The sequence below is a fragment of the Ciconia boyciana genome, chromosome 4, assembly GCF_034638445.1.
Source record: "Ciconia boyciana chromosome 4, ASM3463844v1, whole genome shotgun sequence".
Classification (NCBI taxonomy): Eukaryota; Metazoa; Chordata; class Aves; order Ciconiiformes; family Ciconiidae; genus Ciconia; species Ciconia boyciana.
The window spans coordinates 56,747,762-56,891,940 of record NC_132937.1 but is presented as its reverse complement, the minus strand read 5'-3'; the positions used below and the strand labels follow the sequence as shown (position 1 = coordinate 56,891,940).

Here is a 144,179-nt window from a genome sequence, read left to right as displayed (position 1 = left end):
CATTCTCCAAAAAGCCACAATGCCTAAGAAAGCTTGTGTTTCCTTTTTGCTAGTTGGTGGAGACATGGCTGTTATTTTGTTAATCACATCCATTGGGATCTGACGACGTCCATCTTGCCATTTTATTCCTAAAAACTGGATCTCCTGTGCAGGTCCCTTAACCTTACTTTGTTTTATGGCAAAACTGGCTTTCAGGAGGATCTGGACTATTTTCTTCCCTTTCTCAAAAACTTCCTCTGCTGTATTGCCCCACACGATAATGTCATCAAAGTATTGCAGATGTTCTGGAGCTTCACCCTGTTCCAGTGCTGTCTGGATCAGTCCATGGCAAATGGTAGGGCTGTGGTTCCAGCCCTGGGACAGTCCATTCCAGGTGTACTGGACGCCCCTCCAAGTGAAAGCAAACTGTGGCCTGCACTCTGCTGCCAAAGGGATTGAGAAAAATGCATTAGCAATATCAATTGTAGCATACCATTTGGCTGCTTTTGACTCCAGTTCGTATTGCAGTTCCAGCATGTCCGGCACAGCAGCACTCAGCGGTGGCGTGACTTCATTCAGGCCACCATAGTCTACTGTCAGTCTCCACTCTCCATTAGACTTTCTCACTGGCCATATAGGACTGTTAAAAGGTGAGCGAGTCTTACTGATCACTCCTTGGCTCTCCAGTCGACGAATCAGCTCATGGATGGGAATCAGGGAGTCTCAGTTGGTGTGATATTGCCTCCGGTGCACTGTTGTGGTAGCAATTGGCACCTGTTGTTCTTCAACCCTCAGCAACCCCACAACAGAAGGGTCCTCCGAGAGACCAGGCAAGGTGGACAGCTGTTTAATGTCCTCCGTCTCCAAGGCAGCTATACCAAAAGCCCACCGGTACCCTTTTGGGTCCTTGAAATACCCTCTCCTGAGGTAGTCTATGCCAAGGATGCACGGAGCCTCTGGGCCAGTCACAATGGGGTGCTTCTGCCACTTATTCCCAGTTAGACTCCCTTCAGCCTCCAATACAGTTAGCTGTTGCGATCCCCCTGTCACTCCACAAATACAGATGGGTTCTGCCCCTATATAGCTTGATGGCGTTAGGGTACACTGTGCACCGGTGTCTACTAGAGCCTTATACTCCTGTGGGTCTGATGTGCCAGGCCATCGAATCCACACAGTCCAGTAAACCCGGTTGTCCCTTTCCTCCACCTGGCTGGAGGCAGGGCACCCTTAATCCTGGTCATAATATTCATTACCCATTTCTTGTATATACGAGTCAGGAGTTTTTTCATTAAAATCAGAAGTAAGGTCAGCCCTTTCACTCTGTCTGGGGAACTGTCCACAGGAAACCGGAGCAGCAATTTTCCTGGAAGAACCCCCTTTGGTGATTTTTTTTCCTTGCAACTCACATACCCGTGCCTCTAGGGTTGAGGTAGGTTTTCCATCCCACTTCCTCATGTCCTCTCCGTGGTCACGCAAGTAAAACCATAGGGTGCCCCGTGGTGTGTACCCTCTATATCCTCTCTCTTGAGCAGAAGAACGCTGACTCCTAATAGCTGAGACACTGGTCCGTACAGGTGGGGAGTAGGACATATCTTCTTTGAACCGTTGGAACTCCCGGGACAGTTTCTCCACAGCTGAGACAAGGGAGGAAGAGATACTTTCTTCATATTCCCGGAGGTTACTAGCTGCTTCATTCACTGTTGGACCGTCTCCATCTTTCCGGGTCAGTATTGCCAATGAGTTGGCACATGACGGTGGTGTGTTTCGTACCAACTTCTGCCACATAGGTCTTGTGCACTGGACCTCGTCTGGATCTGTGGGTGACCGCACGTCGTCCAGGTCACCATAAATCACTTCCAGCACAGCTAATTCCCTCAGGTACTGGATCCCTTTCTCCATGGTGGTCCATTTCCCAGGGCGATATACAACATCTTCCTTGAAGGGACATCTTTCTTTTATAGCTGACAGGAGTCGCCTCCAGAGGCTGCGGGCTGGTTCCCCTTTTCCAATCACTTCGTCAATGCCCCCTTCCCTAGAAAGAGATCCCAGCTGCTTGGCTTCCTTACCCTCCAATTCCAGGCTACTGGCCCCGCTATCCCAGCATCGGAGCAGCCAGGTGACAATGTGCTCCCCTGGACGATGGCTGAAATCTTTTCGCATATCTCTCAGCTCACTGAGGGATAGGGATCGGGTGGTTTCTGTCTCATTTATGAGTTCTTCCTCTTCCTCTTCCTCTTCCTCTTCCTCTCCCTGTGATGGCCCTGTTCTTTCATCTTCCCTTTCTAAACGAGCTGACTTTCGCTTCCAGGATTTCTTTTTATGTATAGGGGCAACTGATACTGACAGGGGTTCGTTCCCTGTTTGAACCGCAATGCTTGTAATGGAGTTGTCTGGAGCAGCTGCAGCTGCAGTGCCTGTTGCAGGCGGGGCTGGAGCAGCCACAATGCCTGTCGCAGGGGTAATCGGAACAGCCGCAGTGCCTGTCGCAGGGGTAATCGGAACAGCCGCAGTGCCTGTTGTAGGGGTATTCGGAACAGCTGCAGTGCCTGTCGCAGGGGTAATCGGAACAGCCGCAGTGCCTGTCATTTTGTCACCAGATCCTTGAGGGTTGTGAATAGTGTTGAACAGGGCTCGGTAGGCATGGGCCAGGCCCCAGAACATTGCAGTGATTTGTGTCTCCCTAGAATTGCCAGGGTGACAGCATACTTTTTCCAAATATTCTACTAGTTTTTCAGGATTCTGCACTTGTTCAGGGGTGAAGTTCCAAAACACTGGAGGTGCCCACCATCCTAGGCATTTGCCCATGCTATTCCACACACCCTGCCACTCATAACTATCCAGCCTTGGGCCAGATCTCTGAATGATATTCTTAAATTGCTTACTAACAAGTTCAAAGACAAGATCAAAACAATATTCCCAAGCAATACCAATAGAAGTATCTTAACTACCCAAGGTTGTTCAAAATACTGAAAAGTTATTGTAACGAAGGAGGAAGCATTGTAGAAGAAAGTAGTGAAGGTACAATTCTGCATTTCCTCCATAAAAAACCTCTCAGAGGAAGAGGTATAATTGCGAATTGTCTCCATAAGATGATACCCGACATACAATAACGGTTTCAGTACAGCACTTAGATACCAAAATAAACCCAAGGTCACTGTTTTAATAACAAATCTCACAGGCAAAACATCACCAATTAAAGCAGAGCACAGCAAACTGCAAAAACCAACACCGATCTTTAACATGTACAGCAAAAAAATGAGCATGGTGCAGATCAGGTAAACCAATGCTAGGAACAGATGGATCAATATCATGTCCCACAACTACTAACAGATCCGAATTCCTTAATACGCTCTGGTTAATCTGTTATTATCTCAAACCCTTTGTGCCCCATGTTGGGCGCCAAAAAGGACTGTCGTGGTTTAGCCCCAGCCGGCAGCTAAGCACCACGCAGCCGCTCGCTCACTTCCCCCCCGGTGGGATGGGGGAGAGAATCGGAAGAGCAAGAATAAGAAAACTCGGGGGTTGAGATAAGAACAGTTTAATAATTGGAACAAAATAATAATAATAATAATAATAATGAATGATAATGAGAAGGAAAACAACAAGAGAGAGAGAGAGAGAGAGAGAGGAACAAAACCCAAGGGAGGGAAAAAAGGGGGGGGGGGCGGGGGAATTATACAACCGCTTACCACCTGCCGACCGACGCCCAGCCAGTCCCCGAGCAGCGATCGCTACCCCCTGGCCAACTCCCCCAGTTTATATACTGGGCATGACATCATATGGTATGGAATAGCCCTTTGGTCAGTTTGGATCAACTATCCTGGCTGTGCCCCCTCCCACTTCTTGGGCACCTGGCAGAGCATGGGGAGCTGAAGAAAAAAAAAGTCCTTGACCAATGTAAACACCGCTTAGCGACAGCCAAAACATCAGCGTGTTATCAATATTATTCTCATACTAAAATCCAAAGCACAGCACTATACCAGCTACTAGGAAGAAAATTAACTCTATCCCAGCTGAAACCAGGACAAGCTGTAACATACTTTGGCTTCTTTGAATGTTCATTCTAGCTTTACACTTTTAGTGTTCACAGTATTATTATTTTTTTCTTGTTCAGGAACAACAAAGGCTAAGCTCTTTTAGAAATAGCAAAGATGCCCATAATAAATGCATACACTGGGAACTAAATATCCATCATAAAATCGGACATGATTCTGGGTGTACAATTCATGTACCTACATGCACAAAAATGGTACTTGAGGCCAAACTAGGCCCTGGTGTAGACTTTTACATGATTTGGAAATGCAGAATAAGAACTGTGGTTTTTGAGCACAGACTGCTGGCAACCAGTTCAGTCCTTGCATTTTAACCTGTGCTGACGGCAAGGAACAGCGTTATTCTGGATCACCAAAGCTGATCTGGGGATGGGGAAGAAAGAATTAAGTCACAGGATAGGATGAGAGTCTGTGTGGGTGTGCAGAGTTAGTTGGCATTTGTACATCTGGCACCTACACTTCAAAGAAGAGAAGCCATTGTCACCCCACACTAATCTGCATGATACCCCAGCAGGACTGGGAGTCTAATCACAGCTCCCTAATGACCTGTTAGAAAGACTCCTCAGGGTCAGCTAGGGATACGGTCCTGTTGTAATAGGCACTGTGCGACACGGCTTGGGTCATGTCTGCCTGGGTGGCTAAATCCTAGACCCAGCATCAACGGCTTGCTTCTCGGACTATTAATATGAGATGCGAGACAGACAGGTAGTGTTGCATCTTTTGAGACAAAAGAAGACATAGATAAGTGCGTTATAATAATTTATTTTCTCCTGTGAGATGCCTCTCACTCATGTCCAGAAATTCTGGTCTGTTAATATTCAGGAAATGAGCAGTGTTTACTTTCTTGGCAGGTCCAAAGTTCCTCTGCTGCAAAATAATCTTGCAATGACAGGGTGTTTAAATGGACAAATAGCAGGCAAGGAAGTAAGCAAAGACATCTGGGTCACTAAGGTGGAGATGACTCCTGTCCTACCCTTCATCAAGCTGCCAGCTTTTCAGGTTTGAAATAAATTTGTTTACCGACTCTTCTGTAAGCCCAAATGTCCATGGATTATCTCTTCTATTCATCTCGGAGCAGATGCATATGTCAAAATTTTCCAGTTTCCTATGTATACAGATTCCAGGCTGAACTGGTCTGGATGTTAGGTATACCTTCCAGCCATATAAAATGATAATGTTGTCATTAAATTCATCTGAAGAAGATAATAAGAAATAATCGCATGAGGAAACTTTACTGCACAGGGAACAAAACATCTCAGTAAATCACTAGCTAAGATCTGCTTTAATGTTACTTCCTTTTTTGCAAGGAAGTGGATTTTTTTCCTCCCCTTTCTATCCTTCTTCTGTAGAAAGCTGTCCTGTGTGTTACAGTCCTGGATATACTTTATCCATAGGCAGAGTGGAAGGCTGAATCTTTAAACCCAGCTCTCCTTGTGGAACATAGAAGGCATATTGAGGCTGATTGTTCATTAATAATTTATTTCTCCCTTGATAGCTATTTTTAACACAAACTCTGCAAACACTTGAGAATATAGATCAACCTAGAAAATGAGTTGTATTGTTGAAGTTAATGGGATAACTTGCACGAATAAAGTAGGCTCATGATACTCTCTACAGACTGTGGTCTATAGCACGGGTTTTACCGATGTGCAATCTTTATTGCTGTGAACAGATTCTGGTTAGAATGAAGCAAAAGCCAATTTAATTCCAGTAAAACTACAGCTGTATCTCTTTCAAGTCTGAAAATTGGACAGAGGTTTTTTCGTTTCTTTTTTTTTTTTAATTTTTCCTGACCTTTACTGGGCCCTGACACAACAGGGTGTGGAAAAGCAAGACATTAGATCAGCAACCATTTTTGCAGCATTTTGCCTACATTGAAAAGGTTTATAAAATTTGCAAGAAAACCTCTTCAGTCATCTCTTTCTGCTTTTAAATTTGGAGCACTTCTTTTGGAATACATCCACAACAAAATCTTGGGTTTTCAGAGGTCATTTTCAACCAGTGTAAGTAGTCCTCAAGGTTCTAAATATTTTGGAAGTCTGCTCAAATCCAAAGCTTTTCTATTGAAAGTAAAAGCAAGGTTGTACCCCGTTAAAACAACCTTATGAACCATCAACAGAGTTCACTGCTTGGTAGGAACTATTTGCCGTCTTCAGCTAGTTACACTAGCAGTTTTCCTATTTAAATAGATGTAGGAAAAGTGGTGATCTAGACTGTAGGCTGATCATGTGTGCAGGTGGTCCGAGGGCTGGGGACCCCAAGGCACTGGATAGCTGTTTCCTGGGATGCGGCTCTGGCGTTGGGAAACCTCAGCTTCTTGCCATGGCTTGCCTCAGCCAAGTGCAAGGCATCAGCAGGAGGAAGGAAAATGCTTTTCTGATTCTGGCAACTCTCAGGACTTAGAAACTCTCTGTGGAACAAGTGGAAGCCCTGGGAATGGTGTCTTTGGCTGAGCCCTCAGACTCTTGGTTAGCAGGTATAAATTTGAGCTTCTCAAAACTGACTGCTAATTCGTCCATAGCTACCAGTATTTTTAAAAATCCGTCTCTTTTTCACTCCTACAAGGCTGTCAGGAAGAGGAAAGGCAACAGACTCTGGCACCCACAGCTGTGAGGATCCTTGGTGTTGCTGCCTTCATTTTGTGCAGAATTCCTCTAAACAAAATGTTCCAGTTGTTTTGAAACAATATTATGGAAGTATGGATGTTTTCCCTGCCACAGGAAATATAAAAACATCCTACTAACTACTAACCTGCTGCTGCCTCACACTGTTAGTAGAAGTTGAGTGGAAAGCATTTTTAAAATTGTGAGTGCAATGGTCTGTATCCAGTTGTAGCTCCTGACTGATAGTGGTGCTAGGCAAGGAATTAGGTCTGGCCTATCACCAGGATATGAATGGGGGGAGCGGGGTGGTGCTGCATGTGGGGCTTAGGTTTAGCTTAGTAACTGCAGAAGAGGATGACACAGCTACACAATGAGCAAGGGCGAGCGCAGACACATGAAGTCACTTGACCTTTGTGGGATGAACACCAGAAAGTATGAATGGAGCAGCTATTGCAGGCTCAGAGAGCTGTCAAAGCCATTTAATCTATGAACTTTGCACAAAAAGTGGTGAGGAGAAACTCAGGACTCCTGTGGTGGAATGCTGAGCTAATACTAGCTAAATTGTGGACATGGTTTTCCAGTTCATGCTGTAGTTTCTTAAGATGGTGAAGTTACTGTAACACAAGGGAACAGAAGATGATTAAACAAACCCAAACAGATTTCATTCACTGAGCTGCAATATTTGAATCACCAGTGCCCTGTATTACAGTATTCCCCACTTAATCCATTAGGGTGCACTGACTAAATCGGTACATGCACTTAACAGCAAGTACTTTCAGTCTGTCTGTAAGCAGAGATGAGTAATCAGTATTGCAGATATGACACATTCATAATACTTTGTAAGAGTAATATCTCCATCCAACGCACACACACACACACTATGTTATGTTAACCTAGTTAATAATTAGTCAAAACTTGTTTATGTCTTATCACATTCCTCCTGGAGCAGCCCATTGAATTAGCCTGCATTATAGATATTAACCTGTTATTTCTCTAATACTCATATCATCCCTTGAGATAACAATAACAAAGTTCCAGTTTTGTAATGAATGTTAATTTGCAATTAATGTTGTTGAAGAACCGGTTCAGTGTCCAAAACAGCTTCTTTTTTTCATAGTTGGCTTTATTGCTTTTGCTGTACTGAAACTCCTGCGAATTGCTATTTGGATATACTCAAATGACAAAATAGCAGTTCAAACAGAGTATTGTCATTTTGGCATTTCTTCTGGAAAAATCAGGTATTAATATTTTTATTTGGAGAAAATGCCATTTTCATTGAATTTACATCCTTAATCTGTGAAGTTTTCAGCAGAAAATTTGGACCAGCTGTAAAAATTACATAATTATTATTTTTCTCCTTCTCTTCCAGTAAGGAATGGACATCAGGGAGCATTTATTTCCTTCCAGTGATATACATAACTATGAGAGTAAAGGAAAGAAGGCACTACCATAGCAATAGGAGCGGTTGTGTGAAAAGGTGGTTTTGCGTTAACCTTGCTGTGCACTGAATTCAAAAACTATTCTCACTTCAGCTGGCAATTAGGTTCAGCCTTCATCCTCCTCCCGTTAAAATTTGGGTCATGATTTTGCCTGCATGAATAAACATTTCCACTCTAACAGTGGAACAGGGGTGTCTTGAGATGTTCTGATCCCAGGAAGAAGAGATCTGTCTCAGGTAGCCGGAACCAAATTCATTCAGCTTTTAACTGGAATTAGCTTCTGAGTTCAGTCATGAAGTGGGGCAGACATCAGCAGACTGATTCTAAGTGACCTATGCTGCAGCAGGAGCAGACCACGAGGTAGGCTTAGAGCATTACAGGAGTTTTAAATAATTTGGCATGTTCATTACAGCTCACCTTTAGTACTGAGATGTGAGAGGTTTATTAATGCTGTGAAATACTTTTCTGCCTGTGCCCACTTCTAGTGTTTCCCTCCTTAAAATTCTTAATGGAGACATGTTAAAAGAGAGATAATATCTGCAGAGGAATGAATCTCATTGATGAGATGTTTGAATGCCCACTACCCAGAAGTCGACTGGCAAAAAACTGGTAAAATAATTAGATCCTACAGTTTTAGAAACTGTTTAAAGCATTCCTTCTAAGAAGGTTTAGGGGGATTTTTTTACATTTATGCAGGGCAGTTTCACTGGGCACAGTGGTAGTTCTTCTGCAGTTTTCGCAAAGTACTCATTTCCAGCAGCAAAGACGTCGGTGACAAGGCAATAAAGCGCCGTGGGCAAAGGAATACAAGGGAGGGAGGAGACACGCTGAGAGAGATAAGCACCTTTCCAATTCCCCTTCTTTGCTTCCCCTTCAGTAGCTGCGAATTTGCAGGAAATAAGTAAATAAATGAGAAACCCCAAAACAGCCTGTCCCACCCCCTCTCCTTGTCTTACTCCTGGACCGTACCAAATGTCTGGTGCGTAAACATGACCCGAGGGGGATGTGCAGGCTGTTCCCCAGGACTGTTCACACCTGCCACCCCTGTGTTTCCCGGGGGTTAAGGGACAAGTCTCTTTGCTTGGCCATCCCTGTGCCAGCCCCGGGTGGAAGGGTGCAGGAAAGAATGTTGTTTTTTGATGGCAGTAACTAGGGAGTAACCTTCGCCACTTGTATCTGCCTCTAGCTTCAAAACATTTGACCAGTAGAAACCTGTATGGGGTTCGCAGGGTTCAAATAAACAAGTTTCAGCTCACGCACTGTATGTTAGTCAGCTGTCTTAAGGGAAGTTATTTACAGCTAGTTCTGCCTACCTCTTGGCCTCTCCAGCTTTCTGCCCCCCCTTCCCCAAATTCTTGATTGATTTCCAAGGTATGACTAATGCATTTCTATAAATGCTTCGGGCTTCACACCCCAATTCTTTTACTTTGATGATTCGTTTCATCATATTCCTGTTTACTAATGTTTCAGTCAACAAGAGTGGTTTGCTGCCTGGGGGGAGCGCAGGAGCAACAATAGCTTAAATTATTACTAATGAGGTTCCAGCTCCTACCTGATGGGAAAGATGAGAGATTTATTATTGTTAATTTAATCCGTGTGAGACATCAGATGGTTTGGTGATAGGCATCATGATAAGAGCTCAGCTACATAAACAGTGAATGAGATTAAAGAATGGTGGTATTAAGGATTAAAATGAAAGACTGTACCCTTCTGCCAGTGAATGTAAATTGGTCATCAGAACAGTCGCAAACGCTTTCTGTTGTTTCATTTAGACTTGTCTAGGCCAGCATTTATCAAGAGATCTACCACTGTTACAGTTTCATTACAGTGAGACTCAGGCTTTATGGTGTAGGAGAAATGATGTTATTTAATCAGCCCTAGCCCTGGTTTAAATACCATTGAATCCTGTCTGGTAAACTGGGTGGCAGGCAGTGCAGGAAAGCTACCCTAAAGAGACACAGGAGAGAAACTGCAAATGCTGGAAAATGGCCAGCTGTGTGTCTCCCATTTGCGTCCAACAGAAAGAGCAGGATGGGATCTGGCAGGGCTTAGAAGCTGGTAGGAGACATCTGGGGAAATGCAAAGGAGCCTTTGAGCTCTCTCTAATCCTTGGAGAGGTTCCTGTGAGTATGTGGTGATGGGTATGACCATGAGTGTGGTCTAAGCTGGCGTTCAGGATTAGGGACTGGAAAGGTCACTGGGACACTTTATATTCTTCTTCCTCTACTCTCTTGTACTTGGCTGAAGTGAGAATCTTTCTCCATCCAGCACATGCATGAATATTTGTATTCTTTCTGCGCTCTGTCACACCAAAAGACATTGAGACCTTGCTGAGTTGTTCACAGAGATGCAATCATTAACATGCTTGCGTGCAGGTCCACAATGTCATGATCAAGATATTGTGCTGACAATGTGGGCAAACCAAAAACTTGTGGAAAAATTAATTAATTTCAACACAAATGAATAATGTGTTGGAAGTCATCTATCCAGCTGAAAAAGCAGGTGGGAATAGTCTACTAACAGAACTTTTGTGTTTCTTCTCTTTAATCTCACAGTATAGGAAGATGCAATACTCCAGGGACGATCTGATGAATATGGGAGAGAAAGCAACTGAGTCTGGAACCTCAGCTGGGAGGAAAGGGTGCCATTTCCCACAGAGGAAGATGGAGTAAGACTTTCACAGCCTAGTGCATGAAGGCTGTTGAGGACAACATCGGCAGTTATCTAGGAAGGTCTTAAGCCTTTGCTGGATTTTGAAGATGCAGGCACATAAATTGGTTTTGTGCAAGCGCTGTTCTCACACAGCTTTCTAAGTTCTAACCAGTTTTAAAGACTATACTAATCCATGTAATTCACAAAAAGCACACTTCTACTCCTGCTGAGATCCAAAAAGATCAGAAAGCAATTACACCAAGAGTGTTTACCATTCCACCTCCTTTATTGCAGCTGCTGTTTTATTAGTTGTCATTCCCAGATATGAGCAGGTAAATTCCTTCCAATTTTTACATTGCAACTGACAAGCCCTAATCGGCTAAACTTCTCAGTTGTTGCTTTTCAGACATCATAGAGCTGACAAGTAAAGAACACTGGTAATAGCAAGTGAAGATTCAGTACATTTCTCCAAAAAACATATTGAAAGCCAAACAAGTGTTTGCAGAAAAAGAACTATATTGAAGTCTCTGTCACATCTAACCTTGCTTGTATCTCAGGTGCTGATAGCAGTGTTATATAACTTTTTAAAAAAAGTAAACCAAATACTTTGCCTGATATTAATTAGGTGATATTGTAGTTTAACGGTGTAGTCTAACAGGAGCTGGTGGAAGGCCAGGGCTTACGTAAAGCTGATAAGGGGGATTCAGGCTGGAAAGCGGAATGTCTAAACAAGAATTACTGTCCTTGGGAGAAAAGCACGTCCTGGAGAAATATGTAAGCTAAGTAAGATGTTTTGGGAACCATCTGAAACAACTAGTAGAAATGTGATAAGAAGCACCCTCACGCGAACTATCCTCATTATAATACCAAAAGTCACATCCCTTGAGCTGGAGACCCCGGCCCAAGCAGAGACCCCTCACCTTTGGGCATGCACAGAATATTACAGTAGCACTGTAGCTTTAAGTTGAAATAAGAGAAATGTAGACCAATAGAAAACTGCTTTGTGTAATTACTTATGCATATGCATAACTAGACTGTATAAATACTGTACCTGTATGACCGAACTGTGCGCTAGCTTTGTGGAGCTACCACCTAGCACCCATCTCTGCGCAGACATGAAATAAAATCTCTGCCCTGTGTGTATATTGGCGTCTCACACACCGGGTAAACGACCTGACACTTGTGGGATAACAGTATTTTATATTTGAAAGCTACCCCACAGATATTTTCAAGCCTGTCTACTGCTTTGAATACTCCTCTATTTTAGATTAATTTGGAGGTAGTTGTTTTTTTAACATTTCCCTTGTCAGGGGAAAGAATTTTGTTGCTTCTTTGTGTGTTTCAACTGGCATTCATCTTTTTTTCAGACCTCCTCCATTAAATTGCACTTGTTTAACAGGAAAGGAAGTACATATTCTACCATGTCATGTGCTAAAGTAAAAGTAGTACATGCTGCTGCTGAAGGTCTGTATGGTATTTGGTTAAAGAACTAATTGTTCAGTGAGTTTTTGCGTTTTCTATTCTCAAGCATTATTTAAAAAAAAAAAAAAGAAAAAATAATTAAAAAAAATACTTAATCGGTCACTTTGGCTTTTAGGTTTGTGGCAAGGGTAAGATGTACCCGTACTGGACTCAGTGTGCTCATCAGTTAAAGTCTGTACCCTTATCCAGCACATTATTCCTCTGATTAGCATACATTTGCACATGGAAAGATGAAGTTTTCTTCCTGCAAGCAGTTCCCAAACCCCATCAAATACAAGTATGGACAAGTTGGAGTCATTTATGAGTAACCTTTTGCAGAACTCTTGAGTGAATCTTCAGCAGTACGTGTATGAGGAGCGAGTGACCCCCAGGTAGACAGGGACTTCCCCATGGTACTCTCACACAATCCTCTCAGTATTTTCCAACTAAAGTTAAACTGTGTGAGCTGCTCAGAAAAGAATGGGTTATAAATGATGGGATAGGAGGCACTGGGTGGGCACTGTAGTCTGCTCCAGAGCTGCTGGCTGCTAGGAGTCCAGCTTGACCTCCTGCTGAACACATGGGGCCATTTCAGTCCAGCAGGCAATAGCTGGGGAACTGGCAGGAGCAGAGGACATGAGCAGTAAAAGGACTCCTATTCTTGTCAGGAGTAGGTTTCTAGGAAGTTGCTCAGCTAGTGAGAAGCACTTACTGGGTTTCTTAAGAAGCTTGATCTGGTTTTAGAGAGTGGTGGTGTGGTGGGAGAGGGCACCTGGATTTCAGTCAAATGTTTTTCAAACTGCAGTCTGGTGACCTTTCCCTGAGCTCTACCCTGTGTTCCTGCAAGGTCAGTGCCAGTAGGAGTTTAAGTGAAAACAGATGAGTACAGATTTTTTATTGTTTGAGGATTCCCTTTCTCAAAACATCTTGTCTCTCCTGGTTAAACCACTTAAGGTAGAGAAGCCAGAGGGAATTCACAGCTGGTTGCAAATCCCCAAAGGCAAAAGCAAATTGCACAGATATGCCAGCTAAGCAGACATGATAATTAACCAAACAGACAAATTCAAAGACTAGGAGAGTCAGAAACTTTCGCATTTCCTGATGTAGGGTCAAGAAGGTCAGACACCTGACAAGGTTTACTCAGACACATAAAAAGGCTGACAGAAGAACAGGTGACTCTTCAATGAATTTCTTTTGAAGCGCATTCCTGTAGGAGAATACCATGCAGTGAGGGAACGGGGAGTTGGGATGTTAGTCTCTGTTATTACCAGGGGCTGTTCATCCTAGGGATGATCCAAATTGTTGCATATGGGAAAGCTCTTTTTGTCCCAAGACAACTGGGGGCCCACAATATCCTCCTAACCCCAAGCCAAAATTCTTCAATAAACTCACCTCTGGCTCTGACAGGCATCTACCCTGTTTCGATTAAATAAACAGTTAGTCACTGTTTCTTGGATGTTATTTGTGAATAGATCTGTATAAAATTAAAAATGAAAGATTAGGGCATATCCGTGTAGAACTGTTGATGTTTCTTAGTACTCTTTCTGTTTGGATACTCTGAACTTAAAAGTGAAGTTTTAAAGGGTAGAGTATTGATTTCAAGTGCAGATGGTTATGATACTAAGATTTTTATTTGACTGTGACTGAACCTGTTACAAATGTAATTTGTCCTTTATGTGTGTCCCCTGAAATCTTTTAGAGGGTTGACTGGTAAGACTCAGGTGACCACGACTGTACAAATTTCAGGAAATAACATGGCATGATATTGCATGGGGAATAGATTAAGAATATTTTTTCCTTGCAGCAGTGACAATGACGTGCTAGGTACTTTCCAGATACACCAGAAGAGTCTCTAGTGCAAGGTGTCATCATCTAAGAGGAAGACAAAGTGACAGAGAAGAGGGAAGTAGAACGGAAAAAGCTATTTGCTATTGAAACAAACAAGATTCTCCACAAGAAAAAACAAAACAAACAAAAAAACCCAAAGACCTCAGTAGTGTGTTTGGTGGGGTTGGTGTTGAAGATAGAATTAAAAGTGGAAGTAACAATGGCCTGTGGAGAAATTAATGCATGGGCTGAGGGAGGGCTATCAAAGAAGGCATAGAAATGACTATGTGAGAAACTGGCAGTCACAGAGACATGGGCGATTGCTTAGCGGGCTGGTGTGACATGAAAGACAATGAATGTGGAGAGACACATTTACAGAATCTGGAAAATGAAAAAAAAACCCAGACAACCCCATAATTTCAGGAAGGAGCGAGAAACTGGGCAAAGAAGAGGAAGGCACATTGGAAAGATAAATAGCAAATAAAATCTAGCATGCAGAGCCCACATGTTCATTTCTTCTGTGCCATGACACATTTTCATTCTGCAGCCCTGTCCCACCAGTAACAGCAATAGTGAGAACACTAGCACAAATAGTGCACCACCAAAATTGCCCCCAAATTCTTGCTTACTCTTAGAGACAAATCACCTTCAGATAGGTTACCCAGACATGAGAAGAGGTGGATAGTATGGTGGGAGGATCCAGAGAGGCCCTGGCATAAAAAAGGAGCAGGAAGTTATAAAGAGAAATAAGCAAGTCACTGGCCACATTTCTGTTCCTGTTCTAGCTGAGTCATCTTTATCTTCCTCATCTTTACAGGTGATTCTGTGAAGACCTTGCCTGTGGAGGAAAGATGTTCCAGTTAAACAACTAGGGACAAGGTTCTTAATTTGTTCCAAAGGCTGAGGCTGTTAAATGTACTCTTAGGATGTCTCCAGTCTACTTTTTCCTCCTTCCATTTTGCATCCTTGCTTATTTCTCTCTGAAGTAAGTCATAGTTGATCTAGAGTGAGGTGCAGCCTGCATGGGGTATGAACCACTTCGATGTTCCACTGCTTTGGTCCCATTCCCTGTGGGCTACACAGCTGCAGGAACAGAGTTTATTTCTGTCCTGTTAGTCCTGGCACTTTATTCCACATGTATTGTCATGACTTCCGTGGGAAGTGGGTACTCTTCAGTGTGAGCAGCAGCAGCAGCAGCAGCAGCGCCATTTGGCCCATAGCCATGTGTCTGTGTAATAGTGAAGTAAGTGCATTACTTGAAGTTCCTTTGTCTTTGTGACCTTGGCAGCCCATTTTTCCTATGGCTTCATTCCTTCCCCTTTATACTAAATGGTGCCTAAACTTGGATTGCTAAAGCAGTGGAAGTGCAGAAAAAAAACAATTAACCCAAACCCCCAAAGGAAGCGAAGTGCTGTAGTTCAGTATCACTTGGCTTTTTGCGTAACTGTGTAAGGAGATCTCAGAAGATTGCACAGACAAAATGGACAGAGTTAGCCATTCACTTCTCATTGATCAATGAACACATCTAGTAGAGTTACCTGAGGAAAAAAAAGTGCTTCCAGTTTCTGTAACTGCATGTTACCATACCCATTGCCATAGCAGCTCTAGAAGATAAGGCCAATCTTGTGGCCTGTAGGCTTCTATCTGCTTATGTTATCATGACTGCGTATGACACTTTGACAAAGAACATAGACAGGAAAGTAATTCCTCTGGGGTCTAAAACTTATCAATTGTGTTTTTTCTTTTTTTTTTTAATAAGACCACAGTCATGGATGTGAGTTGTGAAGAGAAATGCAAAGGCATAGAAGGTAAACATGTGAATCAATTCAATAAGTTGTTCAACAGATGACCAGCGTGGATGAAGGAGTAAAGAATTTCTGTGAGATAAAGTGTTTTGTGCAGCCAGAAGGGGGAAGAAGGGCTATCATAGTAGCAATCTCTTTCTACAGGAGAGGACATTAAGAAATGGGGCAAAAGCAAATTTGAAAAGGGAACAGAAGGTGATGGCTGCAAGTACTTGAACATCACACAGCAAAGCTGGAAAGTTTCAAACACATGTAACACCAATATAAAAGACCAAGGAAACAATTTTGCAGTGATGAAGGACAACATGGCTGTAGGAGAGGCTTGAAACAGGCTCATTGTTCAGACATGACTAGAATAAAGTCAACAGTATAGTGGTCTGCCTTCCTCCCATAGCTCAAGGCAATAGCTCAAGACATAGAAAATGGAGTCTGAGTAGGACTAAAAGTCATGAGAGATCAGCAGAGAGATGGAATTGGAAATCATGTCAGCAGGTGAGAAGCACTGACTAAAAAAGAAAACTGAAAACCCTTTGGTGCCTAAGTGAGGGTGGGAGAGGGAGGGGGAGCAAAGCCTACTGAAGAATCACAGTAGTGACTTCACTGCGTCTTGCCATGGTGGACTTAGTTCCACTTATTTCAAAAGTACTGCAGAAAAGGATGCCTGGATTAACTGCATCTATGACTAGCCTCATGTTTTTAATTTTTTTATCATAGATCCTGCTAGAAGTATTAAGATATTATTACAAATATCTGCTGAATGGAATGGTTCTTTTGGAAAAAATAATTGTGAATTTGTTAGAGGAGGGGAGAGAGAGAGAATGGAGGGTGAAAAATAAAAAGACTAGTTCTAACTAATTGAACCCTATATAAGAACCTCCTAATAAGAGTCTTATACTTGTGTGAAAATACTTAGTAGTGTTTTTGTGCACCCCATTATATCACTAAGTTATATGACCTAATGGTCAATTCTGTTGCTTTCTGGACAAGAAAGGATTGCCAAACCAACCATTTATTGACTATGGTTAGTAGGATACACATATTTTAAGCCGTGTCAGGAACAGTAGTGTACCACAATTGTTTTCAAGAACAAATGAGCTTAGACTGCGTTCTCCTCAGGGCATGGATTTTGTGGCTTATGCTGTGCTTGCCTAAAGAAGCCTTTGTAGAGTGGCATGTTCACCTGTGGTGCTACTGAAATGCTTATAAATAATCATCTATCTGTAGCTTAGTGAACTTTTTTCATCAAAGACTTCTGGCTATTAAATGGCTGAGTTACCTTATAAATATATCCTACTCTGGGAAGGACTTTTTCTTTTCTTTAGTGAATTCAGTGTTCAGGATTCACAGCCTTGAATGCAACTATTTTTTCTCCCACAGAATAATGGTAATGGAAAACAATAACTGCTAACCCTACCTTTCTTGTATTTTTACATTGTTTTATTTTATGGTAGTGCTCTGACCGGCTTTACTTGATAGTGAGTGACTCTCTGGAGGTGCCTGTGGTATAATGTCCTCTTAATTTCAAGATGCTTCTTCAAGGCTTGGCTAATCTATAAAGATCTGAAAGAAATGGCTTTATATTATCAGGGACGATCTTTTTTCTGTCAGTGCTTTCTCTTGATATTTGTGGTAGGCAGAATGCTTTGGTCAGCACCTCCTGGGATCCATCATCCAGAGAAGCCCTGGGTCATCTAAAACTGGGACTGACCACTTCTGAACATTTCTCTGCCAGATGAGGAGATTATTGTTGCCAGCTCTTTGCTACCATCTGCCAAGCAAAGGTTACCATCCAAAGGCTTGTGCCAGTAGAAGGGACCCCATAAGCTGTGAGTTATCCACATCAGGAAAAGTCAGATAGGTCAACTCAAACCACCTGGCTGGATAAACCAATTTTGAAATGGACATGGGAGTGCTCCTGTAATCCCTTTTCCAACACCGGTTATGGCTGGCAGAGGATGGTAACAACAAGTGGTCACCCAGAACACCCATTTGCCAGCTAAGCATCTGTCTAACCTCCCAGAATGTTACGTTTATTTGGGTTTTTTGCTTTCCCTGAGGGATCTGTGAGTCAGGTATACCAAACAAGAGCCTTCTGTATATGAACTGTCCCCATATGATGTGCATTTTCTGCAGTCTTCATGACAGCTTATTCATATTTAATTGCATTTGCCATATTCAGCCAAGCTGAGAATGAAACCTGAGGTAAAACACTCAAGTAGCTCATGATGGATTTGGTTGCCAAAACAATGCTTGCATAAATTAAATGCAGGCTAATAATTTGTGCCCTAGAAGTCTTAGAAGGATGATGGAAAGAGTGATGTAAGAGCTGAAGTCCACATGGAGCCAGACATATTTTTATCAAGCAGCCACTTACCAAAAGACCATCAGACTCAAGGCTGGATTTGCTAAGTCTGGACAGGGCGACAAATAACAGAAGCAATAGTTTCAGTATACACCCAAACCAGCCATTCTGAGTTTGACCTTGGGTCCCCTCCTATTACCATTGCTTTTCTTGTCAATGTTGATAAGCAGATGCATTTCCCAACGGTCCTGATAAACAGGCTATCATCAGAAGGAGCCGGTATCGAAAGTATGAGTAAAGATGAGGAAGATAAAGACGATTCATGTAGAACAGGAAGGGCAATGTGGCTGGTGACTGCTATCACTGCACTTCCACTGTACAGGATATTGCCCTGGGCAAAGCATGACCTTTTGTTACCAATATTAGCCTGTTTCATTCTGCTTAGGTCTGTTGGGTTTTTTTGCTTTGCTGCACATTTTTGTTATGACTTTAAAATACTTCTTAAAACATTGGGGAAAAAAAAATGCCATGATTGTAACTGTCACAATCCAGTACCATTAGGGAGGTTTTTCTTGGAAGAACTTCTTTATTTGATGGTATATTGAGAAAAAATAGGTGTAAGGCACAAGGACATTTTTAACTGCTGTAGATGATGTCACTGGATGCCAGACAACAGAAAAACAACTAATTTACATTGTTACATTTTCTGGGTTACTAACTATAAGAAGTGCCCATTTACTCTGCAGTATGACATTAGGTTCAGTTTCTGAACAGTAGATAGACAGTAATTGAGGTCAAACCCTCAATTTGCAGTGCCAGTTTGTGTGGCTTTTTTCCTCGTTAAGGTGCTACTCATTGCTTTATTGCTTTCCTACTGTGATCTTCACCCTTTTTCTTTAACAGTTCTCTTTTCTCCAGAGTAAATAAATAATAGATCATCTGGAGATTATGTTTTCCTTCTGTGTCCTATGTGTAATATTTAGAAGAAGCTTAAACATCTCAATAACTTTACACTTTTTTTCAACTTAAAAAACAATCTGGGTTTTCAGAGAGTCATTTCCTTGAAATCCTTGAGGATGTTCAGTTTTGCCACTTGGAAAAATATACACATATTTTCAGCAGAAGACATGCAGAACAATTCTCAGGGTTGTTGATTGGAACTGATTATAACTGCAGTTGTTTTGTTGTATGTAATCAGATTACATTTCAAGTTTTGTACTGAATTTTTATTTCACCTGTTAAAGACCCCAAGTAAACAATAGAAAAAATAATGTGGTTCTTTATCCAGTTGATCATGACCACATTTGAATAGCAAAAACTTTTCACAAATAGTCCTTGGAAATGAAGGAAAAAATATCATTTAATGAAAGGTAGTTTTCATAGGAAATTCAAACTGTGACTTGATGAGCATTTCTTTTAGCAGTAATGCTGTTGTTAGAGGCTCTTACCCCTTGTATTTATTCTTATTCCAGTATACTTGAATAACTTTAACTCTGCCCTTTGTTGTCACAAGTGAAATGAGTTCCCAACCCAAATATGCCTTTATGAATGGGTTTAGTTCAATATAGTTACATACATTCTCAGTTGTAATGATACAAACTGTTTGTGAGACCATACAGTGGGTTGGGTTAGAGAGCTCATCTGGGGCAAAAACTTGAAGAAGGAAAAAAAACCTTCACAGGCAAATCAGCTCCATAAGTTGTAACAACTGAAGAGCTGAAGCAAGGATGCTTCAAAATAAATTGTTATTTTTTTTAGGGTCCTTCAGCAGGTTAATTTCCCCGTGGCTGAATTTTGCCTTAATACTTTAGTAAGGGGGTATAAGTGCATTACCAACCCATTTCATACAGTGATTGGGATAATTTCTGCTTCCCTGGTGAAGTACGGTAAGAGTACCCAATGGGTATCAGATACTTCCTGGAGGCTCAACATGCTTCTGTTGAAATAGTAATTGCCAATGTTTTGATGTACATGGTCATGTAATTTCCTTGTCCACTTTTTGCTTGTCTGCCCAGTGAAGGTAGTAGACAACACACACTTCACAAGATTTCAGCAGACCATTCTGGTGTGAGCAGGAGTGAATGGGACCTTGTTCAAACCCTGTCCCAATGTGTCCCACTGCCTCCATACTGTCTTTGGAAGGCAGGTGTCCTTCACAGGGCCTGGGTACTTCCGTGCCCATAAGAACAGGACAGAGAGAGCACAGTGTCCTACCTGCATGGAAAGCCCCTATTCTTCCCCCTCTTGCAGGTTTGCTTGTGATTTGTGTCATCCTGAATATAGGATATAGATGCCATCCTGATATAGGCCAAGAAAAATGGTGTTACTCCTCAGTACCACAAGCATAGGCAAATAGTGTGCCAGACTAGCATGATGGAGACAAAGGATATTATACCGATGCACTTCAATCATTGTAATTATATATATATCAATGTACTCATTATTTGTTTTGTGATCCTTGGATGGAAGGTACTAAAGAAATATGGAGAAAATGTAGCTATTCTCCATCTATTAATGAAGACTATTGATGCCAGGTAAACCTTAACATTCTGTAATGTGTCTCCATAACTTGCTTTTCCCTTTCCAAGGAAAAATAAAGCCTAAAAAAGTTGCACTCACTGTAATATATGCTCAGCAAGCTACAAAATGGGACCTGCTCTACCAGAAGTCCTGTAGCTCACTCATTTTACCTCATCCTCTTTGCCGTTTTGGTCTGCCATGTAACGTACTAAAAGAATGGTTAACATAGCTGAGTAGTGCTGTTGTCTCTGACTTTTTCCCCCTTCCATGACTTAATGCCTCATTCTAATAAACTTCTGAAGTAGCTTTGAAACCCTGCCAAGAATTCTTCTGTTCCGTGATTAATAAGTCTATTTTGACAAGCATACAATGTCATGCAGCATTGCATTTAGACTGGATTTATTCAGATTTGATTGTGAGATCATTGCACATCACAGACACAGTGTACAACTCCTTGAGAAAATTTTTTGCTCATTTTGCTGCATGCTGAGAGAGACACACAAATCTGTATCCGCATTTTTGATAACTGTGATTGCTAAGTGATTCCAGCCATTATAATCAGAAATCATTCTGAGGTCCAGAGAAAGTCCTGAGGAAGTCTACCAAGGGAAGTTGCCTCAAACTGCCATCTGAGACTCATACCGCATTGGCGGATGGTGAAACCTCCAAACACAACAGGAACTAAGGATTTGCTGAGTCAGACCTCCTAGGTTCAAAAGAAAAGCTTCTTACTCTGCTTCCTGTCTGCCCATGCTCCACCCACCATGGCAACATGGCTTTGGACATCAGTTAGCATCTCTGCAGCTGTTCAGCGCAGGTTTTGAAGGAATTAATGGAGCTCAGTGTCATATTAATTTTCACCTTGATGACTGTATAGAAATTACAGGGAGGAGGATGTGGGGATGAGATGCTGAAGCAGTTTGTAGCTCTGCCTCGGCTCTTACTGGCATTAACAGGGCCCAGAAAGTTGTATTCCTACAAGTGGACAGCAACCCCTCCTTTCTGAGCAGGCACTTCAGTGCGTGGTGCCCACCTCTTCCCCCAGGTTGCAACTCAGAGTATAGAGTTTCTGTTAGCTAAAACAGAGACACGTGGTACATTACTGTTTGCAACTCAGAATGTAAAGTTATTTGAGACAGATTTCAGCCTGGATTGCAAAGGTCTCTCTTCCGTCCCTGGCTTGGGATTTTGGGCAGGATTCACGAAGTGTAGGAACTGGCTATACTAAAACCCCCAACCTGATGTCTGGGGCTGGGAAAGGAGTTGTGCGAACCACCAGTGGTTTTGTGGACAAACCGGAAGGAACAGGCTTTTGAGAGGGTTTTGGGGGTTTTTTTGTAACTAATACCCATTCAATATTTAATATTCAGAAGTTGCAACTTTATCTTGTAACAGTTCACTTCCTCCTGTGGTTTTCTTTCTATGACCTGCTTGGGCAGTATTTATCAAATATTTCTGTTTCTACTTTAAATGACTTTTACTTCACCTCTCAGCAGTTGTGTCTGGTTGACAAAAAGAAAACCAACCAGAAATGTGACGTCTGGTGTTTCCAAACATGTAAGTGAGAGAGCCTTTTGTAAGATGAAAGTCTGTAAACATCCAGCAATACAAGGGGTACAAGTAGTCTGAATCACCGCCTGTCTACTCATTCAGAAAACTGTGAACAGATTCTTACCCTCACAACCATGTAGGAATTCTAAAGCCTGTAGAGGAGCTGAAAACCAGTTTACTGACAGTTGATCCTGTTCTTGAAACAAAAGCTTTCTAAAGGTGTTCTTTCCAGAAGCTATATTCACAAAAAGGCATCTCAGATGGCTCTTGACAATGGGAGATGGGAAATTTGCTGTGCTTTCTAATTCACAAGAATACTTTTTGTTTCTAGCTATTCTTCTCTGCTGGCTTAACAGAATAGCTAAGTGTATGGATCTTCATCCAGCACTGCTCTTCACTAAACAATGGTTATGATCTGTTCCTTTTTCATTCTGTGCAAGTTTCAGTTTTTAAATACAGTTAGGTGAAATGCATAGTTTTGGGTCCCATTTGATGTGACTGCTTTGGCAATGGGACTATGACAGCGAAGGGGTGAGGTGCTTTAATACAAAATAAGCATACTGTGAGGGTGTGAAAGGCTTCCTTGCTTGTGTTGTGCGTTTGTGGCACAGCGAGTCAGAATTGTCATGCAGTATTCCTCAGGTGCGTCGCACAGTCAGATATGCACAACTTCCCTAGTCTGCTAGTGTCCTCACGAAGTGCATCTTATGTGGATGGCATTACAAAATAGATAAAGCTTTAATGATTACTGTGATTTCAGTAAAATCCACTTTAGGGAAATTTGACAAGTTGTTTGTATGAATATTTTCACACACTGGAGGTTTCCGTGAGCTGTAGCTATAACCAGTTTTAAAACAGGCTTACAATTTGGGGATAAGTTCTCCTGCATTAACTTAGACTTGATAAAACCAAGAAAACAAAGATACAGCTTTGGTCTGTGATATTTGAGTCAGTGGGTGGAGTAGTTTTGTGTATAGGTAGAATATTTTATTTAAAGATATAACAAAAAAGACAAAGTTTTTTTGACTAATAGGAGGACTACTTTCCTCAGGAGGCTGATGTGAGTGACTGAAAGGAAAGCAGAACCCTAACCCTATTTACCAGTGGAAGATGCTTATTGATTTGAAGCTGCAAAGCAGTATAGCATGATAATTTCCATATTTTCTTGCTTTTATTGAATGGGAAGGAGGAGGACAGTGTGAGGTGAAACTCCTAATATCCTTTTTTCCAGGCCTAGGAATGCCAGTCACTGTTCTCACTGTTAGCTCTTCCCACACAGCTGACGAGGGACAACTGGAAACTGTGTGAAGCATAAGGTGGATTCAGAGCTATACAGATCTCTAGGACATATCTGTGTGCCCCTCATGCTTGTGCCTGAGCACCGCATGCCATTTTGCTATACTTTTCAATTTATAACCTTCCCACCACAACAATATCTCAACAACATGGTAAAGGTCTCAGCTTCCCTCTCCCCCCGCTTTTTGTTTTTTCTCCTTGTAACTAGAGTGTAGGTGAGGATTTCTCACATGTAACACTAAAGTGTAAAATCTGAGCACTCAGTCTTCTGCCTAAGAATTAAGGGCTTTATCTCAGCGAAAGCAGAAATTACTTTAAGAACATTATGAGAAGGCTTGCTTCAGGCAGATTTTTAACTGAAGTTTTCTGTGCCTAACATTGTGAACGTTACAAACTACTATCCCTCCCTTATCTTAGCAGAGAGAGTGCCTAAATTAAGTAGCTGAAGATCTGCTGAATAAAACCAAAAGCATGTGGGTTCTTCAGACATTATAAAAATCATGTATTAAATGACATCAGGCCTCCAAATCAAAATTGTTAGTCTACAAAGGTCACACTGAACAGGACACAAGAACCAAAAGATGCATCAGATGACCACAGACATATTAGCCGTATTCAGCATGAATACCGAAAAAGGAGGGAACTGAAAACAGGCTTTTCACAGCGTAGACTTTTCAGCCGCAGCTGTATTGAGACTGACAGCTAGTGCCTGAGCCCTGGTTGCCTGTGGTGTCCTGTCTTGCGGGATGAGGCTTAGTGGAATGAGTGACATATAACTGTATGCACAGCATCTTCAGCTCCTACAAAATGACATAGTTTTGCTGAATTCAGCTGGACTCATTTTTCAGCTCATCTAAATCACCCCAAGATTATTGACTTCAGCAGAGCCCTCTTCATGTCCATGTCATGTAGTACGGTGTCTTAGCCTTTCCCTTTATTTCAGCCACTCATCAATAACATGTTCTGCAGGGAGCTCTGCATTCATCATTCAGCTTTCCTTCCTGCTCATCCCCTGATACAAAGCGGGGAGACCCAGCTGGTGTCTTTTGCCTTACCCTGTCCGGCAGCGCTGCCTCCTTTCAATGCTCCTGGAGTGCTTGCAGCCAGCATGAGGTGGTGTAGAGGGGAAAGGAGGGATGACAGCAGTTACTGTGCTTTTCCTCAGGTTAACACTGAGCTCAGCTTTTGTAATTTAGAACATGAGAAGATGTATTTTGCTAGCAAAGACTTCATAGGTAACAAAAGACTGCAAATGGCTCGTGATTTTAACGCTGTTCACCCAAACTGCAGAGCTGGTTTTCTTGTTGAAATGAAGAATCCTCGCATTGCCTTGAAATCAGCAGAACTACACAGACGTAAAGCTGGTGCAATGGAAAGGGGAATCAGGCCCACTCTTTAAAGAAGTATATAGCTGCTTTGGTGAGGAGCACTGGCATACTGCTTTTGCAGTCATTTGTAAATAGGAATGCTTTGGCTGGTGGGCAATACATTTAAAGCCAGACCAGCATCATGGAAAGCAGACACTTTGAGTGGCCCCTCCCCCTGCCATGTTTACTTAATATGCAGACTAATTGGGAGCATCATCTGATGTCAGCTCCGGGGAAAGATATTTCCCTTGTTTGAAAATAGGTCAGGAGGAAACCTTACATTTCCTTGACTACCTGATTGCTGTGCTTGCCAGTCCGGGCAGCCTTACTCAGAACATCTTCTGGGAATGAGAAATAAAAAAAGCGGCAAATGGGCTGGGAGTCCTTACTCTGCTAAATTAATTTACTGGTTTCAGCTTTCTGCTCTTTTTTTTTCCAAGAACAAATGACTCTCAGGCTTTGCAGCCGCAGTGTTGTAATCATCTGATTGATTTCTTGGGTAATCCAGAGCAGAGAGGGGAAGTGGCTGGCTGGAGAGGGCTGTTTCTTACTGGCTGGGGAGACACTGCGAGGTGTGGCTTCGAGAATAGCGTGGGGGGTGACTCAGCAGACGCTCCTGTTGTCACTGGGTTGAAAAAGTCGTTCAAAAGCAGCTGGTGCTTTTCTTTCTATTTTCGTTCACTTCATCCAACTGCACCCGTGAAAAACCCTGTAATAACGTGAATGAGTCATTTCTGACATTGCTTAATATTTGTTTTGAAATTCTGATGCAGATTTGAGCACCAGGCTACTCCTTCTTCCATGATGGCTTGGTTTTAAAAACAAATGCAGAACAGTTGAAGCCTTGGTTTAAGAGTTATGGCAGGCAACAGCCCTGATCAAACAGGAACACGCTTCTGTGTATTTGAGAGAAGGGTTAGTATCTGGAATGGCTCAAGTTTTATTTGTGTGTGATGCAGCATATACTGGAGTGATGCTCTGGCTGGAGTCTCAAAAAGAAGAGTTTTGTGGCCTCCAGGCACACAGAGCTACAGCATCCATGCATACAAACAGGCAGGGAACTTGTTTTTGTACACATACACGTACCTACTTGTACAGTTGCAACAAGTGCTTTCTTAAAATAGTTAGGCATCAGCAAGTGATTTTGGAAGGCTTGCAAAGTTTCAAACCCCAAGTGCTCAGGGCTACCACCTACCTTCTACATAGCAGGAAAAAGAAGAGAGTTCAACCTACTGTGGGCAAAGGCCATAACAAAAATGGAGCTGCACCTACCAAAAGATGGTTTGAAAGACTAGAGATGAGGACCAGCCTTTTTCTTCCCGTCTTCTGAGCTTTCTCTGAGCTGACTACTCCATCTCAGATTACTTCCCCTCTCTCTCCCTGCTGCCTGCACTACAAGCAGATGATATGAGATGATGGATGTGAAAGTCACAGGATGCTAGCAGCTGACTTGTGCAGCTCAGGACAACCCTCACAGCTCTTTGGCATCTGCAATGTGCTGCTCTGTGAGGAGTGGGGAGCGGGGACAGCTGCCACCACCCTCTTCTCAGGGCTCTGCAGCAAGTCCTGGCAGCCTGAGGGAAGGGGATTAGAGGAAAGGCAGGTGTCTGTGACCATTAATAACACAACAGGGTTTGTTGTGTAGTTAAACTCGCTGGGCCTACTTCTTCCTGCTGAAGGGTGGCTGTTCAGGACAGCTGAGGCAAGCCCTGTGGTTTCCTAAGGCTGCACCTAAAGGGGATGAAGGCTCATGCAGTAACACAGTTTCTGCCCCGTCAGCAAAATCTGGCTGACCCCACAAGGAAAAAGTAGTCACTGGTGTGGCTTTGCCTGTATTTGTCTTGCAGCGAATTTGTGCTTTCTAATTACCCCAATCAGTAGCTATAGCTTCCTTTAGGAAGGAGAACCTATCTGGTGCATGCTGCAGCATCACGAATCATGGGCTTTGCTGCTCCAAGACACATTTATCATGGATAGGTGAATGTGCTTGAACAGTATAGAGACCCCGTTTAAAACTGCACCGTTCTGCTTTCTGCTTGTAGGACTGTGTCTTGAAAGATTTCATGATCTGCAAACGAAGAGTGAGTAAATTTTCTGGAATATGGCCCTGGGCTGAAGAATTCAGCTGTCCCAGAAAGGCTGCCTAAAGCAAGCAATCCCAGACGTTCCCCGAGTACACTGAGCGATTCCAAACTGAGCAATTCCACACTGAGCAAACACTGAAGCAGTGTTTCCTGCCTCTTTCTCTGAGTGGACCTGTGACTTACACAAAAAACACTGGCCAGGTGAACACAAAAGAGTGACAAAGGCTTGCTGGACTTGGAGAGACATGTGCAGATCAGAGCTCTGTGACGGAGGAATTGCTTATCACAAGGTAACGAAAGGAGAGAGGAACTGAATGGGGGGAAAAGAAGGGGAAAGGGTAGGTAAAGATTTAGCCATGTGGTACAGGGTAGTTGAAAAAGGGAGACAGCCAAGACCAGAGGAGATATGGGGTGAGGCCATGTTTCAGTAACAACACTTGTGTAAGGACATTAATTTCCATCCCCATGCTGCAGCATGCATAGCATGAGCACCATTATACCATACTCGGGAGTGTTGGGATACGGCCCTTCAGGGGTGGAAGGTTCTCAGCCCCATCCCCATCCAGTGAGTCTCAGGTGAGGACACCTATCCAACTCCTTGGAGTCAACGAGACTTCACAAAATGCTTAACTAACCCTGTACCTGTGCCACTGAGTCTCATCCAGGGAGACTACCCAAGGCTGAGAGAGAGGGACGGGAGCAGGAAGGGGAGAAACCGTGTGGGACTGCAGACAGAGGTCCTAGCAGCAGGAGCTCTTCCAGCGTGCATGCTCTGGCGGTTAGAAATGAGCTTTGAAAAATCACATTGCCAGCACACATGAACGTCGCAGTGTGAAGCAGATTGCTTTAGTCATATTTTTGGCATGTAAAAAGCCAAACTCCCCCTCGCCCCTTGTAGAATAAAAGAACGTTGTTCATTAAGCTCAGTAGATACTGGGTTTTTTTCTTCTCTTTTTAGCAATCAGTGAAAGAAAAAAGGCAGCAAAAATGAATAAACAAACAAACATACAAAAGCCAGCCTCTTAATTCCCATTGGCAATATGTGGCTTTTGCTCTGGGAGTCATGCTTGCCTCTGTACAGAGATCCCAAGGGTCCAAATCGCCCCTATTCCACTTTTCAGTAGGCATCTCTGACTGTAACTCGTGGTGACTTACCCTAGTGTGTCCCCACAGGATCTCGCTGTTACTACCTCAGGAAAAACTAGGAGTAGCTCCTTTCTCCTCATCCCATGCCACTATGTCAGTGGTATCCGTCCCATCAGAGATCTGCATTCAGAATATTTCTTCTACTGATATGAAAGCATTTTGTTGATTCACTGCCCAGCACACAAAATTAGCTCAAATTGAATCTTCCAAAAATAAAAGCATTTGAAATTCTTTCACATCTATGCTGACGGCTATTATCTAGCTTTTGCCAGTTCTACATGCAGCTTAGAAAATAAAAGACTTTCAGAAAGCTAATGTTTGTGAAGAGGGCAGAAAACCACCCTGCCATGCCTGTGTTGCCACTGAGCTCCGTGGCAGCTCGATGGCAAACCTTCTGCTGGCCCATATATGGCACGGCATGTGGCAGGACTTGGCAGAGGCTGGCCACATCTGAGATACCAGGCTGGTGGCTTTTTCTCAGGGCTCTATCAAATCGTGAGTACAATGCATCAGGCAGGGTCATTTGTTTGTGGTCTCTTCCAATATGAGTGTTGGGGGCAACCAAATCAGGGCTGGATTTGGCATGAACAGAGGCTCTGGTTCATCAGGCTGATAGGGGTCAGGGTGTGAAAGGGTGCCAAAATAGTGCACGGGCAGGACTATTAGTGAGGGACATAGTGAGTGACAAATTAATGGAAGAGAAGTCCCCTGCGGACTGGTTATTGCAGAGGAACCACGTCAGGCTCAGGAGTCCTGTGAACGGAAGAGGATTAGAGGTTGCAAGGAGGGCACTAGAGGGAAGAGTCACAGATGCCTGTCTTCCATAGCTTGTGCTTACGGCCACTGTTACAGGCAGGACAGACCTTTGGTCTGGTCCAGAAAAGCTCTTCTTATTTATATGTATGCAAAAGTACACAACCTAATTTGAAATAACAAGCCATTAAAAGAATGGAGTGTTACTTTGACAAACGCCCTAGGAATATTTTTGAAGATGACAAAAATGACAGAGGATCTTGATTTTCCTGATGATTTTTTTAAATATTGTTCTCTTGCTCACCCTTCTAAAAAGTTTCTAAAATGTTCATATGTAGACGAGGAATAATGACATTGCTGGGGGCGTCTGTCATGAATAGGGAACGGCCTTTGTCATGGGGGAACATTTTAACTCAGAATTTTTGTGTAGACTTTTAGCATGAGTTGTAAGTGCATAGTCATACATCTTTTAGGAATTCCATGAGTTAGAAGGAAATTACAATACAAAATGTAGGTGAAATGGTTTCCAGAAGCAGTCTCTGCCTTTGCAATAAGTGTTCCCACACACATTTTAGTACCTGTGACTCACCATGGAGGCTGATATTAATTGCTAGTGCCAGTGCTTTCAGAGAGCCCACTGATTCAGTGTGGCTCAGTGTTTGGGTGCTCAAATGAAGATGTCATCGGGAACTGCCTCTAAGTGACTAATTTCCACTAGCTTCAGAGGGTGTTAAGTGCCGAACTACATAAACATCCTTTGTGAATCTCACTCGCTATTCTTCTGCATTTTAGTGAATACCTTTCTTTGTGCTCTGTGTTCTGTCTCGGGGACAAACAGAGGTGTCTAGAGGACTTTATTTGCCCTCACACATGCCTCTGCTATGGAAACTGTCCTTAGAAGACCCAGATAACCTTTGCTCACCAAAAATTGATTTAGCTGAGGTCTTTGGGAGCACATTGATAGTCCAGCACAATGTTTTCTTAGCTCATGAGGCAATGAGTAATCTAGCTAGACTTGGCATCATCTACAAGAATGGCACAACTGTCACATGACAGATTGGTGTGGTTAAAACCAGGAAGGACAACTTCCATTTTTAAATCATGGGGCACTGTATAAACAGCAGCACATGTGAGTTTTTTATAGCTAGCACTGATCAGTGCAGTTAATTAATGTAACTGGCATAATGTCACAAGCTGGTAATTAGCTTGAAGCATGCTTTATCATGGTTGTGCTCTTTATATTGACTCACAATAAATCAGCACAAATACTGAGAGCCATGATATAAAATTCATGTTTTTTGTTGCGACAAAATAAAACTTCTGTGCTGGATTGTTTGCTCCAGTTTGTAAGAAACTGGAGGCAGAACACAAATAATAACTCCTGGTTACAATTTTGTTCTGGGGCTTTCTGCCAATTAGGAAGGCATTGCTTTTTCTTGAGTATGCCTTCTATAAAAGCAACTGAGAGTTGGTATAATGTCATCACTGGCAATATTACACTATCTGTGTGCCCTGCACTGGTTTGACTGACTTACTGACCATAGTGATTTAATTAATCTGAGAGGCACAGAAGCTAGGTGCATACCCTTGCAAGCAGTGTGTGTATATGAATAAGTTGGTTTTTAATAGTGTGGTGGTTGACCCTGGCTAGATGCCAGGTGCCCACCAAGCTGCTCTATCACTGACCTCCTCAGCTGGACAGGGGAGAGAAAATATAACGAAAGTCTTGTGGGTCAAGATAAGGACAGGGAGAGATCATTCACCAGTTACCATCACAGGCAAAACAGACTCAACTTGGGGAAATTGGTTTAAATTATTACCAATCAAAATCAGAATAGGATAATGAGAAAATAAAAACTTAATCTTAAAACACCTTTCCCCCACCCCTCCCTTCTTCGTGGGCTTAACTTTACTCCTGAATTCTCTACCTCCTCCCCCCACCACTGGCACAGGGGGACGGGGAATGGGGGCTGCAGTCAGCTCATCACACGTCTCTGCCGCTCCTTCCTCCTCAGGGGGAGGACTCCTCACACTCTTCCCTTGCTCCAGCATGGGGTCCCTTCCATGGGAGACAGTCCTCCATGAGCTTCTCCAATGTGAGTCCTTCCCACTGGCTACAATTCTTCATTAACTGCTCCAGTGTGGGTCCGTTCCACGGGGTGCAGTCCTTCAGGAACGGACTGCTCCAGTGTGGGTCCCCCACGGGGTCACAAGTCCTGCCAGCAAACCTGCTCCAGCATGGGCTTCTCTTCCCTTGGGGTCACAGGTCCTGCCAGGAGCCTGCTCCAACACGGGCTTCCCATGGGGTCACAGCCTCCTTTGGGCATCCACCTGCTCTGGTGTGGGGTCCTCCACGGGCTGCAGGTGGATATCTGCTCCACTGTGGACCTCCATGGGCTGCAGGGGGGACAGCCTGCTTCACCATGGTCTTCTCAAGGGGCTGCAGGGTAAGCTCTGCTCCAGCGCCTGGAGCACCTCCTCCCCTCCTTCTTCACTGACCTTGGTGTCTGCAGGGCTGTTTCTCTCACAGATTCCCACTCCCCTCTCTGTCTGCAGTTCCTGTTGCACAGCAATTTTTTCCCCTTCTTAAATATGTTATCACAGAGGCGCTACCACCATCACTGATGAGCTCAGCCTTGGCCAGCAGTGGGTCCGTCTTGGAGGCGGCTGGCATTGGCTCTGTCGGACATGGGGGAAGCTTCTAACAGCTTCTCACAGAAGCCACCCCTGTAGCCTGCCGGCTACCAATACCTTGCCATGCAAATCCAATACAAATGGTTAGTGTAAATCTAAATCTGACCAATTCAGAGCACATCAATTAGGCTTCTGCTTATGAGGACCATCTCTGTTCTGTCTCCTTCAGAAAGAACCTAGGGAGATAAACTGATCATGTTAGTTCATTAATATAGATACTGACATTTGAATGAAATATATACCCACAGTATATAAACAGTGTCATCCACAAAAATGGGATTTTGTATGATTTTTTTCTCTTCTGCATTATATAATTATGTCAATAAAATTTTGACTTTAAAAATGAAATCCAATGAAAAAGTAGCATATTAGTACAAAAGGAGCTTTTATGTTAGTCTGTCTCAGTTTAAAATTCTAGCTGTGAAACTCAAGTGATATACTGATATTCTTTTTTGGTTATTTGTCTATCCATATCCATTGTCCTGCCTGAGCAAATGCAGTAGGCCTTATACATAAAATGCAGCACTTCAAATCTGCAAGATTCCCCTGGTGCATTTTATGATTGAACAGGCTCTACTGTGTAACTTCTTCAGGTCTTTCAATAATGAAATAATCTATTCATATTTCATCTTATCAAAAATCAATCTTTTTCACTGAAAATATGTGATCCATGTAGTATTTTTTTAAATTAAATTTTGAGGGCAAGAAAAAGGAGTGAAAACAAAAGGACCAAAGGAGAGACCACTCTCTTATAACAGAATAAGCAGAACAGAAGGTAAGAGAGAAATTTATATTAGGTTCATCATTAATTCTAACCAAGTAAAAAGTTAAGGAAAAAATAATTCCCACAAAAGATTTGAGATTTGCTCACTGCTGAATTACATAGTCTTTATAGGTTCGAAACTGGTTTTCAATGGAGTTACATGTCCAAAACCAGAATAATGAAATGGTGAATTGCAACAGTGCCCTGCCATCTGTGGGAAGACTCCCACAAACCTCCACAGTGTGATTTGGGCACTCTTTGAAGCGTGTGGTTGGGCTGATCCCTAGTCACTGACCTTGGCGTGGTGTGTTCTTCACGAGGGGTTTGCCATTGGCTTTGCTGAGAATCAAACGCCTCATGCTTATCCCATTTGTACGTAGGAACAAGATTAGTCACTTAAACTTCTAATGGCTAATTGTTTTCCTGGATGGGACTGCTCACATGCTTCAGGGTAAGCATGTGCTTTGATGTTCACCTGAACCACGGTTTCCACTCATCATCTGGGCAACCTCTACTGCAGTCTGCTGGCTCTGGTCAACAGTGGCTCTTTGTAGCCCATGAGAAGGTGGCTACACTTTCTGAAGGTTTCACTTCATACGCACAGAGTCTTAGAAAAAAAGTTACATTACTGTATGCTTCAGTTAATTCCTAAAAAACCGCTGTGAAATATAACTAGAAGATGCAGAAGTAGAAATAAAAGAAGAAGCAAAAGGATTGCAGTATTCTCTTACTCACCCTGCACCAGCGTAGCCAGGCTGCAAATTCGCTGGACGAGGAATGCTGACTATGGCTTGTGTACTTACAATCTAGTTTGTACAGATGCAGTTTTCTATTGCCAGGTCTCAAGCTGGTGATATCCCCTTGTAGCAGATGAGGAAGCAAGAGCACAGAGAGGTGAGATGTTCTGCCTAAAGTCACCCAGCATTTTGATATTAGATCCAACTCTCCCAAACAGTAGCAGTCCTTTCTCCATGCAGCAGGCCAGAGTCACTCCCAAATACATTCAGGTGTCTATATAGACAAATAGCTAATCTAGCAGGATTTCTGTCTGGATGAGAAAAAGAATAAGAAGCAACGAACAGTAGCAAGTTGAAAATAAAGCAGAAGTGATAACTTAGACACATCTAGAATACTTGGAAGATCAGAGTCTGATCCACTCTCAATTAAAAACAAGCATCATCATCTCATGAATGCATACCAGCCACAATTGTTCTGAAATCATGTCTAAATAGCAACATATAGAATGTTTACATATACCTTCTAGCACTTGCAGTTTTAAGAACATATTTGTAAGCTTCTTATGAGGGCTATCCTTTTGAAAGAGAGGCTATGTTCAGATGACTGAAGATCAATGATTTTAAGAAGAAGTACTGAATATTGTGAAACTTCAAAATAAGTTGCCAGTGTAGCAATGTTATTGTTGGCTACTAGTTAAAAAACAGGGATGGAAGAAAAAAGAGGAATAAAATACAAAATAATTTGTGTCTATGCCAAAATTGAATCAAACATATATATCTTCTGAGTTCCAACATATATAATTGCTGTTCATTTTTATTTGCCTTCCCGACTTTGCCTGATCAGGATAAAGAAATGCTTTAGTAAAAGTAAGACCACAATTTTTCTGGCCTGGCTTGAAGATTTGGAGATTTTATAAATGTATCTGTTCTTATAACATTTAAGATCTCTTTGCTGATGCAAGGGGCTTGTTTAGTTAAAAAAAAGGCAGCAGTTCAGGACTTTTGTCCTTCATCATTACTGTTGAGTTTGAATAGTGAACCAAAGTGACTTAAAAGTTTACAGATATTATGTCAACTTATAATATGGAGGATGTAAAATTTGAAATGCAACTGCTCCCCAGCGCTATACGTAAGAAAGTGACCCCTTTTTCTACATCAGCTGTACAAATGAGTTCCACCATACGCAGGGATAGGTGCGACACATTAATTTTGTGGAAAAAAATGCGTATTTTCTGGTAATTGCAGTTTTTCATAGTGTTATGGGTTTTTAGGTTTGTGTGTAATGGGGAATATGTAGCCCCATTTACTGTGGCAATTAAAATATGACAAGGGAAAGACTCTGGGACATCATAAAACATGGTTGAACTTTGGGGTAGACATGAATGTTTTCATTTAAAGCCATCACTCTGTGCACTCCAGTGACAGGCCAGCCTCTGTCTGCTGGGGAGCAAACCCTTTCCACAGATGGGCTCGTGAAAGAGGTTGCCGCTGTGGTTTAATGTCAGCAAGGCAGAGCCTCTTGGTTATCTCCCTTCAGTCTGCGGTTCTGTTCTGCAGAAGAGGCAAGCGAAACCTGTGTCTTTTTAAGTTTTCAAAACAACTTTTAAAGAACTTGGCCATGATCTGTTAGGAACAGAAATGTGCTGAAATCCCACAATGAAAAGGTCCTTTGTGATTTATGAGGAGAATATCCTTAAATAGTAATCGCTAAGTGCATTGGAAGCACCAACAACCATGGCTGTTGCTAGCATGGCTGTGAAAAAGGCTGTGTTTGGCAGACTGACCTGAATCAGCTGCGTTTTGTGGTTACTGGTTGGTGTTAGTGTCCATATTAAAGGATCTGTGAGAGCGTCATCTGGGTTAAATGTGCTTTCGTTTACCGTACTGAAATTGAAGACTGCTTTGTATATGGGTGATACTGCGAGAGCAGAACATGACCCATAAATATACATGCATACCCCAAGGCAGACTTAAATTAAAATCCTGAATTTGAACATCATAAAAATTCTAGTGAGACTCTGATGCAGTAATGAACTTCATGTCTTTCCTTCTTATGACAAAGGTCTGATCTCTTTTGCACAGTTTACTAGGTATGTTCTTTAAGGTACCTAGGATTTACACCAGTGAAAATGAAATTAACTTCCGTAGATCTAATACCTTGAATCTCAGAAAGATTTCGACCCTGTTTCAAACACAGACTCCTTTAAATGACTTATATTCTGCTCTGTGTTAGAAGAGAGGACAATTTAAGTCTGCTTTACTTGCAGAACCTTTCCAGAAAGCTCCAGAAAAAAGCTTTGTTTCCCCACCCCTGCTCAGCTTCACCATCTTAAATTCATATATTGTGTTGACATGAAGACAATGAAGAATATTCTTCATAATTAGAACAAGATGAAAATTTAAAGGAAATTTAAGCCTTCAGCAAGACCTTATTATTTAAAAAATATAAAAAGGACAAGACATGAAAAGTTTTATAAAGGAGCTTGTGGAAGAAACATGATACTTGACAGAAAAACTGATTGTCTCCCCATTTTTTTTATTTAGCTGCTACATGAAGCACAAAATTAAAGAAACACTTGGATTTTATGAGCATTTTAGTTTCAATTTCTTCATTGAAGGTATCAGAGCTCATTGGAAGGATTCAGTGAAGCCTGGGACTGCTCCAGTGCTATCTCTCCACCTCCAGGTAGGTATGTGGCCAGGCACTGCAGGCTGCATCCTCAGTGCATCGCTTCTGCCCATTGAGCTATTTTGATACAGCCTGACCACTGCTGCCCCAAGGGAGAAAAAAACATGGTCAGCTGTAATTTTGAACTCATTGCTGTTGGTAAAAGAACACCCTTTAAAGAAGCGCTACAAAAAGTTGGATCCTGTCAGAAGACAAGAAGGGTCTGTGCATTCAAAGCGCAGCTATCCTCTGCTGGTTATTTTTCTAAAACACTTCCCTCTGTTAAGTTAACACCTACTCTGATTTGCATGTTGACTTTGACTAACTGGGTTTTGCACATTGCCCAGTTGAGTGGTGAAACTTTGGTGATTCAGGATAGAGGCCACAAGGTCCTTCCAGCACCTTGGGACCACGGCGGCCTCCAGGAATTGACTGGTATGAACTGCTATGGAGATACCTCTTTCCTGCACCTGTATTTGCAACATCCCTAAGAGATTCAGATTTCCCCCTGTGTGTAAAAAGCAGTGCACAGCAATGTGTAGGCATGTACAACAGCAAGTTTCATCTGTCCTTGACAATCCCAGGAAGAGTGCTACATATTCTTGAATGCCAGCTACTGGCATTTTCCCTACATCATATATACTTGTAAGTATATAGTAAAAGTCATACTTTTCTTACAAGCACTTTCATATTAGCTCCTTCATAATAGCTTTCACTGTCAGGTTTGGTGGTGGGGGTTACTTTATCCAGGACTGTAGGGTGAGTTCTTCACCACACATCCCAAGGAGGACCCTCACATCTCCCACTGCATCCAGGACCCAGACCCCCAGAGACCTGCACCCAGCTCCTAGACCTACAAAGTCTTCATACTGGTCCTCAGACAAACACCATACCTATCTCAGCATCCTAGTTCTTCACTTGTTATAGTTCTTCCCTCTACTTACCCTTTCTGCTGCCTTTGAAGGTATCTTGGGACAGAAGCTCAAGTGCCTCCATTGAGGCATTTAAACAAAGTACACATAGTCAGCTAATGGCAAAACAGCTAATCATATAATCATAGAATATCTCAAGTTGGAAGGGACCCATAAGGATCATCGAGTCCAACTCCCTGCTCCTTGCAGGACTACCTAAAACTAAACCATATGACTAAGAGCATTGTCCAGACCCTCCTTGAACTGCGACAGGCTTGGTGCCGTGACCACTTCCCTGGGGAGCCTGTTCCAGAGACCGACCACCCTCTCAGTGAAGAACCTTTTCCTAACATCCAATCTGAACTTCCCCTTACACAGCTTCGTTCCGTTTCCTTGTGTCCTATTGCTGGTCACCAGAGCGAGGAGATCAGCACCTCCCCCTCTGCTGCCCCCCTTGAGGAAGGTGTAGACTGCAATGGGGTCACCCCTCAGCCTTCTCTTCTCCAAGCTGAACAAGCCAAGGGACCTCAGCTGCTCCTCATAAGTTTTGCCCTTGAGACCTTTCACTGTATTGGTTGCTCTCCTCTGGACACACTCTAGTAGTTTGATGTCCTTCTTATATTGAAGGACCCAAAACTGCACACAGTACTCAAGGTGGGGCCGCACCAGTGCAGTGTAGAGTGGGACAATCACCTCCCTCAACCCCGACCGCAGGACACAGTTGGCCCTTTTGGCTGCCAGGGCACACTGTTGACTCATATTCAACTTGCCATCAAACCAAACCCCCAGATCTCTTTCTGTGGGACTGCTCTCCAGCCTCTTGTCCCCCAGTTTCTATGTACAACTAGGATTGCCCCATCCCAGGTGGAGAATCTGGCACTCACTCTTGTTAAATTTCATATGGTTGGTGATTGCCCAGCTCTCTAGATTTTTCTGTAAGGCCTCTCTACCCTTGAAGGAGTTCACATTTCCCCTAATTTGATATCATCAGCAAGCATACTTAATTTATGTTTAATCAGTAAAACATCCTACATTTGATTCCTGTGTCCAGATCACTTATAAGAACATTAAAGAGCCCTGGCCCTAAAATCAAGCCATGGGGAGCTCCACTGGTGACTGGCCGCCATCCTCATGTTAACCCCATTTGATACAACTCTTTAAGCCCAACCTGTCGGCCAGTTGCTCACACAACGTATTAGGGACTTGTCTAGCTGTGTGCCGGACATTTTGTCCAGAAGGATGCTGTGAGAGGCAGTATCGAGAGCTTTGCTAAAGTCCAAAAAACCCCACATCTACTGGCTTCCCTTGGTCAACTAGATGGGTGACCTTATCATAAAAGGAAATTAAGTTGGTTAAGCAGGACTTTCTCCTCGTGAACCTGTGCTGGCTATGACCAATGACTGTGTTGTCTCTCAAGTGTTTTTCAATAACTCCCAGAATGACCTTCTCCATAATTTTTCCAGGCACTGAAGTGAGACTGACAGGCCTGTAGTTACCAGGGTCTTCCTTCTTTCCTTTCCTGAAAATTGGGACAACATTTGTCAGCTTCCAGTTGACTGGGACCTCTCCAGACTCCCAAGACTGTTGAAAAATAATGGAGAGAGGTCCCATGATTACATCGGCCAACTCTTTCTGTACCCTGGGATGAATCCCATTGAGCCCCATAGATTTATGTGCATCCATCTGGAGCAGCAAATCTTGAACAAGTTCAGGGTTGGCTGGAAGTTTATCATCCCCCCAGTCACGGTCTTCCAACACAGGGCGCCAGGGGTCCCAGGGCCCATCATCAATGTTGAAAACAGCACTGGAGAAGGCATTAAATGTCTGCTTTGTCTATGTCCCTCTTTGTGAGGTGACCGACCTTGTCAAGCAACGGACCAATGTTATCTCTGATTCTTCTTTTGCTATTAACATATTTAAAAAGCCCTTTTTGTTGTCCTTCACAGTGCTGGCCAGCTTGAACTCTAATTGAGCTTTGGCCGCATGCATTTTCTCCCTACAGTGGCAAACAGCATCTCTGTAGTCCTCCCATGTTGCCTGTCCTTGCTTCCAATGTCTGCCTTTCTTTTCTGCCTAAGTTCTAGAAGAAGATCCCTGCTCAGCCAGGCTGGCCTTCTGCCCCACTTGCTTGACTTTTGACCCTTTGGAATTGCCTGCTCCTGCGCTTTTAAGAGCTATCTCTTAAAAAATGACCAGAATTCATGGACCCCAGTACCTTCAAAAGTAGATTCCCAGGGGACCTTTCTAACTAGCTCCTTCAGCAGCCTGAAGTCTGCTCTCCCCCTGTCCAGGGTCGAAGTTTTGCTGGCAGTTTTTCTGCTATTGCCCATGATTTGAAACTCAACCGCTTCGTGGTCACTGTGACCAAGAGAGCCACCAATCACCACTTTGCCCATGAGTCCCTCTCTGTCTACAAACAACAAATCTAGGAGGGCACTTTCCTAGTTTGTTCCCTTAGTACCTGCACCAAGAAGTTATCTTCAACATGCTTCAGAAATTTCCTGGGCCTGTTTGTGTCTGCTGTGTGATATTCCCACTTGATATCTGGGAAGTTAAAATCACCCGCAAGGACAGCTGATCTAGAGTTATCCCTTAATTCCTTGTAGAATAATTCATCAGTGTCGTCGTCCTGGCTGGGTGGTTGATAGTAGACTCCCACAACAACATTAACTTTATTTGCTTTCCCCTTCATCCTTATCCAGAGGCTCTCAACCATGTTGTAGCCAGCTGCAAGCACCATACTATCCAGCCCTTCCCTTACATACAGTGCCACCCCCCCACCTTGCCTGCCCTGCCTATCCCTCTTGAAGAGCCTATAACCATCCATCATGGCATCCCAGTCACAGGACTCATCCCACCAGGTTTTGCTTATGCCAATGATGTTGTAGCTCTGGCACTGGGCCAAAGCTTCTAGCTCCTCTTGCTAATGCCTTATATATCTTTATATACTTGAAGAGAAATCTTCAAATGTGATGGTGAGGATGGAAGTAATAATCATAGATTTGGAGGGATGATACAGGTAAATAAATTTATATGACTGATTATTAGAGGAAAACTGGACTTTATTTAAGAAGAGGGGACAGGTAAATGGCAAGGTCCAGTATATTTGAAAATACTTATTTACTCCTGTCCACCTGCCTGTCTCTGTATTTATGTTTGTCTTCTCTCTATCAGATTGTTGGTACATATTGTTCCTGTAAGGATAGGTTCACAAAATTATTTGTAGATGTTTAAGGCTTACAGACACATTTAGGTTTTTGATTAACGTGCCTTCTGAGTACGTGGAGATAAAATTATGTTTCTAAACTTGCTTTTTCTCCCAAATGGAGGAAGAGATGGTATAAAGCATGCATATTTTCTTGCCTTTCTTTCTAGTTCACATTGTTGAGTCGTGCATTTTGTGCATGTCAGCATCCATTTACTGTTAGAAACAACAGCCAAAGAAATGAGGTTTCTGTGTAATACCAAAAGTGGACTGTCTTCAGAGCCTTTATCTCCTGTAGTTAGCTGCAGCCCGGGTGTCGTTCTGAACTTGTTTCGCTTAAGCCATACAAACACACTGAACAGAAGAGAACATTGTTTATGTCACTGCCAAGAATCGTATTTTATCTCTGCCATACAAATGGTTGATCAATTTAAATCTAATAGGTCATGGAAAGGAGGGACAAAACTGACATGATGCAAGATTAATGTGGTTTAATTTCGTGCTTTCTCTTTTGCTGCTTCTAAGCAAAACCTCTGTTGGGCGATCTGCTTTCCTAAGTAATGGCACCGGGATTTTTCTTTGACTGCACGTTCTGTTGTGAATGAAGGCCTTGCTTTAAAGTGCGACTGACTCACATGCATTGCCATCTGCTGATAGCAGCTGAAACTGCAGCTTCTTCATGGCCTGGAGTGTCTCACAGCAAATTGTAACCCGTATAGTTTAACAAAACCTCTATCTATCCATCTATCTATCTAGAAGCTGGAGATATGACATATCATTCATCAACACTGCCTATGTTTCCAGCTTTGCATATTTTTACAAACTGAGTGATATGTTTCGGAGGTGTATGAAGGCTCTTTCCTGACACTTTTCATTATTGTGATAGTCAAAGAATGACAGAAATAATAAACTAATAATCTTTCTCTACTTCTGCAGAAGTTAAGAGTATTAATTAAGTCAATTAATATAATTTTACAGATATATGCGTGTGTATGTGGAGTGCTGAAATTAATGGGTGAGTGTTGCATCACATAATAAATACAATTATGTGCTAATAAAACTGTCGTATTCTTTCCCAGAATTTGGCCAGGTGGCCTTGGCCAGGACTGTGTGACATGGCATGTTAGGCACAGAAAGTGGATACTGAAACCTGCAAGGCATTAAGAAACATTAAGAGGAAAAGAAAAGAAAGCTCCTTCCATGCCTCGTGCTCAGCTGCCTCACCTCCTCTTGGGGATGGCTGGAAGGCTGACTCGGAGTATCAGGACGGTCACTGATATTAAACCTTCGATTTGGGCATCTTATCAAGGTGGTGCTAGAGTTGTCTCTGCTCAGTAATGTGAGGCTGTGTTTTTCCCAAGGATCTTCCCTCTATAAATGATGATACAATGCTGCTGTGTTCAGGAACAAGGACAAGGGTATTCTGAAAAATCTCTTGCAAAATTGCCTTTGTCTTTCAGCAGCTACCAAAGCTTATGCAAAGAAAAGCTCACTTGCAGGTCATAATGGTGTAGTTTTCTATAATTTGTTCAGTAGCTGACAATCTGCATTTTGCCCAAATCACAGTAATTTTAAGACAAGCTTTAGTCTCTGCTACATTTACTGATATTTTTTCAAAGGATCTTTGATGTTGCAAATCATTCTTTCAAGGGGGCTTAACTTTATAGCTTTGGTTTTAATGAGAATGTGATCTTATTTTCAAGCATATATTTGAAGCCTCAGTTTGTTTGTCCAAGGTTGGAGCATAGTAGTATTTTTCCACTCATTGTTGCTTGTACATATGTATACATTTTTGCAGGCCTTCATGCTTTGTTTTCAAAACATTTAATCTTATTTTATTCTTGGTTTGTTCCATGTTCACTTGATACAAGCATATTTATTTCCCTCATCAGCTGAATTGCTGGATTCATGTCTCAAGAGATCATTAATAGTCTAGGAAACCCTTAGCCTGCAGTTAACTTGTTAAAACTTTAACCTATTGTATAAGTTTGTCCAGGGTTGCCAAATAATAAAAGTTATCACTGTTCAGCAGCTGTTCAAGACGTCAGTAATGAATGAGTTAATAGTTTCAAAATCTTTCCTAATAAAGGGATGTCCACATATTAAAGACTGATATTATCATGACACTGACTGGCATCCTTTCTGGCACATCAACTCACAAAAATAAGGCTGAATGTATATGGAAGTTAAAAAATAACTTTTCACTCATATGTTCATATTCTCATAACAACCCTGAGGCAAATCGTTTTTACGGGAAGTCTGCTGTATGAGTAGTTGAAAAGACTGTAAGTAGTATGTTTTTGGGGTTTTTTTCCCCTTCATGAAAACAATTTTCTTTCTGTTCTTCTAGTACTAGGCTTTTCCCAGTACTACAACAGAGACTGCTGTTATGCTTAGCTTGTTTGACCTTGTTCTTTCAGGATACTTATTAGCTCCTAGGAGCAGGCACTGATTGAGTGCATTGGAGGACTATAGGCAGTTATTAATAATCTTTCATTCAGTGGCTGAAGAATTTGTCATTGAATCAACTACTTGTTGCACTGTTCTCCCCTGGACTCCTGCTTTTCACTTGATTTTACAGGAAGTGTGAAACAGAGGTATGAACAGACTGGTTCCTCTTGCTAAAGGTATCATGCCCTCGGTCATTCTGCAAAATTTGCTTTTTTACCTCAGGGTTTTGTTATTTTGCTGAATCTTCACATTCAAGATTTTATTTTCTAACTCCTGACCATGATGGAACATGGTTTAGGTGCTCTTTGTTCTATGTTTTCCCTGAAAAAGAAAAAAAAAAGATGGGTGATTGTTGGTTTTATAGCATTTGCCACGTGCCATGACAGCAGAGGAACCGGAGTGAGGTACAGATGCTAGCTAGGGAATACGTGGAGCTCATTATGATCCTGGTGCCTTCATGAGATATAGAGAGCTCTGCTCCAAGAACATGCAATGGTCAAAGTCCAAAGAGCAGTCCCTGACGATTATTACAACCTTTCTACTTCCTCTGGCATGCACAGTGGTAAGGAGAGTTTTGAGCTGTGCTGCCTGTCTTCTAAGTCCTTTGCAAACAGATTGCCTGAAAAATGCAATGGAACCTTGGAGTGAAAAGTAGTCACTGTTGAATGTTATGTTCTCTGAGTGATAATGGCTTGTGCAAGTGTTATCTGGTGTAGTAGAGTACATTAAAGTGGACATGGTATTTAGGAGGACCTGATCTGTGATTTACGTGGGGCACTGATGGCTGTGGAGTCATAAAATCTCAGGATTTTAGTGCTCCCAAGTACATCCTGCCTCAACCAGTCTGTGCAGGCTAAGGCTTCTGTTCACCCCTTTTTGGCTGCTTCAAGATATGTAACAATTAGTGGTTTTTTAGATCTCATTTTAGAACAAATAAGCAGTAAGTAAGTACTGAGAAGTAAATCTGGAGTCTCTCCATTGAGTGCAGCCACAGCTAAGCAGCAAATGCAATTATCTGAACAGTGTGCCCGTTCGTCAGCATAGCAGGTGCTGCGAGCAGTCAGACATAGCCAGCAGTGTGTGATATCGGATGTTATTAAAGAAAGCAGCTGTATTAACAACCATTCAGTCAGCTATTCATTTTGGCTAGGATAAAGACAAGAATATGATTCTAAGTAGAATTATCTAGCTCTAAGTAGCATTATCGTTAGAGGAAATATATATACACCTATCTTCAGATGAACTTCCCAAATGCTTGCGGCTACAAATTTTCAGAAGTGGTCTAAAGAACAGGGCATATGGATATGTAGAAACTCTGCTGAATACTTCCCTTTCTAATAAAAAATTAATTTGGCAGAATTTGAATTAATGTTTAGGAATTTAAAGCTAGTTTTGAGCTTTTAATGAAACATTCAGATTAATGATGGAGCAGGATAGATTCAGTGATCAAAAGCAATTTGGGTAAATTCCTCTAAATCATATATATCACCCTAATTTCTTGTGATCCACATTAATTGACTAGAAAGTTTTTTAAAAAGGCTTCTTCATGAGACGTCTGATGTTTTTCCTCTGAACCTGGTGATCTTGTCTACCAGGAGAGTGTAAAGCACCTAAGTATAATGAAAAATACATCCCGCTGTACTTTTGGCTTAAATTCCAGTTTTTCAGGTAAACTTGAAATATAGTATTTCAGAAATGTCATAAAAGCTACAAATGGCTTCAGAAACAATAATTGTAGAAGTCTGTTGGAGTTTCATGTAGTTTTTTGACTTAGCTGTTAGATTTCCTTCTCATGAGCTGCTCAGAGACCTCTACCCAAATGAGGTTTTGTCTGCAAGTAGATTTAAGCTGTAGCTGTTTTCTCTGTGAATACCAGTGCGGCAGCAGAGCAAGGTTACTTGTGTTCCTGTTACACAGCATTCCCTAATCAGTGTTCAAGAGCTCAACATGTTGATTTGGGGTTTAATATTCGAAAAGGATGCGAGTTGGCTTTTGAAAGTTTCTTGCATGAAATTAATCAATCTGATTTGTCATCTGACTGTGCCCACCCACCCGCCCAGAGCCACTGTCACCACCCTGCTCTGCTAGCACTGCTGCAGGATGGTGCCCCTCAGAATTTTGCCCCCCATCCCGCCTTGCCTCCTCCTGGTGCAGCCTCCCACTGCTCCCAGAGAAGACTGGTGTAATCATCCACTCAGCTGTGAAAAGATGTGGGATAATGAGGATGGTAGGCACAGGCTTACAAGCTAATGCTGTTCAGGCTCATCTGACTCATTTGGATGCAGCAAGTTAGGGAAAGATAGACGTAAGTATTATGTTACATAGAAAAAGGTGTTTTCACTGGCACAGCTATAGTGCCATGAGTTCAGCTTGTTTTTGTATCCACTTCCAGAATTGTCTGATTTTACCATGTGCTTCAACAGGGCAGAATATACATTTTGTGTGCCTCAAAACAAAATGGCATTTTAAAATCCCATCCTGAAAGGAGTCACCTTTAGCAACAAAGTCTGACAGAAAATTATTTATTGCCCTAAGTTTTACAGTATGTTTAGAAACTGATGGAAAATGCACGTTGAAACATGGAAAAATCAACATTTGGGGCATTTCATTGTGGTAGAAAGGATTCACGGCTAATGTGCAGAAGTGGCAGAAAAGAAATTACAGTGGTTATTTCTTTGTGAATAGGTTGTGGCACTGTAACTTAAATGTTGATTACAAGCAAAATTGATGCTTGCAGATTTACTGAGGGACTAATGTTAGTACCAAACATAGTTATGTCATTGTTCTTTGGTGTCATCTTTATCTCCCTTGGATGGGTTTATCTGGTTGGCAGATGGCTATCAAAGAGGTTATCAGTTTAGCAGGATGAGGAAAGGTATGTGGACCAATAGTTTCCACTTCCTCTTCATTACAGGTTTTTCCATGAGTTTCAGCTGTGGTAAAGGGATAAATGTGTATTTCCATCCTCATCTTTGTGTACCATGCATGTTTCAACACTTTGAATATACAGTAAGGGTCTCTGACAAGGAGATAACAGAGTTGAACAAAGAAACAAAAATGTGGCATGTTTGCTAACAACAGAAATATTTGCAGTGTTCAGCGAGCTCATTTATGAATGAGACCGGTTTTCTGAACCTGTCTGCACTGGGGCCATTTTCATCATTTTTTACATATTAAAACCACTCTGTGTTGTTCTGATTTTATTGCTATTAAATAGATCTAAATTAAATTAAAGGCCTTTTTTTTGCAAGACTGGTGTGCTGTAAAGAGAACCTTGTGTAAATGAAAACTGTCCATGCTCTCTATGCAGTCATTTATATTTGTGCTAGAGAAGCAGTAGGAAGCTATGAAGTTAAATTGGTACAGTTTGTCCTCAATCTCTGCTTAGTATTTGGTCTCCAAGGATAAACAGAAATATAGGATGTAGCTTCGTGCTATGTTATCTCCAGTCTGTCTTTAAAGGTTTGCACCCTCTTTCTGCCTCCTGACCCTGGCTGCCCTTTTCCACATCGTGTCACAATTTGACTCCCCCTTCTGTGCTAATACAATTGTTTGTGGGACCGTGCTGTGGATGGGATCACTGCACTAAGCTGACTTAAGAAAATGATTATTTGCTTTGATTAGTGAGCCAGTTTACCGGGCAGCCCCATGGACAATTTTAGTGGTACATTAGTGAGGGCAGCAAGTGGTGGAACTCATAGAGACGTTTGACTCCTTCAGCCACAAAAGTAAACCACAAACCAGACTGGATCTGGCTTGTCTACACTAAAAAAGTTGTACTGTGGTAAAAGTATCCAACTAAATCTGATCACTGTCTGAGTCAGGAGACCTTGAGAAACAAATAAAATGGAGTGTGCAATACACCTATATCATAGCAAATGTTCACCCAGAGACCACATTCAGACTGCATATATGACCTTAATTCTTTTATTTATCTATCTTTTTTAATACTGCCTTTACATCTTTGATATTCATGTAATGTTATTTTTGTTGGTAAGGCTAATAAATCAGCCCTCAATCTATGTCCCTATCCTTTTCATATATCTAGTCAAATGTTTTCCAATGTGGCTAAAAAATGAAAGTGAGGTATTATTAACTTAAATTTCTGATGAAGACTTATACAGTTCCATCAAGACTATGGTCCTGATTTGACTGCAACTGCAAAACATCTCATTACAATGCTTTCACTGCTTCTTTTTGCAAGTACTTGCAGAATCATTAACTTCAATACCATGCTCATAATTCCTCCCAAAATGTTCTTCTTTCTGTTATTGAAAAAGTACAGAAGTCTACCAACTGAATTTTTAGAACATGATTATTCTTTTTGTGAGTTCTTAAAACCATGGCTTATTAGACATGGTCTAACTGTGGATTTTCAGAGATGATTTGAATATTTTCTTGCATTTCTTTTTTGCATTAGAAGTCTTTCCCAAGTATATAAAAGCACAGGACCTAGGATGTCGTATAATGACTAATATGAGAAAGCAGTAAAGGAAATAATAATAGTTCAGAAAACATGTTTTACTGACAAAGGCATAGGGCCTCTTATAATTGTATATGTAGACTTAATCTCTTTGGGAATATTTGAAACATAGGTTGTTAATGTTCTAACAGAAATAGGACTAAATACCTGGATGTGTTTTGTCTGTAAACTGAATTTGAAGTCAGTCCAAACAACACCCACAAACATTTTCAGCATTTCCAAAAGACCCTCGATGCGAAAATTTGAAAATGAAAATGTAAGTAAGCCAGCATCACTGGATAAACTTCCGGGTAAACTTCCTTCAGACATCTGAATGACAGCTCCAAAGAAAAACAAATGGCTTTCATAGTCCTGTTGATAAGAAGATCCAGAAATACTCAGGAGCATCTGAGAATGTGGGGTATTCTGCAGATCCTTACCCCTTTTTTCAAGCTGAGTCACACTGAAAGAATTCCAGATGAGGAATACTGGGGAAGCTATGAAGGAATTATCTAGTTAAATACAGATTGAGAGTTGCATTTTATGTTGTTTTATTTGTAGCAAGTTGTTTCAAATCTTTTACTTCCAAGCCTAACATGTTATGTTAGCTAAATTTTTGCTTTGTTTCACCATTAAGCTTGTCTGGTGTTGTAGATATAAGGTGAATCAGGGTAAAACTGGTAAACTTGGGATGTAATACCTGCATAAAGGCAGAAGCAAGGAGTCTTAACGGAACTGCAAGGAGATGCAAATATAAACCAGCAGATATATCAACATCCAGCCTTTTGCTATCAGTGTCAGGCTGTTAAAGCTATGCAATTTAAATATGTCTAAGGTAAAAGCTGTTTTTCATGAGAAAAAAAAAATCCACATAATGTCCTCCACATGCTGAAGTGTAGACCTGTATACAGCATCAGAGTGTGCCTGAGTGGACAATGTGCAACATCTTTGCTCAGTAAGGCACTTGAGCATTTAAACATTAGTGTTAGTCATAAGTAAGTACATTGCAGGAGAGGGTTTTTTTTTTTTCAGTAATAATAATAAAGAAGGTGAACAACTTCTTCCATTCTTTTGACCCTAGCATGCCAACCCTAAATAGTAAACTAAACATTCATGAAAGATTAATCACTTAGGAAATTAGTATCTTCTTATATTTCAGTCAGTGAAACTTCACCAGCACCATCCATTCAGTAACAGACAAGATGATGTTGATGTGGTACACTTCATCTTGAACCACTCACCCTTCAGATGATCTCTTATACAGGTAGCAGCTGGAGCAGCCCTGTAAAATACAGTCACGATGCCTAAACATGAAAAGCCAACCACCATTGAAGGAAATGGTAATTACAACTCTAATTATGCATCTTAAGCACATACTCATTTTCTGCATGTAGCTCAACAGTGTGCAAGTTTTCTTTTCTTCTTGTTCTTTCTAATACAAAATCTCCTTTGTCATAATTCATTACCTTTTGTTCAGAAATGTATTTTACTTGGCTTTTGAAAGCAACTTTGCTGTGTAAGTTCGCTAGTAGTAGCATGGCAGTGTGGCTTTCTACTGGTTAGTAAATCAAAAGGGTGCAACCACAGCCTTGTTAATTGTCTTACATTTATGTGTAGTTTATACAGAAGATTAAGAAAACAAGGGTATTTTGTGGGTTCTGTAAGCTGCACAAAGGCAATGCCTCTTTTTGTTATTGCTTTCAGTATTTGGTATGAAATGCCAAACATTCTTCATAGTAAGATTAACTATATTTCTATACTGATACTGCACTGTTCTGGGTGTAAGAAATGTTTTTGTAGGATGGTAACACCTAATGGCTTGTTCTGGCAAAGCACAGGGCAATTATTTGGTATGGGAAGTGCTTTCAGTTCTCATGGGCAATATTCCTCTTTGCAAAATATGGATCTTTTTTGTATAGAACAAGCATGACATTTCTGATCTTCAGCATGGAAGAAAATTGCCAGGGACCTTATTCTAGACTGGTTTCTGAAGGAGTTAATTAGATCTTGTTAAGTACCAGGGCTGGTACTACTAAACAGTGCTTTCTATATTTTTAATCCACACTTGTAACCTGCGATAGTAATAAAATGGGTTCTGCTTCCATAGAAAATATCAGAAAGGACTGCTTAGTATTTTGCAGAATAGAACATATAGTTCATTTTAAGAGTCCATCCTATTTTCTTTCCTTTTGTTTTCTGAGCACCTTCATTGTTTTTGGCCACCAGTTTTTTCTACAAGTCCCTTTACTGACCAATTTAATTTTCAAGCAGTACATGCTAATGGAGCTTATTTTAACATGAGAGAAGCACAGAATTTCATATAGCATAGGCAAAATACTTACCAGCTTCAGCAGAATTTTCATCTGAATAAGAAACAAAATGAGCACGAACATTTATTCTAATGAACAAATTCTTAGAATGTCAAGGTTCTAAGTTCACTGTAAACATCTGCCTTCTACTTGCAGATATCTGACTGAATTGACTTATCTTCTGATTCAGTGACTTTATTACTCATTCAAAGTACAGAGGTTAGCATTCCCATGTTGAATAAAAACCACACATCTTCGTCTTTAGGTTGCAGAATCATGATCACTCTTTGACACATTTTGCATGAAAATTTATCCTGTACATAATTTATAATAAAATCTAACTACCTTAATGACAGCTATGAGTATATTTGGAGATGAGATCATGTGAGTAAATTCAAGACTCAGTCTTGATTTAAGAAGACTTAAAGAGCTGGAGCGCCACTATAAGTAACTATAAGACCCCTTCAGAATGCGGTTCTGAGTCCACTTTTGACTTAAAATGTTCCAAGGGCTGGAGTTAGTCAGCACAGAACTCAGGCACTAATCTAGTTGCAATTTCTTTACAGGAGGTTTTGCTTCATCATTGCTGACTGTCCTGAGGAATATTCTTGCAAAGAATGGACCACACCAGCAGTTGCAAAAATGCAGTCTAGGGCCATACATTTTTGCTTTTTGATATCTTTAGCTCTAGTGAAGACCTGGTTTGGCCGTTCTTCTTGTTTCATAACATGTCTTCTGCAAAATCTATGATAGTAGGACATATATGGTTCATTACACTGAGTTCATGAATATGAATTCATTGTTCTAGGCTTCTCATACAGGAAAAGAAGACTTAGGGCACAAATCTTCAGATTGGATGTTTAAAAGAGATCAGATGGAAAGTACCTATTATCCTCTAAAAATAATAAACAGAATCTGTGGTGAGCTGGTCAGCTGTAGGTATCAGCCTTAAAAGAGCTGTCTTCTCAGGATGTAGTCAAAGATACAATTGACTTCAGATCCACTAAGAATGCGACATTTGTAACTTGAACATAAACTGTTTTCTCCATATTAACACGTGCTTTTCCCATGCTAACAGTACTGTGAATGAATTACAATAAACTAAGTAAATCACCTTTCAGAACTTGAAAAGGTCAGATTGGTATTATTTACTGCAGTCTCACACTTTCCAGAATGCATTGGACAATTAATATTCTGATCCTAATTCTTGCAGTAAAGGCTGCAATGAAAATGAAAAATTGCCGACCATCAAGCCAACTGTGTGATGAAGACACAGTGCAAACGTGGTTTCTCCTTGTTGTTTTATTACAGTAACCAATGGGTCCTGCAAGCTTGTCAGATCTCTGGTCTTGGGTAGGACAAAGCACTACATGGTTAGGTCTTTGTCTGGCATAGGTAGGGAAAGGTGGGAAAGCTTATTGTCCCTCAGGCAACTTCTGGAAACTCTTTGGGTGTAAGAATTGTGCAGGCCACAGCACATACATTAAGACTAATAAGTCTTCTAAGACACTAGTGGCTTTATCATATTGTATTATAAATATTCTGCCTACCTTAGTATTTACAACCTTGCCGATTCAGGTGCAGAAAAATAAGCACTGTATTTGCTAGTGTGAATGTAACGGAATAGGAATTATTACTTTGCTTCATAAATTCATAGCTATTGCTGGACAGGATATTTTTTTAGGTTGTGATTTTTATTTTAGTCTGTTGGAAGAAAAAATTGCAACACTAACTGGGAAAAACATAGAAGAAAAATCAAGCCTGGTCTCAAATACTAGGTGTTCTGATTGTTCTATAAATGTAACTTTTATTTGTAATTTCTGTGTTTCAAGTCCCCTTCTCCTGTGCCCAAGGTCAGCCAAGCTGTTTTTCTCAATGTTTGGAAATACACTAAGAGGATGGGGTCTATAGTATTAAGGTCTCAAATCTTGGCTGTTGAAGTCTGCACCAATTCACTCTTGCCATAGACTTTCTGTGAGATCTTGGTATAGTGTTTCTGGTGTGTTTCACAGCTGTTACTTCTAGTGATATTTATCATCACAGAAATGTTGTGGGACACTGTCATATTTACATGATCAGAAAGAATAGTATGGAAACATATGTAAATACCTAGAATTGAATATTATACAACTCTTCCTATTCTTTTTGACTAATACTTCAGGTGCATTTGTTGGCTAATATGATCTTGCCTTGCTGACATTTCTACATGTTGGACACCAAGTTTGTTAGCTATCTAGGCTGATGTCTTTCTGGCACTGAAAAAAGTCCAGTACGATCCAGTCCAGAGGAAGACACAATAATTGCTTGCAAGGCTCTATCTGCATATGATCCATTTCATTGGCTTGACAATTAATTAATAAAGTAGAAATTTATTTTATAACATACAGAAGAAGTCTGATAGCATTTTTTGAATTACGGATTACTTTGCATACCACTGAATTTTTTTTATGGCACCAGCATGGACAATTGCTTAGCAGCAGTCAGTTTTACATAGTAGTAATGTGAACAGTAATACTGCAACAGTGGGCCATATTTTACGGGGTAGTTCCGAGAATCATTATCCCTCTCACAGTGGAAAATGAAGGAAACTTTGTCAGTATAAGACGAGTTTAAAAAAACCCCAAAACATAAAATCTAAGTAGTACCCTCTGATAAGTGGTGTACCAAAAACTTGGGAAAATAAGGGAAGGTTACAACAGCCCCCACAATCTGCTAAATGCCCACCTCATATAGCAAAGACTCCCATGGTTTTATACATTGTTTTTCTGTCCTTGATTTCCTCACCAGCCAACACATCAACATTTTGAGCTCTCTCCTGAGCTGTCTGATGTTCTGTCTTCACTGCAGTCTCTGACTTGCAGGTTAGTCTGAGCCCATATTCAGGATGCCCTCCTTTAGTCTTGTTGGCTCATTTGTGGCTATAGTCTAAAACAGAAATAAGACTTCAAGTAAAATGATAGCTTACTCAGATTACACTTTCCCTGCCCTTAGTCTAGAAAGATGAGAAAGTTTTCCTTAAACTACTGTAGAAAAAAAAAAAAAACACAGAAAGTGATTGGGTTTCCTGGAGCATAAGGAGTTATGGACTATAGCTCCAAATATACCTAATGATATATATATCATTAGGGCAGGATGATGTATCCTGGAAGATGTAACAGCTGAGCAATAGTTTGCTCTGGGTCACATAAACTCAAGTTAGCTGACTAAAAGCCTAATAACATTATATTAGCCCTATGAATATTAATACCGTGAAGAAATGAGGTCCTATCAACCCTTTTCTGGAACTATGAGTAATTTTAGACAGTGCTTTAGTGAGGCTTAGTTGACTTTAGTGGACGATTCACTGACCTTTTGATAAGTGGGATCACACAAAGATCTGTTTAAAAAAGCAGAAGGCAAGTATATAAACCTAAAAGGATCGCACATAGTGATGATTTTGTTTCTGCATCAAAGACTATACATTTCTATTTTAACAAACCAGAACATCAAAAATGTTCTTCAGTTTTCCTATAGGATGATAATACAGTGCCTGAGGAATGCACTCTGTTGTTTCTCTATGTTGTGAAACATAGAGAATTACATAGGAAAACATTTAAATTTAGTGCTAAACTGCATCTAGATTTAGTGTCACCATGAAATGTAATTTGTGTAACATTGAAATGCTTCTCCAATAATTCAGTAAGACAGGGTTTGCCACAAGCAGCTAAAGTGCTGAGTTATGAGCTGCCTAGCCTCTTGCTTTCCTCTTTGAAAAGTATTACAGAGTTAATGACCTGAAATAGCTTTCTAATAATAATAAACACTGTAATGATTATTTATCTCTTATTGCTCAAATACCCAACCAACTAACAACATTGGTCTTTTAATGACATGTGCAAAACCCCCAAACACAAAAAGACAATTATTAATACAGCTTATCTGAATTACAAGTCTCTGGGGATAGCTGTAATGTGGGTGCAGTGTGGGGTGGCTATGTAGCTTACATGAACTCATGCATATATGCTGTTCAGGACAGACCTCAGGGGTGGTAAAGCTCCTTCATCCCCCCTCCTCAGCAACTTTGTTCCTCCTAAGCAGCACCAACTGCTATCACAGCTGACACAAGTGAATATCTTTTAGTTCTACCCTGAGCTTCAGCTTTTATGCTAGTGAGACAGCTCACGACATGCAAGTAGAGTGCGAGGAAATTGGAGGATTGGAGAGTCCTCCTTGGCTTCCAGATTCTTTTAAAAATAAATTCTAGCACAATGCTTTCTGCATCATACCCCAAGACCTGGGAGAGATCTCTTGTTTTGTGGATACACCAGAATGAGAAGGACAAACCTCTAACAGTCTTCATATCAACACATTTCATCCCTCTATGAGCATGGGGCTGTGGAGACAGGAGTGTTCTGAAGTTGAGTTTGCAGCTATAGTTTTAAATTTTTGCAGAAATAACTTGAAGCTGCACTTGTGCTTGTTCGGTATGTCTGTAGTACCCACTACTCTTCTAGTTGCATGATTCCATGTAATCACTGGTCATTTTTTCTAGGCTTGTTTTGTGGCAATATATACTTCTGTTTGATTTTATGCTTTTTCTTAAGTACTTTAAAAACTTTTTCTTTATCACTCATGTGCCTGAGCATTTAGATTAAAAAAAGACATAACCATGCAGGAGTCACTATTTAGATACACTCCCCTCTAGCAATGTTCCCACTACTTTCTTCAAGCAGCCTGAAATCTATTAATTAGTTTAACACTTTATTTTACCTGAAGTGTTGGGTTCAGACTAGTGCATTTGTTACCCGTATGCTATTAGAATTAATTAAACCCCAACAGCTACCTTCTGCCCTGCTTAAGCCTCTGTGTTGCACAGTCCATTGTCACTTTCACTATTATGTCAATATGATGTCAACTTGAGCACGATACACTTTCACTGCTAATGTGTGTTTCAGTATATACGATAAACCTCCATCTGTTTGCTTGTTGTATGTGCTCAACAGAATCTGCAGTGAGGCCAATCTTGTACCATTAAAGTGCTTCCCTGGGAATTTCTGTTTGGCTGGAGGAGATAAGCAAAAGCATTAGCTGCAATAAAACACCATGCCCTATTGTTGCATGCAAAGTATCTCTTTAGAAGTGTCTGTCTTCATCTCTGCAAGCTTTCAATAGCAACGTAATGATCTTTGTCAAATGGAGATCCTGTTACTGTCAGCAGCAGAAGGCATATGTCCAAACAGAACAAAGGAGCACTTATTTTCACATTCCACTGATGATAGTGAATGATGACATTTTTGCATAGTCTTAAAAAATTGTTGTGCAGATGCTGTGGAAATGATAGAAAATATAATTACAATGAAATGTTTTGTGGAGGGAAATTAGACTCCCTACATATATCCCAGTTTTAAAATGCCTATCAAATTCTGGATAATAACCCTTTGCACATTATTGCACACAGTGAAACAAGACCCTAGATTCCTTCTTGTTTGCAGCCTTACATATTTTACTGCTTTTCTTTGATACTGGGTAAAGCTAAGAAGTTGTGCCTGATAGTTAGCTACAGCAGTCCCTACATAAATCAATTTGTGTATAAATTTTCAATGAATCACTAATGGCTTAATAAAACTTATAAAAGGAACTAGGGAACTAGGGAATGGGTGGAGAAAGACAGGAGATAAAGAAAAATTCAGAAGTATTACAGATGAGGGAAGAAGGAGATAACTTCTAGCCTGAAAAATGCAAATATGACATGATCATGACATGTCACCTGTCCTGTCTGTACAGAGGGCAAATTAGACAACATACATCTGGAACATACATGGTATATAGGAGTGGAATGACAGCTGCCTATTTCTATTTATGGTAATATTTCTTAGTCTTCTCATTAATCTCCTACTACCACATATTGCTATATATTTCACTGATGTGTCTCAAGTGCTGTCCCACAGGTACAAGCTTAAGTTCCTATTAGCCTATTAGCCTCTTAGTTCCTGGTTTTTCAGGTAGTAGTTGGATTGCTTCTGAAGAGCCATTGCTGGTGAATACCACAGGCAGTTTCAGGAGTGACCTGTTAAATAATGTGCTACCAATATTTGCAGAGAGCATATTAATTAAATATTATGATGGATATAATGTGTATGAAAGAGAGGAGTATTTTTCTTTCTTCTCTATATATGCATGATCCCAGTTTCAAAGTGTACCAGGCAAATGAATTGGATACTTTCCTGGTTATTGATGGGTAGCAGAGACAGTATCTCTTATTGAACTTACTGAGACTGAAAAACTTAAGCAAGAGATCCACCCAAAGCAAAGACGTTTCTGAACGGAAATACTACTTGCTTCTGTAAATAGGCTCTCTCTAGAGTCTCCGATGTTTTTACCATCTCCTGAGTGGTAGAAGAGGACTGTGGTACAGCATACAAGTGAGCTGGGTCAACTTTTGTCACTATGCTTAGAGATTTGGTTGCTGGAACTGAGAGTACGTCTCCTCTTTCTTCTGGGACTGCGCTTTTCAGCCATGCTGCAGCTATGAAGCTTCATGCTCTCCAGTCAGTCAAACTGGAAGACAATTCTTTTAATCTTCTTTAATCTCAGCCAGTGCTTATCTTTCACAAGTTTAAGAAAATATCTGAGAATTACCTGAGAAGCATTTTCATCTTCCTTGTTCTTTTCCTCAAATTGTAGGAACAACCTCAAATTGTTCCTCAAATCGTGTTTCTTTTTGAGGGTCCTCCTGTCCTACATCTTCCATGAGAGGGAGTTCTTCATTGCATCACTTTGGGGCTCACTTATTTGAGTGCTGAAGGAAAGTGTAACTATTTTTTCTGTCTTCATTTTATTTCTTGAAAACTATTTGCCATGTTCCAAAAAGCTGGGTTTGTGAAATGCTGTAAGGGAGTACAATGCAGTAATTGCCAAGAATTTCTTAAAACCCCTGCATTCCTAATGACTGATACACACTTCACATGCACTGGCCTTTGTTTTCACTCCACAGATGGCAGTGATGTTGGCAATGAAGAAGGCAGTGCAGCTCAGAATGAAGAAAATGTTAAAGGAACAGGTCAGTAGTGTGGATTACTTTGAGGCTACACTCAGATGTTTTCTGATTATCTATATGAATGAAGGAGGAGGAAAGGTCTCCTTCTAACATACTGCCTTCTCTCATGTATTTTTTTTTCCTCCATCACAGATAAAGAGGGGAAGAGAGCAACACCAAGAACCAGAAGGGGACATGGCAGAGGGAGAGCCAGGCGTGGTGGTGAGGAGGATGAGGATGACGAAGATGGGATAAGGAGAGCTGAGCATCGCAGACACAGAAACCGTAGAGGACGGGGACGAGCAGCTGGAAATGAAGGCAGTGATTCTGATGGGGATCCTGCAAAAGCCAGGAAGAACCAGGCAAATCAGAAATCCAAGGAAGATGGTGAAGATGAAGAAGATGAGAAAGGGGGTAAAAGTGGGAAAGGCAAAAATGAGAAGAAACAGGACAAAAAGCCTGATAAGAAAGGGAAAAAAGAGAAGACTAACAAGAAGAAAAAAGACAAAAAGAAATCAGGATCTGGGTAATTCAGTAAATTATTTTTTTTTAATATAAAATCATGGTTATCTTACATAAAACCTGCTTTCATTTATAGCTGTGAAATACCAAGAGTCAGTATGACTCCCTTACTCATTACAGCCCAATTAGAGCTGGACAGATATTTTTTTTTTCCTGCAGTGAGGAAATGCTGGCTGAGTGAAATGGAAACTTTCCACAAAGCCATATCCACTTTGGTGGAAAGAAGTCAGGTGTTTGTCACGGGTCCACGGTGGAACCTTGGGAAATGACCAGCCAGACCTTTCTGGGACTACTGATACTCTGAGGATTAGGTAAAATCTGGTCAGGCGGAACTGGAACTCAAGCCAAGGTGACCCTTATTGTAGGTAAATATCTTAAGTTTATGAGCCGTTCTCTGGAGAAAGGGAGTGAAAATGACAGAGAAGGGGAGCTAATAACAGAGAGAGGTGATAACAGGTGAGATGTCTCTTGCTTTTTCCTTTCCCCAAAACTAAAATCCACCAAACCACAAGCTGATAACCCTCCAAAGACCCAAGGTCTAGTTTTACTTCCAGTGCAGAACTAAAATCTTGCCACTTTTCACAAGAATGAGTTCTTGTTTCCCAGCCAGGTTTGAGCCAGCTTTTTATAAAAGATCAGTGCCAAAATTTCAAGAACCCAGAACCAAGGACTGAGATGGGATTTTCCAGTCTGTCTCCCGCTCACTCTGTCTGAAATATTACCGTTCACTTTTCCAAAGCATTCAATGCAACCTGGGTCTTTGGGAGACCCCACTGACACAGAGCACTTCAGAAAATTATTTTATGTTTTTCTGCCATCCTGACATTCTCTTGCTGCCTGTCCCTTCTCATGCTAATGAAAGGAAAAAACCCCTGGGAATGGTGTATAATGGAGCAAATGGAGCTAGGCATGCTTATCTCAGTGGAGAGAGAGAGAGATTCCCCTTCCTCCATTCAGCACTTGCTACAGCTGTTTGTGTTCCCAAAGGCATCACTGGAGAGCACATCAAGGAGTCAAAGGAAAGAAAAAATACAGTGAGACATGCTATTGCATTAATTTGTCTATGATCCCATTTCAATATACTTCTACTTCATTTCCCTTCCCTACAAGAATGCCTAAAATCTTTCTTTGTGCTGGCACTTCACTATGGTGCCAATTATACCCCCCTGTGCAATTTCCTGTACTCAAATAACAACAGTCCTGAATGTGTCAATCCATGTTCCTTTGCTTACTATTGTCTTCCATTGTAAACATTTATTGAGCATTAATTAAAAAAAGACCACTGAAAATATAAAATTGAATGAGGGCACAATGTTTTTCATTGTCTTCTGAAGTTCTTAACATTGAAATACATATGTTTGGACTAAATAATTAGTAATTGCTACCTGGATCAAGACTTTGTTCTTGAAGTAATAAGCATAACATTTGAGGAAAAACTGGGGATGCTCTGGAAGATACCTCAAGAACATTATATTTTTAAACTTTTAGGAGACCAATTGACAAGATTGCAGAGTAATAAACATATGAATATTGTAGAAGATTTTTAGAAGAAAAATGAAAATAATGTAAGAACAAAGGAAAATAGGCTGGTCATCAGTTCAGCTGTGATTCAGATAAAGGATTTGCAGACCTTCAGGACAGAAGAGAACGGTGACAGCATAGAAATATAGCCTGTCTAGCAAGTCCATGGGGACATATCACAACAAATGCTATGTACTGTTTAAAAGTACATCTTGCTGATGCAATTTTTAATTGCCAAGATATTTCAGCATGAAAAAGCATGATAAGAGTAAAATAAGAAGTTGAGAAAGAAAAAAAATGAAAAAACCCAAACCAAAAAGAAAAGTAGAATTGAAAGTGATATCATTCCACAGGGAGATAATATTGTATTTGCTGCTGTCATTGTGGATTTTGCTAACCTTTACAAACATTGCCCTTTTTTGCTAGGTCACAGTACAAATCAGTAGAATCTGGTGCTGTTACCCTCTTCCTCCCCCTTACTTTTCACCTAAATCAGGAAAACCTCTTTATGCCCTAATTATTTTATGTAAAGGACATAAAAGAACCCTAGATGAACTCTGTGTTGATTTTTTTTTTTTTTAACCTGATTATTTTGATCTCTGCTAATTTCTGGTAGTGAATTTCACAGGGTAATTAATTCCATGGCAAAAATAGTTATTTCTGGGTGAGTTTTAAATCTTCTGCTCTTAGATGCTATTGGTTGTTGATGTGGTTGATTCCTACCTGTTAATGAGGGTGTGACAAGGCCCCGCTCTACACTGTTCATAATCATCATCCCAAAAATATTAATGGTAAATTGCTCCTTATAGTCTCACTGTGAAGATCTATGATATTCCTATGTTGAAAAGCTATTTTGTTCTTTACTGGTTTGTCTAATTGTGACTGATTGGTCTTAGATAGAAACTGTAGGCAGTCACCTGAGCTACAAATCCTCAGAGAAGCAATCTTATATTCTGCCTAGCCTGTGCAATTTCTGTTTTTACTGTATAGGTCTATAGGTGAGCAAATCAACTGATTTTTAGTAGTATTACTCAAGAGTATAAAGCTTATGCAAAAGTGCAGAGGTACATGGAAGATTAAGTCAGTAGAGGCACTGCATCTTTTTGCTATCAGAAATATTGCTGAAGAGCACTAAATATCAGGGGATGTTATGGGAATTATCAATAAACAATAGAATTTTCCCAAAAAACAGGGAAGAAATGTAGTCAAACTTATTCACTCGTCACTCTAGACTCTTAAAGTCCTACCAGTCTTCTCCCTGAAAACATCCAAGCTCCAAGAAAACATTTTCATCTTAATTTTTACCTCTATAAAATGGCTTTTACAAAAATAATGAGAAAAGTAGATTACATCCATAAAGAGGAGATGAAACTAAAACCAAAACACAGATGTATAATATGGGCACGAAACCAAAACACAGATTAATAGTATCAGCAAGTTCATTATGTGTGTGATTTAAATAAGTGCCAGTGATTTCAAGAGCTCTACTGACTTAGGAAAAGATGCATTGTGTGCATTGAATTGGAGCCAAGGAAGATGGTGACTTGATGTGAAATTACTTAGTGATGATTTATGCTCTGTGTTAGCCTCAAGGTCACAGGGAAACCTTCTGGCCTTCAAATGTATGAATCACAACCTTTCATGAAAGGCTAAGATTTTCGGTTGCAGAAGACAGAATTATGATTTCCTGGCTTGAATCTCACAGTGTTCAACCACTTGAGCTAAGGGAAAAATCTGCTGTAATTGCATAAAGTTTGCCTGTGTAGTGTTCTATGGCTAATGGCTTCAACACTCTTGAAAATACTCATTTCTTAAAGATGCTTAGAAATTTGAAATTTTTATTGTTTTCCAAAGGAAAGTGAAAATGAAAGATGAGATGTGTTTGCAAAGACAAATAAAGCAGTAGTGGGCAATGGGCACAAGAGCCAATATTGTCCCTACTTTACCTGTTGTGTTCTGCTCAGCTTCCTTTCCTCAGTAAACTCACTGCATTAGCTCCTACCATTCATATTTCCCACCACTCTCACTGCAGTCTCGTAAAACTGCATATTTCAATTTTGCATAACCCAGCAATCTTTTGTCAAAGGAAATCCTTAATATTGGGCACGTTGCTCTCTGCTTTATAAAATGCAAAACAGCTGATTGTAACAACTAAGGATTTAAAGTTCTCTCAAAACCAGACTCCTTTAATCCTTCTGTTCTTCTTAAAGACATGACTCTTTCTGCATTATAATGCCTCAAAATTGTATGCATAAATCTTTTTATTAACCTTCATCCATTTGACTTAAGTTTTCCTATAGTTCTCCACTTGCCCATCACAATACCGGAATAACCACAAATATGTCTGGGGTTCAGTAGCACTCTTTTTTTCTGTAGATTTATATTTTATGTGGCACTGGTTTTTATCACATGAAGTCTGAAATTCTATGGCTGATGGCTTCAACCTTCTGAAATGACAGTCTTTTCAATAAATAGCACTTGAGTCTTTAACAGCAGGGCATCTGATAACTATGACAGCTCCTTTCCCTTTCCCTTTCCCTTTCCTTTCCCTTTCCCTTTCCCTTTCCCTTTCCCTTTCCCTTTCCCTTTCCCTCTCCGTCTCCCTCTCCTTCTCCTTCTCCTTCTCTTCCCCTCTCCTCTCCTCTCCTCTCCTCTCCTCTCCTCTCCTCTCCTCTCCTCTCCTCTCCTCTCCTCTCCTCTCCTCTCCTCTCCTCTCCTCTCCTCTCCTCTCCTCTCCTCTCCTCTCCTCTCCTCTCCTCTCCTCTCCTTTCCTCCCCATCTGAAATTTTTAAACTGATCTCCAGTAGCTTTTACTATAATGATGTGTATTTAATGAAAACTAAAGGTAGATGACCAATGAGAAATTTGTATTTTGCTGTATTGCAAAAAGAATTTTGCTTTTATTATATTTGTTTGTTTTGAATTTGTTTCATAAATATTCTTGCTGATAAACCCTTTGACCTGTATGTCCCACAAATCTTTAACTACAGCTGTGTTATCGGTTTTGGTAGAAGAAAAAGTTTACAATTCTTTAGTTATCCAGAGGATAGAAACTATACAATTAGGTGACTTAGGTAATGAATCATTCAGCTTTGACATCAGATTTTGAATATCAAACTCTCAAAAAGGTGAATTATAAGCAAAACTGCCTGAAAACTGCTTGCTTGATAAAGTCTGAATGAACTTCCAAAAACAAACTAGAAAACTATTTAAAAAAACCCTTAAGTACATTTTCAAAAATTCAAAACAGAAAAAAGGCAAAAGAAAACACAACAAGAAACAAATAAAAATGCATCAAACTGCTTTTACTAAGAGCTCACTCAGTGGTAGTCATCACTGTCAGGTTTTTAGGGCAGAAAGTCAGAGTGAATGATTTCCTTTTTATCACTTTCCTGTTTGCTGCCATAAGAAGAGGAAACATCTGTTGTTAATGATTTGCTATATGCCACTATATGAGATGTAAGATTGCTCACAGAAAAGGATATCTTTGCAGGTTTTAGGAAAGTGGACATTGCATTAATCAGCAATGCTTTGCAAAAATACTACAAACCAGTGCATGGATAAGAAGTTCAGATTACAAAGACAACACATCTGGAGATGCCATTGCTATTGCACCTGCTTACTCTGAGTGCTAGGGCACATCACAGCCTTGCTGCAATGTGGCTTTGAATCTTTCGCATCTCTGAAATGTTACTGCCTTGATCAGTGGACAGGCTGTCATCTGGTGTTTAAGCTTCTCTGCTGTGGCTGTGGTGTCTCTTCTCTCTCCTGCGGCACACTGAAGTGGGGTAAACAAGTTCATTTTTATGACTGCAGTTATAGTGTCCTCACTTGCCCATTGTGAGTTTGGGTTGGATTCTTAGGAGGCTGGCTACTTCTGCAGGAAAAATCAGTGGCTGTCAGACACTTCCCCAGGAGCACTGCCCACTCTCCATGGGATGCTCTGTGTTTAGTGCTAGCTCAGCTGCAGCTCTGCACTTTGTGTGCAGGCTTTGCCTTTCATACTAAAATTAATAACAAGTCTAAGTGAACTGTGTCCTCCCTCCTGTGCAACAGTGAAGGCATTTACCTAGGTCTCAAAGTTAACAAGAATTAACACCAAGTATGTGCTTCAGTGAAAACTTCTGTCCTTTCTTAGTTTTGGTGATGGTTTTTGTTCCTGCTTTTGTTTGAAGCTCTGATTCTGACTCTGAGGAGGAGCCGATTACAGAGGAAGAACTGGCCAAGCTGAAAGAAGAGGTCGAAGAAAAAAAGAAACTAATTGCCACACTACGAAACAAGCCATGGAAGATGAAAAAGAAGTTGTCTGTCCTGAAGTATGGTTTGATTTCCATAGTGAATATCTGCTATCCTGCTTTGCATTTTGCACTGTTTTTCTGAACTTTATTTCTAGACCTACCAACAGAATTAACTTCAAACCATCTCTAATCTATCTTTCACTGGATGTGCTTTCACAGAAAGTGGAGGTAAAGGGCATTCAGATCAGTGCTTTCTTGTCTCTGTAGACCTGAAATCAAATATTAAAAACTCAGATCTTTTTATTTTTTAAGTTTCTGTTACACGCCCCTGCAAAATCTTTCATTTTCTTCAGCTAGTTTAATGTTGGTAAATTCTTCCATTGATGAGTTTAATATCTCATTCAAGAAAAATGATGCATTTTCAGGAATACCTCAAGATTACTGGGGTGGGAAGAGAGGATTTATCTTTCTACTCTAACTTTTTGGAAAGAAAAACAGTTGTTTTTTTTAACTTATGAAAAAGCAAACTGGTTGGAAACTGAGGTCCCATTTTCATGCATTTTTAGGTATGCCACATATAAAACTGTATTTTGCCCTAGCAAACCTATCACTACATTTTCATTAAGGCTAACAATTAAGTTTTCATTTACTGTTAAATTTCCATCAAGCACAAGAAACTGGGTAAACACAGAGAACTTTATTCTTTTGCCAAAACTGTTACGATCCTCTGTTTTGAATAACTCATTCACTGCAGTACTGCCTAAACACCAACAAAACGTATGGTCATGTTTCGTTAGACACATCTAACAGAGAAAAGATGGTCTCTCCTGCAGACAGTTTTTGATATGGATAGAAAACACAGATATAATGGTAAGAGAGAGCATATGAAATATGGTGTGGAAGATCTACGAATTTTTCCTCCTAGAAGGTAGGGTCATTTTGGGAAGGATACAGTTACAAAGAGGAAACTGAAGGTATGTTGTGAAAGAAGGCGACATGGAAGGGGGTAAAAAAGTACCTAGGAGATGTAAAGTGGAAGCATTGTGGAGGTGAGAGAAATTTCAGAAAAAAATAGATGAGCAGATTAGATAATCAGATAGCAATTACTTTATTTTGCATAGTCTATAATTGAAGAATGCTCATGTACATAAAGTTAAAATTTGTTGTATTCTTACCATGAACAGAGCTTCTATTTTTAGAGCATTCTTCTGTCCCAGCATTCCTAGCAATTCCTAGTCCCTAGGAAACTTCCTAGCCTGGTACAGCCGTCGGACTATTAGCCATTATTGCTCTTCCGTATGGGTGGGGATGAAGCTGCAACATGTAGTCCAAGGGCAATCAAAAGAGACTTCCAGGCCTTGGGACAGTTGGTAAGAGAAGCCAGAGCAGAGGTAATTTTTTCCTCTATCCTTCCAGTTGCGGGCAGCAATATTGGAAGAAACAGATGGATCCAGTCTATTAATACATTGCTCTGTGGCTGGTGTCACTGACAGAATTTTGGATTTTTTGATAACAGGATGGTCTACATGACACCAGGCCTGCTGGAGTCAGATGGGATTCTTCTCTCTTAAAGGGGGAAGAGGGTCTTTGCTCATGAGCTAGCAGGGCTGATTGACAGAGCTTTAAACTAGACTTGAAGGGGGAAGGAGATAACATCAGGCTCACCCATGACAAGCCATGGGACAATGCACCAAGGTTTGAGGGACGGAGTGCTAGCAAGGGCCCTCAGCCTGTTGCTCTGTGACATGCTGGGTGCTGAGTACACTGAAGCATGAAGTCTTCAAAAACATCAAGCAAAACTTGAAGTTTTACAGAGAGGAGCCAGGGGCTCCTGAGGGAATAGGAGCCAACCGGGAAACACCTCAAAGGAATTAAGGGGTGTTCCTCTAAAAAGATTACATGGCCAATAGCCCGGCTGAAGTGCCTCTACACCAATGCACACAGCATGGGCAACAAACAGGAGGAGTTGGAAGCCAGTGTGTTGCTAGAAAGCTACGACCTAGTTGCCATTACAGAAACTTGGTGGGACGAATCCCATGACTGGAGCGCTGCTATTGATGGCTACAGCCTGTTCAGAAGGGACAGGGGAGGAAGGAGGGGCAGCGGGGTTGCCCTTTACATCAAGAAATGAATTGTGAAGAGCTGTCTCTGCAGAATAGCCACAAGCAGATTGAAAGCTTATTGGGTAGGAAATAGGGACTGAGGCAACAAAGGGAACCTTGTGGTCGGTGTTTACTACAGGTTGCTCCATCAGGGGGAGCCTATTGACAAAGCCTTCTTACTTCAGCTGCAGCTCGCAGGCTCTCATTCTGCTGGGGGACTTCAACCATGCCGACATCTGCTGGAAAAGTAGCACGGCGAGTTATAGGCAATCCAGGAGACTCCTGGAGTGCATCGAGGATAACTTCTTAGGCCAGGTAATAGACAGCCCTACCAGAGGGGATGTGTTACTGGACCTGTTGGTCACCAACACAAGTGAGCTAATCAGAGACATCAAGATTGGAGGCAGCCTGGGCTGCAGCGATCATGCACTAGCGGAGTTCATAGTCCTGAGGGATATGAGATCGGCAAAGAGTAAAGTCAGGAGCCTGAATTTTAGGAAAGCAAATTTCCAGCTGTTCAAGGAATTAGTCAGTGGGACCCCCTGGGAAACTGCGCTCAGGGACAAGGAAGCAGAACAGAGTTGGCAGATCTTTAAGGATGCTTTCCATAGAGTGCAAGAGCTCTCGATCCCCATGTGTAAGAAATCCGTGAAAGGAAGGCAAGAGACTGGCATGGACAAGTCAAGACCTGCTGGTCAAACTAAAGAGCAAGAAAGAGAGGCACAGGCAGTGGAAGCAGGGACAGGTACCCTGGCAAGAGTACAGGGATGTTACATGGTTGTGTAGGGATGGGGTCAGGAAGGCCAAGGCGCAGCTGGAGCTGAACTTGGCAAAGGATGCAAAGAACAATAAGAAGGGCTTCTGCAGGTATGTCAGCCAGAAAAGGAAGGTCAAAGAAAGTGTACCCCCTGATGAATATGACTGGCAAATTGGTAACAACAGATGAGGAGAAGGCTGAGGTACTCAACAACTTTTTTACCTCAGTCTTCGTTGGCAACCTCTCTTTCCACACCTCTCGAGTGGATGAACCTCGAGGCAGGGACTGGGGGAGCAAAGTCCCTTCCACTCTAGGAGAAAATCAGGTTCATGACCACCTGGGGAACCCGAACATACATAAGTCTGTGGGACCTGACGAGATACATCCCAGAGTCTGAGGTGACTGGCTGATGTAGTTGCCAAGCCACTCTCCATGATACTTGAAAAGTCATGGCAGTCAGGTGAAGTCCCTGGTGACTAGAAAAAGGGAAACATTGCACCAATTTTTAAAAAGGATAGAAAGGAGGAGGACCCTGGGAACTACCGACCTGTCAGCCTCACCTCTGTGCCTGGGAAGATCATGGAACAGATCCTCCTAGAAGCCATGCTAAGGCACATGGGGGACAGGGAGGTGATTCGAGACAGCCAGCATGGCTTCACCAAAGGCAAGTCCTGCCTCACCAACCTAGTGGCCTTCTATGATGGAGTGACTACATCAGTGGACAAGGGAAGAGCTACGGATGTCATCTATCTGGACTTGTGTAAGGCCTTTGACACGGTCCCCCACAACATCCTTTGCTAAATTGGAGAGATGTGGATTTGATGGATGGACTGTTCGGTGGATGAGGAATTGGTTGGATGGTCGCATCCAGAGGGTAGTGGTCAATGGCTCAATGTCCAGATGGAGATCAGTGATGAGTGGTATCCCTCAGGGGTCCATACTGGGACCAGTACTGTTTAATACCTTCATCAGTGACACAGACAGTGGGATCAAGTGCACCCTCAGCAAATTTGCAGATGACACCAAGCTGAGTGGTGTGGTTGATACACCTGAGGAACGGAATGCCATTCAGAGGGACCTGGACAAGCTCAAGAAGTGGGCCCATGTGAACCTCATGAGGTTCAACAAGGCCAAGTGCAAGGTCCTGCACCTGGGTCGGGGCACAGTATCCCAGTATCAATACAGGCTGGGGGATGAAGGGATTGAGAATAGCCCTGCAGAGAAGGACTTGGGGGTACTGGTGGATGAAAAACTGGATATGAGTCACAATGTGTGCTTGCAGCCCAGAAAGCTAATTGCACCCTGGGCTGCATCAAAAGAAGTATGGCAGGTCAAGGGAGGTGATTCTGCCCCTCTACTCCACTCTGGTGAGACCCCACCTGGAGTACTGCATCCAGCTCTGGGGACCTCAGTACAAGAAAGACATGGACCTGTTGGAGCGGGTCCAGAGGAGGGCCACGAAAATGATCCGAGGGCTGGAACACCTCTCCTACGAGGACAGGCTGAGAGAGTTGGGGTTGTTCAGCATGGAGAAGAGAAGGCTCTGGGGAGACGTTGTTGCAGCCTTTCAATACTTAAAGGGGGCTTATAAGAAAGATGGGACAGACTTTTTAGTAAGGTGTGTAGCGATAGGACAAGGGGTGATGGTTTTAAACTAAAGGAAGAGAAATTCAGACTAGATATAGGGAAGACATTTTTTACCATGAGAGTGGTGAAACACTGGAACAGGTGGCCCAGGGAAGTGGTAGATGCCCCATCCCTGGAAACATTCAAGGTCAGGTTGGACGGGGCTTTGAGCAACCAGATCTAGTTGAAGATGTCCCTGCTCATTGCAGGGGGGTTGGACTAGATGGCCTTCAAAGGTCCCTTTCAACCCAAACCATTCTATGACACTATGATTGACATCAACTGGTCCTTTCAGTCTGCTTATGTGACATTGTAAAAAAGATGTGTTTGAGGACAACTGGCAAACGTATTTGCAGTGAGTGTAAATGGTGATTAACTGCAGATAGAGGACTCTAAATCAGATATGTAATTTTTTACATTATATGTTTTAGCTCAGCTACTAGTTGTGGGTTTGAATCAGGAGCCCCTCAATGAACATCTGCAGCCTGTGTCATCCTTTCCCAGTCAGAGGGAGTGGGAATATTAATCCTTTCTGGCCTTAAAAATCTATGTTACTATGAAATGTTTGTAATTGGATGAGTGCTTCTAGTCATCCTCAGTGAATTCTAAATTACTGCACTTTTTTTATTCCCTGAGGTGGGCTTTCTCAATTAAGCCAATAGTGATTTTTCAAAACCCCACCCTTGTTATCTATCTTTTTATCTTAACAATTTCTTTATTAATATTCAGGGTGAAGTGGTCCTTGTACATTCAGCATGGGCAGCAATTCTACCTAAAAGTCCATTAGTTTATCAACTGTGAAATTCTTACGTTTATGAAACCTAGACTGGGAGACTAGACATGCATTCCATTTTATTTGCTGACATCAGAAGGTTTATTTTAGTAGAAAATACTCATCAATGTGCTCTTATGGCAGTTTGCAACAATGGTTTTTTTTTCTATGCTTTGCTACAGCCCTCTCTGAAGTAGGCTTGGAAGCATATTATCAGTTTATTGGCCCTAGAAAAATGTGTATTCCCAGAACAAATGACAGTTCTTCAGATTAGCTTATTCATTTTGAATCGACTTTCATTAACTGAAGAATTATGTTTAATACTGTGTTTCTCTGTTAAATAAGATTCCAAAACCAGTCACCGTATATTCCAGGAAATCCCATTCGGATTGTCACAGTTCTGTATGGAGTTGTGCATATCTCAGCAGACAAAACACATAAATCCAGCAAACAGCTGGAATAAAAAATAAAAGCTGAAAAGTAATATTTGGTCACATTTTTAAATGTGTGAGCTGAGAATTAGGCATTTAAATCTGTGTTTAGCATCTTAGATGAAAATGATGGAGTTTGGAAGCACTCAGTACCTTTCAAAAAATCAACCCAAATCATTTACATACCAAAATACAGTCATAGACTAAGTTTTCTAGAGTGCTGTTTTTGTAATTGGCTCTTTGTAGCCTAAGTTCAACTGAGTTGCAATGGAAGACTTGGTGTTACTATGCTGCTTAAAATAAGAAGTAATCACTTATCAGTGGGCGCTCTATTATGATTGTAGTTATAACAATACAGAAGTGTCTATATCAACACATTTTAGGGTATCTATGTATTTGTTTTGTATTTTAGCAAGTTATTTAAGATTTATACCAGAATCATTAATCTGATAGATTGGCATTATTCTTGTACACATGGAAAATGGACACACACTGGCTTTAAGTGCCTTAAACTTTTAAATCAATAAGTCACTTTTAAATACTCTTATATTAGCATCTCTTGCTGTTGAAACTTTTGGTCAACAATTATGATTAGCAAGTATTTCCCTATGCCATCTGCTTCTTCCCCTGTGCAGGTTTTAGAGTATTATGGGTTGTGTGGGAAAAAAAAGAAGCAGCCTGTCTTCTTAGAGGTAGAAGAAGAAATTTCCCTATTCTTTGTCTTCCAGATTCCACAATAGAGAGATACTTCATTGGAGATTTCTTCTCAACATTATAAGAAATGTTCTTTACTGTGAGCCAAACCCCACTTCCATGTTTGTTCTGTATTAGCACCTATTTTTTTCTGAGAATGGGAAAAAAGTGCTCCCCAGGAATGCTCAAGGATTTGTTACATATTCACAGAAAAATAAGACAAAAAAATAGACTTTTTTCATATTATTTTGAAAAGTAAATATTAGGGTTGATTTAGGACTTTTCATTCTAAATATTATTTTTTCACTTGTCAGAACAAACTATTTTTGGGGAAAGATTTAATTTCCATTAAATTTTATGTTTTAAAAAAACAATAAGAAATTTTAATTGTTGAAACATTTTGTTCAAGCATTTTCAAGACTGAACAACCCCCTCTCTTTCATGATTCAAAACCAGTTTCTCCCAAGGGAGAGTTTTTTCATAGCTTAAAAAGTATAGGGTGGAAAAGATGATTTCTACATAGCTCTAGTTACTACTTTGTAAAATAGTTAATCTTTTCCTTCATTCTTTTTTTCTGAAAATGCATGAATGAACAATAATTTTAGAACACAGATGCAGAATTAGTTGCCCTGTAGAAAACGCCTTCTGTCAAAACCTGGCTGAGATACTCATTGCTGAAATGGCATTCTTAATAGAGCTGCACTGGTAAATTAGATCAGCTCTAATTTCTAATTTACATCCCTGTGTCTAGAAAGACGCATTTCAAGCAGCCCTTGACTATCCTTTGAAGAACCGTAACTGAGGATACTGCTCTGCTGCAGAGTGTACCTCTGCAGTTTGAAGTTAAGCTGTACCAGCACTGTCAGACTCTAACCTCACCTTGAGACATCATGGTCAAATATTTACAGGTCTGGAGATGTGAAAAAAGTGAGGAAGAAGCCAAGGAGAGGAATGAAAAGATGTTATACAGGAAACAGCCTCACCACTCTCCCCGGCCCTAAGCAATAGACATGTTAGGCTGCAGGCTGGGGACATAGTAGCTGTGTTGTTGAGAGCATGAGTGTGGCTGGAGTCCAGAATTTTTCTCACTTCCAAGACAAATATTCTTCAGAAGAGTTTTCTTGTTCTTTTCGTTTTCCTTCCATTGGTTTACATGGTTTGTGAGTACTGTCGTTGTGTCTTTCCTATGGGAGATTATAGTTTGTGTGCATTTCCTCTTGACACTGCCTACTCAGGCCAGCACAAAATTACCTGAAGAGCCATCAGATGATAGTGAACATCAATTATTATTTACAAGACTGAGATTTAGAGAGTGGGATAAACTATTGAAAAGATTTTTGGATTAGAAAAAGGTACAGAAACCCAAAACTCATGGGCCACAGCTTTAGCTGTTGCAAATTGGAAAACCTCCAGGGAAAGCTATCCCAATTTACCTCTGAGGGTCTGATTTTGGGGACTGCATCCCTTTCTGTGCATTTTCCTGGTTGGGTTTTGCACAGATACGAAGGAAAGGGGAAGGTTTAAAAGCTGTGCTACCGTGTTTGGCTCTGGTATACTAATCTCATTCCCCTTGTTAGTGCACATAACACTTTAGATAGCCAAAGTTCTGTGTTATAAAATAGCAAAGACTATTAACAGCTATCCACCAGCAAAGCCTATTATGGTACCATATAATCAGAGAATTGAGCACAAGAATCCAGAAACGTGCCAACAGTGGTCTCACTTTAAAGCTGTACCACAAGCCAGTTAGCAAACTATCAAAACAAGTGAAATAACAATGTAAAAAAAAAAGGCAGTCAAATGTCAAGCTTAGGCTTTTTAAAAGAATTCCAGTTAAATACAGAACATAAAGAGATCCATGACAACTTTTTGTTTTTTCTAAGAAAAACAGAGCAGAGCAGAGCAGTCTCCTCTTCATCTGCCAGGGACAGAATATAATGTGGCAATTTTTCAGTATCTTTTTAGCATCATTTATTTTATTACAGGACTTAGATTACTCATCAAGACAATGAATTGGAAACAGAATATTTTATAAGTATACAAAACCCAAAGCTACTTAAGTTGCATGTGTGGGATGGTGGAAATTTCCCATCTTTGGATGTACTCTTTGTACTCCAATGAATCAGTATTTCATCTCTCTTGCTGTGGACATACTGGCAGTCCTGGAGGCCAGCCTGGATGTCCTGGAGGCCAGCTGAGTATTAAATAACACTATAATTTGCCCATTATTACTGCTGAACTGCTTTTCAAGTGAGCTGTGCCTGACAACGATTGTTTTGCAGTCAGTTTTTAGCCAATCTTTTTAAGACTTGGAGAAGTCCTGGGTGATCAATATTAATACGACATTTCTTTTTAATGAGTTTTTAGATCTTGGAGGCTGAAACCTTCCTGAACTGTTACTGAAACATGCGAGCAATCCACTTGAATCCTATTCATTATCAACAACCTCTGAGAGCTATAATTCATCCTCTCTCTGCAACACTGAAGTGCCCGAAGTACTGTACACCTACACTTCGGAAGCTGTAACTCCACACCTAGTATTAATAATTAACTCAGGCTTCTCCGGGGCAATAATGCCTGGCCCCATGCAACATTTATTAGTTCCTTGTGTTTGTAATTCAATTAATAAGGTTTCGCTGAAGCTTCTTTAAATTCACAGTTAGCTAACAGGGCACACTTTGGCCTATCTTGTGATATAGATAATTTACCTATAACACATGATACCAGCGATTACAAAGCTCAGTTTTGTCACTCTGTGTTGTTTTTGACACGTCCTCATGTTAGTGAAGTTGCATTACTTCCAAGTAAGCTTGCATGTATATGTATGTGGTTTTGGTTGTTGTGGTTTCTAAAACAGTTCTATGGGTTTAGGACTACTTTTTATTGTTTGATAGTTCTTCCTGTCCTCACATTTTATTTTTAGCACAAAAGAAAGGACAAAGGAGGAAAGGACAAAGTGTGGCAAATGTCTGCAAGGATGTACAAATAGACGTCTTTCAGTGAGATAGTTTAGACATCAAGGTAGAAACCTGAATTAAATAACATATCAGATTATATTTAACAAAAAAGAGCATGTGTCACAGACATGGAAAAGACATTGCAAGCCTGTTCCCTGACTGAATGGTGCCAAGTCATTGCTGAACTTTTAAAGCCAGGAAGCTTAAGGAGAAGTCAGGGAAAGGTCTCCTTAACCTACAAATCACAGAGGTCAGAGGTAACCCAGTGGGATTAATGAGCTGCAGAGCTGGTGAGGGAAGAAAAGCTGAGAGGGAGAAGGAAAACATGTTCCGTCCAGCATTATCTAGTAGTTACGGTTTCTGTATTACTTCCTTGCACATAACTGCACACAGGTTTCTGCCTGATTACCCATAAGCCTTCTTTCAAGCTGAATTTGCTTTTCATATATTTCATTAAAACTCTGGTGGGGATTTTTCATAGAATCAAGTTGTTATTGAGATTTGCATTTAACTACCAATTAAATAAGATCTTTAAGTCATGCAAATATTTATGGATGCAGCTAACAGGCTGCTCTGGGGCACTTAATAACTCCTCTGTATATTTGCATGTGGTGGGGTTCCCTGGTAAGACTTAGTCTTTCTAAATGAGCAGTATGAAAATGCTCTTTAGAATGTTATTGGTAAAATCCACCACACACCAAAAGGTAAGACATGCTTGTATAACGTCAAAGGTAACTTGATTTCATGCATTCCAAGAGTGGAATACGACTTTCACTCTTTTCTTTCACAAAATAATTTTTTTTTTTTTAAATAATTTTGTTTCTTTCAACTGCATAATAATCATAGAATCATAGAATCATTTGGGTTGGAAAGGACCCTTAAGGTCATCAAGTCCAACCCTCAACCTAACACTGCCAAGTCCACCGCTAAACTATGCCCCTAAGTGCCACATCTACACATCTTTTAAATACCTCCAAGGATGGTGACTCAAACAACTTCCCTGGGCAGCCTGTTCCAATGCTGGGCAACCCTTTCAGTAAAGAAATTTTTCCTCATATCCAATCTAAACCTCCCCTGGTGCAACTTGAGGCCATTTCCTCTCATCCTATCACTTGTTGCTTGGGAGAAGAGACTGACACCCGCCTCGCTACAACCTCCTTTCAGGTAGTTGCAGGGAGTGAGAAGGTGTCCCCTCAGCCTTCTTTTCTCCAGGATAAACAACCCCAGTTCCCTCAGCCGCTCCTCATAAGACTTGTGCTCTAGACCCTTCACCAGCTTCGTTGCTCTTTGGACACGCTCCAGCACCTCAATGTCTCTCTTGTAGTGAGGGGCCCAAAACTGAATGTGGTATTCAACTTGCGGTCTCACCAGTGCCGAGTACAAAGGGACAATCCCTTTCGTAGTTCTGCTGGCCACACTATTTCTGATACAAAGCTATTGGCCTCTTGGCCACCTGGGCACACTGCTGGCTCACGTTCAGCCGGCTGTCGACCGACACCCCCAGGTCCTTTTCTGCCGGGCAGCTTTCCAGCCACCTTTCCCCAAAACTCCAGCATTGCATAGGGTTGTTGTGACCCAAGTGCAGGTCGTGGCACTTAGCCTTGTTGAATCTCATACAACTGGCCTTGGCCCATCAATCCAGCCTGTCCAGATCCCTCTGCAGAGCCTTCCTACCCTCAAGCACATCAACACTCCTGCACAACTTGGTGCTGTCTGCAAACTTACTGAGGGTGCACTTGATCCCCTCATCCAGATCATTGATAAAGATATTAAACAGAACTTGCCCCAGTACTGAGCTCCGGGGAACACCATTTGTGACTGGCCGCCAACTGGATTTAACTCAATTCACCACAACTCTTTGGGTCATATTGCTACTTTTTTATTAACTATGCAACAATTATTAACTATGTGACGATTTTGTCTATTACTTCACCAGAATGGGAAATATTAATAGCTGCTGGTTTTAATGCATATTTGAAACATCTTCTTGTCATGGTTGGTGTGAAATATGCATTATTGCCAAAAGTCCTATTAATTCAAAAAATCACAGTGTATTGTAACTAGACTAGAATGCAAATACAAGGTAAATGGAAAACTAAAATATCTAAGTCCACCACTTGGACTTAGTTGATTTTTTTCAAGATTTATACAACAATTTATAAGTACGGGAAAGCAATATATTAAAAAATGAAAGGAGTTGCTTCATACTTCTTTCATGAAACATGAAAGTAGCTTCGCAAATGTTGTACATGTATGGATCCAACCAGTTTTGTGCTCCAGTCTTGCATGTGTAACTCAGTTGACTGCATGTGTAACCACCTGTCGTGGTTTAGCCCCAACCAGCAACTAAGCCCCACACAGCCGCTCGCTCACTCCTCCTTGGTGGGATGGGGGAGAGAATCGGAAGAGCAAAAATAAGAAAACTCGTGGGTTGAGATAAAACCTGTTTAATAGGTAAAGCAAAAGCCGCGCACACAAGCGAAGCAAAGCAAGGAATTCATTCACTGCTTCCCATAGGCAGACAGGTGTTCAGCCATCTCCAGGAAAGCAGGGCTCCATCACGCGTAATGGTTACTTGGGAAGACAAACGCCATCACTCCAAATGTCCCCTCCCTTCCTTCTTCTTCCCCAGCTTTATATACCGAGCATGACGTCATATGGTATGGAATAGCCCTTTGGCCACTTTGGATCAACTGTCCTGGCTGTGCCCCCTCCCAGCTTCTTCTGCACCTGGCAGAGCATGGGAAGCTGAAAAGTCCTTGACTGGTGCAGCAACAACTAAAACATCTCTGTATTATCAATGCTACTCCCAGCACAAATCCAAAACATAGCCCCATACCAGCCGCTATAAAGAAAATTAACTCTATCTCAGCTGAAACCAGGACACCACCGAGTAAGAAGTTCAACTGATATCAGATCATCATCTGGTTTGTTTGTGCTGCAATGATGAACTTAGTCCAATGCAGGTCAATGGAGTGAAAATCTGAGAAAAACAAATTATAAAGCAGTAACATTTAGGGGTGGTTTATAACCAGCACACGCTGGAGCAAGGCAGTGTTGGGAAAGAAGGGATGCAGGGAGAAAGGGAACCTCAGCAACGGGCAAAGTAAAACCCAGGGAAGCATTCAGGAGAGTCAGCAGTATTAAACCGGGAGATCTGGATCACTACCTTCAAAAAGCAATGTTTTGATTTATCTTGGAGAAAAAGCTTAAATACTACTAACACTCTAACTTGAAATACTGCTTGATGGAGAGTCCAGGAAACAGAGAGGGATAAGAAATACTATTTTTTTGTAGAAAACCTTGTAAAAAGACATTTCAAACAAGTGAACAGAAGGCTTGGATTAAAAGTTTAAAATAAATCTTTTTATGACTTTCATTGTGGAAAGTTCCTTCTTGTTTTGGCTTAGCTTAATTTTATAGCAGGACATGTTTGTGAAGAACTTTTGTGTTCAGCTACAGATGCAAAATGTGTTCATATCCATTATGCAGGATTTGTAATGTGTTAATAGTTGTTTTCATATTATCCCCTTAAATTTCTAACTTACTACTTCACTGTAAAAAAAACAACATACAACTTGAAATCTTCATATTCTGCAGCATAACTGCATTAAATTAGTGACTGAAAGCAGAGGTTTTCCACAGCTCTGTAGGTTTTGATTTCAGTAATTTTTCATGAACAAGCTCCAGTGCTTGAATTACATAATCATAGAAGTGGTGGTAGAAGATTTTTCTCTTAAGTCCAGAATATGATATGCTGACTTGGGAGATTGGTTCATATCCAGTTTATTGACTCTGGCTGCTTTTATGGTACTGCTCTAGCACTGACTGCTGAGTTTACAAGGAAGCTGCCATCTGCTGTTAGGACTGCCTTATCTTTCCTGACAGTACAACAAGATTTTAAATCATGAGGACACAGACTTAAAAGGGAGTCTTGGACACTGGTTTCCTGAAGATGAAAGAAACTGTTTTCTCTGACTTATTTTAGAACTCTGAAATTTAAGAGTAGAATTTTTTGAGAATCAAAATGAAAGAATGAGATGTGAGCACTGAGCCAGAAAATCTCTGAAGGACTCAGAGTGGTTTGGAAAATAAAGAAGGCTCAGTCAGTGTCAAAGCTAGCTAAAGTACAGAAAGATCAGACTCCAAAATCCAGAATACAAATGTGATTCAGAAGTGCACAATTGAAAATAAGGGATCTAGAGCCTTAGAAAGACACTGACTTGATCCCTGAGGAACACTTTGAAGTGGTGAATAGGTGGGATGTGTGGCTTGATTGGTGGCTGGGTATTTTATCTCTTTTATCTGAATCTGTGCATGCCTTGTGCCATAGGGAAAAGAAAAAAAAATGCGTGATTAGATTAGGATTCATGTCATTGTGTGTAGCTTTTTGCTTCTGCCAACCTCTGTCTTTGAAGGAGAAAACGAGATCTCAGATGATGGGAAAAGGCATGCTGAACCCCTATGGAGGTCTGGTGAACTGGCAGTGATCCCGATGCCTCACCAGCTGTGTTTAGGTGTGAGCACTCGGAAGGTGAGAGTGCTCAGAGGGCTCTCAAAGGGGGAAAGCTCTCAAACAGTGAAAGCTAAATTCAGCAGCTCAATTTTGCACCATCTTGGGAAGCGTAGAAACAAAAGGCTGTTTGTAGCCTTGGTATTGTGAGCTAAAGTGACCGGTGCAGTGGGTGTCTAGCAGGGAAAAGTTTTGTTAGGTCTTCAAATGATAGTATGAAGATCACCCTAAGTATTTGCAGTTACTAATTGTACACAGTATTTTTAAAGATGTTGAGCTTTTTAACCGTGAGTTAAGAGAAATCATGACACAGTGAATAGCCTTCTTGACACATAATTTTAATTCTCCTTTATCACAGCTACACCACTATTCTGCCAATGCCGTTGCCAGATTTTGCAGTTTAACACAATCTTTTTGCTTGCTTACATAAAATATGTAAGCAGAAGATGTAAGCATGATAATTAATTTCACTCAGTGAGCTTATCTGTAGCACTTCTGGAGAGACTTGCATCACAATTAACGTTTTTGCAATAGTCTACCTTTTTCCAAGTGCTTAGTGCAATACCTAATATAATACACAATGCTTTACAGTCATCTAGTGCAATGAAAAAATAGTTATACAGTCTTGTGCATACACTGGCAGCTAAGAATTCTTACTCTATTTTCCAGTGTTTTAAACCAGGACATTTAGCCTTTAGGGCACATTTTCTCAATAGAGACACACATGGAAGTCATACTTATAAATGAAAATTAGATGAAATCGAGGAAATATTAGTATGCTCTTGATCTCGATTGTTTATTGTTTTACTCCATGGATGTTATGCCTTTTTAAAACAATTTTAAAATCTTCCTTTCATATTTGTATCACCAGGGTATTATTTGACTGCCACATCTTTATAAGCAAAATTTTAGTCTTTTGGGGACCACTGAAGCTACACTACTAAGAAATTATTCCAAGAATGGTACAGTTAGCAATGATATATGCAGAAATTCTGAAGAGTTGAATTAAATCTAGTCTTGAGAAGGGTAGACACAGGGGAACCAAGGCTCTAGTGTATACGTATCTCTAAAATAAAAAAAGAAAATAAATTTCCCTTAGGTAGCTGGACAACAATTTATACTTGGTGGAACCAGGAGGAATAACAGTTTGTGAGTGGCACAACTGGGCAGCAGCGGAACTACAAAAGAAAGTTACTGTGACTAAAAATATTTGCTAACATTATCCGGATGTAGGCAGATCTCAGAGCTCCAAATGCATTTGGATTAGAGCAGGTGACTGAAGTTGCTTGTTCTGTTTGCATTACATATGATTAGTCTTCTATGAAATACAAAATCTCAGAGCTTTTCTTTCTAAACATTACTAAAGGAACAAGATTGTACAAAACTCTATGAGGAGTTAGAACACATAAAAAATTACATTACTATGGTAGAGACAATATCAAATTTACCATAGCATCATTTTTATCTCTCTTTTGCCCTCATTTTCTAGGGAAGCCCAGCTTTTTGTTGAAAAGTTTGAAGGTGCTCTTGGAAAAGGAAAAGGAAAAAAATTCTATGCATACAAAGTGATGATGACCAAGGTAAATTTATTATTTCACTAACTTCATGTAATGCAAATTGGGAGCCTTTTGCAGATTATTGCCATATGTACCCATCTTCCAAAATAGAGTTCCTTGTCTTTCTTTGCATTTTAACACTTCTATTTCCACTGCTCTCACATGAAAAGATTTCTAATGCAAGCTCACAGTTTGATGAGACTTGTCATCAAAACAAAAATCAACTGTTTTGCAAGAGTTTGCAAGAATTTAATATCTTGTGAAAGTTAATTTCTCTTGGTGTAGATTGGGTTTTTCTGTGGACTAAATCCAAAGCTCAGTCCTTCCCTTGAGACAGCCTTCTGTGAAAGATCAAAAAGTGTCTTTTTGCCCCACAGCAAAAATACTGTAGGCATCTCCACAGAGCCAAGGCTCTAGGGCCACATATATCCTAGGAAGCAATATGGCTCTGTAGGATTGTGACCGAAAGGCCAAACAGTGCTTGCTGAGGACCCAGTGTTCACACAATATGCATTCTGGTAGGTCTTTCTTTGGGCTAAGTCCTGTGTGGTCCCAAAGACTAAATACCCAGTAGTGGTGGATGTGGATTAGCATGCTCCTCAAGTACACTCCTCAAGTACATCTTTTGACTTAGTTTTATGCTCTGACACTGCTTTACAGTGCAAATGTAAGTATGGTAAATTGGGATGGTTTGGGAGATTCACTTCAAAAGCACACTCTTGCCCCAGAATAAAATGCTAATGCAGAATGATGCTAAGAATATTTTGCAGGACTACTTGCTATGGCTGGGTTTACCCTTAGTTAGACTGGATTTTCTGCAAGCAGTTGTGTAGTCATATCTCACAAGCATTAATGTTCACAGAAAACAATTAGGCTTTTAAACTCAGCTGGGCACAGGAAGCTCAATTACAGAAGTTATACTTATCCAATAGATAAACTACTGGGTAGAGTAATTGTAATTAAATGACACAGCTTGAGTTCCAGATCTGAATTTTGAATAGCAAAGGAAATAACAAATTAAATTCTCAGAAACAATTCTAAAATAAATTAATGGCATGAAAAGAAGGGATTATTTAATCATTCTTCTTGTGGAAGAAATAGGGACTTCACACAAAACCTGTAGGAGACATATTTAGAACAAACAAACAGAGATGGTTCTTCATAAGCTAGTGCTTCAATTGCAGTGGGCTCTGCCAAAGGATACTGTGCATGATTAAGGGGTTACATTAGCTCAAGGGGAAATTGAACATCTGGGCACTGAGATGATGGTGATTTTTTTTATCTGTGACCCTTTTCAGAAATGGATGAAATTTCAAAGAGATTTTGAGAATTTTAAGACAGCCTGCATACCCTGGGAAATGAAAATTAAGGAGATTGAAAGTAAGTACTTATGGAAGGTAATAAAGAATAGTATCTAGTATCATATTCCTGATGCATGCCAAAATGGTAAATTATTTTTCAATACTTTAGAAATACCTGTCTGTATTCAGTGTGTAGTATAAAATCAATGAGTATTTATTTTTCATTAATATTTATTGAGCTTGATATTATAGGTAGTTGAAAATTTCCTTGAGAGAGTGTTCATCAGCTTACAGATAAAAATCCTCGATACACAGGTAACAGTGCAGGAGCCAGTGTTGAAGTTAATCCTAGAAAAGTGGAATTGGGATTTAGCTGTTGCCTGCCTCCACTTTATTTTGTCTGTATTTATCCCATAATTATTTCTGTGATGTTTTTTCATCGTCTTGAGTCTTATGTAAGAGGTATTTTGGTGTTATTTCTCTCATTTTCAACCATATAATACAACACAGAGAAAACAATGGTGGTCTTGGATGTCCCGATATATTAGGCATAAATATAAATGAAACAGTGTAGTTAGTACTACAGGTATGTTTGAGAGTAGGTTTTTGGCACAAGAGAGTTTTGTGTTTCAGTTCCAGTGATTAATTTAAACTGCAGCCCTGTCTTTGAAGGAAGTTTGGCTTATCTGCACAGGTACCTGAGTGAGGCTCTGCCACTGATGAAATGCAGATGAAAGTGCAATAGAAACTGATTTTAGAAAAGTTGCCTTTGGAAGAAGCTGTGGGTTGCATCAAAAGACAATAACCATGATAGTAGTAGAACAAGAAAATGAAAAATTGTGAATTCTTTTTGAGTTTTGGACTGCAAAATAACCCTTGAGAAGAACTTATATAATGTCCTTAAACATATGGTCTACAGACTGCTGAACAGATTATCTACTCACTTGAGGTGGAGTTTAGAAAGAAGGTGCTGCATATGTGTAGTTAAAATCAAACTCAGCAGCAAGATGCATGTGATCTCTTAATGGTCTGGATACATAATAGACACCTTGAGGATTTGTGAGACCGATGTTTCTGCAAGTTTCTGTAAAGGAGTAGTCCTGGCACAAGCTATTCTGTTAGTAATAACTTCCAACAGACACATTTCTTTCCTTGTAAAATCAGAATGCAAAAATAGAACAGGGTCATTTTTACACTCCTGCCTTTATATGTATTTATTTTTTCATTATTTGAAACTAGTAACTTTTTTGCTGTCACCTGGAAGGTCCCAAAATCACAGTACCAAAATCACCTTTTCATGTCAGGGGATTGTGAAGTTTACTCTTTTTCTATTAATTTTTGTTCTGTTCAGTGTATTGCTTAAGCAAGCTGCAATTGCTTTCACTTGCAGAAACAATCCTCTGTCTGAATATTAGTAATTTAATAAGTACAGTTAAACCACAGTTTGGTGCAAAACTCTATAGTCTAGAATAAGTCTTGATTTCAAGGGAACAGCTCTGAAATATGGCTGAGGGAAAGAATTTTAAGTCATAATTTATTTTATTCTGGTTAATCCAAGCAGTAGCTCTCAGCGTGTACCTCATATTAATGAATTTGTAGTACTAAGGTCAAGGTCATCTTAAAGATGATGCTGATAAAACTCCAAGTCCCAGAAAAAAAGGGGGTTTTGATATTAAAAAAGGAGAACTGAGGGAAACTGAAATGGAAAAAAGCTGGTCTGTGTATAAGGGAAGAGTAGAGATTAAGATACATTGAGTCACAGAGACCAAAAAAAAACATTGCTTCAACTTTTTCTAGAAACCTAATTGTCGTCTGAATTTATATGTAGGTAGGACGTGTACTACATTGGTCATACTGTATCAAGTTTAGTAAAAGGGAAAGAGTTATCCTCTGTTTCTTGGTATTTAACAAACTGTTGGTGCTGAGTCAAGGATTACCCTGCATTCTCCAAATTTCAGGTTAGCAGACTCAGTATGAGATCATTTGTAAAACCATTTTTTATATCGAGCTCTGATCAAAATCTCCAGATTTTGATCAAGTACAGAACATATTGGAGGAGCAGCCACGTTTTCAACAGAGTCAGCTTCAAGCTTGTATGCATGAACTCCAGGGAATGAAATATTCTTAACAATTGCTGTCTTCAGACATGCAGTTGTGTTAAGGAAGCTGAAGAAGCAACTCTGCAAGGGGAGGCATGTTTCCAGATGTCTCCAAACTGAGCAAGGACCTGATTCCCCCTTGACTCCTAGCACCAATGGCTTTGTCTTTTGGGGCTCAGTTCAGCCCCTTGTAAAATGACAGTAACACTGCTGACTTAAACACATGACATCAGACTATGACCAGAATCTGCCTGATACTGCTTATAAAGAATTTGGCAGAAAAATGTCGTTGGTTGCTTAAGACTTTATGTAAGACTTGCTAAATGCAGCACATTGAACACCTTAGAGAATCTTGTTGGCACAGGCAACACCTCACATGGCACTCTGGATCCTTCAGTCCACCCGAAATACTGAGGAGTGGTTGGAGAAAATGGTTGAACACTAAGCTTGGACACCAGGATCAATATTTAAAAAGATGCTGTTGTTGGACAACATTGTTTGTGGTGAGCACTTAGTCATGTCAGTTCCCGTGGGTTGCAGTTTCATGTGGCAAAATATGGTTGCATAAAGAAAATCAGAGCGAACACTGTCTGCATGGCAGCACATTTTTGGAGCAGACAATTCAGTGAAACAAGCAGCAAATGACATCAGATTGTGACAGGTAAAGTAGGCTGTTTGGACCACGCTTGGAAATCTGATGATGCAAAATGTGCTGGCTCAGTTCTCCACCGCAGAGCTGGGTCTGTACAACTGTTTTCCATGTCACTACACAGTTTAATATTTTCGAACTAATGTTTCTTTTGTGATAATTTTTCCACCAGAACACAGGCATACACACAGGTAAGTAGCTGGTATATTTCATTTACCAGTTAAACATGTTTGAAAATGAAATGTTCATGGGTAGCTTCTGCTCCTTGCAACAGATGGGATTACAGCTAGATGAGCAGCCTCTTAGCCCAGAGAAACTAGAGGTAAAACTTTTATATAATCCTCCATGATCACTGCTAATGTAGTCTAACAGTGTAGTCTAACAGGAGCTGGTGGAAGGCCAGGGCTTACGTAAAGCTGATAAGGGGGATTCAGGCTGGAACGCAGAATGTCTAAACAAGAATTACTGTCCTTGGGAGAAAAGCACATCCTGGAGAAATATGTAAGATAATTAAGATGTTTTGGGAACCATCTGAAACAACTAGTAGAAATGTGATAAGAAGCACCCTCACGCGAACTATCCTCATTAGAATACCAAAAGTCACATCCCTTGAGCTGGAGACCCCAGCCCAAGCAGAGACCCCTCACCTTTGGGCATGCGCAGAATATTACAGTAGCACTGTAGCTTTAAGTTGAAATAAGAGAAATGTAGACCAATAGAAAACTGCTTTGTGTAATTACTTATGGATATACTAATACTATGCTATAAGCTATTTTCTTTCCAAAGACAGGCACTAAGCACAGAATTGTAAGTATTAATGGTATAAGAAGAGGTTAAGTCAATAGCACCTAAAAGAGAGGCAAGAATTTATGAAATTTCAAGTTCTGTTTGAATCTTGCGTAATCCCAGCTAAAAGAAGGTGTAAACAGCAGGAGCATGAGTGGAACAAAAGCCTGACAGTTATGTGCAGACTACTCTGTATAGGAAATCTCTTCATTTGGCTAAATACCTTTGTGTGAGGGAATAGTTTATGCTCAGCAAACCTTTACAGTTGTTAGCTTCCAACCAGTTAACTTCTCAGCATGTCATCTCTGTGCTCTTACATGAAGATTATTTGCGTTTTCTGATCTCAAAGTGAGCTCTTTATAAAAAAATCCCAAGCAAACAAGGCAGTAACTGTTTACAGTAGAAAATGGGGGAATTAAATATAATTTTCTAACTGCTGAGAAACACTGATTTTTTTCTTCAGTCATTCTAAAAAACTGCATCTGAACAACCAAGCATGATTTGTCCAAAAGAAAACAGTTTCAGAGCACTAACAATCTTTGCCGTATAAATTAGCATTAGTGCAGGACTATCATGATACCTACTTTGAAATCTAGAGGATCAACAAAGAAAAGGACATCAAGCCATATATTAATAGAATGGCAAAGATCTGTCGTCCTTGTGATGCAGTTCAGGAGTTAACATGTAATACAAGCTCTTTTTTAGAAAACCTGATGCTCATACTCTACTGTTGCTGGGTTCCATTCTCAAAAGTAGCCAGGGTTGTAGACAGATTGCAAATGAAAAGTGAATTAAGGACCTGCATAGTGGCAAAAGATCAATTATGTCCTACTGGGAAAGATTTCTTTGACTTAAAAAGAAATACTGTACTGGTAAAACAATGTTAGATGACATGGAAAGTTTTCTCTCACGCAAACTGAAGAGGTTAGGTAGCTGTGCCACCCTACCACTTCCAGCTGACACAGGAAACTTAATGGGAAAAGCAACGTTGAAATAAACACACTTTATGAGAACAACAGAACTGCTAAATTCACATAAAGTCAATAGAAATAGTATAGCTTTAGGAAAAAAGAGGTCAAATGAAGAATGCATTGGACTGGGGCAAGTGGCACACATGTGCCTGTCAGTGCTACTGAACTGAAAAGTTCCTTGGGCCATTACTTGTACACTAGAAAGACCTGGGAAAAAAATGCTTCATACTGAGCAAACTCTCTGTATCTGGAGTTGTATTGATATGCCTGGGAACTCCCAAGGTGTAAGACACAAGTATTATCAAGCTTTTTTTGTTACCATGGGCAAATTTAAACAGACTTCAAGAAGACACTTTTGATAAACAAAGGGGTCCTTTAGGATAGGTCAGACTAATCCAAGAAGGATACCAGTTAATGTTATAGTTAAATCTAAGTGCTCCTGTCTGCTTTGAAGAAACAATTCTGATTTTATTCCAAGGCTGCTTGTAGATACGCAGGAACCACCTTGACCACATCAAGTCAGATAATTCAACAGTCACACTACTATGCCTTAAATGTGCTACAGCAGGGTATAGGAAGAATAAATAAATTTTATTCACTATTAATCATTATTAAGATTGGCATGAGAAGATACACCCCTGTTTTAAACTTTTCGTACTGTGTCCTAAACTACAAACTTGCATTAACCACACATTTAAACTTTTTACAGGAATCATTTCTGGTGGGCCTATGAACTGGCAGCAGGGGGATTGTTAATGTTTAGATACAAAAATTCTTGGAAAAGTTCTCCTGTGCTGGTTTGAGCTGGGATAGAGTTAATTTTCTTCATAGTAGCTAATATGGGGCTATGTTTTGGATTTGTGCTGGGAGTAGCGTTGATAATACAGAGATGTTTTAGTTATTGCTGAGCAGTGCTGACACAGAGTCAAGGCCTTTTCTGCCTCTCACCCCACCCCACCAGAGAGGAGGCTGGGGGTGCACAAGAAGCTGGGAGGGGACACGGCTGGGACGGCTGACCCCAACTGACCAAAGGGATATCCCATACCATATGGCGTCATGCTCAGCATATAAAGCTGGGGAAAGAAGAAGGAAGGGGGGAGACATTCGGAGTGATGGCGTTTGTCTTCCCAAGTAACCGTTACATGTGATGGAGCTCTGCTTTCCCAGAGATGGCTGAACACCTGCGTGCCCACAGGAAGTAGTGAACAAATTCCTTGTTTTCTTTGCTTGCGTGCACGGCTTTTGCTTTCCCTATTAAACTGTCTTTATCTCAACCCATGAGTTTTCTCACTTTTACCCTTCCGATTCTCTCCCCCATCCCACTGGGTAAGGAGTGAGCGAGCAGCTGTGTGGTGCTTAGTTGCTGGCTGAGGTTAAACCACGACATTTCCTTTCTGTGATAATTATAATCAACAATGTCATTTCATAATAATAAATAAAAGAATAAAGAAATAAAGAGACTAATAAAAAGAAGAAGAAAAAAGGAAAGTACTAACTACATTTAAGTCCTAGTAAGAAAACTCATCTTTAACCTCTGCTTAGTTTCATAATGGTCCCCAGTATAACAAATGTGGCCCTTCTTATCACAGCCCTCTTCAGTTGGGTCTGACTCTTCCAGGCCACCAGCTACCTAGTAAGACCAGGTATCAGCCTGAAGTGTTGGGCTATCTCAAGTAGGCTCCCTGCTTCAAGATGAGAAGTCCTTTCCAGCACAGGGAGGCCAGCTTCAGAATAACAGGCATCAAGCTCTGCTGTGCTGCATCCTGGTGTCGGAAATAGGTGAACCTGCTGCTGGGGTTTTGACGTTTAAGAGAGGTAGAAGTTGATAAATATATGAAGTATTTATATTTAGAGAAGAGATGCTTCTTTTCCTCACAGATTAGACATTCACTAATACCTGTGCAACAGGACTTTGTGGGAAACACACATTGCTGTGTTGGGACAGGGCAAGCCTCTTCATTCCACTGCTGAAATTTATACTGTGCATGCCGATTTGCATGCCAATGCATAGTATGGTGAGGCTGTGGATGCAGGAAAAGATGACTAAAGTCTACTTTAAAGTATTACTCTTTCACTCATACCTGGAACATATTGCACCCCAGAGTGGATTCAAAACACTGGTGTAACCTGGACTGGTTTTGTTCACAGCTGGTGCAGGCTGTTTGTACCATTTTTCCATGTTCCCTGTTGCTCCCTGTTTGGACCTGCCCACTCTGGAAATGTAGTTAAGGGTATTCATAGTAAATTATCCTCATCGCCAGCTAAGCTTTTCACTTATCAGAGGTTGCCGTTGTTGCCTCATTGGTGAAAAACAATAAAGCCCATGCACAGTCTGTGTGTTGTGACTTGCAATAACTATACTAATGCATGTAATTCCAATGCAGTGACTTAATGCAGATGTTCCAGACAGATGCATGGCAATGATTTCATAAGGATAACTGATACAAGAACTATAACTTAATGCATGAAAAGAAGCCATTCTGAAAAGAATGGGGATATTAGGATTTGAGCAAACGACCTAATGCAGCATGGAGAGGTCTACAGTATCAAAAATGTCTTGAAATCAGAAATCTTCCTAATTTCCTGCACTTCTTTTTTTTTTAATCCATAGCATCCCCAAAGGCTGTAGCTGGGTTGTAATTGGGTAATTGGCGTATCACAGCCAGATTGACTAACTCAGTCTCTTGCTTTATGCCTCTACCCAGACTTCCCACTATATAGGCCACTGCTAAGATTGGCTACTTCTTCATGCAAAATTTCAAAATTGTGGTTTCATTCTGAACTGTGAATAAAGAAGATTTGAAATGCTGAAATCCCTGACAGAATGGCTTGTTCCTCCCTTTGCACAGCCCTGATAGATGCTTCTTACTAGTCAGTCTCTGTTTATACTCTGGGGTTATACCAGTTTAAGTGTATTAAATTTTCTACCGATTTTGTTGTTATAGTAAAATGTGCGTATATATGCCCCAAATAGCACCAGCCATGTTAACCTCATTTTACAGAATGGAAGAATCTGTTACAAGGCTTGCAAAACAGTTTGGAAATACCAATGCAAACTCCTCTGAACAGAGATATTTACTTCTCATTATTTGCCATCAGAGTGCATCAGACTACCTAACTAGACTGTGTGTGAAAAACCTGTTGAAAGGTCACTTTTTTCCCTGCAAATGACTGGTAACTGAACTGAAATCTGGTATTTTGCTAACTCTGACAGACTATATTCAGCAGAGCTGTGCTGCAGCAAGCTGGGGTTGATTTTGAACTGTTATTTCTGTTTGGCCTGACTTGCAGAGTGTTGGTCAAATCAGGCCCTTAGTGCACACTGTTTCCCCTGCAGCCTCCTGTTCTTTGCAGAGGTCTGGGTCAGGGGTCTAGAGCGAGTGGAGTTCAAGGCTTCATCTGTGCACCTGGTGATGGGACTGCCTCCACACCTGGGTGTGGGTGGAACACATAAATAACAAAGTAAGAGAAAGAAAGGGTACAAACACTTGCAGATCTTTTTGTTCTTTGGTTGTGAACAACTCTCGTGAGCACTCCAATAACAGCACTTACAAGTATTTTGTGCCCTTGGAAAGACTATCCCCAGTGGCTAATTCTGTGCTGCTTCCTATTAAGACTGGGCTGGTGCTCACTTAACATGTCAGGAATGCTTACAATCCACATCAGACAAAACAAAAAAAAAGTGTGCTTTGCTTTGAATCCTGCCGCTAGAGGATTTAATATTAGTAAATATCACAGCTTTTACATGACACTAAATACTATGTATAAATAATACTTTCATATTTTTTTGTTTCTCTTTTCTCTGCCACATCAGTGAATGCTAGTATGCAATCTGGACAAAAGTTATTAAAATTATGGTAATAAAGAAAATGAAAAGCCTCCTCTGATTTTATTTATTTTAAATAAACTTTGAGCATCTTCATCTTAAAGTAAAATAACATAAAAGGACTAAATTACCTGCCCTATTTTCACATCTCATGTTTTCATAGGTCACTTTGGCTCATCAGTAGCATCTTATTTCATATTCTTGCGCTGGATGTACGGAATAAACATGATTCTCTTTGGATTGACCTTTGGACTTGTAATGGTGCCTGAGGTGGGGATCTTTTAAATTATCATTGAGAATTGTTATGTGAATTTCTGTGTTTGCAGTGAGATTTCATAGGACTGGACCTTTAAATAAATTTGTAATCTCTTTATGCTCCTTTTAAAAGTTTTAAGGTGTACTAAGGCTGTAAAGATGTACTTTGTGGACAGTTGTCTCTACAGAGAGATGTCTTGAAATAGACACGGCAGAAAAATGTATATAGGGTTGTGTCCTAAAAGTGTTTTTCCATGGTCTGGGATGGTGCTAAAGTTCTCTTTTTTCTATGGAGAACTAAGGAGAGGAACTGAGACTAAGAAGCAGCCAAGTGGAGTATCTTGACTAAAAAGTGCATTGCAATAGAAAGATACATTCCAGGCCTCTGAGGCACCATGGATCCTTTTCAGTTGTCTTCATACTCATGCTGATAAGGCCCAACAGGGCTGTAAAGTCACGAGAAAGACACCTCAAGTTTTGCGCTGTGTGCGGCATCACTGTTAATAACGCTGCTCAAGGCAGATGTAATTCAAGCAGAAATCACTTCTGTGAAATGCAATATTTTTCTAGTTCCTTTGAACCACCATATTGTCTTCCTAAAAAGAGGGCTTATATGGAATTAAAAGTACTATGGCATCTTCCTGATTTCACTATTCCACATCCTTTTACTTATCTTCTAGTAAGCAGATGGGAGAGTCAGGTAGGAATTTCCAACAGCTGCCTAGTACAGCGTTTCAATAGGATGATGCAACTTCCATTGAAGCCAAAACAGAGAAAATGCCCAACCGTTTTAGGGTAAAGACTGGAAAGGACCCCATGAGGACATATATAGTGGCTGAGCAAGCATCTTGCCAGCAGCAGTGGAACTCTCAGAATCCAAAAACTGAATCGCTAACATCTTCCCATACATTTAAATTAAAAAAACCAATAAAATCCATAATGCAAGAAAAATAAATCTTTTGGTCTTGTCTGTAAGACAAACACCACTCATCAGAGGAATTTGCCTTTGATGCCTTTGAATGTAAGCGGCACAGTTTGACAATCCATTGATACTGGTGGAACATCACTTTAAATTTAGAAAACACCATTAATGCATACTTTAACCATAGTTTCAATCATTAATGTGAGGAGCAATGAAAAGAACTGGAGAAGTAGATCATCCTCACTAAGGAGTTTAAGAGCATAAAACAAGTCTTCCTAAGAAATGACAGATCACTATCCCTTCCCTGTGTTGGTATTTCGCTTTAAAATGTAAATTGCTCTAATTTTTGGTTCCAGGCTTTGATGGGGAAGCCATATGGCTCTTTACCTAGAAAAACTGTCCCAAGAGCTGAAGAAGCAAGTGCTATGAATTTTGCTACTCTCTGGGATTTTAGTGTAAGTGCATAAACTTGCAATACTCCATATTCACATGACTCTTTGATTATTATGGGTTTTTATGTCATTATTTAATATTCAGAGATTTAATGTGAAATATTTCAGGAGAAAATGGCAAAAGAATTAATTTACATATTTTTTTCACAATTTCTGAGGATAGATATTTCCTTCCAACAAAACATATAATGAAGCTCAATGTCCACATGCACATTTCAGTATGTGCAGTAATCCAAAGACACATGGGAAAGTCTCAAAGCTGGATTCACATCCCTGCGTACTGACTTTCCATTTCTTAAGGGTGAATTTGGTCCTCTGTTTTTATATGATTAAGGTTCTGAATTTGAGGATGCAGTGTGAATAAGAAAAAAGAGAAGGAATTCCAATAATGGGCTTTGTAGGCTTTTTCTAAAACAAAGAATGCTATTTTTAGTTTTTCTCAGTCTTATAGAATATGCAGATATTTTAGCTGAATTGAGAAGCATGTCTTAATTCTTTATCATTGATCTGATGCCCAGTCTAGCCTGTGGATTTATACCTCCTGTACTGACAAGCTAATGGTATATTCCTAAATATGTCATACTGCTTTTTCTTCCTGAAAACAACAGTTTTATCTAATTTTGCACGTGGCATGTCTCTCTAGTTGGCCTCTTTATATAAAGATAGTATAATTTTGTATAAAGTCAGCTGATGATAAATTTGGTATTACAGTATGTTGCTCAGAAGGCTGTTAAGTTTCTCTATGGCGTGCAGTCAATGTCATCAAAAGGTACTCTTCACCTGTGAAAGGGTGCAACTGTCTAGTTAAGGTTTTCCTTCAGATTAATGGAAGCAGCATCCACTGAACTGTGTTCTCAATCTGCTGCACTCTTTCCCTTCTGTAAGAAGTACCAAGACTTTTAAAGACTTATGCATATACATATCTTTTAGCACTTGAGTTGTTTTAGCAACAGAAAGCATGAATATGATGTTGGAAGCAGACCCATTTCTTGGAAAAATAAACTCAGGTGCAGGTTCCCCCAGTTCACAGCTCAGCTTCTCCAGCTGCCTGCAGAACCACTCATCTGAAAGTGGCCTCTCCATGTAGGTTTGGCACATGTGAGGTCCCATTCCACCCATGCCAGTGAAGAGAACTATGCAGGCTATGGAGCTCTACACAGGCAATCCCAGGAGGGGCACAGGCAGATTTTCATACCTGTCCCCTTTCCAACAGGAGGTCAGCTCTGATCTCTCCTGATAAAACAGAAAAACGGTACAGCATCTATGCTTCTCATTAATATTGACATCTTTTAGTATAGTTAAGGTGTGGAGAGATCCCTAATCTTGTGACATGCAGATCTCAAACAGGATCCCTTGGTTTGCAGCTCAATACCTTCGTGTGGAGATTCAGATGATGCCAGATTTTGGTCCTTTATTTACCTTCCTTGGCTCTATTTTCAGTCTTCAGTGGAGGAAGAATCAGGTTGTAAGATGACAGAACATTGGAAAAAACTTAACTGGATATACCCTTTTTCTCATTTACAAGCAAATCTTTCAGGCTTATTAACTGTAGACAACTGAATTTAAAGAAAATAATATAATAAGAGATAGAAATTACAATGTTTGTCTGTCTTCTGACTATGAAGGTATGTAAAGTGAACAGATTACTTCTGCTTTATTTTGCCACATAAAGTGATGGACCATCCTTTGATACAAAAGCATAGGAAGATCTTTCTAAAAAGCCACGTATGTAACATTTTAGAATGACTGCTGCATAAAATGACATTGCATCTGGTTCATCAGGAGTTGTGTATTTGAATGACAGGAAGAATACATCTAGACATGTAGCTGGGAAGTTAGATCATGATGACGACATTATAAAATGAGAAATTAAAACATCAGGGAGACAGTGGAGAAAAAGGAATCATAGTAACGTGGAGATTTTGTAAAGAGAACAGAGACTAGAAGAGCTTTATACAGCAAATGGGAACAAAGTTTTAAAAGAAACATATTTGAGAAAAGATGAATGAAGGCAGATGGTGGAAAGAGAGGGGAAGTTTATAATAACATTCAGAAACAGAATCTGACAGCTCGGAAGAATAAAGTACAGTAAATAACAGAGTAGCAGTTAACATAAGGAGCAAAGGTAATAAACACAGAATAGGGCAGTGAAAGAGATGGATCCCCTGAAATATTGAGGGGAAAAAAGAATTTTCTTGAGGCATGTCAGATTGACAAGTACTCACTGAAGACAACGACATCTTTAATTATACAGCACAGGAAATAGTATCTTTCATCTGCTAGCAATTCTTGTATGCTACCAAGTAAGTTATAAAGAAATGAACCCATATCAGCAACATTATTTCATCCTAAAATAAACCACAAAACCCCACCAACCTTTAAGACAGTAAAGAAAAGATGAGCTCGACATATCTTTTGCTTTTTTGCGCCTGAAATTGTAATCATTTCACTGACATGGCAAAGAGAAACAGTTTTGGATCTAGATACATTTTACATGGAATTCAGTTTTAATGTTGTCTATTTTACAGTTCAGATAAGAATCCAAACCTAAAAAAATCAGTCTCTCAAGGCTCATTACAATAAAGCATTTGACCAATATTCTTATCTCACCCCTCTTTTATGTTAGGCTCAGAAAGGAGTGAAAGAGATCTTCCATGCACATGTACATGTGCACAGCTAAAGATGTTTCAAGTCTTATGGTGAAATGCAGTAGGCAAAGCCCAGGAAACAACATACTGAATGACACGCAGTGGAGGAATTATCTCTGACTTTGCAGAACACAGCAACTTAAAAAGCATTTTAATAATCTGAGGGATCCAAAAGGCTCTCCAGAGCCGTGTTAGGCTGTATTGAAAGCTGGGCTAAGGTGGGATTATAGGATGCTTTAATGAGCAAAAAGATGCAAAAGACATATTATTGAATTTGAATGTGTCCTGACTGGTGTAGATGTTTTACTAGTAATTAGTAATAAATGTGTTCTCTAACAATATTTCCCTTATCAGAGAAGAACATACTATTATCTGTTATGTGTAGGCACATCTCTCAAAGCTAGTCTGATATGAAAAAAAAGAAGATATGTTGATTACCAAATCAAGACATTTTGAATAATATTTCTGTTTATCATATATTAATATTTCATTTTCAGCTTAGAATTGTGAATTAGGTTTTCCAGATAACACTGTGACTTATTTCATATATAGTAAGAGCTACAATAAACTAAGTGCATGTTTTGCAATAATATATGAGAAAGATGTTATTGATTTTAAGTAAAATGAGTAGCTGAAAAGCAAAAGGGAAGTAAATGGCTTTTTTACATCACAAAACCCTCAGCCTACTGTATTAGTGTCAAAGAAGTAATGCATAGTCTATCCACCAATTACATGGTGAAATACCCTGTATTTGACTTGAAATCATTACATCCAGCTGGAGCTTTGCCATTGCTGTGCATGTGCTGAGCTGTCCTTGTAAAGGTTCTGGATATAGTCTTCTAGGAGGTGAGTTCTTGCTCTAATCTGAGGAAGTTTTAGCTATGTGGATCATTTTAGATACCAGCAATTCCTTGCAGTTAATAATGTACTAGTAATTATTTTGAAAAATCAGTAATACGACCTGTAGAAGAGAGGGAAATTGTCATTAAGATTTTTAGAAAAGGAGATACACTGTGAATTGCTGACAAGGAAGGTACACTTACATTGCGCTTTTTACAGCCTTGGAGTCTAAGTGTTAAAAAACCTGCATACTGAATAATTATCCATAAAATGCAACTATTGTTTAACATATATTGAATGATCACCCAATGAATAGCAGACAACATTGCTAGACAGAGAAGGTGTATGAGAATTTTATATCAAATAGACTACGCAAGTAAATTTTAGAAATGTGAAAATTAAGTTAAAAATCTGGCATTTTATCTGCAAGCAACTTGTACAACAAATTTTGTAAACAGAAATGTTTTTGTCTTTACAACAAGTATGTGGATGAAAAAGTTGTGACCCATTAAATCGTAGATGGAGTTCCTATGAGGAGTTTTAAAGAGAAAAGTTTTGAAAGTTGACATGAAATATTCTAAGTCTTTCTAAATGAGAGATTTTCCATCCCGTGAGATTTATTATAGTGATGCTTACAACTGTTTTGAATGCATTGAAATGAATGTTTCAATACATTGCTATTGGTACAATTTCTGATTACGTGCATATTTAACTGACATGACATTATAATTTTTGCTGACTTTTCAGGGCTTTGCACAGTATTCTGTACTCTTTTATGGTTACTATAATAACCAGAGGACAATTGGATGGCTCAAGTTCAGGATGCCTCTTTCGTATTTCCTTGTTGGAGTTGGGACTATTGGCTACAGCTTTATGATTGTCATTCGAACGTAAGTTCTCCTTGGCTCTGGAATAATGTACATTCAAAAAGGCAGATAATTCCACTGTTGACCACTGAGACTATATTTTTAAAATATGATAATTGTAAAGGCAGAACAATGCAAGATCAAGTGCAAGGTCAAAGTCATGTAAGATTCCTTCAGCCTGTGTTTATTTATCTATTGTTCTGCACCAGCAGCTGTGTTGCAGTGTTGTGGAAGTGGGAAAAAATCTTTACTGAAATAACATAACACTTCCCTCCTGCAACTTCAAAATGAAAACTGAATGCATAAAATAAGGAACAGAGCTGTGAGCCCATCTTTTCATAATACTGTGCATCTAGCAGAATGTCAGCTAACATGCAGGAAATTCAATTGTTCTACCTTTAATGGTACCTTATGTGAGTTAAATTCTTTTATGAAGGAAGAAGACAAGAGAGAAAAGAAACATATGGCAAATAATTATGTGTGTAACTCACAGTCAGCAATAAATTATTCTCAGCAAGACTATAGTGGTTAGGTCACATTTGCACACTGGTGTAGAAGAACTAATGTTACTGGCCATTGTAAGGGTTTAATGTTCTGTGGAATGCAAAATAATCTCCAGCAGTGTGAAAACTATGCTTAATATAATGTTAAAAACATAATGTTAAAACAGTAGGAAGCATAGGGGTAAGTGAAACGAGCCCTAGGCAGTACAACTGGTGATATATTAGCCTTTTGGGTCTCAAATTCTGGACTTGAATTTTGCCTTAGGATCAGAATTTAAATGAAATAAAATTATTATTTTTTAGCCAAATTCACTATTGGAATAAACTGTGATAATTCTGATAGTTTCTAAGGAGATAGGCCGCCAATGAATACAATGTTTAATACTCTTGATTCAAGCAAGGTGACCAGCTGCCACAACAATACAGTTAGCTATAGTGGTAGCTTTAAAAGATGCCTATGGTGAAAAAAATCAGAGGATTGCAGGTCAAGATTCAAGGACACTTGTGAATATAGAGAAAACTGCAGTTAATCTATTTCCACTGTTTTGTGCTGAAGTCAGTATTTTTCACTTGCATGAGCACTAGATTAACTCATGTTCTGTTTTTCGAATATTACATGGTTTCCTGCATAGGGCAAGAAGCATTTCAGAAGAAAAAAAAAGTCTTCAGTTACATATATGTATTTTTGGAGGAGGAACAAACTACTACAATAAAACCGTAATTGGTTTAGCTCAAAAATATATTTTAAAATATTTTTGATAAAGTACCAGTGGAAATTAGAAAAGTCTTAATCTCAGACAATTGTATTTCAATGACTGTCATCCAGACCAAAAAAAAAATTTCCTTCTAGCAGAAAATCCCTGTGGCCTAAACAAAGGAATATCCTTGAGGAAAAAACACGTTGTACGTGCTAACTTACCATCTGGCCATGTGACAGTAATGCTGATCAATATTTACGTAATATTATGAGCAGTTCTTGCAGTCTTCTGCTCTTTGCTGTTTCTCCAAAAAGCAACACAGTGGGCACAGAAACTAAAAGCAGTGTAACAGGAGGTGCTATGATTTTTCTGCTGTTGACTGAGATCTGGAAAAGGGAATATCTACGTGAAAGAGGTAGTGAGGATTATAAGCACTATAATTCTGTTTAGAGGAAATACTTTGATTTAGGGCTCCTCTCCACAGCTCTTCCAGCACATAATATAAAATTGAAACATTTCTGGTCTCAAAGAAATGGTATCCCAACCACAAGACTGTTCACTATTTCATTAAGAACTCTTGAGAAGGAATTATCTTAGTCTAGAAACCAGCAGCAGGGCAGATCCTACCAAGAACCTTTCATTATCTCTGTCCCTTCTGTATATGAGCAGTAAAACAAAAAAAACAACCCTGGTATCGTTTTAGGACAGTTCAGAAGGATTGTCTGTATTATTTACTTACTATTCTCTTTCTAGATTTGAAAGTATGTATTTTACTGAACTGCTAAAAATGTGGTACGTAGAATGTATTGATATTAATAACATAACTCTACTGCATTAGTGATCTTTAAAATAGGCGTTGCCTTTTCCTGACCAAGAAATCAATAGAATACTAAAGGCTAAATGGTTTGTACCCTACGAATATACTCCATCCTTGTGCTTAATGGTTTGAATTAAGAGGTAAAGTATGCAGAAGCAAGAGTACTATTAGTATATGAATGACAACACTTTGAAATAGAGAAGTTAGTAGTCAAGATTAAGTCAAATCACTGAAGAAATAATTTGGTGTTTCTGGATACTGTTATAAATCTTGTTTATAAGTGCAGAGGAGATGAAAGGGAAGATAGCAAGCTGTATTAGTGATACCTTTGTATGTTATAACCAGGTTTTGTTCTGGCTTGTTGTTTTAGAATTCTTTTTTTCTCCTTGTGAAGTCTGTAATAAAATCTATTGCAGTTCAGGGTGCTCTGCAGCTTTCTGTTTGAGAGAACTTGATATTGTTTTCCTATTGAGTTTCTTATCCAGCAGAGTTTCTCTGAGGTGTTATGAAATAAATTCATTCTTTCTCATCAAAATGTGTGTTCTGAGTTCACAAATTGTCTAAATATGAAAATGTCCATCCTTCTCTCTTGTTTCAGACTGAACTTTCTAGATTTAGTATAACATGTCTGACTGCAATATAGTTTTTTTCTGAACAATGTTAGAATTTAGGAACAATTTAAAAATCATGCTCACATAGCAGAACCAGTTCTAACAAGGTCTTCCTGTGTCTTTCTGGCTGTTGTAGAATGGCAAGGAATGCAAATGAAGAAGGTGGTGGGGATGATACTAGTTTTAATTTCAGCTGGAAAATGTTCACAAGCTGGGACTACTTGATTGGCAATCCTGAGACAGCAGATAATAAGTTTGCCTCCATCACAACAAGCTTTAAGGTAAAATAGAGCTCACTAAGGAGACCTGATTTGTCTTTCATACTGGTGTGAATCAGATGGAAATAAGGTCAACTATTAGCTGTGCCTGAGGCCTAGAAGCTTAAACTAGAATTGGCAGCTCTATACCCTTCTGACCCTGGGTCTTTGTGCCTTGCTGTCTTAATTTTTTACTTTTGATTGTGGAAGAAAAAGCATTAATGGCATCTTTTGTGTCCTCTGTGACTGCAGCACTAGTTTTAGAAAAATTATTCTACTGTAAAGATAATCTTTTCATTTTTCTCATCTCTGATGGCTTCCAGTTTCTATGGTGGTTGTCTGAAAAGCTTTTTTTTAAAATGCTAGTGACATTTTGCCAGCCTCACATTATCATCTTCTCTTGCTACACTGAAGAGATACCATGAGATAAAGCAATAGGATCACCCATAAAAGGCTATTCATCATGTCAAAAGAACTAGCCTCAGAATTTTGAGTGTGTATTTGCTTTTCAGTAAGAAAAAACACACAGTTTGCAAGGCAATACAAGGTGTTCTTAGGCCTCTTTTCAGTTTATAGGGTATGTTGATTTCGCGAGTCATTGTGTGAGGAATCTGGGGCAGGATGCGAGGTGCACCGCTGTGAAAAGAGTGAAAGCCATATATTCTATCAGTTGAATGTTAAAGATTGTGTTTCTACACTGGGGTCACTGGGACACAGCAGTGCAGCATGTGGGAAAATTTAATCTTCAGTGTAATAATGTACAGGGAATACACTGACAAGGTGTTGCCAGGTAATGAACAAGATGCTAGACTTGCAGTCACACTGACAACACACAGCGTGAGAGCTAGAGGACCAAGCACTAGCTGCTCTACCCAATCGCGCACAACACCCTTCGTTTCTATAATGGTGTTACAGCCAATATACCCCCTCAATCTGCCCACACTCCCAACTGCAGGCATAAAAGATAACTGTACTCAAAGTCAGTAGAAATAAAAGGTCCCAGGAAAACAAATACTGAAGAAATACTGACTGAAAGCACTGAAACTTTGTGAGCTTTCCCTGCCCGCCTATTAAGGTCAGTTGCTGGAACGCTCTTTGGAGAAGAATACAAATCAGTTGAGACAGACTTAATTTTGAGAAATAAACTTATGAAGCTGTACTGTGATCTCTGCAAACGAGCAAGGAACCTCAGAAAGAAAGGATGAAGTCTGGCTTGGGTGAGGTCGTGGGAGTTTTGCTCAAGAGCTGCTGCAATCTCCTTTAATTTCTTTAACAAACACCAGTCGTAAGAAAAGCAGAGCCATGCAGAGTAATTATTACAATGCAGGAGTTCAGCTTCCCCTCCGGGCAACTGATCTCTATACCAAAGTGAGAAGCTGTAACCAAACTCCCTTTTCACGAGGGCACTTCAGAGCAAAAGCTCTTTCTGCTGGCAAAAGTAGGAGCTGGAGATTGTAGTTACACCAGAGTCTTAATATTTATCAGTCCTGGCTAAGGGTAAATGTGGGGCAAACATTTTATTCTGCAGTCTGAAGCAGAGCACTGTTTGCCTTTTTTGGCATCTAAACTGTCTTTATTTTCCTTCTGAATTGCTGACTTTCAGTATAAAACTTTTTGCTTTTTTCTCACAAATGCACATTTTAAAAGCGTGACAGTTCCTTTTCTGGCAGCTAGTCACACATTTATCCTGGGTGTGTCACTCAGCCTCATAGCACCTTGCAAGCTGACAGAACATGCTGGTTTCTTTTTGGCACACGAGTGCAGGTGTAACGAGACTCAGTGGGGACACACTCAACAGAAGCAAAGCAAACTCTGGGGAGCCAAAACCCCAGGGCCCACCAGGGTCCAAAACAGATTTTACGAGACAGTATAAGCTCATCTCAAAACATGAAGCCCAGGTGTGCATTCACATCTTTGTAATTTATTTAACTGACTTCTAAGAACTGGGGAAGCAATGTGGGCTCTTGACCATTAAAGTACTCATAATATTCTTTTCTTTCTAACAAGTGCAGGAAGCTATCGTGGAGGAGCAGGAAAGCCGAAAAGAGGAAAATATTCACTTGACTAGATTCCTGAGGGTTCTTGCTAACTTCTTAGCCCTATGCACACTTGCTGGGAGTGGCTACCTCATCTTTTTTGTTGTCAGAAGATCCCAGAAATTTGCCCTGGAAGGTCTGGAGAACTACGGGTGGTGGGAAAGAAATGAAGTTCGTGCTAGCACATTTCTAAAATAGATGTGGTTTGAAACTGTGTTCCTCTACTCTGCATGTTGCCTTTTTTTCCTGAGAATTTAAATACTCTGAGTGTGGGTGGTAAATGTCTAACAAAAGAATTGTTCTTGTGTCTCTGTTTCCTGCTTCATTAAAATGATTATTCCTTGGTTGGTTCTTTCAAATGCCCCTTTGTATTTAGTTTTTGAGGCCTTTACATTTTCTCCTCTGTACTCTTAAGATTGTTTTCCAGCCGCTCTATGGACTTACAAGATTTGCTCAAGGAGCCTGCTCTCCTGTTGCTTTCCTCCTGAGACTGGCCCAAGCAAAGTGACTGGTGTGTGGGCATATCCAAAGTTATTTGGGGCCTCATGGATACAATTCTGCAGTGTAGCAACAGAATGAAACTCATGCCTTCCAGTTCCAGCTGCCCAGTCCAAGAGTCCAATACCATTTTTTTTGTGCTTAGTCTGCTTTCTTCTAGAGCAGATGCAGCCCTGCCCGATAGAGATGTGTAGTGATAGTGATTGTGTTTGCTATAACAGTCTGCAGTAAGCACCTGAAGTCAGTGTTGCTATATGAAAACCTGGACAGGTTTTACTTTCTTAGCAAAGACACTGCTGTGTATGTTGTAAAACTAGCTGTTTGTTACTTAAAGCTCATCTTCTGAGCTGGAGTGTAAAGTAGATACCTGATTTAAGGTAAGACAAAAAGATGTCAGCCTCACAAAGCTGCTGGGATGGGTGACAATGAAATGAGGAAAGTCAATCCTTAATTTTCAACACCAAAACCTGACGGAGAAAGTAATGTAAAAAGCTCCAGAAATCCACCTCTGGAATCCAGAGAAATGGGGCTGTTGAGATTGGGTTAAGTTACTTGATAAAAGTTATTACATTTTTATCTGATGGGAAAGAAAAGTCGTGTACAAAACTGCTTGGCTTAAAGCAACACGAGCTCTAAGTGTGACAACAGACTAGCAGATGAAGACAGTTCAGGAAGAATTCAGCTTTCTCACAGCTGAAGGGTGTGGTAACAGATTTGTACGAACAAGAACTGTGCTACCGAAAGCTGTTATATTAGTTTATGCTGCAATCTGGAAAGCAGTTAAACATATGCGTGTTTACATTCATTGTTTTACTTTTGTTTGCTTTACAAAAAAATGCTGCTAAGGAGACTGTATCACAGAACTAAGATCTGGAACAGGTGTGTCTCTAAAGGATAGTGGATAAGGCAAAATTGCCATTATTTGGCTAAACAATTTTTCCTATTGACAGGTAATTAACACATTTGTGAGGTACAAAATATTGCCCTTGATTGGATATTAATATTTAATTACATAAATATATTTGGCTTCTGTGTAACAGCCATTTAAACATTTTTCTTTTTTTCTAGATCAAGCTTTCTTGTGTTTGTATCATTAATAAATGAATTGAGATTTTGATCAAAAAAACTCTCATAAGCATTTAATGTATTACTTAGAGCAAATGAAAGTGCAGGTCTTACATATAATTCAATCAACAGTATGTAAAAATTTACATTCTTCATAAAAATATTAAGCTCCTTTTGTAAGGAATTTCTTTTCATCACACTGGATGTATAAAGGGATTAAAAAATGTTTATGTGTAATTATGGTGTCCTTGGAGCAATCCAGGGTAAATAGATTTTATGTATGTCATCTGTTCCTGAAGCTCACAGCCTAATAAAGTGTCACTGGTGACTTTGTGGGCAAGACCTTTTTCTCTCTATCTTCCTCTATCCTCTATCATAATGTTGTAAATTTTTAAACTCCCTCTTTGTATCGGCAGTACCTAGTTATGTCAGATCACAGTTCAGATAAAATTGTCTAGTGTGTCATGGAGAGCAGGAGATTAGTGGAAACAGGCAGACTGGGACTGTTAAGGGATTTCATCAGCCTTTGCATCATTCCTCATACATGGCTGTGGCCTGGTGGTTGGTCATGGATGAATGATGATTCTGCACCATGTGACAATTTCCCCATGACTGTGGAAATTTTGGTCAAATGGAGGATAATGCCACTGAATCCCTTGGTAAAGTGTTCTGAAATTGCATGAAAATTGCTGAACAAAATTGACTTTCTCATTTGATAGAAGATAGTTTGCAGAGCTAGAAGGTAGTATGAGCATCTATCTGGTACTGAGGTATGTTGTTTTCTCAAATGTATTCCTGTACTGTTTAATAATAAAGCTACTTAAAAGCAGAGAAAACTTATGAGGAGACAGACTGATTTCTCTGAATCAGAATCATTACAACATTTGGGCAAAGAGGAGAAAAGTTTTACACATCAATTTTTCTTCCAGCAACAAAAAAGTATAGCTTTAACATTTCAGGTCTTGCAAGCTGAAACAACTCCATAGATGTTTTGCCAAAAATATCCTGCTATTTACTTTTAATGTTCCTAGTAGTGGGCATGGAGGACATTTGTATTGAAGTTATTAAGCCATGTTTTCAATGCTCTGTTTAATTCTAGAAATCATCAGGCAGCTTTTATTAGTATGAAATATAATTTTTGCTAATTTATTTTTTAAAAATTAAACTGTATTTACAAGAAAAATCGCTCTTTCTGGAGCAGATGCTAGGCAAATCTATGACTATCTGCAACCATTGCTGGTAGAAGATATGATTTATTTTAGCTAGACTACTTACTCTTAATTAACTTATCATTTAACCAACAAGCAGTTAGTGTTCAATATTTAATATTGTGTGGGCACAGTTTAATATGCTGGGGGGCTGGTATTTAGACGTGATTGCAGTCACAGGATTTCTTACCAGATTCATAGCAGCTGGAAAAGCTCATGTAAGCAGTAATTTTCTAGCTTTCACAGTGTAAAGCAAGGACTTGGTATCTGGAGTAGTTAATGTCTCAGAGAGATAAAAAACTTTGTTTTGAACCAGAGTTTTAATAATTAGTGGGTGCCTCTTGGTTGTTGTTACTTTCTTAGGGAAAATCCTGTCTCAGTAGGGCAGAGAGGGCTTTTGAGATTTGCTCAGCAGATAGTGAATATAAAACCACATTGGCTATCAACTGTAACTCTACCATGTATGCATGCTGGCATGCTGCCCCTATTCTAGCATATAAGTCCGCAATTTTTAAGTCACACAGAGCAGTGAAACTGTCACTGATAAAAAGAGGGGAAGAAAATCTGCTCCAGCACCTGAGCTTCAAGTTGACAAGAAGTTCAGAATATAAGTCACCTCCTTTCTGAAATCAAACTAGATTGAAGCGGCTAAAATTCAATGGACGATTCAACAGATGATTTCTTTGTTCAGCAAAATCATTCACAAGAAACTAAAAAATATAGTGATAATATATCTATGAAACTATATGAGAAATGTTTACACTTTTGAAATATAGGACCCATCATAGTTTTTGGATTTTGAAAACTCAGTGTGCTACATTTTGTCTCAGTAAAACATTACATTTTTGGTTGTAATAATTTCTCGCTTTCCAGTTTTGCAAGTTTCTGGGCCTCATTTCACCTCTTATCTTAATACTGTCTTTTCTGCAGAATTAGAAATGCTTTTGAGATGGGGAGCATGAATAGTCAATGCATGGAAAAATGCAGATAGGAAGCAAAAGAGAAAGAATATGCTGGCTTCAGATAAGTGGTAAAAAGGGCAGAACATAATAAAAATATAGAAAATATTGAATGTTCAGAGAAAGAAAAGCAGTGACTTCTGTCCTGCCTCTCCCATGCAGCAACAAGGAAATTTTCGATAAAGTTAGCAGTACTATATTTAAAACTGGCCAAAGGACATATCTTTTCTTCCAAAATACATATTCACTATGTCTTCCAGTATGAGAATGAATTGAGCAGAAGCCAGCTTCAGAAAAAGCAATAGGGAAGGAATGGTAGATGATGGGTGCCAGTGCTATGAATGCCAAGTTTTACATCCATCTGAAGGAAGACTGATCTAAGGCATGAAAGAGAAATCCTCTGGAGATTACTAAATACATAAAAAACACACTTGACTGAACAAGTACCCAAACTGAATATAGTTGGAGTCTAAGACTTATTATTCATATATGTTTTCCCTGTTCTTGCTCATCCCTGGGCATCTGTTTGGCTAGGCCAACCTTTGGTGTGACCCAGGGCATCTCCTCTTATGCACACATTTGCCCCTGGAACTTGTTGCTGCAGGAGGATATGAGACACCAGAGTCAGTGAGGATTCTGATTTGAGATTCAGCAGTATCACAACAGGACTGAAGATTATTATTGATAAACAGGATATAGAGACTGTTACAATAAGTTTGAATATTAAGAATTCATGATTGATCGTGTTGGCTGTAGTTGACTCCTGCAGCTTTGCCATCTTGGACCATATTGGGCATAAGGTCTTTGGTTTAATGGTGACTGAGATAATATGTGTTATCAAATATGTTAGATACTTTGAAGACTTTAAGATAAAAAAGTTTACACAGTTCATTATGAAGAAAAAATAACCAATATTTTGATCACAAATATCTCATCACCTTCTAGAAGTACCAAAATTTAGGAATATCCACAATTCTTGTAAGAGAAAATTTATTCAAAGCATTAATGTATGAAACCCAACTGTTTTATATTAACAGCTGTTAATATAAGGTAAAAGGTGACAGGAGATTCAAATATAAATTCTGCCTTTTTCAGTTACAAACCCAAGTGCTGCAAGAGATGATAGCTACAAGTTTTTGGTTGGTTGTTTCTTTTTTGAGTGTTATGAGGGAAAAATGACTTCTTGTTATTTTAACAAGGTAATCCCAGTTACAGATAACACTACCTAAATACATAGAAAACATCAGTGTATTCCTGTCATCATTTAAAAAAATTTACATACTTCTTACAGGGTGCCACAAGCCATCCACAGAATGCACTACTGATTGCCTACAAATGCAAAAATCCAGTGATTAACTCTAGAACTCATTAAAAACCAACAGCAAAAAGAAAGCCATTTCTTTTCATTAAGAACACCAGTCTCATGGATAAAAGTTTTTAAGAGTGGGAATGTACATATTTGTAAGTGAGTGAGTTTATTTATTGGCGTAGTGCCTTTCTGCTGCCATATCATTTCTGAGAAGCAGGAGCAGACCTAACTCTCTTGGTAGCAGGAAGTTAGAAATTTATTAAAATTTATAATAGTTCTAGCAAAATGGATTCCAGAATGGATGAGAAATGCTAGTTTCAGACCAATCGGAAGACTGGAGTCCTGTGAACAATTAATTTTTTTTGTGACTAAATAAATTATTTTTACTTAATTTTTTAAATATGATTAATCTCAAATAAACATCTTCGTGTTTTTCAACAATCTTTGTGACTTAGATTGAGACAATGTTTTCTGTTTCTTGTTTGTTGTTTTTAGTCCCTTAAAGACACACTTTTTGTAATGCAATTTTATTTTAAATTGCAATTGAATAACTGAACTCTTAAACCTTTTCAGTTATTTTCATTTTTGGCTGACACTATGAATTAGAACCAAAAGGTTCAAGTAGACTTGCAATAATTTTCAGCAATCACGTGGGAATGTTACATTACTAGAATGCCTCACTTGTCTGTAGAACTTGTAAGCTATGTTGTATTTCAAACTTGCTATAAAAGTTAGTTATCTATTTTTCTTAATGTGTTTTCAGTAAACTTGTTCCACTACTACTTGTTCCACTACTGCTAAGATGATGAGTTAATCTTATGAGAGGTTCCTAAGAAAATCGGGCAGAAAGAAGCAGGGTTGATTTGAATTTGCTTATTCAGTGAGAACGTGAGATCTGAGATAGAGCTGGGCAATCACCAGCCACATGAAATTTAATAAGAGCATGTGCCAGATTCTCCACATGGGACAGGGTAATCCTGGTTATACATACAAACTAGGGGATGAGAGGCTGGAGAGCAGCCCTGCAGAAAGAGATCTGGGGGTCTGGGTTGATGGCAAGTTGAATATGAGTCAACAGTGTGCCCTGGAAGTCAAAAGGGCCAACTGTGTCCTGGGGTGCATCAAGCACAGCATAGCTAGCCGGTCAAGGGAGGTGATTGTCCCACTCTACGCTGCACTGCTGCAGCCCCACCTCAACTACTGTGTGCAGTTTTGGGTACCTTAATATAAGGAGGACATCAGACTATTAGAGCTTGTCCAGAGGAAGGCGACGAAGATAGTGAAAGGCCTCAAGGGCAAGGCTTACAAGGAGCAGCTGAGGTCACTTGGTTTGCTCAGCTTGGAGAAGAGAAGGCTGAGGGGTGACCCATTGCATTCTACAACTTCCTCACGGGGGGCAGTGGAGGGGGAGGTGATGATCTCTCTCTGGTGACCAGTGATAGGACACAAGGAAATGGAATGAAGCTGCATCAGGGGAAGTTCAGATTGGACGTGAGGAAAAGGTTCTTCACTGAGAGGGTGGTCAGTCTCTGGAACAGGCTCCCCAGGGAAGTGGTCATGGCACCAAGCCTGTCAGAGTTCAAGGAGCATCTGGACAATGCTCCTAGTCATATGGTTTAGTTTTAGGCAGTCCTGCGAGGAGCAGAGAGTTGGACTCAATGATCCTTACGGGTTCCTTCCAACCTGAGATATTCTGTGATTCTATGATTCTATGATTCTGTGACATCTAGAATTAACTTCAGGTGAGATCTCAGATAAATTTAATTTAGTGCAGCATTTTTGTAGGAATGCTTTTTATAGAACATCTATGTGTCTATTGGGAAGATGTGCTAGAGATGTAGTATAAAACAGTACTGGAAATAGCTTGTTCTAAGTTCTCTGATAGAATTTTGGTTAAAATGTAGATTCTAGTCAGGATAACTAATATTTGATTATTTTAGATGTTTAAGTGAAATGTAAAATGAAAAAAAGGTCTCATATATCCATCTGCAGTAGATTACAACTGACTTTTCATCTCTTTCTTCCTTTATGAAAACATCTTGTGATTCCCAGAGTGGCTTTTCTTTTTCATTAAATCAAAAACCAAATAAAAAGTAATAATGGAAATACACCCTCCACCCAAATCAACAATAGTAAAAGAACTTGCCTCTAACATTTCACTGTAAACCTTTTTTTTTCTTTTGCCCTCTCTCAGGTGAACATGGTTATGTCACTCTTAGGAATGTTCTGTCCAACTTTATTTGATGTAATCAGTTCTCTGGAAAACTACCACCCTCGAATAGCTCTAAGATGGCAGCTGGGACGAATCTTTGCTCTTTTTCTTGGCAATCTCTACACTTTCATTATTGCCCTAATGGACGAAATCAATCTCAAGGCAAGCTATTTAATTCCCTTCACTATTTTTACCATGTAGCTGGGCAAGGATGAGGATTTCCAGACAGTCACAGACATGTCAGCAAAAGACATTCTTTTCTTTCTGTACTGTAAATCATGTCCATGCCTGAGCTGGTAACGGAAGTCTTGGAGTAGAAAAGGTTGAGAGTTGGTAACAAGCTCATGTTGGGTTTTTTTCCTGATTTATTTCCTTACTTAGCTGGAAGAAGAAAAGATAGTCAAGTATAACATGTCAATATGGGAAGCCAGTCTGTACAATGGTACTATTCCAGAAAATTCGACTGCTCCTCCAATACAGGTGGACCCTGCAGATGTTCCCAGAGGGCCATGCTGGGAAACAATGGTAGGACAGGTAATATAACTGCTTTAAGCTCATATTTTAAAATAGATCATAGTCTGTTACAATATATGATATCTAAACCCTCTTTATTTCTGCTAATAAGTTGCATTAAGGTGGGAAAATGTGAGGAAAAGCAGATCTGGCACTTTTTTCCCAAGCTAAAAAGTTGAGAAAAAATTATTTTAGTTTCTTTGGACCCTGTCTAGTAGGCAATTATTTCTCCTGGTAGTTGACAGCATTGAAAGCATTTCTTTTTTTCCCCTCCTTTTCACTTCATTTACTTTCTTCATTTACTTTCTCTTCATTTACTTTCCTCTTCCTCATCCCATCTTTTTCTTGCGAAACCTGTTTAGCAATTTTGAGAAGTTGGTTTTGTCACAACCCCTAATAAACGTGGTAATTCTGATGAGAATTTTGATCACACAATATCAGTTTCTGACTACAACAGACCTATAGAAAAGATAAAAAAGAGGAGTAGCTCGACAAGGAAATATGTGTAAGATAGCTCTTACAGCACTGTGCTTTTGAAAAGGCACAAGTAAAGCCAAGTAACATAACGCAAAAGAACAATAGTCATTTAATAGTAAATCTGCTCAGTCATTTTATTTGATTCAGTTGACCATTTATTGTTATTGACCTATTAATATAAAATGTCATTTCCAAAGAGTTTTCTATCATCCCCCTTTCCTCTATTTGATCATACCCCATTGTTATTGTTTTGTGCATGAGAATGAATTCACCACCAAATTACACCTTTTGCTGTTGCTCCATCACTCTGACAATCTTACCTCCTGACTGAATAAATCACCAACAGGGAGCAGACAGGCAGGAAAAACAGCCCCTCTATTCTTTTCACTGATGCTGAATAATAAGCTAAGAACACCAAGAGCTCATCACTGCACTAATTTTCTCCTTAATTTCAGATCAAGGGAGAGTAATAGCCTTTTGGGCTGTAGGGGTAAGGCCTGTTACAATAGGGTTTAGTGGGACTTACTGAAATAAAAGTAGAGGAATGAGGATTTCTGTTAGGATTTTCTTCTTTCCTCTCCATATTCACTGGGAGTTGGTGCTCCTTGAGAAAAAAGCCATTCACTTATTTTTTTTTTAATCTTCCCAAAGTCAAAGGGATCAAAAGCAGTTTAAGATATCAGCCCAGATTTCTGTTATAGCAGCAATCTTGGCTGGAAGCCTTTCCCAGTCAAATCATACCCTGGAAATCTTATCTGATAATATGAGCACAAATTAGAGCAACGGATACCTCTAGCAAATGAGGGGCAGTTTTTCTCCTGGCATTTTTCAGAATCAGTGAATGTAGAGGTGGAGCAGAATCTTTTCCACGTTGAAGCAGGGTAAGAACAATTAGGGATCTAGTCCTGTATTTTGTTATTATTGTAATTATCAATTGCTTAAATATACTCTTAAAAGAAAATATTGCTCTAACAGGAATTCGTGCGGCTGACAGTCTCTGACACGATGACAACATACATCACAATTCTAATTGGCGATTTCTTGAGAGCTGTCTTTGTTAGGTTTTTCAATTACTGCTGGTGCTGGGACTTGGAGTACGGATTTGTAAGTATCTGATTTGCTATTTTAAATGTCTTTATCAGATCACCACTTCACATTTTAGTAGTAAGTTACATTTTCCTTTCAATCTTACAGAGTTAACAGTTGGCTAGACACATTGCCTTCAAAATCCCTGAACAACATTGTGTTAGTTTTTCTCAGAATTTGATTATGCCTTAATATTTGTCTTATTCTTTAGACTGTGGTAACTTTAGCAAATGTTATTTTGTTTGTTTGTTTGATTGTGTAAGAAAACTAGGTACACATTTTTCACACATTTCCAATTTGAAGACTCATTCCCTATTCCACAGAACACAATCTCATTGATTTCTACAGGATTTTGGGTAGGGTCTTCTAGCACACAGTGTTTGTGGGGAAAAATATGAAAGAACATGTTCTAAAAATCTTATTATATATTTTTTGCTAGAATTAGTTTAGCTTAAATAAAGTCAGTAAGTCCCATAACATAAGTGGGTGTAGAGCTCTTCACTTGGGAGTTGAGACTTTCACTCTTTTACACAGATCTGAGCTAGGTTAACTTAGCCAGCTAAGATACCTATGCTGTAAGGTCTGATACTGCTTTTTCATCTGTTCAGTAGTAGTCAGGGTACTGGCAAAGCTTGTGAAGCTCCTGAAGCCTCTTTTGTACTTACTGAGAGGTATGGAAAAGAGCTAGGTCATTTAAAGCTATCTTGGGTACATCTGCATGAGCAGCCATCGTAGCTCTTCTGCCATGCTTTTGTTCTCCTTTCTTCAACATTTTACCTTCATACGTGTACAAATTTCTTATTTTACTAAAAGTAGCCTCTTGGGAAATTATAATTTTCCAGAGGAAGAGAGAGTTTTGGTGTTTTCTATAGAAAAAACAGTATTCTGATATAGCAATCTCATTGCTGTTGGCTGTCTCCTATGAAATTTCAGCCTTTTTAGCAAGGTTCAGGTTTCTTTCTGTTCTGTGGTGTGTCTCAAACAGGACTGGTGCACGGCTGGAGACAAAGACTACCAGCTGACCAGGTTGTGGACAAACAAGTTATAACCCTTGCAATATCAAAATCAAATGCAGGAATTTGAATACAGCGTGGGCAGAGAGCCAGCACAGCTTGTGGAACGGTGTATTTTCATATACTTAAATTGCATCTGGAGCTTCCTCACATTTTCAGATGTTCCACAGCCATCGCAATAGCTAAGGCTGGATGTGGGGAACACATGAATCATTGTAGCCAGCGCTACATCTGACAGGAAATAGCTCAGTCGTCATATTTTCCAAAGATGTTGAAGTGATAGCCTGGATCTTTTCCCTCTCAGGATATCTGCTATCAATAAAAGAGCCTGAATGAATGCAAGCCTGAAAGCTATTCTGAAGACTGCAGGATGGACTCTTTACTTGGGATGATTTGGCTTCCATCTGGGCTTCTTGAAGGCTCTTCTCTCTTGCTCTTTACTCTGAATCAGCTGCCTTTTACGCAGGGACTTTTTGTTGCATGACCTGCGTGATAAGTGCCTAGTGCTATTTGAGATGACCCTGGGTATCCAGAACAGCTGACCAGAGCTACTAGATGTATTTTTTTGTGAGATGCCTGCAGTCTCCCGGTGTTGGGAGCCACACAGTGAACTGTAGGACAGCTTGGCTTGAACTGGGAGTGCCAGTTGTCAAGTGAAGATGCATACATTCATCCATTAATACTTCAGACTTAATTTTTGCTCCTTGTTTTTTGTTACTATTAGGGATGTTAATGGAATATAATACAATAATTCAATCAATAGAACAGAGCCTATAAAGGAAAGAGCTTTAATTAAGGGTCTGGACTAAAGACCTGCACAGTTACCATCCTTCTTTCTAGCCATTCATCCATATACAAAGTAAAGAACATAGAGAGAGGTTATAAGCAGTGAGAGTGAACCTCACAGCCCACACACAGGGCTTTAACACTGTTAATGGAAGCTGTGGCATGTTTATCTGGCAATGAGGGGACACTTACTTCCATTATTATTGTTCTCAAAGGTCAACAACACATCTGCAGTAAGGGACGCTGAAAGCAATTTATTATTGACATTTTCATTTGGCAGTATATAAGAATAGCTGTAAAGGTCTGGTCCATTAGGGTCCTCAGGTCCAGGAACCTGCCTGAAACAACAGCCAGAAGTAGAAGTGCAAACTGGAAATCATTGCATTTCTGGAAATGTCTGAGCTTAAAATCTGCCCTAGGAAGTAGCTATACCTGTGTCTCTGTAGTTAGTGGCCATGATATACCTATCATCCATTAATTTTTAGACTTTTTTTATACTCTAAATATTTTTGACAACCAAAATGTCCTTTGGCAAAGAATTCCAGAAATTAACTTGCATATTGTGTGGAAAAACACTTCCTTTTGTTTGTTTAAAAATTAAATTTCAAATTATTTTATTTGTTAATGCTAGCCCCTATGTTACGAAGAACAGTCACACACTATTTGATTCTGTATGATTCTATTCATCTCCCCATGCTACTTATGATATTCTATCCCTCTATACACCTCTCCTTAGTCAACTGCTTTCCAAGTTGAATACTACTAATCTATTTAATCTTTTCTCCTATGGAAGCAGATTCATAAATATATGCAACATAAATATAGCATTTTGCTGTAAACATATACATATATATCTGGACATATACAAAAAACTACACAGAAAGACTGTAAGGACTCCAAATATTCCAACAATATAACAGTACAATTCAAAATTATTACTTTAATTGGTGATTTTAACAGAATAACTTTGTCTTGGTTCAGCCATAAGGGAATAGTTATTTTTGTATCTCATGCCCCTTCCTCCTTCTATCAGTCATCCATGTAATTAATACCTGGAAGATACACATTATTCATGATCTTTTTGTCCACTCACTATCACGCGGGTAAATCATGCAAGTCACCAGCTATGGTGTAGCAAAACTCTCTTTTATGAAAAAGCTGATTAAAAAAAATCTTGTGACAGTGCAAAACCATATGAATAATATGCTTGAATCAGACACTTAAATGTAAACCGAAAGTTTACAGCCACAATTTCTTACCAGAAAGTTTTGTTCTGGTGCATATACACACAAACTAATATATATATGTGTATTTCAATCGTCGCTCAAATGCAGTGTATTCAATGTTTGCAGATGGAAGTGTTCATGAATTAGAGATTAATAAATAGGGTAAAAGAAGAGATGTGGAAATGATTAAAGATTTGGAAAAACAGAATGAAAGGTTCAGATGAATAGTTCGGAAATATAAGACTAAAAAACTACTTCTTTATGGTATTTATGTGTCCATAGTGGAAACAAAAATTTATGATACAGTGCTTTCTTCAGCAGACAAAGCAATAATGAGACTCCATGGCTGAATCCTGAAGTAAAAGTTAGAATCAAACGCACTCAGATTAAAAATAAGATATTCATATTAAGCAGGGAATACAATGATTGGCAACATCTGTCAATGCTTAAAAAGAATTCTTCAACAGTGTAACCGTTAAAGTTAAAATATGAAAGATAGTGTTATAGTTCAAACAGGAATTAAATCACAGCAGCCTCATGGCTAGTACTGTATTGGAGGACACATTAGATGACGACCACTAGCCACTTCAATGGAAAATTTATAAATGGTTGTTTTAAAATTTACCCAGTACCCAGAACTATTTTTAATTCTCCACTAGCACCTTCCTCTGAACAAATCTCAAAAAGATTTTCGGTAATATACCGCAAGCTGTATTAAAGTCTGCCTGTTGGCCTTGAATCATGTTAATTTGTTTCACGATTCACTGATAAGATGCAACGAGAGGCCTTACAACCCAATGACAGTATGCTGCTGCTGTTGCAAGTGACAGTTTTAATCTGCTGTAAGTCACCTTAAAAACCTTTGTGCAAGCCTAATGAAAGCATCTGTGTTATTTCTTTCAGCCATCATATTCTGAGTTTGATATAAGTGGAAATGTGCTGGGACTGATCTTTAACCAAGGCATGATCTGGTAGGTGTGGCAAAGCATGTTGCATCTGCAGGACTGCAGGATTTAGCTGTATCTGTGAAAGATTCTTCTGAAATGTTGATCCTGATCCCTTGCTTTAGTTTAATGGAAGTGTAATGCAATATATATCAAACTCTGGTACACTGCAATCAGTGGGACCACTTCAAAACTAGTTTTGGGCTAAGATTATGGGACCAGATGCATCGGGATTTTGCAATGAGCTGGTAAGACCAACCAGTAAAAAGCTGCATAGGTCAATCTTATCTTTTTGTTGACTGACTGCTTGCTAGAGCAAGCACCTGGCCTGTACTGTTTTGCTTTGAATTTCAGCCTTGCAAAATACCTTACCACTCTTTTCCCATACATCCTGTGAAAAAAGGCCTTAAAACAGATGTATGTACACTTCTCTGTACAGGCATGTGAATGTGCATAAAACGCTACTGCTGCAATATTGGTCCTTAGCTCTAGAGGAGGTCTATGTTTCATCCCATTTTTGGGCAAAGAATACCAGCATGTAGAGTCCTCATGCAAGATGCTCAGTCTTCCTCAGACACTGTCCTCCTCAAGCACTGTTGACTTCTCAAAGTTAATTCTTGCTAAGGCCTAATTTTTCACCTTTAATATGACGTTGCTGATTAGACTTTTTGCTTGGCGAAAGCCCTCACTTCTGGAAAGCCCAAAGGTTGTGTGTTGTGTGCATGCCAAAGAAATGCCACAGAAATATGGCAAAGACAGACACTGCAAATAGCTTGCAGTCCCTGCAAACAAACCCTGTTGGGTGGATGCACTGAGGAGCCCGACAGCAGCACTGTGGGCTTGCTCTGAAGGAGGATATATTGCTGGGGATGAGCATGGCACCACCTATGGCCTTGTAGTGATGGCATGCCATAAGAGTGTGGCTGGAGGGAGTCCAGCCCTGCTGCTGGCATATGAGGTGCCTATATTGTGTCCTGCACTTTAGAAAAGCAGATTAGCTTTGCAATTGGCATCTTGCTGTCTGCCTTAGGACTAGCATTCTAATTTCTGATAGGAAACATTTCTCAGGCTGATGTACATTAAAATGATGAGGCTGCAGCATAAACTCTGCTTGCAATTTTATACACAACTGATGGCACTACTACTTTCTACTGCTGTAATTAACCCTTTGGAAGATAGATTGGAAATCATTCTCTACCTGAGGGACGCTGAGGACTGGGTGAAGGAGCCAATTCCTGATTATTCTCTAACAAAACTTCTATATGTACACCCATCATTTTTATACTTCATTATATGTACAGACTCTTCTGTATATAGAATATGTGCACTTCTAAGCTGCCATGCCCCAATATACACATTGTGGCACAGAAACTGTGACTTGTGCTTTTGTGATGCGATCTAGGTACAGCATCATTCAGCTTACTGCTTATTGCAGGGTTGGGACCACATTTACATGCTAATTGATATTTGGAGGGCCAAGTAAGGCACTAGAGCTGTAGGGTTTTTCAAAATAATGTTTGATGATTTAAACTGAACCAAATACACCAGAAGAGTAGAAACAGGTTGACAATTATAATAAACATACACTGCCAAAACCGTGTTTATCATTAATACATACATAGGACAAATTGGTTTCTGTTTTATCTGAGCTTTACAAATTCTATTGCACATGCTAGTGCTCATCTGAAACAGAATAAAAAAGAGTTTCAGGTGCAGCTGGTGAGCTGGCGCTGTCACAGAGCTAGAAAGGATACAAGAGGCATGTATATCTGCATTTATTTTTGTGTACGAGAAAGAGACCATGCTCCAAGAGAGGAAAACTCCTCATTTCCAAGAGAGGAAAACTCCTCTCTTCTTTTTCTCTGTGTTTTCACAAAGCAAGTGGGATGCAAATCATTTGCAAATCTTCTCTGTATTAATAAGCTTTGGCAAGAATTTTTCTACCATAAAATAGATGTTATAGTGAAATATTATGATAATGGCCATAAGTTACCCAGATTCTCAACTTGTTGAAATTGAGGAGTATTTTGCAACTGATTTCCATGAGGGTAAGGAACCATGAGGTGCTCTCTACCTTCAACCATAGACTAGCAAACCCTTTATCTTTTCATTGAAGATGTATGAAAAGAAGAAGGAGAGATATTAATATAATAGAGTCTGTCATAATATTTCTGTACTCAGAAGGTCTTTCCAACCATTTAGATATATTTCCTATTTTTTAAATAGAAAAACAGAGGCACTCAGAGGCAAAGCAGCCCAGCCCTCATCACCTGGACAATGACTAAGGAAAAAGTAGATTCCTGATCTCTTACATTCAGTATAATTTGGCTAGGCAAATTAAAGTAATTGCTCTTCAGTCAGCATGGCACAAGAAAAAAGGTGTGAAAAAAATAAAATGTTCCCAACTGTTTCAGAGTCATAACCATGCAAGCATACATAATAAAGAAAAAAAAATTTAGCAGAATCAATAAACAGTTTGTTGGAATGAAGCACTAAATAACCATGGTAATAGAAGTAAAATAAATGTCAACTAAGCAAAATTATCCTGCCTAAAATGGTGCTAGCATATTAAGAAAAATAATAAAGAAAAATAATAAAGAATAATTAAGAAAAAATAATAATAAAGAAAATAATAATAAAGAAAATAATAATAAATAATAAACTAGATTGTTTTGGTAATACCTAGCCTACCGCTATTCTTTTTTGTACAACACAAGTGAGATGCTACGTGAACTAAAGGGAGAAAGTAAGAGTGGATGACATTTCATCAGGTGATCATTTAATTTACAGAGGAAGAGGGCTTTGTAACTTTGAAACAAAAAGTTCATATGGAGAATCCTCTCCATACACCTCCAGTTCTTAAAGCAAGACTGAAAAGACAAGACCAATAAAAAAAAATAAAGATGGTTTTATGAACTTGATTTCTGAGTGCACAGTGTGTATGGCTGCAAAGCACATTGACACAGGGAATGTGTGTTATATGTAGGAAGACAGAAGTCCTACAACAAAATGGTTATTTTTTTCTTTGCTTCTTTTCTAGGATGGGTTCTTTTTATGCTCCATGTCTCCCAGCGATCAACGTGTTCCGCCTCCACACTTCGATGTACCTGCAGTGCTGGGCAGTGATGTGCTGCAATGTCCCCCAAGAGAGGGTCTTCAAGGCTTCCAGATCCAACAACTTCTACATGGCCATGTTGCTTTTCATCCTCTTTCTCTCCACACTGCCTGCTGTGTACACCATTGTCTCCATCCCACCATCTTTTGACTGTGGTCCTTTCAGGTTTTTTGCATTTTACATCCAACTTTTGTTATTGATGTAATGAACTGCCACATCACATCACAAGGAATGATGCAGTAATGAAAAAGAGCTTCTATAACAAGTGTTAGCACCTGATAGGCTGAGTGTTTAATTGTGTCATGCAGAAGCATTTCTTATTGTGGATAATTCCTGAAGCTGGAATCCTAGAAAACTGAGTAGTTCTTTAGAAAGTTTTATCTGAAGTGTAGAACAGAAAATCTTTTCTTTTAGTTAGTTGTAATGTAAAAAATTGTCATTACTGGTGTAATTAAGCCAGAAATTATTCTTAAGGAATAGAGCAGTGGCCTGTTATGCATCCCTGGTCTGCTGGCTTGAGAGTGATGGCTTTCAGGAAATGTCTGTATATGCCCTGTAGGAAGGGCATATCAGAATGTATAGTGGTGTGCTAAACATACGGTGCTGCAGTCTTTAACTGCTGTGACTTTCTCCAACTGACACAGTATTTCATGCATCTGTATTACCACTGTGAAGCTGATTCTGTTTCCGAAGTCTTCAAGACCTCCACGTTCATTAGTCCCTTCTAAAAACTTAGGCCTGCCTTGCCTGTGCAAACATGTGCCTTGCATTCAAGCTAGCTTAGATGTGGCCACACTTTCTCCTTCTGTGCACACTACCTGGAAAATCCAGAACCGTTTTCATCATCTTTACTTGCCAGATAGCATGACATACAGCTATAGTGAGTATACAACAACAGTCAATATATGAAATTAAAGTTTTAAAAATACTTTAGTCTTTGGTTTTGAACAAAGTATTAGCAAAGCAAGGGTAGGAGAATAGCAAAAGAGACGTCCTGATTCCAATGAATGGTTTGAATAATACATTACTGTTGTGAGTAAAATTATATCTGCATAATTCCCAGTGCACTTTGTAAAGGAGGAGTCTTGCTACATTAACTTTGGCCAAAGGCAAGATATCTGGGAGATTGTTTCTAGCCACCTGCAGTAGTCACAGTCACCTAAAACGGAGAGCTACATGACATGCCAAAAATTCTGATGAGACAGAAAATTGCTTGAATTTATGGAAGCAATGATAACAAAGCAAGTGATGCAAAGTAAGATTTTTCATTTGAGTCATAGCAAAGAAAGTACAGAGGGAGACATCTGGAGTCAGATCTAAGTAGCTGCAGTTATTGAATTGGATATTACGGAAATGGTAAGATTACTGTTCAAAATGAGAAAGATAATAGTGCCTGCATCTTTTTCTCTGTCAAATGCAAATATACTTTGTTCTTCATAAAAAATGTGAAATCTTCAATGTAACTTTTAAGGGGGAGGACTTGAAACTAATGAAGGTTCATTCAACCTGGGTATATGTAATGCTACTGTTGAGCAGCCAGTGGATAATTAGTAGTAGTGCATGGCTCTATATTAAAAAAAGAAAATACTTTCCTGTTGGTAAGTCAGTGTCTCACCTATTATGACACTTCCAATTCTTTTTGTTTTTTACTGTTTTGTTTTGTTTTGGTTTGGTTTTTTATCTGTCATTAAAGGCAACATATACAACTCAACAGAGTCCTGCCAGGAGTAGGGAAGCCAGGGCAGAATTAGCAAAGTTGCAACAGAAGAAGCTTTGTGTGTGCTGGGGAAAAGACAAGGAGAGCACAGAGTGGAATTTCTCATCTACCATGGGTGGGTGGGGGAAGTGGAGAGAAAGAACTGGTCTGAAGAAGAATTCTACCTGCAACCTTTTTACATTACTGGGAAGAGGGTAAATGTTGAGAACAATGAGTTAAGAAAAAGACCTGGTTGTCAGAAATGCTTTGAGATAACAGGAGAATTCGATGACTGGAATATCAGGTGGCAATTTGCTGACAATTACTTTAACCAACTAAAACTACCAGTTAGTCTCAATACACATAAAGACCCATTTTGCTGGTCTTGTTCAGGTAAAAAACTTCAAACTTTATATAGTGAGGCACAGCCAAAAGCAAAATAAACAGGAAAGGACTTTTGGAACATCTATTAAAATGCTTCTGCAAGAAAAACTTAATGTTAATGGTCTAGGGAGAAAATACTTTCTAGATAAACTGGCCATGGAACAATTACGTGTGAAGGTTGTTAGATTGCTGTAACAACAAAAATCTTCTAAAAGAGCCACTGACTTCTATAGCATTGGTATACAGCAAAGAGAGAGGAGAATTAAGCTGAACAGTACTGAACAGAAACCAATTGCAAGCAGACCATTTTTTCTTATCAACCATACAAAGATAGGATTTGAATTTTTCACCAGGACTTCATAGAGCACAAATTGCACTTCACATTTTGGTTGGTGGTGTGGAGTTCACAACTCAGTACACTGATTCTTTGAGGAGTAATCTTGGTCGTAACTGCAGGCAAAGTCTATTAGCATACAACAAAAATAATGATGTCTATTTTCCCTCTCAAAATACATAAATACTATTTTAAATAATATTCCTTCAAGAGTGTCATTTTAAAAATAATATTAGCATATAGTTTATTGTCCTTTTCCCAGGTTTGAAGTGATATGGTTAACCTATATAGTCTTACTAGTGCATTGACGTTGCCATAATATTTGTATGTGATATATTGTCAACTTTTCTGTTTAATAGTGGGAAGACTAGAATGTTTGAAGTCATATCAGAAACTCTGGAGCATGACTTCCCTTCCTGGTTCGGGAAGGTATTTGGTTATGCCTCTAACCCTGGACTCATCCTACCTTTTATATTGCTCATGGTGTATGTATAGAATATTAATTCAAAGCTTGCTTAATCTAAGGTCTGTTAAGTTTCTTTCACTCTGAATCTTCACTGTCTTAATATCTGATTAAATACAGTGCTGATTGCCCTGTGGTGAGGGACTTGAAGAATTCACGAGCTTTTTATCTGATCATAATTAATGCGCCTTTGCACAAAGGGTAATATATCTTTTTTGTTCAATGGCTTTCTTTTTCGTTTTGTTACTGCTTTTCAAAAATGTTGTTGTTACCACAATAATGGCAAAGCTATTAAAATGCAAAAGCCTGTAGGGGATCTGAAGTGCTGTGACTTTGATCAGCTTGTCCAGTAGGCAGAACAGCACATCATAAATCCTTAGCAAGTTCAATAGATACATGACCACCATGAAGCAGAGTTATTTCTCAGTAACTTTCAGTGAGTCTGATCTTCAGTGCCTTGGCCTTTCCTCGATAAACAATGTACTCTATGCTGTTGGGACAGGAATGTGATACGGGGTGCTGGAGACTTTAAGAAACAGGGCTAGTAGAGATTTTTTTGTAAGTCAGTACCTGGTAAAGAATAATGACCCCAGAATAGTCTTTCTCGGAGACTGTATTGAGTCCTGCTTTATAAAGGCATTTTAAACTCTTGTGTACATATATAGGATTATTTAGCATACTGCTGAATTAAAAGTTAATTCTATGTGGAGATGAGCTGGGATTTAACCCTGCATTGTAGGACTGCCAATAAATATAGAGAAGATTACAGAATACAATAGAAATTGCAGAAGGATTTTACATGAGCAAAATGAAATTCTGAGATTAAATTTTGCCAGGGTTCACTGAACATCATATTCTATTTTAACCCTTGGCTAGAAAAAGAAAGAATCCATACTGTCTTCTGAAATACATGGTCAACTCCTACTGATTCTTTTTTGAATGCTACTCCTTTCTTGGAATGGTCCAAGGCAAAGATACTAAAAATAAATAATGAAAAGAAAAAAAAAAGAAGGAAAATGCAAGGCAAAATCAGGCAAAGCAGAGAAAACACCATATGCAGATTAATTATTTTCTGCTTACATCAGTAAAAGACTTCATATCAGAATTTCTCTAATTAAATCAGGATGGTGAAAAATACTAATTTCATAGAGTTATCACAAAAGTAATACAATACACTGAAAAATGAAAATTGCATTATGTAATTATGTTTTTGTTTAGTAGAAGAAGGAGGTCGTAATTTAAAACAAAAATGAAAATCTATGCTTTTGGCTGTTTTCTTGGCAGTACCTGTTTGCCTATTGTATTAGTTCAAAAGCTTTTATAAATATGATTTACTTATTTTTAAGGTATGTCATACCAGTTAACTTTTGTAAGTTATTCTTTAGAACACACTTCATAGTGAAGCATAGCTTTATGGAACATCTTCCTTAACTACTATAAGATTGAATACAGAGTATTAATAGAATAATTTCTTTCAGCTTTTTTTACCCCTGAAATAACAGTGCCTCCTTCATACTGTAAGGAAGCACACTGTTCGTTGTCAAAATACTGCTACTGATTAGGCACGATAAATGAGGAAAAGATACAGACTTTGTATTAGCACAACTGTAATTGTTGCTATAAGAATATTGTAAGAGTCTTTGTATTTAAATCATTACCTAACAAGAAATTATTTTTCTTTAAATTTAGCCTAAGTATTTATTATCTCAATGCTACATCCAAATCCTACAAGGAAGCTAACTTGGAACTTAAAAAGAAGCTACAAAGTGTAAGGAATAGAGAATTATTGATTTTTGGTTTTACTAAATATTGGAGAAGCTGTTCAGGTCACTGAAAGATGTCCCCTCTCTCTCCCCATCATTAGCAAGCAGAAGAAAATAAAAGAAGAAATAAACAAAAGGCACAAAAATCAAATGAACAAGAGGAATATCCATTTGAGACGGAACCACCACAGCCAAAGCAAAAAGGAGGCAAGCAAGATGAATCCACTCCAAACCAAGGTAAGGACTATTTTGAACTCCTCAGGATGAGGAATTCAGGTATGCCAGACCACAGTCTTCCTCACTGCCTTGGCTGCTTCCTTTGTCACAATCTCCTGAAAGATATTGACAATACTGGGTCACAAGTATTAGCCTAATATCCAGTCCATTTTTCTTTCTTCGGCTCACTTAAGAAATACTGTAACATTATTCCACACCAGGCAACACCGAAGTAAAAAAACCTGTAATGGAGCTATAATGAATCACAAGATCCCAGCCCAGCAAAAAAACCCAGTTTAAGCCTGGTCTGCATGTCAGTGATCCCTCTGACCTGTCACAAACCAGTCAGGTCCAAATCTTGCACCCTCCTATCGTATTTCCAGGACTGCTCAGGACAACGTTTGTCCTCTGCGCCAGGGTCATCGGGAGAAGGTATAGTGAGAACACAGTACAGTAGCAATCCTTATCAGAAAGCCTAGCTTGGTCAGGCAGGTTTCAGTCTGTCCTGAAGGATTTCTCAGGCTGTTTCCTTTCCCCAGACACTGCTAGACTTTCCTCATCATGCATGCATGCCATACAGCCAATATAGTCTCAAGGCTAGCAGAGAAACCCACATTAGAGATGACTGCCTTTGGAAGAACCATGTGCAAGGCATGTCTGCAGCCTCAAAACCTGCCCGCTTAACTGTGAAATTGCTACCTTCATCACCACTTATAGATGATATCTAGGCACATCTAGCTACTAGGGAAAAGCCTCCACTTTCCTCCACTGGGGCCTTGCAGAAAGGACTGGAACGAAAATACGGTGCAAAGACTGTGAAGGTGCATTACCCCAGATTTCAGGCTGTTGGCAGGGGAGGCCCCAGACTTTCCACCACACTCTGGAGTGGACAGGTGGCTGCAGGATTTCCCTCTGAGGGAATTTCTGGTTTTCATGTTCATTTTTTAATTCTGTTCTTCAAACACATTTCAGACAACAAGAAAGGACAGGCTGGCAATGAAGCTAAGAAGACAGGCCAGCCACAAGAAGCCAGCTCATCTCAGGCACTCCAGCATCCAGGCCCTGCCCCAAATGGCCACTATCCCCCGCAGAGCCGAGGAGGAAACCTTCCTCCCCCATCCATAGCTGTGACAAGGCCACCGGGGCCCAGGGGCTACGGAGTGCCAGGCTATCCACCCGGAAACCCACGCTTCCCAGGGGCACAGCCAGGAATGCCCAGGGGCCCTCCCACCTGCAGATAAGGAGCCTCAAGCACATTGTCATATGATGAAGGATGCTGAGGAACAGAAGAGAGGTTCTAAACCCAAATACACTCCTGCAAGTGCAGAACCCTGCTATGTTCTTTGTAAATCTTCACATGCATAGAAGTTACCCATGCGCTTCAGTTTTTGCAGGATGGGAGGCTTCAGAAGAAAACATTGCACGTGTCTTCTTGCATTTGAAGGCATTGCAAAAATGTGTTATCTGTGTCAATAGGTTACTAAACTTAGGGATATTTACTGGAAGATATTTATTAGAATAATGAAAAACATTTTGTATTCAGTTGATTATTTTCTTAAAAGCCTGAAAGTGTGTCCCTAACACCTTTTTCTTAGAAGCAGAGTTCACTGAAAACATACCTTTGTACAAAGTGTATGAGAGTCAGTTATGTTTAAATGCTGCTTATGGCTTGTATTCTGCAGGTCAGATATGCTTACCCAAAGATTTCAGATTGTACTTGGGAAAATGACGGTCTTTTCAAAAGCTGAATGATTACCTCTAAAGTCTTTGGGAAAGTATTAAAAAGGTAAAAGAAGAGCAGTATTCTGCCTGTTGCTATGAAGAAAATTTAACCGCTATTACAGTACCACTTTTAGCTAATAATAGTTTTATCACATTCTGAAAGACTAAAAATAAATTTAAAAAATCAAAGTGGTGAAGAAATACCTCCTGTGCAGAAAAACATATTTGAGGAATAAAGGTAAGATAGTTATGCAATAATTTCCCCCAAATACTCACCAGGATTGTGTTATGGCACAGAGACACTTATTATTGCATAAGAATATATGCTGTATAATATGCTCTGTGGATTTATCACTGCATGCTTGTATTGACCTCTATAGAGTCCAGGGTGGAACAGGCCCTTAGTCTGATAGGTCTTGTGGAAACAAGATAGATGCAAGCCCATGTGTGCGCTGATGTTACTTATTGCAATGAGACAGCTGTAGTTTTATGTTCTGATTTTATTTCCTTGTCCGGAATTTGGGCCTTGATAGTTATTTTAAGACTCACAAGATTAATAACAACAAAATTAGTCAACTGACGCTCTTCTAAAAGTAAATGTAATTCCATTGAGGGTCTTTGGTATAGTAGAGGTCCATTTTGTACAGTAGAAAAACTTTAACCATATCTCAGTACAAAACAAGTCTGTGACATCACAAAACAACCTCCACGTAATTAAATTGTGGAACTTATTGAAAAAGACTTACCAAAACCCCTTATGTATCCCCATAAAACACAATGGTCCAGATGCAATTTCCAGCTCAAGCAGTCTTTTAAGTCAATTGCCAGAACCTGGGAGGATACACCAAGGCAAAGTTCACTTTATACTTGACTTGACTCTTGTACTGTTTCCATAAGCATCTGCTATCAGCTGGAGATAAGATACTAGCTCAATCAGACCTTCAGTGAGCACCAGCATGGCTGTTCTGCATGTAAACACTAAGCACTGATAACCAAATCAAGAGATAAGTGTATTGCAATAACTACAAGGGAGGGTGTTTTCTAGCGAACAGACTGGAAACATGTTGTTACTAAGGGAGAGGATAAATGAGTTAAGTCTGGATCCCAAGACATGCCTGCATCTGGGCTGTGGCAAGTGTTGTATTTTTAAATTAGAGAAAGTACAGCTAAGTGCAGTGTAAATTGTTGCATCTTTCTCAAATAAGATTTCTAATCTGTGGGCTTCAGACATGTGGAAAAAGTACAGTAATTCAAACTGTTTAATTTGAAATCTTCTTCTAACATGATTAATTTTTAAACTGCATATGTTTTTAGCCCAGAAACTTATGATTGTCAGTAGTCTTACTGAAGTTAAGCATGGGCAGCAGTGGTTTAGTGATTCCAAGCTTTTAAGATTAACTTTTTTTCTACTAGCTGGGATTGATCTGTCATGCAACACTGATTTGCATAGAGGTTTTACCTCATTGTTTGTTAACATTTCATAATAAGAAAACACTCGATATTCCTTAGAAAAAGGAAGACTGTTTATAGAACAAGTGAAGAAACTGATTTTAAAGATGCTTTATGGCTTGGTGATCCATCTGGGTTTTTCAAGGGGTGTTGGAATAAATTTGAGTTGTAAACTGGTTTTGATGGGGTCTGGTTCCCTGAAATGTAGAGGGAGGTTTATGCTACGTACGCAGATCATAATAAGGATTCCTTGTTCTGTTAGGAGTGAAAATTTTCTGTGGGTATTAAAGGCTTTCTCATTATTAGCAGGCTTAGTATTTCATTCTGTGGGATTGCTTTACATCATGAATGGGAGAGAGACACAGCAAGGAATCCACCAGCTGAAATTACTCTGAGGAACTTTCTGTTAGATCTGTATGCTGTATTGATTTTCAACAATAAATGTGTTCTCAGAATGCACCTGTATATGCAGTGATGAGCATGTAATAGCCACCATGAATAACAATAACAAGACTAGATGTTTCTCATGCCCTATGATCAGCATCAGACTGCTGTGACTAAAAATGAAATATTTGTTCTTATTCTTTGGTACTTCTAAGTAAAGGTCTTTCACCACTGTGTTTCATGAAGCTGTGCTTTCAATGCTTCCTAGCTTAGTTCTTTTTAATTGCCTGCCACCTTATTGATAACATCGACTTAGCAAACAAGATGTGATCTTACATATTAATGTTCTATACTAAGTCCACCTTTAAGAAAACATGCTGTGTACTTGGTAAAAGTAATTTTGAGATTGTTACAATAATTTTGCAGGATTGGATTTCAAGTCACATGTCCTTTCTGTACAAACTTTCTCTATCCTTCCTATATTTCGAGTCTTTCGGTTGAAATTCTTTTGTCTCTGCTTTTTTTGAAAAACCACCTCAAGCAACCTTCATCCACTTACCCACACAGCTACTCCTCTTTTTGAGTCTTGTACTGTGCTGAACAGGTAACAAATACTCTTGACAGCAGGAATAATACTTACTGTCATTCAAGCCATGGCAAATGATCTTGTTTATAGAAACAGAATATATTTTGTTTTCATTGGTGACACACATACTATTTTCTTTTTTCTGTGTTGTTAAACCTGCAAATTTTGCTAGGGATACCTCAGAGCTCTATCATTCAATTACTTTCAGTGATATCAGGGCTCAGTGCATCTTACCATGTCCCACATCTTTCTCTGCACAATTTACAGGCAGTTTTCATAGCATATGGTTGAGCATTTAATATAATTTTCTGCGTAATAAAAGTGCACTTCACTGTATTAGTGTACTGGTACAGAGGGACCTTCAAAATATTTCAAATTCTCTGCTAAAGATTTAATTTCTCACTGATCTATGAAAACTATAATTACTGTAAAATGCTGGTTATTGAATACATCTCCCTTCTCCTATTTGTCTTTTTTCTGCTCTTGAATTAAATATTTTTACTCAATGACAAAGTTCTACCCTGGAACTGTGCAATGCTCTCAGATGAACAGGAAGGAAAAGGATAAAAATAAAGTCCAGACTTGACTGAATTCACAGCAAGTGAGAGACAGAACTTTTTATAACATATCCTTTTCAACACTAGATTTGTGGTAGCCAGGACCTGAAAATAACAAGTATAATACATGCAATAATAACATCCATGGAGATCTGTGGAAATTTAGAGCTGTTGTAAAGCTGATAGAGGTTTAAATCAAAGGAATTATTTTATTGCTCTACATTGTTTAAAAAAAACCACAAAGTGCTCACTGCAAAATTAAGTGCCGTTTTTATCTGTGCTAAATCCTTTGCTTCATTTTCTAGTCCTTTGTGAAAAACCGGGCTGTTAAACTCATTATGGCTAGAGATTAACTTCAAAAGCAGGTAGCATCTGCTCTGTTTCTCCTTTGTTGAAAAATGAGGCTGTATGAGTTCACGATGAGCTTTATGCTGTCCTTGCCACATAACCAGTCTGTATTAATTCCTTGAAATCACTGAATGACCAAAAAAAAAAAAAAAGAAGATATGGTGACACAAACAATATTCCCCTACATCCTGTAGAAAAAGTCATTATAATCTGAGGAGCACCTATGCCCAGTGGTTATTAAAAAACTATGAGAAACAGTATTTCCCTAAACTAAAGAATGACCTGGGGGTCATGACAGAAGGTTCTGTATGGATATGGCAAATTCTGCTTTACCTGATGTTTACAGTCTACAAAGACTGGGCTATAAAAATGTCTGTGTGTGATTGCGCTGTATAACTGATGTTACCTAGCAGGTTTATAAGCATACTCAGTGGTAGTTGTGCTTCAAGTTATTATTGTCAGGTTTATAATGGAATGTATACTTTTCTGTGAGTTCTCTGTTTTCTCCATTGATTTCAGATTGGCTAGTGTCTCCGCTGCATTCATGAGCCTAGTTATCACTCAGTAATCAGGAAGCAGCATTCACCGTTGAGGTCTGTGGTTACATTATGGATGTGGGACCTAACTATAGCATAGTTTGGAGAGACAAAACGCATAAGCACCCACTGCCTACCTTGTAAGTGTGAGGGAAAGGATGCAGTTCTCACTCCCTTGGCACAGGGAGGCTGTGGTAGTCCATGGAGAAACACTGCTACACCCCTTGGGTGCATCAGCTACTGCTGGGAGAAACTTCTTCACTTTTTATTGCTCTGCCTGGTGGGTGGAAATAAAGATGTTTCCAGGACATTGTGTCAGAGGAAAAAGAGAGGCGGAAGGGTGCGATTCCCTGTGGCTCAGCCTGCTGGCTCAAGAGATCATGGGGATGATTTCAGCAGCAGGCTTCTTTCAGAGGGGCGTAGCGTAGAGGGCTTTGCAAGCCACAGCAGGAGACTCAGAGAGCTTCCTCTGACAGCTCAGTGATGCTGCCCTGCAGCACTGGCGTGGGAGACTCAGCTTCTTGGGCCACAGCTGTGTACAGATGAGCTCTGTCTCAAACGGCTGATTCATGCAGTGACGCTAAGGCTGTGCACAAGGGAAAGGAGACCAGGTAAGAGTCACTACGATGCCGTGGTAGTGGTTTGTGAGATTCAAATGCCAGCATGGTTGCTTGGGAGATACTCACTGAAATATTTCCCTGGGTGAAACTGGATGGTGTGAAACTGCAGGCCTTTGGCTGCTGCGGTAACTGCTTTGGAAGGGAGCAGGGGCTCTGAACGAGGGCTGCCACATCTTGGTCCCACTCAGCTGTTCTCCCTTGGTCTCAGCAAAGGGAACAAGTCACAGCCTTGTCCCCCTCTTTCCTGTCCCCTGTTAGTTTAGCTTCTTTCACTCAGTACCACAAGCAAGAAACTGTCTCTCCATGGCCATACTCCATCAAATGCAGCCACCAAGTCCTATATACAGGTCCTATGTACATACTGTACATGACAGGTGGCCATTTCCTCAAATAGCAAGGTTATCCAGGGAATTCACATGTGTCTGTGTTAACAAAAGCCACAGAATCAAGATATTTTTATTGCAGTCAGTTTTTGTCTTATTGCCTAAATGCTGTGGGAGGAGACTATGTCATAATTTACAGATGCTATTGACAGCTTGCAAATAGAAATGTTGCTAAGGTTAGGACCCAAATGTACTACCAGAATCATATTTGGGTATAAACATTCTCAGTGGAGTATTTGCTTGTATTTACACTATTAGAAGACTTTAGGTTAGTGTAAAGAGCAAAAAGATGTTTGGCATTAATTATAATTCAAGGTAGGAATAAATATCAGCTCCCTGCATGACTGGGGAACACCTGAATATACTGACCTGCACTTCAGAAGTCTGATTCTTTTATCTTGCTTAGCATGAAGATCTAAAGAGAGGAGCTTGTATACCACAGCAGAATTTTTTTCTTTCCTTTGAGACATAACATCTCAGCTGCAGTGCATAGTCATCGAAAGCTGTGAATCACATCTGCTGAAGTGTTAGCAAAATAATAAAAAAAAGAGTATTGCACACTTTAGCTGAGGCTTTTTTTTTGTCCTTGACTTTTTGTTGGAAGATGTTTTGTGTATTTGTACATACTATTCTGTGCAGTTAATGTCACAGTTATGTACATTTTGAAAAATATTGGTTAATTAATTTTGAAATTGCACAAGAAAGATTTTCCAAAACCTGTGGCTGATTTTCTGCTTAATTCCATTCTTACCATGTGCAAATTGCTGTCATACAGTAACTAATGAGGTTAGCAGTATATTATGTTTATCACTTACCATTTGACTCTTTTGTCTGTGTCCTTGCCAGCTCTCCATGGCTGTGAGGAGAGCTTTTAATATTTCAAACTTTTAATCCATTGTGAAGAACTTCCTATACAGTAGAATGAGAACATTTTTTCCTTCTTTTTCTCAGAATTAGATCAGAAAAAAAATTCCAATATGTAATCTGTAGTCAATAATAGTTATAACCTGTTATCTCAAAATACTGGAGCAGGAAACAAAACAATTACATTGGAGACATTTAAATTGCATAACTCTTAGAACAAATAGCTTTCAATCAATATAAATCCTACTCATGAAAACTATTAATTTAAAATTTTGAACTTTCTGACTACAAAACTGTACCTGTACTAATCCCAAGTGATTGACCCCACAAACTAAAAGCTTCTTTTATGCAACGAGCTAACCAAAAGAGAGTCAAATGGCTAACAGACCATTAAAACCCTTAGTTTGCATCGCTGATAAGGGATGAGTCTTGGTTTTTCCACTAGATAAAAGCTTTTTTAAGACCTGGAAAAAGGAATAAAAGAAAGATAAAAAGTGTTATGTAATAACTGTAGGAAAAAAAATCTAAAATACTTTCAGAGGTTCTCAAAGTCTGAAGGCCAAATCTTCAGCAAAACACCAATATTCAAAGGTAAGATGATATCAATCTAATACATATCTTATATAAAGTAACAATTCTATCCTTATGGTGTGACAGTATGAAGCACAATTTCATTGTAATCAACATGGGATTAATTTCTTGCTAGCTGAAGGTACATGTGATATTTGAAACCTTTACATTTCTTTCTCTCTTCCTGTTTGCTAGAAGGATAAAGCAAATGTATTCTCAGTGTTGTACTATTTTTTGTCAAGAGCATTCCCTTCTTTTTTTTTTTCTTTTTCTTTTTTTTTTTTTTAAATCACTCATTGATGGCTCTGCAGACAGAGCTATGGCTCCAGATACCTTGCATAAAGGATGTTTTCAGAAAGTCTGCAAGCTACATTCATTTGTTTAAAGGAATCATATTTAAAACATTGAGGACATTTTTCCAAACTCCTTGTAAGCCTTGTTATTGCTTGTAAACAACGAAGGCTGAAAGCCTCTAAAATCTCTTGCACCACTCCAAAGGCATATTCTTGTCGCCAGTGTATAGCACCAGTCTGGCACCTTCAAATATCTCTGGTGACCACACATAGCAATGATGCTGGTGGACTATAAATCAGCTTATGTTCCAGCTGCAACTGGATTAAAAATATGGATGTGTATTTTTTTTTAATAAGCAGTTTCTTTTTGTCAAGATCAGCCTCAGTCTTACCTAGCATGCAAAAGCAGACTGACAGCTTTGTCTGTGCCGCTACTGCTGGCATGTGCTGGATTAGCATCATGCAGATGGGTATTCTCAGATCGTAAACTGTGTTCTCACTAATTTTGTCTGCTAAGATAAGCTCCTTAGCACTTGGCATTTCCTCTCCCCAAATGAGTTTTGCTGCACAGTGGAAAGCAAATATTCTGTCATATCTGCACACAGAGGAAAGTGGCGTAGCATGCATTGGAAGTGAGATACTCTGGGGCATGGTGACAAATTACTATAAACAGCAGTTTTCAGAGAAACTGAATGCCCACTGTCTGCCTGGATAATATGAGGTTACTTTCATCACCAGGCGAGACTAGGAATAAATCTGTCTAACTATTTATTTATCTAGCTACTTATCTATAAACAGGCTGTGGCCTAGGTTCTGTGACAGCTTAGAAAATGGGCCATCAGAGATAATCAAGAACACAAAGCACCTACGTGTTAACATCTGATTTCCTCTCCTGCTTCAGTATTGTCTCCCAGGGGTTTTCCAAATCACCTGTGATTAAGGCAGGTTGTAAAGGCAGCTGCCCTCTACCCCAGCCATCCCCTCCACATGAGGGTGCTGATGGCACTGGGAATCCTGGTCATCAGCTTGCAGGACCCCCTCTTCTAAATATTGCCTTAAATCAGAGAGGGATCCTGATCTGATTCAGCAAATTGAGCATCAAGATAGGAAATCTCTCCCTCTCTCCCCTGCCACTTCTTTCACTAATCCATGGAAGAATGATGAGTTAGATTAAAAGAAACTAAGCCACAAGGAAGCCACAGGGAACATTCTTTTGTCTATTGCAGGGCTGTCTCCTGGCAGATTCGTTCAGTGAAAATACAAATGCATCACGGTCAGTACAGAGCTGCCTCTAACCTTTGCTTAGCCTCTGGTTTGGCTTCACTTTGCACCAGGCTTTTAAACATAGTTTAGTGGAAGGATGCAGCAGGCACAACGAAGAGCGGACAGGTACTAACAAGAACAGGGAATTAACTTGCTTTCCCTTCTCTGTGCAGCATTGTGGTGGTGCAGCTCTAGAGACAGCCTTGGCTGTAGTCCCACCACCTGAGTGACAAGGTGGTCTGGCCATGCACTGTGGGACCACCTGGACCCAGCAGAGGAAGGATCTGTTTTTTCTGACACTGCCACACTGTTTACTTGCAACATGGCGAGAGGTTTCCCACCCTTTCCCAGCCCTGCAGCTAGCTGCTACTCCCTTAGCCACGACTCACCCCCATACTTGGGACAGGGAAGGCACATTCATGTTTCCTCTCTGTTTATGCTACATATCCATCTGCTTTCTGTGAAACATGAGACTGGCAATCCCTGTGTGTGAGGCTATGCGTGTTACACTGGTGGCACTATGCTGGGATGGTCATGCCGCGGCTGAGGCAGGAGGGAAGGTGCCCCGTGTTTAACCAATATTGAAAGAGCAGCCCTGCCAGGCAGTCTTTTTCTGGCATAAGTCCTCCTTCTTTTACACATGGGATCAGCTCTCAAGATCATTGTCTTGTTTACATAATTTCATTATGTAATGGTCTCTATTTCCGCCCCCCCCCCCCCCTTCATTTGTATGCAATTTGTATGATTTAATCAACAAAGGAAGTTTCTTTTGGACTGCTTTTTGATGATGAAACCCTGACAATTCAAAATTATTTTTTTCTTTTTTTACCACATCTAGATAATGGTTTATTTGCCTGCAATCTTCTCCAAGTCATTCCCACATGGGAGAATCCAGCATTTCATTCCTGTTTTGATGAACAGCTGCGAGAAGCTCCAGTACTTTTGTAGCTCCAGCTCTTTTTCTACTGTTTCACTTTGTAGTTCACAGCAGAATTTAATTGAGTCAGAGGCTAAAATTATATTTGCTTACTTAACATATGTGTTTCCTCACTGCCTTATACTTCCCATACTCACTTCCATGCTGCAATTTTGCAAAATACTATCAGAAAAAAAACCCACTGATTATATGTAAGGTTATTTAGGCCTTTGCCTGAGGAAGCCCAGGCGGATTTACTTTTAAAGATTATATGACATCTCCGACATGACTCTAATATTTTCTAAAAGGCACTCATTAACTCTTTGAATCCCACCTTTAGCCTGTTTCTTTATTAGAAGGTGCCCCTAAGCCAAATTAAATTAGGTTGGTAAAATCCCTTTTGTATTTTTATATTCCAGAGTGTTTAGGAGATAGTGTATATCTCAGTAGTTCATCAGCTTCAACTGAAGAAAGACAAATATATCACATTTTTCTTGTCAGTCTCTGAACTTAATGAAATTGTGTCCCTGAATTCTTCCGTGTCTTTCCGTCAACCTTCAACCCTCTCCTAAAATCCTGCTCTTTGCCTTTCCTCCTCGCTGAGGACCTCACTTGTAGTTTAGCTTCTGCCCTATTCACTCTATCACTACAAATTATAGATACAGAGATCATAATCTAGCATTTAAGTATTAATTTAGTAAATAGTTCACTGACTGCAGAAGGATGCTTTGTGTACTCACTTTAACAACTACTGAATTTAAGTTAAAGTTAACTCAAAAAAAAAAAAAAGTTATTACTATTGCCTTCATCTGCCTAGCCACTTCCTTTTCAGCTATTTTTCTTTGTCAGACTTACTGACTGCATCATGTCCTAAGTTATATGTAAACTCTTTGGGGTAGCTTAGCCTTTTTATCTGTTTGTGAGGTTCCCACTGCAGAGCTGCTCCAAATCTGACTAGGATCTTTGAGTGCTACTAGTAAAGTGAACATCTAGGTCTGTGAATGTTTAACCACTAGTTTCACATTGATATGTGCCATCAGATATGAATTAATCTATTACCTGAATGCATAATAAGAAATAGTTTTAAAGCCTACAGTGAAGTAAAAAGTGCCTTTCCCCTGTCCTTTCCAGTTTCGTCAAAAAAACCCCCAACAAATTACATGTGCCTTGGTCTTTTCTCCAGCAGAGGTCACAACAGCATAAGATATTACCCTGTATCCATGTGAGCAACTGCTGAGGAAAGGATAAATCCTTACTGTTTGATCCCATAAAAGTTGACAGAACTAAGGCTGCTAGTAGAGTTTCAGACCAACCAGGAATTTGTGGGAACGCCAGAAGTTTACCGATGCGATGTTTTCCAAATGCCAATAGTACAAGCTTTGCTGTGCTGTGGCCATCTAAAAGGAACAAAGAATTTAATAGGCCATCTGAAATAGTGCATGTGAAAATTCAGTGAAAAAAAAAATCTTTTTGACATTTGTGTGTTTTCAGATATAATAACTTGTAGCATAACTGCTTGGGAATAAGTCTGTTGGTTTATGTTTTTAAAAGCAGCATTGCTGCATCTTATAGTTTGACCCATAGGTATTTTGCAGGTCAAAATAGTCCATCTATTCTCTCATTTCAAACATGACAATATGTAATGTTTGTTCAAAAAGCCAGCTTTAAACATTATTTATAAGTACATAGAAAAGACAAACTGCAAACTCATCAAAGTGAGTTTTTATTTCAGGAGCCTGTATTTGGGAAGGAAAAATAATACCTTCTGTCTTACATGTCTTGTTTAAAATAACTGAGTAAAGATTTTCATTTTGCTGGATAAATGCATAGATATGTGGTAATATTCAGATAGAAAAGCCTTATCCGGAATAATCTGGGAAATGTTTTTGCAAAGCAAAGATAGCTAGACAAGCTGTAAATTTTTATTCCCTCAGTGCAGGTAGCATACAGCTCTGCAAAGAATCCAGCAGTACTCCATGTCACGGAGCATCTGTAATGGTCCAAACACCACAATAATGAGAAGCCATGCAGAGATATGATTAAAGATAAAGCCACAGGCTTTATAAGCTGTGACAAAATAGGGCAGAGGGAGAGACGGTCCTGCCTTGCACAAACTGCCCATGTAGGTAAGTACAACACAGCTTCAAAAGCTGAGACATCCTTTGCAAGAGGTTACAGGTACCTATCCCTTCTTTTCCACATCATCGGTGAACAGGATCAAGAATACCTCAGACTACGCTCTTCCATTCCCTAACACAAAACAAATATGAAGGTGCAGGAAGGATCTTATTTCCAACACAATGTAAGGCAGAGGGGCAGCCAGGCTCTGCGCACAGTAGTGGGATATCCAATCCCCACTTTATATTTCAGTTAACTACAACAAATAAGTGTACAGCGGCAAACAATACTCCCCCTAGACAACCTCTAGCATTGCACTAGAAAAGACAAATATCACCTTAACTCCAGCTACCACTGTGCAATGTGGAGTAAGTTCTTTCTGTCTCCTAAGAGTCACAGGCAAGCTAAAATAGTATGGGAATCTTGCAGCAAGAAACAAGGAAAGCTAACTCCAAGAAAGTATAAGTACAAAAACCAGCATCATCAGGATAATTTTCTTCACTGTACTCATTGCTAGCAATATTTTATTACTTACATATGATTATTTTTCTGTGGTGTTTTATGCTGTGCCAAAGCACATGATGTGCAACACATAGCAGAATCACCCATGCTACATTTCAAGTGATGGTACTGTCTCTGCACATGTGGTGAACTTTGGTTGCATCCCAGCAAGGCTGCAGGAGACTCTGCTGCCTGAAACTGCTCTTTTAGTTTAGCTTCTCTTTCTAGGGTTAGTCTACAAACAAATACATGGCCATCCAAAACGATTCAGTTGAGAACTTCCTGCTGGATTGTCAAGAAATTAGTGGATACTTTTCCTGTGTCAGCTGCACCTAGCTGACAGATACAAAGTAAGGAGCAGTAGCTGAATCCACAAAGACAGGCATCTAACTTCCACTTTCATTGTGTGTATTCAGAATTACAGAATAAAAAAAATTCCCTTTCTTGCTCCCTTGTCTGAAGTTATCTGAAGTTTCTGTGAAAATGCCTTTCTACAACTAGCAAAGTTACCCTAGTACCCAAATGTCTACTAGGACATGCATAGACCTGCTTAAAACTTGATTGTTACAAGTGCCAAAAGCCACATCACCCAGTATATGCCTAAATTATACTTAGAGTAATAAACTCAGATTCTGGCTTAAACCCTACCAGCTTTGAGCATGTAAGGTTGCAGAGCATGGCTAACACTGTGTGAATAGTCAGGCCAGTGCTCCCTTTTTTCTGTCCTAGGGTCCTGGTGGTGAATGGATTTTGTTGTGCAGGACTCCAGTTTCAAATCTCTGGTACCAGGCTTTTCCCAGTGTCTTTTCTCTCTCCAGGAAATGCCCATACAGCAGCCTGCTCTGTAGATGTTCCACTTGCAACAAAGCATCCTTGTGCCAGAGAGTGAGCCAGAATGACTCCAGAGCCTAGTTGATTTAAGGGTTATTCCCTACAAATGCACGAAGCTGGCCCATAGTCTGTGCTATGTTTTGTTGCCCCATTACTCTTGACTGTTTTGCAATTGTTAGCTTGGTGCTTAGCACACAAGATTTTGCAGATTTCATTTCAATGTTCTTAATATGCCCACTTGGATACTGAGAGCTCAGGGCACCTCCTGGAAATGTTTGTGGACAGCAGGGTGCCTTTCAGTTAGACTGCAGCCCTGAGCAGGGTAATTTTTATGTTATTTTGTCAGTCTCCTAGGAGTTCACAGGTGTATTCTAGGAGGGATTTCAATGAAGAGTAAATAAAAAAAAAAATGTTTTTTTTTTTTTAATGTTTTAAATCAATTGTGCTGTAGCTCTACACATTATTTATATGGGATCGTGGCATAAAAAGTATTTTTTTCTCCCAGGCAGATAATGAAATAAAGAATATTTCAATCCTAGGTTAAAATAGGATCCTTCCTGGTTCTGCAGTAACTGTATCATTGTTCATTCATGTGTTTCTTATTTCACTGACAGACGAGGCAAGTTAAAGTAATGTTGTGCCATCACCTCCTTGAGGCTAGGAACATTTCCTTTATATAAATCTTCTGCAGGTATTCTTTTGACAGATGATTTTTCTTCATATATAGATACATTTTTTTTTGTTGAGGAAGTGTTTGTATTGCACTATGGCAAAGGAAAAATGTATTTACTGTGAAGAGAAAACAAGACCCATCTGTCACAAATGTCATAGCAGTAGAATCAGATTTCACAGATAAGCCATTGTTCAGAGCCTTCTTGAGATCCACATTAATAACTGCATCAAAGATTGAGCTGAATGGCATCCTACTCATTAGCAGGTTATCTGTGGATGACTCCGCTTTTTTTCGCAGCTATTTCTTAAGTATTGACAAGAAGGGAGAAAATATAAAAAGCTGAAACATAAATTAAATTAAATAAATTAGTTCCTGTAACCTGGCCACATAGGTTCTCAAATGGCTTCTTCTCCTTTGCTAACTACAGAGTATCACTGTAAATGTTACTGAAGTCTGAGGGCCCCATTGTGGCTTTTCTGCCGTATGTACTTGCATTTCTTTTAAGTCTAATCTTAACTATGAATTCTCTGAATCTGTCCACTATGCCAAGTTTGTTGTATGTATTTTTTTTTCCTCAATTATAAATTCTTCAGGTATATGCTTCTTTCTAGCCTTCTGGGATATGCGTTCCTTAAGGAAATATATAAGGAAGAGCTATAAAGCTTAGGAGCTGGACTTTTTAGAAGATGACCAAAAAATGTCATGGGGTGGAATGTTTAATTTATTGTCACTTTCCAATTTCATAACCAAAAGTTCATTCTTACAAATGTTAAAATATCGTAATTGCCTTAATTTTCCAACCTATTACATAATATGAGAAATTTTCTTTCTATCTCTGCAAAAGGTTCAGTGTGTTCTTCTGCACCAAATACCTGTGGGCTTTTCTGCTAGCATATCTTTTCTCTAGGCATATATATTTTCTCCCTTCTCAGTAGGGATTCTTAATTTACTTTATATCTTTGTTCTTGATTGTTTTTTCAAGCTTTACTTTTTAAGCCCATCAAGGTTTGGGGAGATAAAATCTTGTCCACCTTATTCAGTGGAGTCTCTCTGCCTTAATCTGATTATTATGAACAAGATTTGACCTTGGCATTATGGATTTTGCTAGGTGATTTTAGTCCATTGCCATGCACACTCACAGATTTGTGCATCAGTACTCTAGAGCAGCAAGTTTTCTCACAGAGCACAACGACTAAAAAGTAAACAGATATTTTCTGTTTAATCATGTAATGTCTTATTTATAGAATGAGAATTTTACTTTTAAATATTTAACTTGTTTCTGGATTCTCTCAACTGGTGTGCTCTTTTTTCTGTCCTCACATTTGTTATACATTTGCCTGGTTGAATACCATTATTAAAAGTCTCACCTTCAAAATAATTTATTCTATGCAGCATTCAAGAGACAGATTAGTTTTAAAGATGTCCATTTGGTTTGTTTAAAAATTAAAGAGCTAAAATGCATCTTTCAGATAAAACATGCTTTTGGAAGTTAAAGCAGTAACATCACGCAAGCAGCCCTGAGGCAGTGAAGCACCAGACCACGATGAATAACTGGTTCTTCTATTCAGAGCATAGCAGTGCTCACAGGAGATGTTTACCTGAATCACATGGATATCTGGAGCTGTCAAAATTAATGCTAGTGACAGCTGACACCCCTAGAAATCTTCAGTTTAAAAAGGCTCTTCATGGATGAGACTGAAATTTTTGTATAAGCTATAGAGTGTTCAGGCTGGTCTTAGTTGTCGACAAGTCAGTGCCAGCATGGACAGTGCTGAGTGCTTGATTTAACAGTCAAAAATTATGTCAGACTCTGCTAGATTGGTGGTTATGGAAAGTTTCAGTCTGTTAGGAATCAATCACTTTAATACACAGCTAGCTTATCCCATACAGCTCTTCATATGACATGAAGGAACTCCTAATGAGCTGTGAATCTCTTCTTCCCAGCTGCAATAGTGACATAAAACCAGACAAAAATTTGAGTCAAAGTGACTCACTCCACTCTCCTCCCAGGCAGCTGCTTGTTTGCTAGGGAAGTAGGCACAGAAGGAGGCAATGAAACCGCTATGACCTTGATCTGGACAGATATGTTTGGTGTGAAGGAGAAGGCATATGTATTTTTCTTCCTGTATGTTCAATATGTCAAAGTTTTTAATTTTCATAATCTCCTTTTACGAGATAAAATTCTGCCATGTTCTGTTCTTGTAAGTACACTCCATAATACAATGACTTACATATAAGCTCATATTTGTATATCAGTTGCACAGGATTAGTATTTAAATGTAGTTTTTTGTAAGCAAAGTGTACAGAAAAAAGTAAGAATGATACAAATAGGCAGTAAACGTGCAACAAATACATCTCATAAAAAAATTAGTCATTTGGCTAAATAAAGTTTAAAAAGTGTCTTCCAGTGTCCATAAAGCCATATACTTAAGTAGCCCAATTTCTAGCAGTGAATAAGCCAGTGGAGATTAACTATTCACCCTACATATTCATGGAGGCAGGGAAAAGTGACGGATAAAATGTTGAAGGTTTTGCAAGGGCTCCCTTGTTTACTGGTAGCTAGTACGTCACATACAGAAAATAAGACAGTAGTAGGTGATTCATGAGATAGCGACATATCATCAGACATGATCTGTCTTGTATTGCTGAACAGTGTAATGCATGCACATTTTTCCTTTTGTTAAAGATAATTAAGACCTCTCTGAAGAGGAGTACAGTGACACAGTGCAGACTGAGGAAACATACTGTGAATGAAACACACAGCTTGCTTTGCTGAGTGTCAGGTTTATGTTCCTAGGGTACTTTCTCATGGAGATTGACCTCTCCTTAATGTCAATGGCACCAATTGTTTGCTTCTGTTTGTTTGCTGAGATCTAGAGGGAAACATAGTGAAACCTAACCTTTCCATCAACAAATCAGCAAAATACAAGATATGAAACATGCTGTTTATTAGACTGTGAAGTTTCTTTAGCTCTATACAGAGGACTGTTTTTTTACCGATTTCTATAATAACATGGCTAATTGTCCATGTAAATAATTCCATAATTGTATTTCTCAATCATATTGAAATTATTTATTATGGTATTCAACATGGAAAGCTAATTTCATATTAAACACTTCCTTTATATAGGTGTTAACAGGGAGGTAGCCATGGAGCACAGGGGAGTATGTGCATCAAGAGAAGGAGGCTGAAGTAGTAGAAACCTTAATGCTTTTCCCATCTAATTTTCACATTAGATGCCATAAGGGGAAACTAACAAAGAAGCTGTATGTTTTGGGGTTTTTTGCAGAGGTGGAATTTGGGTATGTGAGCTGGGAGTGCTCCTCTCCTCTACCTCCTTACTGTTACTTTGACTGTGATTGTTCCCTCTCATTTGAGACCAAGCCTGAGAACAAGCAGCCAGCAGGTGGCATGGAGAAGGCACTTTGTACTCAAGAGCTTCTTTGTTGTTATGTTATTTAACTTGGTCTTGTAAAAGATTTAATCTCTTTCTAATCATGTTGTTTTGCCTTTAGACCCCTACAGCCATAACAGCATTAATGGTGAGTGCTTGTATCTCCTTCCTCCTTCAGACTGAATCTCCCTCATGACACGTGGATATGTGAAGCTGTGAATTCAGATTCCTTCTGCTAGGTTTAGTTAACCTATGCCCAAGGCCTCCCATATTCAACAAACAGAATCCCTTTATTGCTCAGGACATTAAAAAATAAATACTTACATTTATTTTATTTTAGAGACTTTTGACTTAGTACGCATAGAAGACATAAAAGACTGATTTTCCCTGCAAATTCCCTACTAGGAGAAAACAACAGAATAAGAATATTGAATAATAATTGGTATATTAACACTGAATAAGTAATTTGCAATGAGTGTTTACTGTATATATTCTTCATAATCCTCTGCTGGATAAATGTCTGTAGACAGATTATGGTTTTCTTGTGTGTATTCATCATCCAAATGTATGCATTGGCATTTTTCTCTGTAGTTTGAACTTGACCATTGTGCTGTATGAGGGCCCATGCATTGTGCTGAAAATAAATGCTCTGTTGATTGGTGATGAGGGTTTATAGGAGATAACTTGCATGGATTCTTTTCCTTGAGGATTTCTGGAGATGGAGAAGGCCACAGAATCTTATGTCTTAAACATTGCCGTCAACACAGTGGATAAGCAGGGTCAAAGATTCTTTATGTGAGTCAGCTTTCTAATAGGCACTGTGCTGAGCAATACAAACTGTTTGTCTATAACAAGAGTTCTAAAATATGTGTTGATGTGTCTATGCATAGGACATATTTATAGTCCAAATGCAATGTTCACATGACACATTTGTTCCTTCACACTCATACAAAGTCTTTCTTGGTTCTTGAATATAGTTGATTGTGGACACTGTTGCTTGTTCTCACTTAGTTCACTTATTTGCCTGTCGGACATTCTTCTCTTCCAACGGCAATAAATCTCCAATCTTGCTCAAATGTTGCCAGTCTCGTTCTTGCTGTCACCACATAGTGTGCTCCTCGGTCCTAAGCATGGTCACTACATGTAATAAGGAGCTATATTCAGAACAAATGTAGAATCCATATTACTGGAGTCACCAGCCTGCAAGGAGCCCATAGCTAAGGCCTTGACAGCTTGTACCATTTGGCAAAGTATGATGATACAAAGGCACTATTCTGTTTGCCACAGCTGGATTTCTGCTGTAGGGATCATGCCATATTATCAAAGCTTCTTAACACTCCGTGAAAGAGGTACGGGTGGCTAAGGGATTTTTCTGCGCTGACAGTGAGAGGATGGTGCCCAGTTGCAGTGGTTTGTTTAATAACTTGAAACGCTTGTCAGAGTTTGTCAAATTGCTCTTTATGTCCAGAGGCATCTTGGATTGGGGTGTATTGAGCATTTGTAATTGTCAAGCTATTATTTAGTCATAATCTTATGTCCACATAGAACTATAAGCAATATGAGGTTATAAACTAAAATAATAAAACAAACCCTCTCCTTGCTGCTGTCTCTTCTAGCTTGCTTACTTCTAAATAACCCTCAGTACTAATAATTTTTCTTGGAAGAGTTATCTACTTCTGTTCTGCACCTATCAAGGACAACCTTATTGTATTTTGATTAATACTTTTCCCAAATCTCTCTGCAATGCCTGCTAGTAATGTGTAAAAGCAGCTGTGGTCTATTCCTCTTGCATGGCCAGTTTATTATACTGTGTATGAATCATCTTTGTTGCCACCCTTTGAGCACTGTTTCACGAGTTGTATTTTCAACAGTCAAACCACCCAATACTCAGTTCTGTTTATTGGATCTTTATGCCTGTCCAATTTTTCATGCAACAAGTGATTTATGTCCTTCGTACAAGACTATGCAACATTTTATTTGACTGAGTCAGTTTATGTTTTGCTTCCAGATCTTTAACTTTTTTTTCCAGAGCAGTATATTAATCAAGCCACTGTTTTTCTCTCAGCATAGCAAAGGTTATAATTCAGTCCTTAGGGCCTCCCACTAAGTTCACAGGGAGCTATTATTTCCAAATTTTCAGGGACTCTTTTTTTGCTACTTTATTTTAAAGTGGACTTTTCCTAATAAGGAGTTACTTAAATCTCACTTTTCAGTGGGGGAATAGATGGAAGACAACATTAACACCAAGAGAACTGGAGCATGACTTGAATGAGAAGGAGGAGAACAGAAGGATCAGGCAGGACAAATACAATCTGACAGCAAAAATGATGATGGAGGGGCTGGGGAAGAACACTTCATCTATTAAATCACTTCATGTTAACTCTTACAGAATTATAATGAGATCTTACAGTGAGATCTTTCAGAATCTCAAGGTGATCCTTAGCTTTGCTTTCATTCCTCCTCAGACTCCTTATACTTCTGCTATTGCTCCCTTCCTTTCTCCCTCTTTTTCTTGCACTTGTCTTTTCTGCACTTATCTTTTGTGTCCCAGATGGAATATCCCACTCTCCTCCCCCCAGGCCCTTTTGCCTGCCAGGCTCTCACATCTTTCAAATTCTTCCCTAAAACCTACTTCATCAGGGAATTTTCACTCCTTATCCAAGCCAGATGCCTTTCTTGTTCTGAATATTTTTTCCATATCTTCTCTTGTCTGTCTTAAGACCTGGATGTCTGGCAGTTGAGGATTATCAATAATTTTATTTCTTGAGACAGAATAAGAATTCCTTGCAGCTTCACTGTTTTGACTGAAATAGCCTGAGGGTCTCTCTATCATGCTGTTGACATCCAACAGCTTCCCCCCTCTTAAAAAAAAATAGTGTGTTGGGGCAGAGGGCATGGATGGCCTTGGTGATGGCAAGACAATGGCTTTAAGGACCCCAGGTTTCTAGGACTTGCTTTTCTATATGGTATAAGATTGCCTGAAACAGATAACTTTCCAAAAAAAGTGCACAAGCATCTCCTTGGTCATACTTTCATGAAAATTAAAAGTATGCATTCAATAGTTAAGGAAATAGAAGGGTAGTTCACTGTAACAAGAAATAGTCCCATTCAAATCTGCTGGGATTTTGCTGTACATTATTTACTCAGGCACCCACTGCCTTGGAGAACTGTGTGAAAATATCACCATTTCAATCCAAACATGAAGTATAAATTTAGTAATTGCTGCTGACTATAGTGGTCAGTTGTCAGGGGCTTTGAAAGAAAGTGCAGCAAGTTCACTTCTCTTATTAATTTTTATTCTCTGTGAAAAGCTAACTACAACTTCACTAACATTATAAGCAATATTTACATAGAGATCAACTATTGCTCTTGTGTTTCATCCCAGTAAATTTCAATGGTGCTACTTTGGCATGTAACAGGAGTAACATGATCGTGATTCAAGCCCAGAAAGAAAGGGTGTCCTTAATTACCTGTGTAATATTTGCAGAGTTTAAGTCCTCATTTATTCCTGCCCAGACTGGGTGATCACAAGCCACCGTACCCATGTGCAGATATAATGCAAAGACATAGCAAAGATATTTCACTGTCAAATGGAGTCTTTAATGTTATGAACACAGTTACAAACACTCTTAATTGTGAAAGGACATTTCCTGTACTCACAGAGAGACTGTATTAGTACTAATAGTGTGTGCATTGTGGAGAGAAATCCACTCCTGACCTTGCCTCCTGAATTAGTAACCAGGTGGTTGAGTAACAAATAGGACCATATTCTGAAATTCTTCTGGGTTGGACACTTTGCCAGGCACTGTGAACTAATGTGCTCTTGTAAGGTAAACCGGACTATGCAATTTATTGAGCCCTTGTTTGCCTCCTTCAAACATATCTCAAGTGCTTTAGGCAAACACACACATATTGAATTCCTTAAACTAACTAGATGCTAAAAGGTGTATCTCTTTATATTGGCATCTCTTGGGAACAACTTCAGTGGGTCATCAGATTAACCCAAAGCTATACTTGGCTCTGATGAAAAAGTTGGGTGTTTCACCTTGGTTGAATGACAGTCTTTACCTTCTTTTGCTCTTCTCTTTCTCTTTCTCACACGTGTAATATACACATGGAAACACTTCTCTGACTCAAGGCTTTTGAAAAAATGAGATCTTAAAGTCACTACTAGATGCTACATTTTGATCACATTGAAACATTTAAATTGACAAAGCAAGACCATTGCCAGCTTTCTTTTAACTGTAAATAAGAGAAAGACTGTGTCAAACAAGAACTAAAATAGATTTACAATATTGGTGAGAACAGTATTAAAATATTTTAGGCATTGTAAAGAAGAATACATATATGCATGCAAGGGTCGAGTTGATCCTTCTCCTATACCCCTCTATTTATGTTGGTTTTCCCCTTTCCTTGGGTTATATTTCGAAGTCATTCTTTGCTTGTGCTTGCAGTTGCAGGCAGCATAGCCTGGTAGGACTGGATTTGCAGTCCTATGCTGCCAAAGGACACTGTGAGGAGATGGGTACCAACTGCCCACGTAGTACACATTCAGAGTGGAGGTGCTTCAGACTAGCCCTAGTCTGCTTCTAAGAGTTGAATGGTTATTAGTGGTTGGATCATACCAGACACAGGCCAACTGTGCATATTCTGGCTTCGTGTCATTGAAAAGGCACCCAGTTTTGCTCCCCTGTATCACTCTTCCGTGTGAACCAAAGAAGGTAAGTGGGGCTGATCAGGAATATAATTTCAGAAGTCCACTCCTAATCCAAACCAAAATGCAAATGTAGTCTTACTGTCATTTGGCTTATTTATCGTCCTTTGAGACTTCTACAATTGATTTCAGCAAAAGCAAATTTGGACAGTAGAGATTTATGAAGACACATACCTGCTCTACATACGGCTTTTCATCTCTTTTTAAATATTTAATCTTTCATTGTATCCAGGTTTTCTCTTAATACTATGTTAATTACCACTTATAAAGTCCTTTGCCATTCTATTCTTCTCTGCAGCTTGTTTCATTAGGAATTTTTTTTCTTTTCTCTCTATTTGGCATTTATTTTCATTTCTGTGCTTTCTTCTGTACACTTTCCTCTGATGAACAATCTCTGCTAATTATTGCGCAGTACATTTTTACTTTTGATTCACTCTTCCTTCTTTTCCTTCTTGTATTATTTTGTTACTTGTTTCTTGATATGGGACCAGGATTGGGTTTGTTTGACAGCTATGGCTAATGAAATTATTTCAGACGTGTGTGTAGGGGATTTGGAACTGGCACCTTTCAAGAACAGATACTGTAGAGGCCTGTGGAGACATATACCTGTGCCACAAGTCTTACGTCCAGTTCTTAACTTCATGAAAAAAGGCATCCAGACAAGAGTCATAGGGTGAAAGCCTGATCTGAGTTTTGTTTTAAGCGTCTTATAAAAAAAATAAAATAAAAAATTAACAAGCATACCCAAATGAACAAAACCTCTTTCCTTTCAATACTGTGCAAATTCTCCATACTTGCTGCTTAAAAATTTGTGGTGTGCTATGTTCTTACTAACGGGCAGAGCATGTACATAAGGTCGTATGTAAGGCTGACCCTCTCTAACAAGAGATAAATTGTGGCTCTGGATTCAGTCCAGAGAAAATATGACCCTGTCAGTAGCAGTCTATGTAACTGCTGTACTTGGTGTCTGTAGACCACTGTCCCAGAGCTTATCTGGTGGCTGCTGATGGTGAGCGGCCATTGGAAGGTGCTGATAGCTGCGCTGGCAGAGAATTGTGAAACACCAAAGCTGCACAGACGGAGAGACTTTAGAGGTTATGATCAGCTTGGGACACATATGTGTGCAGAGGGTCTTTATGAGAATAAGCAGCTATATGAAAGAGAGGCTGAGGAAAAAGGATGAAAGGAAACAATGGACTAGAGGAGGAAAGAGGAGGGAGGAAAACATGCAAATTATATGCAGGCATATGAGTACAGGAAAAATGGAGCAGGTATAAATCACAAAGGAGATTGCCTTCCTTCACCCTCCACCCTTCTCTTTTTTCCCTTCAATATTTCTTGCTTGTTATGTTAAGACTTTTTTATATGCTTATCACTACAAAGCCAAGTGCTGGCTCTTTGCAGATTGTCCAGTGTTCTGTGTGTTCATACTTTTCTATTTATAATATTGTCAAAGAATTAGGGACTTTAGTGTCCATATAGCCAATATAGTATACTTCTGATGATCTAAACACACCATTGAGACAGTAGTGGCTCCTTAAAGATATAAAATATGTGCTACATAGTGCCCAGTGGTAAACCAGTGTAATAGAAAAGACTAATGAAAGGAACAATATTAGGTTTTGAAAGTGGATTTTAATATTATTTAATATTATCCAGATTACATTTGTGTAGTATAATGAACAAATTCAGTAGTCTAAGAAATCTATCTAGAAGAAGTCTATTATTTTTGAAAGACACAGAAAAGTATCTATCTGCTAATTACTCATAAGTGCTTTTGTTAAGGCCACAAAGAAAAGAAAATGCAAAGAAATCTTGCCATCTAACATTTAGAAAAGCACATAAATTCAAACTGTACCTGAAGAATATATTGAAAAAGGAACATTTTCATAGCACTACAGAGACCTTCCAC

At 39.6% G+C, this 144,179-nt stretch overlaps 1 protein-coding gene across 1 annotated transcript; it reads left to right on the top strand.

Moving 5' to 3' along the window:
* The first annotated feature begins 48,028 nt into the window (after nt 1–48,028).
* TMC1 (transmembrane channel like 1) lies at nt 48,029–120,785 on the top strand. The gene is made up of 20 exons (XM_072859779.1): nt 48,029–48,068; nt 56,011–56,076; nt 56,206–56,578; nt 62,271–62,411; nt 77,674–77,764; nt 79,039–79,120; nt 87,536–87,642; nt 88,906–89,004; nt 93,237–93,379; nt 96,121–96,265; nt 98,254–98,448; nt 105,511–105,690; nt 105,910–106,062; nt 107,494–107,622; nt 111,533–111,600; nt 114,614–114,853; nt 117,462–117,587; nt 119,255–119,333; nt 119,430–119,565; nt 120,517–120,785. Exons 1-20 carry the CDS (start codon nt 48,029–48,031, stop codon nt 120,783–120,785), a joined length of 2,862 nt encoding a protein of 953 aa, XP_072715880.1.
* The last annotated feature ends 23,394 nt before the right edge of the window (nt 120,786–144,179 follow it).

What these genes read in the sequence shown, in the direction of transcription:
- TMC1 (XM_072859779.1), top strand. Translation starts at nt 48,029, where the DNA reads ATGCCTAAACATGAAAAGCCAACCACCATTGAAGGAAATG. An exon ending in ACAAAGTGATGATGACCAAG is followed by an intron (nt 77,765 to 79,038) that starts GTAAATTTATTA and finishes GACCCTTTTCAG; the next exon opens with AAATGGATGAAATTTCAAAG. An exon ending in GGGACTTGGAGTACGGATTT is followed by an intron (nt 107,623 to 111,532) that starts GTAAGTATCTGA and finishes TATTTCTTTCAG; the next exon opens with CCATCATATTCTGAGTTTGA.